The following is a 143,403-nucleotide window of genomic DNA, read 5'->3' as shown; positions in this document are numbered from 1 at the left end:
TAAATAAGCTGCAGCTGCATCCAGAGCAATAATCAAGTGAAGCCAATGTGTAAAATGTCTATGCAGCACTTCTTTTAAGGGTTTCTTTTATATCGGCTGTATGCATCATTTACTGTTTTGTGGGAAATGTTGCAGTTTTTTTATATATATATATATATATACATTAATCACATCACAATGTACAATGCCAGGAAAAGGGTTGTGTGTGTCTGGTTGCTCTTTTTCTTGTTGAAGTTGTGTTATTTTTCTAACATATATTTTGCTTTCATGCGCTGAAGAATTGATGTAAAATGTTATGTAAGAGGGAGTGGTTTTAAAATGTCAATAAAAGTTATTAAAATGTCAACATTGTCTGCATTACTTCAAAAGAAGCATTGATTTAAAAAGGGGGGAAAAACCACTAAAATCCACTTTCTGAGATTCTGTTTTTTGTTTTTTTATTATCCTGTAATTTGAAGTGGGCTCTTTTCTCAAGGCTAATAAAGAGCATAACAGCATTTCCTGTTAATATGATCACTGACAGGTCACACACGTCCGTCTGTTGATACTGACAACTGTTGGTCGCCCTGATTCCACATGATCATTTATTTCCACTCAGCACTGTGGCTGAGTTAATTTCTTCTTCTTTCAGCTTGTCCCGTGAGGGGTCGCCACAGCAAACCAACCTTCTCCACTTCACCCTGTCCTTTGCATCGTCCTCCCCAACACCAGCCACTCTCATGTCCTCCCTCACTGCGTCCATGTATCTTCTCCTGGGTCGACCTCTAGCCCTGTTCCCTAGCAGTTCCATCCTCAGTATCCTTCTACCGGTATAGTCCCCGTCTCTCCTCTGGACATGTCCAAACCATCGAAGTATGGTCTCTCTGACCTTGTCTCCAAAACGTCTAACCGTCACTGTCCCTCTTATTGTCACATTTCTAATCCTATCCAACCTGGTCACTCCCAAGGAGAACCTCAGCATTTTCATCTATGCCACTTCTAGCTCCGCCTCCTGTCTTTTCCTCAGAGACACTGTCTCTAAGCCGCACATCATGGCTGGCCTCACCACTGTCTTGTACATCTTTCCCTTCATCCTCGTTGACACTCTATCACAGAACACACCTGATACTTTCCTCCACCCGTTCCAGCCTGTCTGCACAAGATTCTTCACTTCCTTTACAAATTCTCCATCTGTAATTTTAACGTCCATCCATCTTCCACCACTTATCTGTGGCTGCGGGGACGGGGGGAGTAATGTTTACTGATGTTCATGTAATTTTTCCTTTTTGTCATATTTAGTTGACTTTCTCTCCTAATCTGCATTGGCTCATACTGCTCCTTCCTGTATTCAGTCATTCACAGCCGCTCCTGATTCAGTATTTAGTTTTATTTTAATGCTTAAATAAAGATATTTGCAAAGAAGTAATGCAACTGATCCCCCATGCTGCGAAGCTCAAGTTAATATCCCTTAAAGGCAGAAGAGTTGCGAGATTAGCTTTTGTTTGTACTATCTACAAAGGTGTCATATGTCTCTGTGCTCCTCAGGCGAACAAGAGGTAGAAACTGAACAGCATAACATTTGAGACGGGCTTGTATGTGTTCTGGGGGGTGGATATCCAGATTTACCAACTGGTTTTCAACTGGTTATTATATCAAATAGCTGTTTTTTTGTTCCTCTGTGAAAAGCTATGTGTGCTACTACACTACTCAATGATGGGGGATGTATTGTGAAGCCTCGCGCAACAACAGTTCCCCATTGATTCATTTTTTGGCTTTATTAGAATCAAAAGTCACAACCCTGTTTGTCCTGTGTGAAAAGAAATGCCCCCCCTTTGGATAAACCTGACAGTCTGGATTCCTCACTTGATGGGAATATAAGATTGTTTAGGTTTATTGTCCTCAGTGTAATCCCACACGGCAGGAAAGGCACAGAGCGCCGATTGGTCAGATCTTTGATTGACAAGCTGGAGGGTGAACTGCAGCGGAGAGGGGCGGGACTCACACGAGGCTGCTGAGAGAAGGTTGTAAAACTCCCTGCAGCTTTTACACCTTTGCTCGGTCAGAAGCAGCTCTCTGGTCCAGGTAGGGAAAATGTGCATTCTTTAAAGATATTTAGATTAACTTCTACATTTTATCCTGAGCTTAAGAAACAGTCTTCCCAAATCTGTTTTAGTAAGATTTAGATTCTCTTTTCTAGTGTTCACAAACCCAAATTGGATGTAATTGTATTGTGTTTCTGTATGTGTTAGATAAAAGGAAGCCATGGATCATCAATACTTTAAATCTTATGTAAGTACTTTTTTCCCCCCACGCTGTCTTCTCTGTTCGTCGAGAGGTCACAGTTGCAGACGCTGGTTTCTCCTGATCATCTGCGTACTATAGCTGATATCTGAAAACGTCACTGCGATGTTATCCCTCCAGGCAATGTCTGCAAAGTCGGTGCATATTTCAGGTTCAACATGTAACGTCAACAATTCCTTCAAAGCCTGATGTGTTTGAAAACTATTTGGCCAGTAAAATTTTCAGGCTCACTCGCCTCCCACCTAAGAGGAGTAAGGACGATTGGGCATTCTTTACATTTAATCATCAAACCTGGCCTGCATCTTTGTGCCAATAACGCCTTTGCAATATGTTTTAACCAAATGTCTCATCAGCTGTAATCGTGTTACAGTGCGAGTTACACATTCCAACAGTTCTCTGCTACACCATTCAATCTTTTTAAAGGGATTTAGTCGTGCGTTTAATAACTCCTCATGTCTGTTCGGCTCTCTGTGTCTAAATGTTTGGGTCCTATCAGGAGATGTGTTGGGGCACCCTCGGAACCGTGCGTCCCTTCTCCAATTTCCACCCAGACCGGGATGTCTTGGAGCTCCAGACAGCACTGGAGAAGAAAGGTATTTATGCGCAGAGACAGAAATTGTTTTTTTCAAGAGAGGTATGCTGACCTGTGATACTTGACTCGAGTTGCACTCGAGCATTCCTCGCCCGGCATAGTTCAGTGCAAAGTATTGCACCATATTTGAAAGCCAAGCATCTTGTACCTTGTCCAGATTCGATGACTCTTGTGAGGATCCTAGCCAACCGCAACAACGCTCAAAGACAAGTGATTGCCAAGACTTTTGAAGAGATAACGCAAAAGGTAAGGAAGCAGATACCTCGATGTGAAGGAATAAATGTCAAGTTCTGCTGCCATTCTATTGTTAACTCTTTTATAGTTGGCCCCAAAGTACTATATATATATGTTGAAGTTTCTTACCTAAAACTCCAATCAGAATAATTTATTATTGGATGCGCCCCTTTCCATACATGGGTGTGTGGCATTGGCTTGCCAGTGCTTTGCTCCAGTGGGAATATGGGCAGCATAAATTCTGGGTACCTGCAGTGTCTCCATCCTGGAGGAGGTGCAAAGTCTATTATGATTTTATTTTTATTTTTTAGTTGGAGGATGTCCTTTTAGGGAGTCTGTAAACACACCAGTGTTTATGTTGGACACACACACACACACCCGTCCCATCCCGTCCCTGACATGAAAAAGTGCATTTTGCTATGCATAATGTTTAACATTTTATCACTTTACTAAGAGGAAAGTGGCATCAAATAAAGTTTGAAAACTGAGAGCTGCACCACTGTGAAATATTCCCTATAATAATAGAATGGAATGAAGTAGTTACTAATAGAGAGATTACCACTGCTTGTGTGTTTGCCCTTCTCTGGATTCCGGATATTTGCTCATCAAACAGTTAATCAGTTGGACTGGTCTTTAAGAGTTTGGACACACCTTTGTTTATAGAAGGTGTTAACGGTGCAACTTCAAGTGAGATCAGGGTTGGACAGAAACGAATGTGATTATGTACACAATGTTGACAGGAATATTAAAACGTTTCCTGGTATTGGATCATTTTTATATTTTCAAATTGAAGAGAAAAAAAACATGGTACCATCTTTTAGACAAAGAGGTCATGACATCTGACTCATACGCTTACAATTTCCCTCTGTTACAGTTACAGATATGAATCTATTTTCATGTTAGTTATTTTATTTAGTCAGAGTATCTTAAACTAATGGAGTACGAGGTTCTCTTTATCTCTGAGAGTCAGCAGAGACATTCAGAGGACTGTTATGTGACAGAATGAATGTGTTGACTCTCTACCAGAACCTAGTAGCAGGTCTGAAGAAAGCTCTGTCTGGAGACCTGGAGTCTCTAATGTTGGGTCTGATGATGCCTCCTGTACAGTATGAAGTTCACCGCCTGCAGCAGGCCATGGCGGTGAGTTGGTGTGTGTGAGTGAAATATTTGTAGGGTTTAGTTTTGGGGTTAAACTGAGAGTGTGTGTGTTGTGTGTGTGTGTACGTGTACAGGGTATAGGCACAGATGAGGAAATACTCCTGGAGATCTTGTGTACACGATCTGCGACGCAACTTCAAGAAATCCGTGATACGTACAGCAACTGTAAGTCCTATAACTTTTCCAGTACTTCCAGGAGCAAGCCTCTGTTCCCGCGTTGTGTACAGTGGGACTCAAACAGTGTCCTAATGCTTGAAATGATTCTCTCTCTCTCTCTCTCTCTCCTCAGTGTACAGGAAGGAGCTGGTGAAGGAACTAAGAGCAGAAACCAGCGGAGAATTCCTGAATCTCGTGGTGGCTTTGCTAAACGTAACTTGAGCTCATTTCCTTTAACGGCACCTCGATTATCCATAATGCTTTTGCAGTGAGGAGTTTTTCAGAACAGAATAGATTATTTTTCATACCTTGAAGTTCTAACAAAGTTTTTCTCATTTCATTTTTGAACAGAAGGAAGATGTTACTGGTTCTGTTCAACGAGACGTTGAGGTATTGTTGCCATGACACATTAACACACAAATATGGGAGTAAGGAGCAAATGTTCATACAATAGATCAATTTACAAATGCATTGATGAGCTTCACTGTTGTTTATTTCCGAGGAATGCTATTTACCAATGCCTTGATGATGATGATGAATATATTTATTAGATAGAATGTTAGAGCAGTACAAGTACAGTCAAACAGTAGTATGTATTACAGTACAAGTACAGTCAAACATCCTGTCTAAGAGGAGCATTTCAAAAAAGCCCTTGCGGTCTTGTTTCCGTTGAAAGTTCTTCGTACATGAATCATCAACATGTAACAATACCAATAAAATCAATCAAAATAAATTACTCCATTGATGCAAAATAACAATAAATTAAAAAGACACATAATATGTACAACGTAGGTGGACAAAAAAAAAAAGGGGGGGGGGGGGGGGTCGGGGTTGATCCGGAGAGAGTCGTGATGACTATCTCCGTTTCTGCCCCCCCTGAAAGGTGTATTTTTAGGGCTATTTTGAAGGAGGCCAAAGAGGTGCATGTTTTGAGGGCAGGAGTCAAACAGTTCCACCCTTGGGTGGCCGTATTGTAAAAAGATGATTTACCCATGTTGGTCCTATAGAAGGGTGTAATCAGGTTGTTGTTTTAGCTCCCTCTAGTGTTGTAGCTGTGGGTGTCACTAAATCTTTGGAGATATTTAGTCAGGTATGCAGGGATTGAGGGGACTGAGGGCAGAGCTGCATTGACTATTTTAAATGCCAATCCCATTTTGAGTTGTTTAACCCTGTCTTCTACCCTGAGCCATTTTAGGCTAGCAAAATGTCTAGGAAGAAGGTGGATTATGGGCTGACATCATCATTTTTTAATGATTGCCATGCATCTACCATGAATTCGGAACAACGTGATGCATTTAAGCTTCGAAACTCTTCTTTGGATGCTTTACTATATTTTTATTACTTCTCACTTGCAGTAAATATTTATTATGAGCTCAGGAATAAGGGAAATTATTGCAAAGGGAAATCGGTCAGGCGGTCGCATCTGAGAATTTGCAATGTTTATGGCTTCTTATTTATTTTTTTGTTCTCATGCTTCCAGTCTCTCTCTGCATCTCTTAATGTTAAAAGAGTCAACACAAGGCCGTGGATCGATATACTGACCTCTCGAGACTCAAGGCATCTTAGGAAAGGTGACTTCAGTACACTGTACACGAGCAATATATTGAACTAACAAGCCCTCCTAACTTACTTCTTATTATTGGCAGTGCTGATGGGACTGGAGCTGGAGCACGGACGGAGGATGGATCAGATTTTGGAGAAAAAAATGACAGGAGACATTCAGATTGGTTTGAAAGCTTTAGGTAAATATTATTTGGGGTTGTCTTTGAGAGATCAATACATGTTGCACTCATCTTTACTAATTAAGGATATGTGTGTTATGGCAGTTCAGTGCATTCAGAATCCTTATGCCTACCTTGCCCAAAGACTTGCAACCACCAAGGTAAGATGCTGACATCATCTTTTTTTTTCATATTTCATTATTAAGCTTTTCCTATGAACACATTTTTGTTTTGTACTTGTTCATGCTATATGTTATCTTGTCTAAATCCCAGACAAAATTATTATATAAGTTGGTATAAGAAATATGTACTGTAATAATGACTATAAAGTTTACTTCTAATCACATTGTAGTATGGAATGAATGAATAATGAGAGCGCTTTGAGTTTCTGTAAAAAAAAAAAAGAAAGTATTATATACAGTAAATCATAGATTATTATTATTACACTGTAAAAAATTGTGTATTGTGCGGATTAATTTGCCTTTTGCCTCTGCATAAACCAGAGAAGTACATTTCTAGATGAGCAACCAGTCCCGCTGAAGACAAATGGGTGTTGGGTGCAGGAAACAATCTCGAGACTGAAATTGTTAAATACATAAAAGTTTGCCCAAACAACTCATTGTTTCAGACGGCAGTGCTGCAGGGGATTATGGTGTCTCGCTGCGAGGAGGATCTGCTGTGTATCCGAGCTGCGTATTTGAAATTAACAGGCACTTCTCTCTACACTGCTCTACAGGTGGGTTTATATACTGTATGTAACACCCTGCACGTACAACAGCTCGGGTTTGCTTTTCTTTTTCTTTTAGTCAGAATCTGAAGTCACTTGATCATTGCAAATTGTTTGATTTGTCACAATCTTTATGTGAATTTGGTCCTTTTCAAACAGAAGCAATTCAAAGGAGTTCATCTACAGGCTCTGTTGACCATCTGTCGATCGGAAGATTAAAGAAAAGCTGGAAATTCTTCATAAGTTTTTGTCATTTACATTCCTCTTTTTTTACTTTTGAAAAAATACATAATCATGCAAGAATAAACTCTTTGGTTTTTGTTTTCATACTTTATGGAACCTCATGGAAGCCATATTTTCCTTTACATCTTCTTTGAATATCTGCAACTATTAGTTATTGTGACTCACATGCTCCAGTGAGTGCAGTGTAGTCATTTGTTTTTAAGTGTGATCAATTTATGCAGCATTACTTCCTCTTCATTCTGTACTATTTTTTTCTCTCCAAACATTGTTTTGCAGCAGGGAACATTGTAATTCTTTATTTTTTTCAGAATAAACATAATTCAAATTACAGTAGTTGTCTTTTGTTAATGCTACAATGTTACAATCTTTTAATTTGTATTAATTTCCTAGTAGATGGCACGTAAATACATGGTGAGCAATCATGCTGAGAAATGCTAATTTCAGTAATAACTAACAGCTTTTAGCTCTGGATCAGCTCTGACACACGTACATAAGTAGCCTCGTCTGTTTCTTGATAAGTTATTTCCATTGCAATACGTCCTTTTCAGTATGTCACTCGTTCATTAATATGCATAATTAAACAAATAGTAGTATAAATGTTACATCCATTGTGTTTAAAAAGGCTTTAGCCTGCATTTTACTCAATCCATCTTTATGCATCTGCATTCAGCTCAGTTCAAGCTTCATGACACAATGACCAACAGCTCTTCTGTCAGCCGCTGCTCAGACCCAGTGCAGGTAGAGGAACAACTGCACAACAGACAACAGCAGGGAAGCTTTGACTTCTGGGCTTCCATTGTGAGGAGTGGCTGCAGTCATTGGTGTCGAGGTGGAGGTGAAACCAGTTGAGGCTGTATCTGTGGAGTTGGTTGGTGTCGAGGTGGAGGTGAAACCAGTTGGGGTGGCAGCTGTGGAGTTGGTTGGTGTCGAGGTGGAGGTGAAACCAGTTGAGGCTGTATCTGTGGAGTTGGTTGGTGTCGAGGTGGAGGTGAAACCAGTTGGGGTGGCAGCTGTGGAGTTGGTTGGTGTCGAGGTGGAGGTGAAACCAGTTGAGGCTGCAGCTGTGGAGTTGGTTGGTGTCGAGGTGGAGGTGAAACCAGTTGGGGTGGCAGCTGTGGAGTTGGTTGGTGTCGAGGTGGAGGTGAAACCAGTTGAGGCTGCAGCTGTGGAGTTGGTTGGTGTCGAGGTGGAGGTGAAACCAGTTGGGGTGGCAGCTGTGGAGTTGGTTGGTGTCGAGGTGGAGGTGAAACCAGTTGAGGCTGCATCTGTGGAGTTGGTTGGTGTCGAGGTGGAGGTGAAACCAGTTGAAGCTGCAGCTGTGGAGTTGGTTGGTGTCGAGGTGGAGGTGAAACCAGTTGAGGCTGCATCTGTGGAGTTGGTTGGTGTCGAGGTGGAGGTGAACCCAGTTGAAGCTGCAGCTGTGGAGTTGGTTGGTGTCGAGGTGGAGGTGAAACCAGTTGAGGCTGCAGCTGTGGAGTTGGTTGGTGTCGAGGTGGAGGTGAAACCAGTTGAGGCTGCATCTGTGGAGTTGGTTGGTGTCGAGGTGGAGGTGAAACCAGTTGAGGCTGCAGCTGTGGAGTTGGTTGGTGTCGAGGTGGAGGTGAAACCAGTTGAGGCTGCAGCTGTGGAGTTGGTTGGTGTCGAGGTGGAGGTGAAACCAGTTGAGGCTGCAGCTGTGGAGTTGGTTGGTGTCGAGGTGGAGGTGAAACCAGTTGAGGCTGCACTCTTGTAGGTGGCTGACTCGCCAATTGCGTTTCCTATAGTCTGATTTGAATGAATCATTGTTTGAATCAATATTAGAAACAGAAATGGTTTGTTACCTGGCAACAATTCACTTCTGATAATACTCATCATCCATCATCAGGACCTATGTTACTGCAACAGGGACTACTCAGTCCAACCTCTTATATTGTCCTGTCATTGCAGTCAAATTGTTATTCATTATGTCCAATGAATTAATGTTTTAAAAATGTACAGTTTGTTTCACAAAAGCAGTAAGTGTGACTACGACAGCTTCATAACAAATAATGTTATAAAGAAAATATATATTTGATGGCTATATAAAAAAGAGAAAAACAATTTAAAAAGTTGAATGTTACCTGTCCTGAAACCAGCAGAGCGAGCATGTAACATCCCGGAGCCAATGCCTTCATGATGAAGAGTGAAGAGGAGGTGTGCTTATAGTCACCTGAAAGCTGGCTGATCTATACTTTCTGCAGTTGTGACCGTTGCCTTCATCTAACCTGGTCGACATCCACCTTCGGTTTTCTGCTTTTATACAAAAATGAATAAATAATCACAAATTGGGAGGGACTAATGTAAATTTAAGACACCACAGTAAAACCTGGCCCCTAATCCAGGAAGTTGGTTCAGCTATTCATGCAGTGCATTTAGTCCTGCATAGTCAAATATTTACGATTGAAAAAAATATTACGCTGGTCAGTTAAGTGAATGTTAAGCCTTTGAATTTTAGCGATGCCCTTTTGCCAAACTGCTGTGGGACTACTCAACTTCCTGGATGGATTACAAATTAAGTTAAATGTCTGACAAGACATCGTGCTTATTCTATCTAACTTTTATTTAAATTGAAATATTTTACTTCCTGAGGATGTTATCGTGGCTTGAAGCAGTGTTTCGCTTCATTGTTATATGTTGTCATTGTTGGGTACAATGCTGTTCAGTAGTTTGCAGGTTTATCAGTTCATAATCGAAAAGGGGAATTATGCAACCTACTTTGTTCCTTGTTAAATGATTAACAAGACGATCACGTATGTTGCAATATTATGTCCTTCTGTGAAAGACCTTGAGTCATGGGGTAAAGGTTGTACTCAAGGGTTCACTCTCAGAGAGGTATGAGACAATCTTTGAACTGTGCTACTGTATGAATTCAAAAAGGAGTTGTGTGTTTTTTTGTTTTGTTTTTTTTGGGGGGGGGGGGGGGGGCATGCACATGCTATGATAGATGTGGAATAATAATAACAAGAAAAAAAGAAGAAAACATGTATTTTCACATGGTGGAATAGAGACAGACAGAGGTAGGGTCTGGCCCTAGAAAAATCCTACATTTTAGAGGAGAGCCAAATCATCAGTTTATTTGTTTTCTTTTTTGTTTGTTCATGCATCTTAGGTGAGTTGGTCACACCAAATTGTTCCTAGGTATGAGAGGGTGTGTGTGTTTGTTCTTCTTTCTTGAGGCGCCATGGGCTGGCGTCTTTTTGTTGGTTGTACCCCACTTCTTATGGGATAGGCTCCAGCACGACCCACGACAATGTAACGGACAAGCAGGTTTAGAAGATGAATTAATTCATATATTGTATATATTGTAAATGCAATACTTATTTTGGTAATGAGTATATATGTGTGTGTGTGTGTGTGTGTGTGTGTATATATATATATATATATATCCAGAGACCCAGCCCGCTGACATGCATCCTCAGTAATGGACAAATGTCCACTACAGAGGACATGCTAACGGGCTGGGTCTCAGGAGGATATATATATATATTCAAAGGCCATTTCAGCTCCTTGATTGAGGCATGTCCACACAAGAGAATTCCAATGTATTGGTGAGTTTATATATTTTATAAATGTGCATTGCATTTAATTAGATTACACATTCACACAGTGGGAAATAAGAAGGCCTATGGTGTGTACAGTAGATGAGATTTTGAATTTTCCACACTAAAATTCAAAATCCAAACAAACATTCAAGAAGTCACCACCGTTCACAGGGTTTTCCTTTTTCCTTTACACATCAAAGCAGGATTTACATCTGTCACAGTAAAATAAAAAGCTGGTTTTGCCACCGTATCTCATGCTAGTCATTTCACTGTCATAAACACAAGTGTATATAAATATATAAATAATCTCAGATGAAAGATGTGACCGATAGCGTAGGAGATTAAAACTCTTCCAGGTCTGAGTGCTCTCATTGCCAAAGTGCATGCAGAATAAATGATGTGAGCAGCATCCTCACGGAGGGCAGGAAGTGGCTCTGACTGTTCTTCATGGTAGTCATTCTGCTCCTTTCGCCTGTCGTCCCTGTGGTCGCCATCATTGTGGTGGTGGTGGAGGTGGTGGAGGTGGTGGGAGTGGTCCGGCCAGTGACTCCCATGGGGCTGCCATCGTTGGATGTGGCCTTGTTGGATGTCCAGGTTGTAGTGGAGGTATTATTGTATGCCATCAATTTCGGATTTATTGTGGTCTGAAGAACACATGAACAGAGTTTTGATGATATGCGATGGATGTAATAGTTGCAATTATTACTAGTTATGATGTGAAGGAGACAAATGAATGCGCACATTGTGACACAGACTTAATTGTTAAAAGGTTTTAACAGAGGCTGTTACATTGTAGTGGGCTGTAGGTCCGGTTTTACCGCCTGTAGCACTGTGACTGCTGGTAGTTTGTGCTTGCGCCTGTAAAACAGAATAACAGTTTGCATTGTCCAGGAGTTATAACAAGTCCTGACTCACTTTTTGTTTTACGCTAAGAATCTAATGTAACATTTGTACAGGAAGGCGTCTGTATTTGAAGCTCAGTTCACTGCAATAAAACCATATACAGACTCATTTTCTCACTTCCTTCTTGCCCCGTCATGTAGTTTTATGTTTTATTTGTTACAATTTTTTAGAAATTGAAGTTGACCTTCTCCACCCTCCTACAGAAATTGATTTTGTGTCCGTGGGCTCAAACAGCAGAACAACATGTCCTAGTTACTCCGCGTGACCGACAAGGGACAAGATTTTCAAACCTTCCACCGGCAGCGAAGTGGCTCAACTGTCAATTTATTCCATGGAGCTTTTAATACTAGAAATTACAAACACTTATTGCGGTAATCTAGATCCAGATGTCTCTCTCTCTCTCTCTCCACCTATTTACAACCAGTAAGTACAATTTCATTTTTACCTGTGCAAAGGAGAATCCCAGCAGATACAGTGAAAACAGACCCAGGATAATATATTTCATGCTGACAGAGGAAGACAAACTGCCAGCTGGAAAGCTTTTTCCTTTTAAAATCTGGTGTGGATATATGCCTGTGTATCCTCATCAGGTTTCTCTTTGGGAGCTGCTTTCAGGAGCTGCGCTTTTATAAGGCATTCAGATTATTTCACCCGATACCTTTTTCCATTCGGGAAGTCTGGCCTCAGTCTCCAGAGATAGAACTCAAATGCAAAACTTCACGCAAGGCATAATGAAATGAGCCAGAGATGGACGGGCGCCACCGTGTATTTTATGCCTTTGTTCAGCAATCCTTTACCTGCAGCTGTTTGTTTCCCCTCGTGGCTGCGATTGTCTAAATTTAGCGAGAAACTCACAGCTAAAGAAATAGTTGTTGTTACACGAAGCACTATTTGTTTATAAAAAGGAAATTAACAGAAGTATAACAGAAAGAGCCAAACCAATGGTAGTTTTAAAAGAAATTGATTACGCCTGTTTTTCATTAAATCAGCCTAACAATAAAACGAAAGAAAGCACCAACCAACAAATAGACAAAGTTATTGTCCTAAGCTCCTTGATGGAGAAACATTAATACATACATCATATATAGGAATTAGATGCATCCAGTGGCATCTGAGTAACCATTTCATTACCCAATCACATACAGAGAAACAGCATATCCTGTGTTTACATCGGTTTTTATTGATTAAAATGCAATTTAATACATGGAGCTGTGGATCATGCATCATTTATTTAAGAATGTGGGGAATAGTTTTAAGCGCTTAGAGCAAGCAATGCATTTCATGATATTAATAAGAAATGTGCAAGGAGATTGAACAAGAACAATTTCAAACAGAGTCATTACAATTGTGAATATCTGATTTAAAACACATTATTACTGTTTTACACTTTCAGCCCTACGCACTGTAGATCAGAGCCGCAACTACAGGCAGGAGCAGCTGAATGCAGGAGCAGAACAAAGGGGCAGACCCAGATCCTTGTGTTGTAGCAGAGGCTGGGGAATGTCCAGTGGTGTTTGTCAGTCCAGCTGTGCCAGCTGTTGAATTGTGGTGGGTCGTAGGTCTGGCTGTTGCATTGTGGTGGGTCGTAGGTCCGGCTGTGCCAGCTGTTACAGTGCTGTGAGCCGTAGATCTGGTTGAACCAACTGTAGCATTGTGGTGGGTTGTAGATCCGGCTGTTGCATTGTGGTGGGTCGTAGGTCCGGCTGTGCCGGCTGTTACATTGTAGTGGGTCGTAGGTCCGGCTGTTGCATTGTGGTGGGTCGTAGGTCCGGCTGTTGCATTGTGGTGGGTCGTAGGTCCGGCTGTTGCATTGTGGTGGGTCGTAGGTCCGGCTGTTGCATTGTGGTGGGTCGTAGGTCCGGCTGTTGCATTGTGGTGGGTCGTAGGTCCGGCTGTTGCATTGTGGTGGGTCGTAGGTCCGGCTGTTACATTGTGGTGGGTCGTAGGTCCAGCTGTTGCATTGTGGTGGGTCGTAGGTCCGGCTGTTACATTGTGGTGGGTCGTAGGTCCGGCTGTTACATTGTGGTGGGTCGTAGGTCCGGCTGTTGCATTGTGGTGGGTCGTAGGTCCGGCTGTTACATTGTGGTGGGTCGTAGGTCCGGCTGTTGCATTGTGGTGGGTCGTAAGTCCGGCTGTGCGAGCTGTTGCAGTGCTGTGAGCCGTAGATCTGGTTAACCAACTGTAGCATTGTGGCTGCTGGTAGTTTGTGCTTGCGCCTGTAAAACAGAATAACAGTTTGCATTGTCCAGGAGTTATCACAGGCCCTGACTCACTTTTTATTTTTTACGCTAAGAAGCTAATGCAATATTTGTACAGGAAGGCGTCTGTATTTGAAGCTCAGTTCACTGTGATAAAACCATGTACAGACTCATTTTCTCACTTCCTTCTTGCCCCGTCATGTAGTTTTATGTTTTATTTTTTTCATTCTTTTAGAAATTGAAGTTAACCTTCTCCTACAGAAATAAATGTTGTGGCCGTGAGCTCAAACAACAAACTAAAATGTCCTAGTTACTTGGCGTTACCCATACCCCTCACAGAGAACAGTTATGATGCCACACAGGAACAAGTACTGCACCTGGGATTATAGCGTTCTCCATAGTTGTTTGTTTGTTTGTTTGTTTGTTTGTCTGTCCGCGCATAACTCAAAAACTAGTAACCCAATCGACTTGAAATGTTTACACAAGCAAGGTTCTGTCCGTGGCTCGGTCCTCCCCGAGAATGGCATTGATCCGGATCTGGATCCAGATTCTAGAATTATTTTTACATCTGGAATTGTGCCTGTGCTGTAAACTGTCACTTTAAGAGGGAGGGACACGAATGGCATGATGGGAAAAAGAGTCCAGAAAATGTCTTGTAGTACGTTCCGGAGCAGCAAGCTAGAGCAGGTTTGGCCCCTCTGATCCGGAAGCCCCGTTTACTGTCTCACAAGATCCAATAGTCTTTTGGAGGCGAGGGTCTGCAATCTCTGATTGTCTTTCTAGTTATTAATATTGATGATGATGATGTTTGTATTAATTCTGATTACAATACAGATGTCGGCAAATTAAACCAGAACTACTTCTCTTGGCACCAGAAAACAAAAACATAATTCAAGTTTGCAAATCTTTAACAAACACTAATATAGCAACATAGATTATATAAATATCTTTATTCCCAGAAAATGTGTCTTTAATGTCTTTCTCTGGATTAAATTGCCTTTCCACTCCATGTTCTGTAACTCAACAACAATTTGGAGCTTCGTGTGATTAGTTCCTGCCTGTCGCTGCTGGTGGACGCCACTGATGCTGTCTTTCTCTTTGTCACAGACAAATCATTCATAGCCAAATCATGCAAAGGTCAAACACCTGCTGCTCCAACTCGGTACACGAGGAATGAACACTAATCATACTTTGCATATTGCTGTGGTTGGTTGAAACCCACAGTACACGTCTGTACTCACAGTGAGTGCACGACAGAACGCTTGTACATACAAGCGTTCTTTTCTTGCTCTTCTTGATTTAACTCAAACTGGATGATTGAGAACCTACACGGGCATGTCGGAACATAAATTCATTATTTAGAGTTTTACTGAACACCATTTTGAAGGAAAATACAATAATAATAATAACAATGAGCTATCTTTTCAAAATCTATTTTTACTTTCTACTCAACATCTGAAGGTGCTTAGAAAAACACAATTGTTTTTAAGGTTAAATATACATGATTTTTTTCCCCCCATAAATTACCAGAAATCTATTCAGATTTGCAAGAAAGATTGTTCGGATCTTGTTAGACATTAAAAACATGTGTAGCCTTCCTGTACATATTAAAGAGTTTCACCTCTATTTGCACAGACTTGGACATGGATTTAGAAGTTTCGTTTAACTCAGACTAATTCGACCGCATCCATAGTTAATACAGAGGCTGCTGCTTCGTGTTCAAACTCGATTCACATCTTTGATCGCTCGTTCTTCACTGCCCTCATAAAAGTTCCGCATCTTGTTATGCAGTAAGAATTCAAACTGTCCCTTACCTCAGTGCCACCCAGTGTCATGAAAGTCAAAAAGATCCAGAGAAGAAGCATGTGTTATGGACTGGTGCGAGAGGACCCCAAGAAACAGAGGACGGAGACAGTACAAACGTGACTATAAGCTTTACTGGAATGTTCATCAGCCGAGTCACTATCCCGGAGCTGCGCACGGGTTACGGGGTGGCTGGAGCCCAACGAAAATATCTTGTTAAACAAAAAGACACAGCCAAAAGAACAAACCAAATAAGCAAGCTCAAAATACAAAACTCTAACAAAGGCAGATCCCAGGGATGAGGAGCGGCAGAAAGACGTTCTGTAAGCAGGGACACGATCCATGAAAAATAGTCCGACTGGGAACAGCGGGTGGAGCAGGGCTTATGAAGGCCGGTCGTAATCAGCCTCAGGTGCGTCTGGGATGAGAGGCAGAAAACAGGTGTGGGTCGTAGGCCAATCAGCCAGTGCAGCCACATGACCCTCACAGTACCCCCCCCCTCAACGGACGCCACCCGGCGGCCGACCAGGCTTGTCCGGGAAGTCCCGATAAAAGTCAACCAACAGGTCGGGGTCAAGAATCAAGGACGGGGCAACCCACGAACGCTCCTCAGGACCATACCCCTCCCAGTCCACGAGGTACTGGAAACCCCGACCCCGCCGGCGAACGTCCAGCAACCGCCGGACAGTATAAGCCGGATGGCCGTCGACAAGACGCGGGAGCGGAGGGGGGTCGGCCGAAGGGCACAGATCGCTGGAGGCAACCGGCTTCAGCAAGGAGACGTGGAAGACAGGATGCACATTCAGCGCGGGCGGCAGCTTGAGGCGGACGGCGCTGGGGTTGATGATGCGCTCCACCTCGTAGGGGCCGATGTAGCGCGGGGCCAGCTTCCTGCTGACCGCCTGCAGCGGGAGATCCTTGGAGGAGAGCCAGACCTTCTGGCCCGGTTGGTACTGGGGAGCTGGAGCACGACGGCGGTCCGCCAACTGCCGATTCCGGGCCGCGGTGCGGGGCCTCCCTGGTGTCCCGCCAGGCCTGGCGGGCCCGCTGCAGGTGGTCCTGGACAGAAGGAACTGCCACCTCACCCTCCTGGGCCGGGAACAGGGGTGGTTGGAACCCCAACGACGCCTCAAACGGCGACACCCCCGTAGCAGAGCTCACCAGCGAAGTGTGAGCGTACTCCACCCAGGGCAGCCGGGCGGCCCAGGACGAAGGTCGTTGGTAACAGACGCAACGGAGAGCCGCCTCAAGGTCCTGGTTCGCCCTCTCCGTCTGGCCATTGGACTGGGGATGGTACCCTGACGTCAGGCTGACCGCAGCACCCAGCTCACGGCAGAACGCCTTCCAGACCTGGGAGATGAACTGGGGGCCCCGGTCCGACACAATGTCCAGGGGGATACCGTGGAGCCGGAAGACGTGCTGTGTGATGAGTTGTGCGGTTTCCAAGGCAGACGGGAGCTTGGGCAAAGGAACGAAGTGGACTGCCTTGGAGAACCGGTCCACAACAGTCAACACGACAGTGTTACCACCGGAGGGGGGAAGGCCGGTGACGAAATCCATGGCTATGTGGGACCAGGGGCGTCCGGGTATGGGCAGCGGTCGGAGAAGTCCAGACGGCAACCGATGAGACGCCTTGCTGCGGGCACAAACCGTGCATGCGGAGACGAAGGCCCGGGTGTCGGCGGCGATGGATGGCCACCAACTGTTATGGACTGGTGCGAGAGGACCCCAAGAAACAGAGGACGGAGACAGCACAAACGTGACTATAAGCTTTACTGGAATGTTCATCAGCCGAGTCACTATCCCGGAGCTGCGCACGGGTCACGGGGTGGCTGGAGCCCAACGAAAATATCTCGTTAAACAAAAAGACACAGCCAAAAGAACAAACCAAATAAGCAAGCTCAAAATACAAAACTCTAACAAAGGCAGATCCCAGGGACGAGGAGCGGCAGAAAGACGTTCTGTAAGCAGGGACACGATCCATGAAAAATAGTCCGACTGGGAACAGCGGGCGGAGCAGGGCTTATGAAGGCCGGTCGTAATCAGCCTCAGGTGTGTCTGGGATGAGAGGCAGAAAACAGGTGTGGGTCGTAGGCCAATCAGCCAGTGCAGCCACATGACCCTCACAGCATGACTGTTTTCACCATTTTGATCTGAAGCAGTCTCCGTATGGCTGTCCACACCTTTCTGTTTGCCCTTTTATATCAGCCAACACCAATGCTGATAACAGGTTTTCAGAAGGCTGAGCAGAAAGGAAAAAAAAGGCTCCATCCTTGGCCCATTGCTGTTTAGCACATACACTGTGACACATGGTAAACAGAATCTCCAATAACACTGTTGTGAAAATGCTACTCAAATATACTGTATATTTAAATTTGACAAACATCCTGCAGCTCAATGATAGTGAATCAGACATCATCCTATTACCACTCTCACTCTTCATAAACTAATTTGATCACGGTCTTCAAATATCAAACCTGCAGCTAATACTCAGGGTCTGGCATTTGTCATCAACCTTTTTCTTTGGAACACAGAAACAATATTGCACACTCATGTTTGTTTGCTTTTTAAATAGCTGAGATATATCTTAAGGTATGATCTGTTCTCTCTCACTCTGATCTTAAATTGGTCATCGTTGGTTATTTGTTATATAAGTTATATTGCAGACTTGCTGCACACAGGGGACTATGCTTTTGCAATTAAGGCCTCCCAGCTCTGGATTGCACTGCCTGATAATCAGTGAATCAGTGGTATCTTTTAAATCACTTCTTAAAATGTGTCCGTTTAAATATCATTTTAGTCATTTTATAAAATTTGTTTGACTTGCTTATCTATTTTTTTTTGTGTATTTATTTTTTATTGAGTAAGTTTCTTACTAACTTACCCATTATATCTTTTTTTCTCTTATTTATTTACTTACAGGAAATGCAATTTTGCATGCCACTTGGGTAATTCTGTAACTTACAGATGAAATACCTCTTGCGTAAGGCTTTACTTTTAATCGAAACAGAAACTCTCCATTGCCTTTAACGTTTCTCCTTCAACCAAAACCAGATGCACGAGGTAATAAATGGAAATGTACAAATGGAATGTAGCGGCAGAAACTGATCACCAAAGAGTTTAAGGGTTGACCCAGATGACATCTTTTTTATTTTATTTTTCAACATCGATGAATATTGTTGCGATGGAAGTCCTACATATTATTTCATCTTTCTGTTGGCAGGAAGCCGACGGATCTGGTGGTGGGTGGAAAGGAAACAATGAGAAAGGAATGTGCTCATGTGATATTTAGTTTTCGACATAGAGCTTGTGCAAATACTTAGACCTGCACCTTATCAAGGATCATGTGACAGCCCTATTGTTTCATTCCATTTTCCAACCGCTTATTCCGCTATCGGGTCGCGGGCCAAGCTGGAGCCAATCCCAGCAGTCAATGGGCGAGAGGCAGGGGACACCCTGGACAAGCCGCCAGTTCATCGCAGGGCAACACGGAGACAGACAACCAGCCACACACACACACTCACACCTACGGGCAATTTAGTGTCACCAATCAGCCTAGGCTGCATGTCTTTGGAGGTGGGAGGGAGCCGGAGAACCCGGAGAGAATCCACGCAGACACGGGGAGAACATGCAAACTCCTCACAGAATGGCCACAAGCCGGAGACGAACCTGCGACCATCTTGCTGTGAGGCAACAGTGCTTACCACTGCGCCACCGAGCCACCCTTCCCAGCCCTATTGTACTGCGTGAAATAATAACATATGTAGGCAGGTTTATTTCAAGTACCACTCACTATTGAAAATCAAAATGAACACATTTTACATTATAAAGATGTTTCCAAATTCTTCCTTGCCTTTTATAATGATAATGTGAATGGGTGGTTAAAGGAAAAGTGGTTGCAATTACACACAAAGAACAATTATAGCAATTTCATCTGCAGTGAATTGTGAATGTTACACGAGTCAATGCCAGTAAAACTAAAGAAATGCTCACACACTTTCCTGTGAATTATCACCGCACACCTTCAAGGACATGGAGGGTAAACAATCTCTTGCAGGCGTTGCTCTGTTCATGGTTGTGAGCGCATAGGAAAGCTTTTGTTGGGCTTTATCAGTTCTGTTATCTGTATGCGTCTTATTTCCTGGCATCGGCCATTTTCCACATTTCAGAAAAGGACAGAAAAGGCACTGGACACTAGTGGCAACGACTACATTTTCAGGTTGTAAAATGTAACCCATGCCCGATTGATCCCTAAGGATGAATCCTGAAACGATCCCTAACACGGTCCCTTTCCTTGTTCTGATCCACTTAAAGCCTTTTCTGTGTGACACATTTTATCAGCTGAGTTACTAATTCCATCGGCCTGCGTTTTATTGCTTTGCCATTTAAGATAAGAAACCACAGGGAAGAAGGGACGTTTATGTTCCAGATGAACTCAAAATTGCAAAACCTCTAAGAACATTTTGTGATCGATGAATGTGCTGCTTCCAGTGATGAAACCTTGGTGCACAGATTGTGGTACTCATTTCGGTTCTGAAGTGTAAAATACAAAGATGCTGCACAAGCCACCCTGCCAGCTCTGTGCTTAGGCCCTTTGAGTAAGATGCTGTTGTGTGCTGTTGAGCAGTTTAGTTCTGCATGTTAGCGCGTTAATATTTACTCATAATTATCATGGCGGTATTAGAGTTAAAGCGTGGTGATCAAAAAAGGTGATCAAAAAAGTCAATCAGAGAACAAGATTTTTGGGCAGAATGTCTGCTTTTGTCAACAAAAGTGCTCTCCGGACGCTTGCTGCAGCCCTCGTTCAGCCCCTCTTTGACTATGCTAGCACCTCCTGGTATTCAAACATCAAAATGTCCCTGAAAACCAGGCTCCAAACCTCCCAAAACAAACTGATTCGGCTACTCCTCAATCTGGGGCCCATGACCCACCTTCTTCCTGGACATTTTGCTAGCCTAAAATGGCTCAGGGTAGAAGACAGGGTTAAACAACTCAAAATGGGATTGGCATTTAAAATAGTCAATGCAGCTCTGCCCTCAGTCCCCTCAATCCCTGCATACCTGACGGAACACCTCCACAGATTTAGTGACACCCACAGCCACAACACTAGAGGGAGCTCAAACAACAACCTGATTACCCCCTCCTATAGGACTAACATGGGTAAATCATCTTTCTACAATACGGCCACCCAAGGGTGGAACGGATTGACTCCCGCCCTCAAAACATGCACCTCTTTGGCCTCCTTCAAAAAGGCCCTAAAAATACACCTTTTAGGGGGACAGAAACGGAGATAGTCATCACGACTCTCTCCGGGTCAAACCCCCCCTCCTTTTTTTTTTTTCCACCTATGTTGCACGTATTAATTGCTTTAGTAATTTATTGTAATTCATGTAAGTTATTTATTGTCATCTCGCATCAGTGGTGTAATTTATTTTAGATTAATTGTTAGTTTGCACTGGCGGTGTAATAACATTTTATTTTTGTCTTTCTAATGTTACGTTGCATCAATTGCGTAATTTAATATTGGATTTATTTTTATTTGTATTGTTATTTGTATTGTTTTTTGTGGATGATTTATGTACGAAGGACTTTCAACGGAAACAAGCCCGCAAGGGCTTTTTTGAAATGCTCCTCTTAGACAGGATGTTTGACGTTATTTGTACTGTAATACATGCTACTGTGTGACTGTACTTGTACTCTAACATTCTATCTAATAAATATATTCATCATCATCATCAGAGTTAAAGCCAGATCGCAAAGTAAACACTGTAGGACACGTCATTCAGAAGCAGGTGTTTAGCTATTCCAGTTTAGTACTTACCGGATTAGTGCTACAGTCATTGTGTACTGCCAAAGACACATCCTTTATGTGACGTAACGTTAGTCAAGTAAACATATTAAATATATTTAAGACTTTAGTACAGTTTTCCTTGTTTCAAAATATCCAGAGTTGACTACTACTAAAGGCAACAAAGGCAATCTGGGTCGCAACAGCCTTTGGTTGCTTTTTTTTTCTTCCACATTTGTAATATAAAGCTGTATTTGCACAATCACAATGGGGTAAATTGAGCGAACGATTCGTCTTACCTCACCATGGGGCACCGGAGTGAGTTAAGCCTCTGAAGTATAAATCGTATTTCAGTTGTCAACCATTGTAGGAAAGGTATAGTGATAAGAGTCTTCTTTAGGAACACCAAGTGGGGACAAACACCCCTTTAGGAGAAGAGAGAACAAAAGTAATATACAGTAAAAGTGTATTTCACACATTAGGATATACAAAATAGCTAAACATCTAATTTACCACAGAGCAACTTCAGGGTTTTCCATCTATCAAACTATTTTCAAACTAGAAAAGCACTTGGCAAGCACCGACCTCCGCCAAGCAGCTCATCCCCCTCGTAATTGACTGTACACCATCCACATGGTGATCTGGATCATCACCAAAAGGTTCTAAGTTGTTCTTGGTATCTTTATATATCAACCATGAAAAGTAAAAGAGGAATCGAAGTTGATGTGTATTTTTTAATGATTTTTGAATTTGTAAATGGAGTTTTCAGTGTTACAATTTAATATTTTTTCCTGACCTCATTCTGGATCAGATTTTGTATGATAGCTCGTATTGGACCCCTTTATGACTGTGATTTGTTGGTATTGAATGTATATTTTACAAGATATAATTGTTTGAAAAAATTGTTTCAAAGTGATCCAGAATCTAGCATCTTCACCAAAATGTTATCATCTGTACCTGGTAACATTCCCAACATTTTCTGAAAATTTCATCAAGAGCTGTCTGTAACTTTTTGAGTTATCTTGCTAACACACAGACAGACAGACAGACAGACAGACAACAGACAAATGCCAGCAAAAACATTGTAAAAATGAGCTTTCACAGATTTGACCTTCTGATTTCCTGAAAAGGGAACAAAATGAAAGGCTAATGTTGAAACAGAGGAACAACAGTCGAGCAGTGGCGCAGCAAGCGCACAATCAACAATGACTATAAACACATCGACCATGCAAGAGGCCATTCACTTCATCTGAATTTGTTGTATGCTGACTTTTGGTTTTGGTAGGAGTTCCCCCACACTGGTGTTTTGTGCTGCTGTTCAAAGTGATCTTTTAATTAATTAGAAGAAGGAGGAGAGAGAAAGAAAGAAAGAAAGATTACTGGTGAGGAGAAGAGGAGAGAGGGCCAGAGATGAAGATAGGACAAGCAGAGCTGCCCTCATACTGTAGGCAAATAAAAACCAACAATTTGCTAAACCATGGGACACACAGAATCCAATTTGTCTGTATCTGTCAGACACAGAAATTATATATTTTTATGAAATTAGCCATTGGCTACAATCTTACATATTTACGTGTAAACGTTCGTGAATATGTATTGTCCCTGTTTAAATAAACTCAAACTCAAACTCAAATGCTAAAATTGCAAGATAAGAACTTGCAAAGGAACATGTCCTTCATTGACTATCCCTGCTGTGTGTTTTCATCAGTGTGCTCCTGTGACCGCTGATGTCCTTTAATGCTTGCCTGCAAACCAAATCTCCTTAGGATACAAATTCAGCTCAAGGAACTACAACAAGCAAACAATTATGAAAATAGAGGCAAATCATTTAAATACTGCAATGATACAGAGCAGGGGAAAGCAAATCAAGTTGGATTCACTAATAATGCATTTAAAACAACATTGTATTCAGTTTTATTGAACATTGTTGTCTTTTTGTTTTAAATATTTGCCAAGGACATCAAAGGACATTTTCATTTAGGCTTTTTTGCGATGTTCTCAAAGTTTGATTGTAACAAAGTAAACAAGGGCACTGATCCAACTAATATTGAAGAAAGCAGCTTGAATATAAATGAGTTGGTGATACTGGTTGTCACTGGGCTGGCTGGGCATCAAGGAAAACAATTCCAATTCATATGATGAAATCAAATACTTTTTTTTTTTTTTATGATCTTCATTTCACTGCCAGCAACTTATTTCTGTACTTTTGTCATCATACTTGCAGGTGTCAGGACTCTTGAATAATAACAATAAATAATAAATATGTTATAAGCAGTGATAAATAAATTACTGCATACTCTTACGTATACAAAATACAGATAAAACTTGAATTGGGAGTTAGAATGCCATTGATAACAAGGACATAAAAACCTGTGAATAGACTTTACATTCGTAATGCAATACAAATATAAAGGATGCTTCCATCGTTTTACTTTAGAAGTGTGGAAATAGAACGAATAGTGTTATTTTTCCTCTTTGTGTTCCATTTAGTTTCGTTTGCGATACAATCAGGCCGACTCAAGGACCGCTGACTCCCTCTAGTGGTGGAAGAGCTGTCCTCCTACCAGGAAGTGACGCATTGAATATAATATTACGCGCAGTCTTGTCCGAAAGGGATCTTTTGAACGAGCACATTATGTCTATTCTTTAACTTATTCCACAGCTACTTCTGCAAGCCGGGGATATTTGGGCAGCACTGATCTGAAGTAAGTCATTTTAACGAGCTGCTTTTCTGTCGTCGCCGTCACCAGGAAAACAAGCTAGTGGCTAACTATCTTGCTTCTCAATGAACCTTAGTGGATTTCATTAGCTAGCTTGTTTAGCCACAAAGGTTAGCTTTGGCCATTCATTAAACGCTGTGTTTATTTACTGTTTAGAGTGCATACACGAACAGAGGTTTTGACATTACGAGTTTTTCTAACACTAATAATTGATGTTAACGTGAGCGTTTAACCCCCCCCCCCCCCCCCCCATTCCCTTTCTATAGTTTTATGTAGTGATGGCTGCCTCGTTACCTCAGAAACCAGGGATGGCAGGGATGCCCCAGCAGCAGCAGCAGCAGCAGCAGCCTCACCTTCCCCCTAATGTCGCCTCAGCCCCCGGTCAGCAGCCCATTCCTCCTCAGGGAGCCCTGATGGAGATTTCTCCCGTGTTCCTCTGTCGGATTGGACAGGAGACTGTTCAGGACATTGTGACCTGCACCATGGAGATCTTCCAGATCACACGAGCAACGCAGGTACTGGACAAAACACAGCTGGAGACTGGGAACGACCCGCGATGGGAGAGTCCATTGTTTTGAAGGATACACAGTTTGAATTAGGCCCCAACACACCGCTGGAGACTGGGAACGACCCGCGATGGGAGAGTCCATTATTTTGAAGGATACACAGTTTGAATTAGGCCCCAACACACCGCTTTCAGATGGCTGCGCATTTTCGTTCTCATAGAACAGTAAAAACTCGAGCAGGAGGAATCGGAGGTGTACGTGTATTTACCGTAACTCATGGAATTACACACGATTGCATAATATTAAATGGGTTTGTACTACAAATAGCCATTATTCTCATTATTGTTATTCATACATTCCTCCGACAGATTGAGTTGGCACAATTTCAAAGACTTTCTGGAATGTCTCATTCTTAAAGTTCCCTTTACAGCTTAAACATATTACTTCTTTATTTTATTATTTTAAAATATGAAGGCAGTAGTAGCAAGTAAAAAAAAAAAAAACTCTGAAGCTTGTTGTTGTTATGCAGGTGCTTATTTTGTCTGTGTAAAAGCAAACTGAACCTACATATGTTTGGCAAGAAGATTGTGAATAGTCTCACGATAATTCAGAATTTAGATAGAGGACAACTTTTAGATGATCCTGTTTTCTGAGGGATGCTGAAGGCAGCTTTTAGCCCCCCCCCCCTCTCACCTGCCAGCCTGGATTTGTCCCATCCTCCTTAGTCGCATGTCTGCTTGCTGCGCTTGTCAGCATTTGTAACGCTCATTCTTCCATCTCCACTTGACGTATGTCTCTAATTGTCTTTCTGTGTCTCTCAGTGTTTAACTCGCCTCTTCCAGCTTGTCTCTGTCATTTCAGTTTCGTACTGAGAACGCTCAGAGCAAATCGGCGACGTCACCATCCTCAATATGATGAGCTATAATAATTCAAGAGACGCATAACGGGTAGTTTCTTACACTATCAGCCTTTAGGTTAACAGGATATTTTACAGCTGGTGTTGACGTCTGCAATTCAGTTACACTGATGAGAAAACGCTTTGTGTATTTGATTTAGCTTCCAAATGGCGTGACCCAGAGCCAGGCGATGTACCAGGACCGCTTTGGGAAGCTCCAGGAACACCTGCGGCAACTCGCCATGCTGTTCAGAAAGCTCAGACTCCTGTATGAACGCTGTGTGGCGATGACCTCTGACCTGCAGGAGGGTCCAGCAGAGGTCAGAAGGCGAACAAAATAATAAAGCTGCTTGAAAGTTGCATGTTATAGAGCAGCAGACCTTTAGTCTTTCTGTCCTTCCATTCCTGCTGGAGAGCATGCATTTGCAGAATTATCAGTGCATCCTTTGAATTGTGAAACACTAGTCTTCATCTTCTTCTGGCGACACCAAACCCACGAAGCCACTGTCAGGACGGCGGGGAACTCCTTTGTGTTCATTTTGTGTCCTTCAGCTTCTGCCATATGTTGGGGAGGAGCTGGTTTCTGTCAAAGTGGACCCCTGCAGTCCAGCTGTCAACCAGGAGAGAAAAGAGGTTCTGGAGGTTTGTTCCTTTTTCTTTTTATTGTCACTTTTAATAATTATCACTTGCTTCTGATTTCATGTCGCGAGTGAAGTAGTAACAGTTACTCCCCCGTCTCATGGTCAGGTCGCACTACGGCAGGTAGTAGGACGCCTGCAGGGATTCATCCATGTAGTAAGAATACATGCTGTAAAGTAAAGTACATCTAACTGGGTTGAATATGTCTGCCATTGTCAGATGTCAACATCATACATGGGCTTGCAAAACACGAAGAACATTTAAAGTCCCAAACTGCTGCAGCTTCTTAAATAACATCTGCAAAATTGTGAAATTGTTGTCACGGTATTTCTACCTGATTGCCATTCTTTCCATTCATCTGTTAAATCTAAAGCATGCGCTCGATTTGAACGATTTTCCTTCGAAAGATCTCATAGAAAAAAAAACGATGGTTCTTGTTAAGCAGTGCCCGTGCAGTCGCCTCTAGATGGCAGTGCTGACACAGACCGGGCTGGACAGGCACACACCGTGTGGGTTGCCGAACATAATTTGTTCCGTAATACTGTTTGAGAACTGAAACTATATTTCCCATAATAAATAATGGAAACTAGATTAATCCGTTCCTACGCAACAGGTGCACATTTACATGCCTACAGTTATATTAATATGTAACTACGTGTATCTAAACAACATATAACACATAAAAGAGTAAAAAATAAATAATATAGTATAACAAAAGTTAATTTAGCCTCCTGCTTCCTTTTCCAGGCGTCTTTCTGCGGCCTTTCCTTGGATCCATGGCTAAAGAGCTCAAAATAATAAATGTGAAAAAACACGCACACGAAGCGAAGCATTTGCACACAGTCTTTCTCCCACGGCAGGTTGAATCAAACTGAAGGCAGACTCCGCCTTTGTTCGCTTGTCTTCGGATCGCCTCGGCTCCACTCGTGTGTTCGAACTCCAAAAATCTTTCAATTTCAGAGGCATTTTAAGCTCGATTTTTTTAGGCCAGACACCGAGTTCGAGGGCTGAGATTCCGCTGTATCAGTAGCAGTAGGTTGATTCCTAAATCATGTTTTTATTGTGTGGAGTTCTGCTAATTGGTGCAATGCGTCTTTCTTTGTGATTCACCTGCAGAAGTTGCGTCAGAAGAACCATGAGATGAAGGTCCTGATGGATCAGATGAGGAACTTGCTGTGGGATGTCAATGCCATGCTGACACTCAGGAAATGATCTGCTCTATTTCTAAGAGGCACTCCTGCGCATCAGACGGGGCTGCACAGCGGAAAAGATGTGAATGAGGAAATTGTCGGATGTTGAATTCCAGACTGTTCCCTTTAGTTCTGCTGGCACATCATTACTGAAGCAGCTCGCGCTCGGCTCACCTAAGAACTCTGCTGTTTGTTGTGTGTTATACTAAGGTTGGTTTAGGAAACTCATTTATCGCAGTGGGGTAATTTACGAAGAACCTGATTCAGTCCCTCGTCAACGATCAATATCTTTTTTGTACAAGGCAGCTGATAACCCAGTTTGTTTTTGTCCAAATGCTCCACAAGTGTTATTTAGTCGCTGTATTTCTGAAATATGGACTGTTTTAATACCGTGTTGAAACCTGAATGGCCTCATGTGAAGACATAGTCGACTTTATTAAAGCACTATATTCATGCCCCCCCCCCCCCCCCAAAAGTGCTAACTCAACACCAGCTAGGCCTGAGTTAATAGCAGGGAATTGCTCTAGAAAGTGAACTTAATGTCTGTTTACATTGGGAACAATTACCCTTATTACACTCAGTCAGTTGTAATGAAGTAAAAAAAAAAAAACCCACCATGTTCAGAATTCAAATGAGGCCCTTGGCAGCTATGTATCTCAGGTGCTTTGTACATATTTGTGTGTGTGTGTGCACGTGCATGTGCTTAATGAGATTAGCTAGACGGCACACCTGCTTGTCCTGAGGGTGCTGAGACGTCCTTGCCTTGTAAAATTATTTTTCTTAACTGTGAGACAAAAGGTAGGCCCACTGGGTCTTTTCCAGGTTTGTACAAAATAAAATTTTTTCTTTTTACAAAATTTCTGAATGTAAATGTTCAAGTCCTTCTTTTAAATGCAGGAATGACCAGCTCAGGCTCAGTCTGCCCCCCCCCCCCCCGAGGGCCGACACGGGGATTCATGGTATCCCTCTCCACAGAGACGATGTATAAGTACATGAAAGTGTATTAGCCGACACACAACCGCTGCGCAATCTGACCCCAGCCCTCGTATTTGTCTTCCTTTACACTCCAACTGTGTTCCACTAAGCATCCCAGAGTGACAAAAACGCAGTGTGTGTGTGTGTGTAACAGTGCTTTTGATTTCTTTAATGTGGAATAATTTCAGAGCTGGCTCAACGTACGCCGGAGGGTTTTCCACATTAAATATATCGGTAGGAAAAAAAGCATTGCAGGATTTCACCCGTGTAAGCCTGTGTGCTCGGCTGGGTTTATGGGAGAAGCATTTCCACAATGGGTCGTAAAAGGGTTCCTGGTAATGTTCTAGATAAATCATTCAGTAGCAGTCGAGAATAAAATTGAGATGAGTCAGCTGCAAATGACATTTGTGAACCATTTGATAAAGAATGTCAAAGCTTAAGTGTTTAATCTTTTGTTTCCTGTGAAGAAAATGTTGGTGTCAAAAGATGTTCAGACTACTTGAGATGGACATTTTTCAATAGTTTACAGGAGTATGAAGTCTCGTCTCAAGTTTCCTGTTTGTTGCCGAAGCTACTTCTCAACGCCTCAATCTCATTCTGGTCAGTACACCCAGATTGGTCCCTGACGTCTTCGGTGCAAAATAGAATTATGGGATTTTGTTACTTCATAATCTTAAACTTGACTCATGAGATGTCCAGGTCTCATCATCTTAGCTAAAAGTGTCTTCTTTAAATTAAGGGTGTGTCAGACAAAATTCTTCAACGCCACGAGGTTACATTTAGAAATATTTTTTATTGGATTTACAGGTAGAATTTCAAAGTGAAATAGCGCTCCGTTCTCATTGTCCCAGCGACAGAGCTGGCGTGAAATGTTCACACACGGGCTGTCGTCCAATAGAAACTGTCCTTTCCTGGAGACGGGCACCGGTCATTGAGACCACTTCAAAGGCCCTTTGATGTCCTCTGTGCTTTGGACAGACCAGAGGAGGCAAGGAGAATCATTTGAAGCTCCTTTCAAACCTTCGTAGCCCGTTTTGATGTCTCGGTAGTCCAGAACAGTCCACCAGGGTCTGTCTGTGGATTGTACTTTGTCCCCATCACAAATAGACCAAACTGCTATTTTAGCCACACATCCTTGAGTGCCACATTTTGATAGTTCACCACTGATTGGTCGATTAGGCTGTCTAAACTGCCAACAGACCAGGCCCTGATGGCGCTCCCTGGAACCTTTGTTCTGTCAGTTTTCACGCTCGCTCCAGGTCTTTGTACTTCTTGCGCAGGACAGACACTTGATCCTTGAAGAGCACGGGGTCCAGACGAAACTGAGAGTGGACCAGAGGCATGTAGCCAAACCAGTTGGCAAATGTGTTGATGCACTCCTGCCGCTGGTTGAAGTGCTCCGGGTTTACCCAAGGGACGCTCTTTGCACCCTGGGAGATAGAATGAGACGCCATTATTCACACACGGCACTGATCTGACAGATTGCTAGACGCTCAAATTAGTACTGGCCACTTGCCTGCAGACTGGGCGACTCCTTGTACTGCTTCCTCTGAGCTACTTTGATTGGTGGCAGGTGTGTCACAGCAGAGACCAGGAAGTTCATCAGGATGTCTTCACAGTTGCAGGTGTGATCCACCAGAGTCCGCAAGGACTGGGGCAAGTAGTGGGAGAACAGGTAGTGGTAGTACCTGTGCAGTGGAATGCCAGAATTAAATGGTTAAAATTATTTCAAAATTACATTATGTGTTTTAACTTGAGTGGGGTTTTTTTTGGGGGGGGGGGGGGGGCAGTCATTTGAGAAAAAGGCGAGTCTGAAAACTGGAGAGAGCAGAACATTAGAAGACATGGTAAGTAATAATTTTACCAGACATCAAAAATGTGTCCACATAGAACAGGGGATTTATGTATGTATGTATGTATGTATACGCGTATTGTGTAAAAATCTATACCGCAGAGAAACTTCAGGGTTTTCACATCTATCAAACTATCTTTATACACAAACCGTGAAAAGTAAAAGTGGATCCGACTTGATGTGTTTTTTTAGCAGAATTTTGAATCCGTGAAAATTAAATATATTTTTACTGACTCCATTCTGGATCTGATCCAGATGAAATTCGGTGGTGAGACAGAGACTCCTACATGATTGTGTCAAATTGCACAGGTAATTATTGCACATTAAGATCCAGGATTATGTTGGATTTCAGCCACATGCTTTGAAAATATATTTTTGTTGCAACCTGATGTCTGGGATTGTCTGCACGGTTTTATCCCCTGGTGCTTGAACTCTAACAGAAACACAGCTGAACTCTCAAAATCAAAATGAATCAGGCTATCCCGGGTGGAGGCCAGGTAACCAGTCAGGTCGCTGATGTGTAACATTTCAAGGAAAGAGCAGATGGTGTGATGTACAGTATGTTGATGACATGTATCTGGGACAAATGAACCATCCCACTGCCAGTGGGATTTGATATTTATAGTGTGCAGCAAACCAAAGCCCTGAGGTGCAATACAAACGATCATTCCTGCACTGTTAGACTGGCGACGTGAGAAGAGATGCTACTTTTGCATTACATTTTATAGACTTTATATATTTGTTAGAAATGATTCGGCGATTTTGTCTGTGTGCTTTTTTTATTTTTTTGCAATATTGACTGTATTATTGAGATATTTTGTGTAAATTATTACATTTAGGGCTCATGCATGTTTCAAATGACTACTCTGTATTTGCGCTTATGCAGATCTACATTATGCATATTAATGGGGGCCTAACTGATGTAAAAGGCTGGCCTGTAAAGCTTCAAATTACAATGACAAAAAGGGTTTTTTTCATAGAGGCTGCTAAAATTTTTTACATTTTGTCTGAAAAATACGATAAGTTTTTCCAAAACTTTTTAAAGTACCCAGGCTGTGGAATAATACATGGAACGCACGTCTTGCTGCCACTGCATATATAAAATTCAGGCCTATTCAAATTAATCAAACTGCTTGAAGTAATCCTTTTCATGGTGAGATCCTTGTCATTACGCTGCTGCTGCAATTCATTAAGTTGTCTTGTTTTTAGCTGTTCATCTCAGAGAGGCAATCTGTTTTCATCTCCAGCAGCATAATCATAATCGTGACTGTAGGTGTGGGACTATATTTAGCAATGTGCAGTATATGCATGCTTTGTTATGAGTTAATGATAAACTGATTTTGATGGAACCTAACTGTGCCAATAGGAATAGCAGCCCTGATTGAAAACAACCAAAATTGCTTCCTAAGTAATATCCCCCCAGACATTGATGGTTTCTAGTTTTCCAGCTGAAGGAGGGGAAACTCGATGCGGATCAGAAACAGTCGTTTAAGTTTCCTTTCAGCAGGCAGGGCAATAAAACCCGGTCGGTCTGCAGTGAACAGATCGGATGTGACAGAGACGCGTCTAATGGTGCTACCTTTGTTCACTCTCACAGAGATACCCTCTCTTGTTTTTTAGACTTGCAAATCTTCATTTTGCCTTGGTGTCATCATATTTTCATCAGCACAAAACAACCAGCATATTTTATCTAACAAATTGTTTTTTTTTTAATAAGAAGCATTCAATGCTGTCAAAAGACAATTGTTTGCTAAATTAATTCTTTATCCCTTGACTAAATTAAATAAGTTCCTTTAAAAATATTAGACTCATGCTAAACAAGGATAGTGAAAACGGCCAACATTATACCTGCTATTCGGCATGCTAGCTTGGCTATTTTGAATATGAGTGTTCTGACCTGAGTAATTAGTCTGCACAACGAGAAGCAGGCTCGTCTATCGGTATTTATTCTCAATTAAGAGATGATCCATATTACGATGCAAAATCTAAAACCATATTGTATTGAGTTTAAAGCAGCATTTCCTTTCGAGTCTCTCTTTCGGTGTACCTGTGGTAGAAGGCAGCTCCAGTTAGCACGATGGAGTAGTCGTTGGTCCATTTGGAGGTGTAGCCCCAGGCATGCTTCAGGGGATCCCAGAAGTGGCTCCTGGGAGGATAGCCCACAATCCGCTCTGGAAAGCTCCGCCAGACCAAGAAGGCAAAGTTCACCTACGGGTGCACACACACAAAACACACAGAGACTGAAGCACCTTCTTCAGGATGTACCGGCATATGTCCATGAATAACACACACACACACACACACACCTCACTGGTCAGCAGGACTGTGTCCTCATCCAGACTCAGCACTGCTTCTGTCTCTATGGCAACGTGAGGTAGGAACCGACTGGTGGTCTGGAAGAGAAATACACACGTCAGTCTTGTTCTTGTTCCACTAAGCTGTCAGTTGTCTGGTCTGTGCTTCGAGTAATTACGCTGCAAACTAAAATAAGAGAAGAAGAATGGCTCAATAGGAGTGAAACGATGTGTCCATGCAGCACGGAGCACATAAATCCCAATAGGAACATCTTATTCAAGAGATGACTAGGATAAGCAGGGGGTAGCGCTGTTGCCCTTTAGCAAAGTCACAGGTTCAGATCCAGCTTGGGGCCTTTCTGTGAGGAGTTTGCATGTTCTCCCCGTGTCTGTGTGGGTTCTCTCCTCGTTCTCCCGTTTCCTCCCACCACTAAAAACATGACAATGTAGGTGAATTGCTTACTCTAAATTGTCCACAGGTGTGAGTGTGTGCATGTGTGTGAATGATTTTCTATCTGCGCGGCCCTGCGGTGAACTGGCGGCTTGTCCAGGGTCTTCCCCGCCTCTCGCCCGTAGACTGGATAGGCTCCAGTAGATCCCGTGACCCAGATTTCAGATTAAGTGTTTAGGAAACAAGGATGAATGAATGAACAAGCATTTCATTTCCAGATAAGAGATTTTAAATTTTGAGTCATTTGCAGTCGGAGATGATCACGTTTCAGTGAACCAATTTTGAGTGACTGAGATGAGAGAGTCCCGGCATTTTCCCTCTGGAGTTATAAAAATACGAGATGGTAAAAAGGGGAGGCTGCGAGGGACAGTTGGGTGAGAGTGACATTTAGGAAAGCAAATGCCACGCAGATCGGTGGACACATTGGATGCGCAGGGGAGGGGAAACGTACCGGGGAGAAGGACCGGGGTTGGTAAAGCAGCAGAGACGCATGAACAAACTGAGAACCTGACAGTCTGCCATGCTGTCACAGCAGGCTGAGAGTGGCATCGGTCCTCACCTTCCTCCTGCCATCTGTCACAGTGAGGGGGACGGGCATGGGGGGCCATTTGCTCCGACTGGGTGCCGGCTTCTCGCTGTTCCAAAGAATGATGATCTGGAGCCGCAGAAACAATCACAGATAGACGCGTTAGATCGATCCAGGCCAGAAGCTGGCGTCACTCAACCGGCAGTAACAATGGAAGGACTCGCTCTTATTAAAACACGACGGCAGGGTTTAAGCGTTAAAACGAATATGCGCTCCTTTCAGAGATCTCCTGACGTTTGCGCTATTTACCTGTGAACAGTATTTTGATTTAGAGACCACCTGAAGTAGCTTCATGATTGGCTGAGACTGGGAGACCAATGGGGAAACGGCGTGGATGACGGCAGTGAACTCCTGACCTGGACTGACTCCTGGGCAACAAAAACAATACGAGAGTGAGAAAGAATGTAAAACAAGTCTGAATTATTTATTTGGCTGCTCTTCGATATGCAAGGAGGAGCAGTACATTAGACAAAGGATTTAAAGTCACTGCATTTAGATTTAAATGGATTTTTATAAAGGCATGTCTAGCAGCTCCCAGCGTGGAGCAATACATGTCGCTGAGGCAACATATGGACGCCACCAAATGTCACCAGGACTGCGCCAGTAACAACAAATTCAATGTCATAAAAAAAATAAACAGAGAAATGCAAAAATTTATTGAAATAATAGAACAACTCGTGTGTCATATGATTAGATTATTTCAAATGACTTGGGACTAATTTCTGTGATATTTCTGTGTATTTATTTATTTTTTTACCTAAACCCAGGTAGTAGAAAGGGAAGTGTGCGAGGTGAGTGGAGTACTCTGGCAGGACCAGAAGACCTCCTGGCAGGGAATTCCACATGTACTTGTTCCTCGATATGTGAGAAAACACGCGATCCTTAATGATCTGGGGAAAGAGAGAAGCAGGATTTTTGGATAAGGTTTGCAGTTGTCCTTAAGTATGATCACGTGAAGCGGCTGTTGTGCTCATCTTGAATACGCCTGTGCCACATTCAGTTTCCCCTTCAGCCTGTGGATGACGGTCTTGGAGCTTAACGTAAATTCTACGGCAACTTGAGACGTGACACACTTGTGTATTCTAGGGGCGGCCCTCGATGATAAAAGGCTGTGCACTTCTCATTTTGCACCAACAGGAGGTGTCCATGCAGCAGCTACAGCACCTTCCTCTCTGTAGCCCTCTGACCTCAGGCTGAATGCACGGCTGTCTCCCACGGGGAGAGGTTCCCCTCTGCACGCCGTATATATATATATATATATATATATATATATAAAAGCAGCTTATCAGCAACCTCCACAACCCCTCCTTTATTATCTCTGGTATTAATCCTCAACAGTAAATACACTATGTACTGCCAGATTTGCCCTTTATAAACATGAGAGTCCAAAGCTGACTACTCAGTGTGTGTGACTTCAAAGGGTTAATTTTTTTATTTTGTTAAAATTGACGCCAGCAGTATGTGCAAAAACAGCTTATATAAAGAGCTCCTTATTTCTTTTCACGCATCATCCCAACTCTTGGGATAACCTTCAAATGACATTGTCTTGGCTGGAGCAACTACCTTTTGAAGTGCATTCCTTCTTGTGCTGCTTGTTCAAAGGCAGAACGGTAACATAAAAGACTGATGAGTGCATGAGTCAAGCTGGACCCAAGAATGCGCTGGTGAATTCCAGTGAAGAAAAAAAGAAAAATCCGAACAGCTTTTGGAATCTGACATGCAGAATCTGGATCAGTAGGGCGGCTTGAGATGGATGCTTGCTATGTAAAGATATATCACATCCATATATGGAGGGATTTCCCTGAGACTTCAGGCGGATTAGGTGCAGATGAGTTTGAAATATTTCCTAGACCTGCAGATCATGAAAGAGCTGGTGAGAGCCAAGAATTAAATCTGTGTGATTTCCGTAGGAGATATGAAATGCTAATATATATAATTTCCAGTTATTCCCTTATTCCCAGTTAAGTAGCATTCCAGTTTGACTCTTGTGCTATCTTACGCGCTAGTCGTAAACTTGCCACATAATTCACACGCGGAGATCGGCTTCATCATGCCACTAAAACGCAGAGTGTTTTAGGGCTGAGGCTGACCTCCAGTGTGGTCAGGACTATCTTGTCCACAGAGGAGAAGTAGGCTTCCCACAACATCTGGGTCCTCTGTCTGAGGGCCAGGACTCGCTCGTTTCCCACTGCTCTCACTGTGGATGGCACCTACGGACACAAGACAAGAAGAGTAATAGCCCCAGACAGTGAAATTAAGAAGAAACAAAGCACAGAAAAAAAAAAACCACAACAAAATCTGAATATAAACTGGAAGAGCAAAAAAGAAGGATGTGGCATTGAAGTGATTAAAACTGTGTAACTGAATGAAACGGTTGCTTAATCTGGCTCCCCAAAGAAGTGACAAAGCTGATTTGAGGTCTGTTGTTCAGATAATTAAAAGGGAATTAAGTAAGAACTGCATTTGGGGTTTTGAGTAAATCAAGATTTATTTAATCACTTTGAGAGTTTAAGCTCAGTCGGTGTGTGTGTGTGTGTGTGTGGGGGGGGGGGGGGGGGGGGGGGGGAATCCATGTGGCCCTGAGGGAAGTGTGAGCAGTCCCTCAAACCATTTCATGTTTACATGGCATGGGGCATTTCAGAAGAAGCATGGCCACCAAAACTATTCCACTGCCCCCCTTGTTTCTCTTTATCCCTTCACTAAGTGGCGTACCAGTTTACCTGATGGGTTTCAAAATGAGGGGTTTGCGGGTGTGTAGGAAAAAAATCACAGATGAGGTCAGGTCAATCAATCCAATTGGATTAATTAAGTTGAGCTCAATTATAAAAAGTCTCCACTCTGAGACCACCCCACCCCGGATCCGGGGGCTTGTTCCTATTCATTAGCTGAATGACAGTTAGGGTGCTCTATTGGCCAAGATCAAAGCCGATCAATGCTGCGGAGACGTGATGTAATTATTGTGATGGAGAGAGATACATGTCAGAGTGCTGCTGAACTCAAGGACCCCTATCATGTAATCACACACTAAAATATTCAACTTCCAAGTTGTAAGCTCTATCTTAAAAGCCTTAGTGCTTAAATGAACAAATGCTCCCGAACGCCTCGTTGTGATACCTGTAGCAGTAATCTCTCGTCTCCCTCGATGACCGCCTGGTTCCACTGTATGACATCAGAGAACGGCAGCTCCCAGCCGTTACTCAGCAGCACCGGGATGCACGCCGCCTGTTTGCGCACACACACATACACATACAGGGATACTGGCGTGCACAAAAACAAATCCTTAAATGTCACTTTAACTGTGATCAGCTGCAGCTCGACTAGGCTCTTCCTTCCTGCTGAGTTCTCTCTGGCAGTAAACAACATAGCGTGACACAGTGCAGCTGCAATGCATACAATGCAATCTGTTCAAATCCCAGCTGCTTGGCACTGTGGTATCCCAGGCTGAGCAGATAACATGATCACTGCTCTTGTGTGTTCAATGTATGTGCTGCCGAGAGTGTGAACGGACCCCTCTATAGGGTAGCTGGGATTAGCAGCAACTCGTATCTCCTTTCCCAGGAATCCCTGGAGGTTTGTTAAAGGCTGTCACTCACAGGGATACGGCACACAGGGCCGGCTGTTTGTCTGCTAATTAGCTACAACCACTAAGGGGACGTATGCAGAGGAGGTGGCAAACGGAGGAAAAAAAGAACGGGATGAGAGGGGAATAAGAAGGGAACGCGTGAAGCATCACACCTTATTGAGCTGGATTTTTGATGCTGCCTCATCCGCTCATTTACTGACAGTTTTTGATGTTCCACTTTTTCGCCTCTCCTCCCATCCACCCTTGCCATGCACACACACACACACCCACACAGATGATCTCTCTTTGGATATGTTTTCCACTTCTCTCATCCCATCCTCCTCCCTTCTTCCTTCGGCTGGCTATGGTCTGGAGAGTTGGTGGTTTTAGGTTTTCTTTTTTGCCACTTTTTTTTTTCTTTCTAATTAAACCACAGAACAGCAGCAACAGCCCTCAAAATTGGGGGGGGGGGGGGGGGAGATGAAACGCTCTCTTAGGCCCGGCGGGGCTTTCAACACCATTGCATTTTGTCTGAGAATAGACCTGCTGAAGGACACTCCAGCAAATAGGACGACTGGTATGTGTGTGTATGTGTCAGAATCCACCAGAGTTTACAACAAGGTCACACAAAAAAAGGAAAAAGAAAAACCTCCCAGAGCAATAATCCAAGGCCTCTACATTTGAAATGCAGTGCCCAAGGGATGGAGCCCATTCTGCCTGGAGGTTGGGGTGATAGGAAAGCCGACATGTGCTGTGTTTTTGCCTTTTGGTGTGTTTGCATTGGGAAATAAAAACAGGGACCCTTTGTGTAAATGTGCATGAGTGTAAGTGTACAAATATCTATGAGTGTCTTGGAAGGCTGGCAGTACGTTTCACACCAAGCAGGTAATTGCCAGTTCTTTGTGGACTCGGCTGGCACCAAAATAATAAAAAGAAAACTACACAACCAAAATAAAATCCGTAAAAGTGCCTCGAAGGGAAAAGGCGGGCGACAGCAAGACTGGAGAGGACACAGGAAGTAGAGACGAGGGGAAGGGGACTGTGACTTCTGCCAAACCAAGTGGGTTGAATGTGGATTTGCCCATTTAGCAGACATCAGCAGCGGGGCGTGCTGCCACTCCTGTGGGTGCTTCCGGACCATTCATGCAAACACAACACACACACACAGCCCCAGAGAACAGTGCAGCCAGGGAACAGTGTAGCAGCCAGAGAGTTCAGCATTGAGCAAATCTAAAAACAGCCTCTCCAGCTTCCTGCACCTTCCTGTATGAGACCCATCGACTTGGGTGGCAGAGAGAGAACTGCAGCAGAGCGGCTGGACTAAACTGTTCCCTGCATACACTGCATGTGGTTTCTTCATTGTTTGCATACTTGCACATTTCACTGACGGACTTGAATGGATGATAGGGGTGTTTGTATAAGTGTGTGCATCTGCAAGTTAATGGACCCATTTTAGTTTAAAGGGCCTTGCAAATAGCAAACAAAGCTTATGTGGCTAGATCCGCACTCAGCAAAGCACATGCAGATGTGACCATTAAGGTGTCGATAACAAAAGGCTACATAAACCATCGCTGGAACGTAAACACACCCGTATCCTGTTCACTTCCTCGCTTTCTTCTTGCTTCCTTCACTTTCATTGAGTTAGAGCTGCCTGCAAACGTGTCATTTGGTCATTTATGCTATGCAGAGAGAAAATCTGCAGCTAATGTTTTGATGACTTCTGTGCTGGCACGTTTGAGATGTTAGTGGTTGCTTATGTGAGTGGCTGAGTAGCCAGAGAGCCCAGAAGTACTCAGGCAGGATGGACACAAAAAACAAAACACACATTTTAACGCAGCTGACAGCAGATTTTTCAGGTCTTGACATTATCACTGCATTTAATAGGCACATATCTGACAGTTGGATTATTCGTTCTGTGTTTTCACTGACAGCGGAGTCAGAGATAGTGACTGTTGGAGTCGAGTCAAGTCCACATATTCCAAGATTCCTGGCGCTGTAATAAGAAAAGTATACTTACTTCAATAAAAACTGTAAACCTAAAAGTGGAATTGGAACTTACTAAGCCGACAAGCAGGGTGGCATCACGTAAATCACGAAATATTTTGTTGTCAGCAAGTATTATAAAAACATGATACGTTCACATGGAAGTCTGACACAAATACACTTTTTTAATCAAGGCTTGAGGCTTTTATTTTTCCAACTTTAAAAAAGTTGAAGAACACACAGCCGTAAAGGAGAAAAAAAACTCTTACTACAGTTCAGTCAGGAAGGCTAAAGCTGTGCACATGCAATATCGTTTTATTGTCCTGCCACTGTGTCCTTCTCGCCTGTCACATACAGACGGTCTTCTTGTCCTGCTGTCATGGTTTGAGGCCAACAAGTGAATTATCAGCGTTTCTCATCGGCCTGTCATTTAAGTACGTTCAATAGCACGGCGACACACCTTCAAAGACAGCCAATCATCTTGCTGCTATGTTTTCAAATATTCATTCATCTTCCAAACCGCTTTTACCGGGTCGCGGGTCGTGTTGGAGCCTATCCCAGCAGTCAACGGCCAAGAGGTGGGGTACACAGATCATTCATTCACACGCACACACACTCACACTCACACCTATGGGACATTTAGTATGACCAATTCACCTAATTTGCATGTTTTTGGTGGTGGGTGGAAGCCACGCAGACACGGAGAGAATATGCAAACTCCTCGCAGAAAGGCCCTCAAAGTCAGATTCAAACCTGTGACGGTAACGCTGGCAGCGGGCCTCTCGCCATTCCACTAGTTCTTTCATGCTGTCCAGTCTAACCCAGTCTTCACAGATTCACCAGTTCCATTACTAATTAGCTTCAGCAGGGTCATCAGCCACCACCACCAGTGTCCGGACTCTACTGGGGAGTATTATTCTTAGTGCTGCTCCGGAGAGACACCCTTTGATCGCCCTGAAGAGTCTAAGCTCCAAAGACCTTCTGGAACTCTTTCCATCATTTATCATTTGATGTTGTAAACCATCTTAACTACTTGGACTGTTAATCTCTCCTGATTTAAATGACAGACATGCAGCGGTTTGCAAGAGAGCTGCAACAACATTCATCATCCAAACGATTAACACATTTTCAATTTCATCTTGGTGCTTGCTTAACTACATCTCATGGCCAGTGATGCTTTAAAAGTTATATTGAGGATAAAAAAATGTACATATTTACCTGTAGCGACTCCAGGAAGCGAAAAGAGCCCAGGCGTCGACCTCGAGGCACCAAACAAAAGGTGGAGTTGTGGAGGAGCTCCTGGTAATCAAACCTAACAAAGAAAAGGGAGATCATGCCATTTTAATTTCAGTTGAAAGTGAAAGCCCAATACAAAAACTCAGATGCATCACACACGGATAACTCCAAAATTATGCATATAGAGATAAATAATTCCAGTGTGTACGATTTATATATGCAGGATATTGTAAGTGTTTATTTATTAATTTAGAAAAAACAAAACGGGTATGGGGTTAAATTCTTGTGTGGTCCTATGGGCTTTTGAAAGGCTGTGTAGCAAGTGAAGGACACATATGAGGGCTTTTATAGTGTCAAAGATTGTTAAAGTATGACACGACAATGTTACCCAGGGGCAAATATAAGACGGATCCTTTAAGCGCGACTGGACAGTGCAAAATTTGTGTCATAATTTCTGCAGGAAAAAATAGGAAATTGGAGACATTTTATGTGCAACTGCGTAAAAGTATGTAATAAAACAGGATGGAAGACCTAACCCGTGCTGCCTGCAAGCAAGTCTTTTCCAATTCACCTCTTTTATGGCACTGAAATATATCAACATCTATCCTCTAGTTGGCTAAATCTATGGATTAAAATGGAGAAAAATCACTTCTGGGAGAATTGAAATGCATAAATTCATTTTCTTCCTTTTTTATAATGATATTGCGTCTGTGACCCAAGTTAGAAAAGCGATTCAAGTCAGGCGATATTTCACTGTTAATGTGAAGAGAAATAAAGCAAAAGCTGTTAAACTTACAGATCTGATCCTCTATGCATCAAAAATCAATATATTTGTCTGTAGAAGACGCCGTGAGTAAAGCACCACAGCTCTGAAATAGCTCTCAGATCGAAAACAAATCTGACAAATTGTGTTGAATTACACAATTCTCTTGATATACGATACGCAACATCTGTCCCGCGTAAAATGAACCCGCATTTTTTGTGGCTTTTCGTTTCATTTGAAGTTTAGTCATAACGGCTCAGATTTTGTGCGGTAATAAGTCGTCAGAGGCCTTTTCCTCCTCCTCCAGCGTTGGCACCACTACAGACGCAAACAGCTACTGTATGCTGGGAAGTCTATCCATCACTGAGCTCATAAGTAAATATGCTCTAATCTCTGCTCTCTATTGATTCGTGCCGTAGACGAGAGGAGCTGAACTTGTGCCAAAGTAAGAATTCTAATTGCATAAGTCCCGCTGGCGGCTGCCGTGCACCACCCCTCTGTGCTGGTATTTCACTTTCCAGGTATGAAAAAGACGCCCTGTGTGAAAAGAAAAAATCGGCGTCAATGCTCCCCTTTATCTAAAATGGAACACCAACGGACTGGTGGTGTAACGGTCTCTCTCTGCACGGAGGCGTAAACAGATGAGAAGATAAACATGGACTCTCATCACGTCGTCACACCTCCTACCTTTTCATATCCTGCTCTCCACTCTTCTTTCCTCCTCCCATCATTTCTGCATCCAACTCTCTGCTTGTTTGTTCGGAGGAGGAATGTCAGCGTAAAATATGCCTGCTATCAATCTTGTCGCCCACTGAGTCGTTTACTTTGCCCTTCTTGAGCGACAGGATGCAGGCCTTTTTTTTCTTCCTCGGAGTAAATTGGGATTTCATTGCTGATACTAGCATCATATACCGCTGCTACACTCTGGCCTGGACAACAAGATCAGACCTGATGTCACTGCCGGAGCTCGTGTTCAGTATGAATGTGTCGGAGCATGCAGGCCTTTATGAAACACTCGCATCGGTTGGCTGAAAGGCAGCCTTGTCTGGCGTTGGCTACGCTTCTCTCCACCTGTTGATAGAGCTTTGCCATCACCTCCGTTGTGCTTACACACGTGTGTGTGTGTGGGTGTGTGATGGATGTGTATGCATCTGCAGTAACATAAATCTTCAGTGTGAAATCAATCTCTGCACGAAAATATCCATCACAACAGTTAAACAGATTTATGCATCTTGCCACAAAGTCTTCTTCTGAGTTTGGGAATTGAAGAGGACCATTTCTGTGTTTGGGTAAAGGTGGTAAATAAATGTACTTCCTGCTTGAGTAAACTGATACCCATTAATATGCAAATGAGTATGTTCAGGTTAATCTGACCAACTTCTCTCTCTCTCTTTCTGTGTGTGTGTGTGTGTTTAGGATAAACTAGCATGTTGGACTGATGTCGTGTGTACATGTGCACCAGTTGATCTCTTTGTGGTCCAGGAGTCTGGCCGGCCAGTCTGCCGGCTGCCGCTCTTTAATGACGACTGTACTTAAAAGCAGGGAACGAGTAAATAATTTAAGGCATGTTGTTTCCAACAAACAAATGACCAGGCCTGCTGGACTTCTCCTTCAAAATAACACACATTTTCTCATATCATATCCAGCTACGTGGTTTATTTATACGGGCCTTGACATATCCATTAAAAACACATTGCTCGCTTTCTACTGGGTACAGACCTGTCTTTAAACAGTTTTCTCCCATTTCCTCAATGGAGAGGAATATTTGTAACTTCACTTTCATGCCATCATATTTTAGTTCATTTATGTTACTCACTCGCAATGCAAAATGTGCAATCCTAGATGCGATTGTAAAAGGAGAGGGCGAGTTAGAAAATGCATCACAAGGTTGCATTAAGTGATCGATGTACAGTTTCGGGATAATAGATAGAGAGCTCGTTCATGGGTACAAAAACCACGCAGGAATGACTGAATGATTAGAGAATGTTTCGGGCTTCTTCTGTTGTAGAAAATACCAGGTAAGCATTCAAAACCTAAAACGGATGAATTCTGCCATGGATTCGGATCCTTCCCAACGTCGTCCTCATGCTTTGACACGTATGTAAGATGCATCTACAAAAGAGTAATCTGTAACTCTGATAATGTCTGCTTAAAATGATCCTCGGTTTACCACACTGACATTAAAAACTGCATCTGCATGAGCGACCGACTGAGTCCGCATGTCTGTGACTCAGGGGCTGGTAGGTAACCCCGCCTAACACAATGACTCATTGTGCATTCATGTGCATGTAATATTGTGCGTGGCAAGGAATGTACCACGCCACGACTCACCGCATGCAAATAAAGTGGTAAAGAGTGCATACAGCATGTAATGTAGCGTGTGGGTTCACCATATAATAAATGCATGCTGTGTGCACTGGATGGCAGCTCGCATGATTCTGATTTGAAAGCTCTCATTGTGAATATACTCTGATCAGCTGCATTTATGGGTTACATTTGAAAGCATGTCACATCTATTGCTAAAATATGGTGTCAAAGTGCACATTTCAGTTAATATGGTGGATTAATTGTGGAACAATAAGGCCAAGAATCCCTTATAAACTGGATACCAAATGAGGGAAGGTTATTTTCACAATTCATGAATTGCATTGATTAATTATTTAATCAACAGAAGACAAATGTTCTTCACTTAACTTTTCCTACAAACAATTAAACTAGAAAAGCCCAGACCTCCCCCAAACAGCTCATGCCCCTCGTAATTGGATTTACACCGTCCACATGGTGATCTGAATCATCATCAAAAGGTTCTAAATTGTTCCTGGTGTCGTTATACACCAACCATGGAAAGTAGAAGTGAATCAGAGTTGATGTCTGTTTTAAAAAAAGAAAAAATGTAATCCGTTAATGGATCAATTTTTAAATAGTTTTTTTCTGACCTCATTCTCGATGAAATTCGATAGCAAGACTGAGCCCCCCCCACACACACACACATACACACACACACACACACATGCCTGTGTTAAATTTAAACCGAGATATTGAGGAACTGCAACGTTAACGACAATGACTCAGGGATCCCTCATCCAGGATCTCTCCTGGATCATTACCAAAATGTAATAATCTGTTCCCGGTAAAAAAAACATCTCAGAAATGTTTGTTCTAGTGATGTAGTTGTAGTTTCCTGCATGTCTTACCCTGATACATCTGTAAAGTGCCTTGAGACAACTTTCTATTATGATCTGGCGCTTTAGAAATAAAAATGTAGTGAATTGAATTATCTTGCTAATAAAGAAACAAACAAACGGCGGCAAAAAACATAACTACCCGCCTCGAGGGAGGCAATGATGAAATGAGTTCTGCATTTCCCCTCAGATTCAATGAACATTTTATTCTCATCTTTATTTCGGCTAATTGTTTTGGTTTTACAGATCACAATATTACTGTATTGGCTCACTCTCGTTGGCATTTTCTGCAGCTGTTTTCAGTGGAAAAACACAACATGCTATTGTACAAACAGCTGTCAAAAAAAAAGTTGGTAACAAGCTGTCAGGCAGAGTCGATCGAGATAGTTCCAGCGGGGATCGGATGTGACTAAGACTGAGAAAATAAATTGTGACTATATTAGAAACACCGCTGCAAATGACGATGGTACAATGGTTGCTCTCGGCCTCCTAGATCTAACGATAACTATGATCACATTATCAAATTAAGCCACAGTTGTGTTTACATCTTGCGGCTGCTGCTTCAAAAATCAGTTGCAGCTTTAAGAATATTTGTTGTCCTTTCTGCCTAATAAGAGAGTGAAATAATGCCGACAATTGCCTAATTGTTTCAGCACAAACGTGGATCATATTGGGCTTGTGTACAATCTGCAGCGATGCGGTGCAGTCAACACTGGCACTGGGATGCCTGAACGCTTATTTGTCTCATTTGTGTGCCCTTGATTGCACACTCTCTGTCAGTGTGCTTTCTAATGAAAGATTGTGACTGTGTATACACTGATCAGAAGTAAGAAGTAAGCATTTCTCTGTGTGTGTTTGTGTCTATATGCACACTCTGCACCCGGTTCCCACATCTGTAGCCTCCCGAGGAGACAGATGGGTAAATATTAAAGCTCCAATATGGAGTCAGTCTATGGAGAAGGATAAGACACGTTGATTTTGTAGTCTGGACACACATGTGGCCTGATATATATTGCTTTTGTTTTCCATATCTCTGATAGACACAATTTCATAGGGAGGCTTAAAAAGAGACACAGACCACATAGTGTTTCACACACACACACACACACCAGCAGGCTCTCTGTCTTTATGTCAGGGCTCAGCTTGACGCCACTATCATCAAAGCCGTATTTACTGCAACGGCAGCTGGAGTTCCGAACTCCACATGTGTTTTGTGCAGTCTGATAAGAATTCTGCTTCTCCACATCCTTGTCATCTCCTGATTCTTTTCCCTCACTCACTTTGTCCGTGCTTTGCATCACCTCCACCAAGGTAGATGTGGGGTTTTTTTTTTGCAGCCGTTGGCTCGTCTGTTTAACAGGATTACTCAAACATTTACGGATCTCGACAATCAACAAAGCCGCTCTTTGCTCAGCCGTTCCCTTCCCTCGTCATGTCTCACCTTTCATGTACACTCACGGCAACTAAACCCTGTTTAATGACTATTGACCGGGTGAAAGCAGAGTCGAGGGATGGGGGGGGGCGGATGCTCCTTGATTGACAGCAGCTTCTGGTCAGTTGATCTCCACTCTGCTTCCTGTAAAGGTCAGGTGTCAGTGGAGCATGTGCGCCCCCAGTATATATGTGTGTGTGTGTGTGTGTGTGTGCTTGTCCACGCACACGGACACAAGTGCAAGGAAGACCAGGGTTATGGATTAGCCGCCACAGTGCTAACAGACCCTGTCAATAGTTTTCATTCTTGCGTGCACCTCATGGAACACAGTAAGCGCTGAGTGACGGAAGTGCGCCGATCAAGCAACATCTGTGTCATGCAGTAAAATAAATCTGTGCTGTGCATCACGTCCTTTACATAATCCTTTTCAGATTTGTAATGAAATCCAGACATATAAGAAGCAGGCTCCGCTCCTCCGTGTCTGTGTCCTATACAGCCTCAGCAAACTGTACAGTCATCAGTTCTAAACAGAGACTTTGTTTCATTTCATATGTCAGGAAGGACACACCAAAATTCATTGTAAAAGAGACCCTTTTATGGATTAACTATATCAACTATTTGTTTCCATTTTCTTTCATCATTTTTACTTCACTGATATTTGGCTGCTAACACTAATTAGTTCGCGGTGGCCCTGTCTTACAAAATAAAATACCTGTGCCGAATCTGAACGACAGCAAATGACTCCTGCTGTCCACACTTTACTGGACAGACGGCGAGAGGCTATCAGGAAATGTGAGCGAGACTGAGGGACAAAGATGATTTGAGCCGAGAAGAAGATCGGAGGGTGGAAGATGGAGGGAGGAAAGAGACATAGAAGGGATGATAGAAAATAGATGTAAAGGGACAAAAATGTGTGCAGCTGCCACGGCTTCGGGAACTTGGGTGGAGGAAAGAGTCACAAAATGACGGCTCTGTCTACAAGGAAGCGCGTCCAGCACTGGGCTACAAACCACATTAAACATACAGTCAGACGGCAGCAGAAGCAGTGGCCTGAGGAGAAACACATTATTGCTGTGTTATGTTGAAAGAATAGCACAAGTGAAAAATATGACGGATTAGAGGTAATTAAAGGGGCAAAAGATGGATGGAAAGAATAAAAGTGGCTAAAAAGGGCTCAGCAGGAGGTGTGCTCCTTGTAGCCATTTACATTAAATATAAGGAAATGAATGAATGAGGGAAGAATAGGTGAGTGTTCGTACACATTGTTCTGTCTGTGATATTTCTGTGATGCCTCACAGATGCAACAGTTCCTATAATCCTTGTCCTCCTCCTTCATCCCTCACATCTTTCCTCTCATTTCAGTAATCTCTGTGTCAAGAAAAAAGAAGTGATGTTTGCAAGTGTGCACGTGCATGTGTGTGCGTGCATACATGCATGCGTGTGTGTGTGGGTGCAATGTCAGCAAGAGAAAGAGAATGTGTAGCCAGATGTTAAATCCTTTCCTGCAGCTGCTGCATGCTTGCGTCTCACATGCTGCTACCTCCCAGGCCTCATTCACTGTCTTCATGGCAGATGGACAGATAAGCTTCTCCTTCCTTCACTTCCTCCTCTCTCTCTCCCACTCTCTCTCTGGCTCTGTCTATCTCTAAATCGTTATCTTTCAGCACCTTGGTGATCCAGTTAAACAAAACAGTCCTTCACAAAGCTGAGCTGAGTGTCGGTGCTCCCTCTGCAGAAGAACAAGTTTTGCACTTTGAACTGTGTCACCTCCTAAAGTGAATGAACGAATCAGGAGTCAGAAGGAGAAAACAACAGCAACCCACAGCAAGACATCGAGTTCGTGCAAAAGTGCTTTGATTTCTGTCTCTCTACAACGTTTGGCTCTGTAATGCGCTTTTAATCCTAAATGCTACACATTGAGAAAGACATGGCAGAAAGGGCTTTAATTTGCATGACTACTTCTATTTTCATTCAGTTCTTCTTCCACATCTTATGGAGCTGCTCTAACGTTCAAATCGATGACCAATGAACCCTTCAAAGACTGAACGGTTGTTAAGATCGATTGGAGCTTTGCAAATCAAATCATCACCTGCTCTTATTAGTTACGATGCTGTTGCACGACTGTAGCTGCTGTCCTACAAGCCTCCCAGATGTTATCAATGTGTTGAATTACTAAGGAATTATTGAATTTCCTCTCGACATTCTGAAGTCTAATAAATGTGCTTTGTAGGAGAATTTTAGGAGAGAATGCCCACACAATCCTTGATCGGCGGTTGTTGTTTCTTGCAGCTAATGCTCTTTACTCTCATCAACTCGATCGGTCTCTTGCTTTGAGGGATGGAATTCTTCTTCAGCAGACGTTCACGTCTGACTTATCTGAAGGTCAAGTTATTTTGCATGTCAAACACACCGTAAATCCTCCTGCAGCTGCTTTCATAGCTTTCATCACTGCCGATTCAGACATGAATAATCAAACCGGCAAATAGCTTTGCTTTTCACACACTTTGAAATGCTGATGATGGAATACAATTGCCAAATCCATGCTTGAACTTTACTTTGTACTTTCCACTCTCTTTCATGTAATTTCCTGTCAACTCACACCTGCCTAACCCCCCCCCCCCCCCCCCCCCCACACACACACACACACACGCGCACACACACACTCATCTACGTGTCCCAACCCTTCGGGCAGGCCAGTCTCTTCTGTTGCCTCCAGAGCGGTCGGCTTCTCGGGCACCAAAGCCCACCATTCCTCCGTGTCCCTCTGCTTTCCAGCGGCAGAATCACTAATGGAATTTATGCCACACAGCTTTGTCCTCCTCACTGAGCATCAGTCTTTCCTGCTGTGGCTTCAGTGCCTTTGCATTTGTGAGAGCAAATTGATTCCTCAGTGACAATTAAACCCCCGATTAAAGAGATGAATAATGCAATGAATCTCCATTTGTGACTTGACCGGTGTCATTTAGTAAAATAACACTGCTTACAATGCTACAGTAATGCTAATTTGTGAGCTAGTTCAAACATACAAATCAAATATACACAAATATAAATACACACAACGTGCCTCTTTCAGTGTAACCACCATGAAGAACACCCTGAAGATTTTGGCATTCATTTCAGCTGGAACAAATTCCCATCTCTCCATTTGCTGGGGTTGGGGTTTGCCCGCCGCTCTCTGATGTCCGCACGTAAATAATATCTGAGGGAGTGATGAGGTTGGAGCCCAGACAGCAAACCCAAACTGTGCTCTGCTGCAGTCATCAGTTGTCTGACTAAACCACAGATGAGGTTCACTTATTGTCACACCCAGGGGTGTTTCTACAAAAAAATAAAAAGAATAATGTGTCTGTGGCGTGGAGCTCTTGGAAATCTGAGGCGAAAATGGAGTCTCTCTGAAGCTGCCTGGGGGGGAAAATATATCCTCGGAGGTCCTGATCTTACTTTAAGTACCGCCTTTATCAGCTTTGTGACAGCGCGGACAGTCCTCGGCTTTTTCCCCCAACTTTGTGCAGTCCTAGTTTTGACATCCACGGTCCTTGTTGCTGGGAGACATTGCTTTATTTTACAGGATCAAAAAGTCTGGAGACCAAATATAGACTTGTGTGGAAGGAAATGTTGGTGCGCGCTGCATTCCTGCCATCCCACACGCACTAAACCTGTTCACATTTTGGATGCTGTGAACTCCGCTAGACAAAACCGCACATCCACAGCCCAACTGTTTTGTTTCATACGTGTTGCAGATGCAGTGCTCTCCTGCATACACGATCATCAAGTACACAAATACACTGACCACCAGGCACCCTGTCATTACACACAATCCCTGCTCTGCTGAGTGTGTTCCTGTGTATACACCGGCTTCTTTTAATACCACTATCCATGCATGCCTCCTGATCTTTATCTGTTGTGTGGCCTCTGGTTCTCGTTAATTACACAGACGGGATAACTAAACTCTCTAATCCGAAAGAATACGACCCCACCACTATCTGACCCTTTAAAACTGTTACTTATACCTGAGTCGAACAAGCTTATTTATACGCATGCAAGGCATGTAAATGTAAAAAAAAAAAAAAAAAGGAATATGTGGTTCAATCGTGTTTGTTTCATTGCACAAAATTAGCCACACAGAGTGAGAGTGTCATAACAACATTCTTTCTCCACGCCTGCAAATGTGCCTGAATTCAAGGATGCTATAAATGTCTCGGAGAAGAGACGGCTATTTCTGCTCTTTTTCCTTTAGAGAGGACAATCTACAAAGATGTGAGAGGACTGAGAAGGTTTTTTTTTTTTGTTTCCTGCATCCATTTAATAACAAAATCATAGGTTTTAAGCAGATAAAAGCTACATTAAATACCACACTGTAAGTAGTTCCAGCTTATCAAAGTGCTTTTCACTAAATCTGCTTAAAGTAGCTTTACATGTAAACCACATTTATTTTTTATTTTTTCATATTAGGCTGAAAACGATTACATAAAACACAGCAATCAAAAAATATATATATTCTGGGAAAATCAAAAGCTTGCAGATTAAATTTGAGGGATTAAAAGGAGGAATGACGACGAACCCTTGCAGCTCTCTGTTGGCATTAGCAGTGTGGTCAGCTCCATGTAGTGGCAGAGAGGAGGGTGCGACAGACTTCATCATGAGGGGTTGCTAGTTAAATATAGAAATGGGAGCGCAGCTGTCTGTGCATTAGGTTAAAAGCACAGCAGCACAGGAGCGCAACCGTGAAGTCAGTGGCCCGTTTTACGGCGAGGCGAGCACGGGCAGAAAGACGAGAGTTGAAAGATCTCAATAACGCTGCAGAGAGCTGAGGAGGGAGAGAAGGGAGGATGCAAGCTGAGGATGACTCACGGAGCTCGGCTGAATTTGAAGTATTGGAGACATCTTTTTATCAAAAGATTAAAGATCAAATAAGAAGAGAAGGAAATACAACTTGGCATGTGGGCAAATTATGTTGTGATGGCTGCCAAGATATTAGCCTGATCTGACTCAACATGACGGCAAAAAAAAAAAGAAGAAAAAGTCTGGATTAGCATTCGGGAAAATCTGGCATCTTCAATTACAGATCAATAGCGTCATTACATGTCAATTCATCATCATTATTTAATTAATTGAAGTTTATTAAAATAAGAGTATATTCCTGCACCTCTAGTTCATCAGGAATTCCTGTTTTCTGGAAGGACCCCCCCCCCCACACACACATACACATGTGTAAAGAGAGTACGTCAAAGGAAGAGTTTGAAATACTCACTATTTTAAGAACTGGATGAGAAAGTGAATAGAGAAAAAATATATAAATATGACATTCAGCCAGTAACTATTTCACAAAATAAAGACAGTCGAGTTGTCACTCACATATTTTTACACACCTCTGCTGTAAGATTCATGACTAAATAACGCTGCTCACAGGTGACAGTCAGCCAATGTGACTCAACCAGAAGACGTCTCATTTCCATGCAATGATTCACAAACAGCCGTTTATTTGCAGTTGGGTATAATCTGCAGCACGTTAAATACCTATGAGCAGCATGATGGTGTGCCACTTTGCTACAGTTTCCAGTAACAACTAACTAAGTGAATCCATAAATCTCCACGCGAGTCTTGGTTAATGTGAGTTCAGCAGTAAATTTAAATTCCAAGATGTCAAGCAGACATGGCTGTTCATCAGCGTGATGGGAAGAAATGCCGCGTTCGCACTCATCACAGCCGTATCTGATGATAAACTGGAGGAGACTTGACCAGCTGACTTTGAGCTACGAGCTGAAAAACGGATGAAGTTCTTTGAATTTTAAAAACTAAACACTGATGACTCGGAATTCTAAAATTGTTTTCAATACAAGATTCAAAGACAATTTAAGAGTTCTTATTTCACAGATCTGAGAATGTTTGTGTGCCATAGCTCACTGTAATAATTAAAAATAAATCATTTCCAATAATCTCTTCAATAAAACATGTTCAGGCTAAAGGAACTAAATGGGCAAGTACTTGATGTGTCCCTGATTTTTGTATTTTATTTATGATTTCTGTTTCTGTGCAATTTCAGAGAACAAGTTCCCTCCTGAAACGCATGAAGGGAATTTCACTGGTCAGAAGTCAAACCTCATAAAACACATTTTAGTAACTACGGTATTCGGGCATTTTTATGGAAATTGATTTGGATTTCAAAATTTTATGAAAATGATTAAGAATAAAAGGATGAAGTGATGACATTTTACAACCAAAAATTCAACAATCGACCTGTGATGTCGCAACGTTATCCAAAAACACTTTTCTCTTCTACAACACTGTCCCTCAGCAACAGAAGGGGAGACTGTCATCACATTTGGTAGTATACTAAACTATTGAATTGATGACACTAATCTGGAGTCATGTGGTGATTATGGATGAAATGGAAATAAGATGAGGAAATTAGGGTAAAACCAAAATAAGAGCTTTTTACAGTGCAAAGAATGTTCAGCCTCCTCATGTGTTGATATCAATAAGGAAGAGGTAAATAAGGACAGAAACCGTAAAAGCAAACGTATACAGAGATGGAAAATCAAACACAGCATGCTTCTCGGCCTATACCTCCCCCGGTGTGCAGTAGGTGTCTGCTGCGAGTGTAGCGTGACTGATCTGAAATCAGCTTTTCTGCATATAAATATAGAGCCCGGCAAAGCAGGACTCTTCAATTCCTCCTGTTTTTTTTTTTTTTCACACCATGCTGGCATATAAGGCTGTAACTCTGCTTACCTTTTCCATCACTACTGATGCTTCATCCCAAATGAATAATAATAATGAGTGGATGTCAGAAGGTCTTGGAAACGGAGAGCCCGTCAGCGTTGTGCTGCTCAGTAAGGCAGATGTCTTGATCGGGTTTTGGGTAGGACAGGAGAGAGGATTGAAGATGTACGCTTTACTCCGCAGTATTCTGCAGACATGGCGCTTTGGGAACTCACACGGATGATTGGAAATTCTGCATTTGTGAGTCTGCTTGTGTGTACATCTGCCAGAGAGAGAGAGGATTTGTGTTCATGTATCATTGCTGAGGCCATGTACGCAAGGTTTTTTTTTTTTTTTACTGAATATCCTTACCCCCTCCGCTTCGAAAGAAATGTCATCCACACGACCTCGTAAAAAAAAACAAAAAAACGCCATCTACATTTAACCGCATAAATGCGTTGTTAAACACATTCATCAGCATGCCAAACCAATCACCGGCGTAGTTCCCCAAATCCTATCCAATCAGAAGGCTTCGTCTCTCGTCGTCACTTTCACCAACCGTGAATGCTGCCAGTCTCGTTCATGTGGGCCGACAAGGAGGCAGAATTGCTACTAATCGTAGTTTTGTGATCAGACGAGCCAACTGGTAGCTCACTGGGTCGTCAAACAATGATGAGACACACACATTCAAACACACACACACACACACACGGACAGAAAAATCCCATCAGCCTGCACCGCTGCCATCACCGGACCACCTACAGGGTCTGTAAGTGCAACAGCCAATGACAAGACATTACATCAGGGACGATAGCGCTGCTTTAGAGAACACGGTGCCAAACGGATCATTAAGCCTATTTTAGATCTGAACAAATAGCGCCGCATTTAGACAAGCAGCTGTACCATCTGGAACGCCCTAACACAGGTGGGGCTACCATAGAACATGGCTGACATGTGGCGTCTCCCTTTGAAGTCAGAAGAGAGAAACAGTGAGGGAGAAAGTTTGCAGAGCCTAAAGGATCATTAGCGTGTGCGCGCCCATCAGTCAGAGATATAAAAGCCTTCTTTCAAGTCCTTGCAAAGTTAACGACTCCTCTCTCAACATAAAGGCTGTGACACTCCGCCCGGAGGAACATCCACAAAAGCGTCCGGACTCAGATTAAACAGTCGTCTGCCTTATTTTCCACCTTGATGAGAATTATGTCACAAAATATTACCTGCCATGCCTGCAGGCCTCCGGAATGATTCTCGCTTTGCGACCTCGGACGGCATTGACCTTCTTTTTTTTACGATGAAACATAAACAGTGGACGGCGGCTTGTTTAATGGAGTCCTCTCCGAACAAAGTCACCATTCATCACGTCTACCCATTTATCAAGTATCTTGGACTCACTCCTCCAAGAGGGTTGACTAAATTTAGGATTTAATGTTTATCGGCGTGTCAAAGGAGTTCCGCAGGAGGCTGCCTGTTTAGTTTGGGAACCATCGTAGTTGGTACTGTAAAAAATAATTTGGTGGCGCAGTGGTAAGCGCTGTTGCCTCACAGCAAGGAGGTCGCGGGTTCGACTCCGACTTGTGGCCTTTCTCCCCGTGTCTGCGTGGGGTCTCTCCGGGTTCCTCCCACCACTAAAAACATGCAGCCTAGGCTGATTGGTGACACTAAATTGCCCGTAGGTGTGAGTGTGTGTGTGGCTGGTTGTCTGTCTCTGTGTTGCCCTGCGATGAACTGGCGGCTTGTCCAGGGTGTACCCCGAATCTCGCCCATTGACGGCTGAAACAGGCTCCGGCTTGGCCCGCGACCCGATAACGGACAAAGTGGTTGTCATTCAATGAATGAATGAATTTGGAAATGTAATCTATTACAGCTTTAATAAGATTTACGGAGCTGCTTTAATGGCTCTCACGTCTGTAACCTCGCTACACGTCTCCTGTCTCTGATGTTCTGCACGAGGAAGGCCAAACTGCAACAAACGCACCACATCTGCGTGGCATTAACTCGAGTTGTTGTCGTGCTGACGGCTGTGGTTGTTATAAATTGTTGAGAGGGATGACAAAAGACTGTTGAGGACATTTCTCTTCTGGGAGTCCCTGCTGTAAACATAATCTGTCTTTGTGGTGCTTCATCTTCTATTAGCAGTCCTACGGTTGAGACGGCTTTGCATATTTCAAAGAGATGTGCTGAGAATCATTAGAAAAAAAACAATGTCAAGATGGAGCCTGGGTTTAACACCAATCTGTCACTGTGGACTGTTATTGTTGATCGTTCCGTCTAACTAACGCATGAGTAAGAAGTTTGTTTTTGGCTATAAAAACGGAAAAGAACAAGCTGGTGAAAACTTGAATTAGCCCCCCCCCCAGCTAAATAAGACATTACATCCACACGAGAAGAAACATTTCTGCTGAAATAAACCACAAATCTGGCAATTTTCTGCCTGACAGTTTCCATCTGTGGAAGATGTATGTTAGATATTTAGAGCCCCTATTTTAGAAAGGGTTTAAAGGATATTGAAGCTTTGGGTGACCCTTTCACCGCGGAGGATATTGAATGGACAAACGACAGTCGGAGGCAGGTTCTCGTCCGACGTGTGCAGACAAGCGGAGCAGAGAGGAGCGAAGGACCCACGACAAGGAAGCAGACGGCATGGGACGGGCAGAGAACAGATGCGTTCCTCCGTATGAGTCGTAAACATGCGTCATTCAACTTTGAAGATGCCTGAAGGGCTCCGAGAATACTAAAGAAAAGAGGTATGGGGAAAAGGAGGGCCGGAAATGCAGAAGACAAATAAAGCACTCCGTTGTCGAGGAAGAGGGAAAAACAGGCAACAGAAATGGGGGAATCAAGAGAGCAGAGCGGGATGAAGAAAGAGCAAGTCGGGAGACTAAATGGTCTCTTTGCAGGAGCAAATGTGCTCGTGGTGAAATCCATCACGGGGGGGGGGCTGGCAGCTCATCTACACTGCAGCCTTTGTTTTATGCCATTGACACTGCCACCGCCGTTCTGTTGTCATCAGTCAGGGCCTTGACACCACCCTGGGGAGTCACATGAGAAGAGATCTGCATATCCGCGCACTTGCGAGTGCACAAGCTCCACGCAGGTTTCTGCCTGTATGTCTCAGTTTACGGGCTGATTTCACCGATTAGTCAGCCAGACGTTGGCAGGGAGGGGGACAAAAAAACGAGACACTGCAGCGTCATCGGCCCTGATTACATCTCTAAAATACTAAAGTGCTCTATGGAAGGATCTCTGCGTGAGGCAAGCAAGGGATTTGTCTTTTTCTTCTTCTGTCGTAGCTGATTACATTTCTCTTTGTGGCACAGACCTCGCAGCAACTAGCAGTTTGGATTCCACGCACTAATTCTTCATGCTATAAGGACAGCAGCACGATTTCCCAAAGAAAGTCCAATGGGGATTTATTTAGTCTACAAATACAAGTGCTGGTTCGGCAGGAAGGAGACAGCAGAGTGTGTGTGTGTGTGTGTGTGTGTTAAGACTATAATGGCCACTTTAATTTCTCTGTGTGACCTTAACTGCCCTCGCCAGAAAACGACCGCTTCTCTATTTTCTTGTACCTGCTTGTTTGCCTTCATTTTGGAACTTCACACAATCGCTCCACTCTCTTTTACTGGTCTGGGTTTTTCTTCAACAACAAAAAAAATATATAGATCCAACACCCATAATCTGCTGCATGTGCTCTAAATCTATACAAAAGGACCACAACAAATTAATACGACGGCCCTCTATCAAGGATGATGACACTCATTTTTTTGGCCCGAGACTCTCTCTCCCCCCGACCTCGGTGTATATATAGGTGAAACGCTCAGGATTATGTCGGTTGTGTTTTCACTGGTGTCGGTTTGTTTGTCAGCCTTTTAGCAGGCTTAATCAAGAATCTCAGTTTGGAGAGGCGGGTTTGGGTCAAAAGAAGAATCCACTAGATTGTGAGGGCAAATTCTCTGGTACGTTTCCTTAGTCTAGGAGTCATGAGGGTTATCCTATTATTGTGAGGCTACTGCTTCTAGATGCTATGATGCAATGAAACCTGGAAATTCTTGTTTCTTGACACCAGAGGTGGTGTGTGTGTGTGTGTGTGTGTGCGTGTGTGTGTAGGTGTGTGTGTGTGGTGAGGGCACCAGTGATAGGTATGTCCATGTGTCTAATGGCAGTCATCCTGAATCAGACAGTTCTACTGCCACAAACGCCATTGACTACTGACTACAGCAGAGTCTCAAGCTGATCCGGATCACAGCAAAACACACAAACGTACACACACACATTATGAAGCTAACTCTGAAGCATCTGACCTCAATTAAGCTGGACACAGAGTCCAGCTTCATGACCTCGCTTGTTTTGTAAGGACACACACACGGTTCTATGTGAGGTATTTATGGTATGTCGACCACTTGCCTGTGGGATTCCTGAAAAACCTCCGTGAACTCATATGTGTGTCGAGTGTATTGTCTTCCCTCTGCACAGTATTGTGTAATTCACACATGATGATAAACGTTGTACGGGACGCGGCGTCATTGGAGAGCTTATTATAGGACACTCAAAGGCATGAAGTGTTTCTTTCTTTGAGCAGGATTCTACCGATAACTGAAGAGAAAAAGAAATGCTTATTGCTTTCTGACAGTCAGGCGAGAAGGTCGATGCCACTCTCAGCAGAGCCGGGAGGGATAATTTATCTTAGCTTAGCATGAGAGTGGAAGTAGAGAAAGTCAGCTTTTACAGTGGTTAAAAGATATTAAGAAAAAACAGTCCTGCACGTAACGGGAATTGCAAGCTAACGCAGCCATGTGCGCCCAGTTCCTCTCTGAGAATAGCAGCAATACAAGCTCCACTTGTTGTTATACCTTCAAAAAGTGTGATTAGTTTATGTTTATGAAGAATTATGAGATTGAACCATCTCTAAACTGGAGAACAGCTGTAAAAATGAATGGTCGTTTTCATGCACGGTCATGCATCCACCGAGAGGTGGCTTTGAGGGGGAAAGCAAATTACGTTACATTTGCTGTTTTTGACTGCACTGAAAGACTCTGTTCATGCACAACATCAACAATCGCCGCTCTGGGACTGGACTGAGTCGGTTGGTCCTCAATAAATAGGCAGGGATTCACATTTTGCCAAAAACAACTCAAACTCTACGCCAACCTGGCTACACAAACTATTTCTCGTCTGTGAATTCAAATGTGTTTTAAGAGTGCAGGAATCCAAAGCAGCACGTATACTATTTCAGAATGATAAATGTCATTGAATGCGTTGCCTTAATGTTTCAGGTGCTGATGATTAATCGCATCATCAGAGGTCCTTTCGTTGTATATCATTAGTTATTACTTATCTCTTCATTATAAATCCATGTAATATATGCAACACAATTAATAGCAATTTAGAGAAAAATGCACATGATGAAAAATATTATTTCTTCATCCTTTTAAACATCTCATCTCAGACTGTCTTGAAATCAAAGTTGGGAAACGTCTTTTATTCTGACAATATGACCTTTTTTTTATTGACTATGCTAAGTGATAAAAGGTATTACAATTTCAAATTTGAATATTGAGTTTTCTGAGTACTTTTATTTTTGATACAGATCTAAAATAATGTTGTTCTTGTTGTTCTTGGCCACTTGGTTGCAGAGAAATTGTACCGTACCAGTGATGCATCGTGCATGTTTAAGTCAATAGGATCATGCTGACTTTCCCAGTATTCATGAAGCAACACTGGAATCATGTTCCTGGCCGCCTTGCAAAAGCAAGTCAAGTATTCACTTTATTTCTCGCTCTCCTCAAGGTGTCTTACTGGGGCGATGGTAGCGCAGTGGTTGAGAGGACGTCTTGTGATTGAGAGGTTGGCGGTTCGATTCCAGGATCAGGCGCATGTGTACACTGTTGTTGTGCGCATGGGCGCATGCGCACACGGCGACCAGCAGCGGACTACAATTAGATTGCCCTCCGGGGGACAAATCAATGAAGGGTATTTCGTATTACTTGGTTAATTCTCTGCAGGAACATATGCTTCATTCTTCCTCCTCCAGACATGCTGCTGATTCTAAGGCCCAAAAGGTTACAGCGTTATTTCATCACTGCGGAGAGTGACATCCCAAAAGCACCTGTGTCCACCCGGCTTTGAGTTTCTGCAGCTTTTTGGTTGCAGCAGTCAGCGAACAAACAGTATATTTTTCTACTAAATGTAGTCGGAACGATTTTAGCGCATGACTTTTAATGTTGTACAATATTTTCAACCTGTCACTAATGTTTCCTGAACTAAACTTGAATCTGAAAAATCTCCTCACCAGTAAAAAAAAAACATGCTCACAGCGAGCCCAGTCTCTCGACCAGTACGTCGCAGACGTGTGGACTCTTCAGAGACTCCTTCAAAACACACATTCAGGCACACACTCCAGGGCTTCCCTACGGGCCGTGCCATCTTTATACTTGTGCTGCTCTCAGAGCAGCGAGATGAGGAGACAGTGGGTGCCGTGTTGAGCTACTGGCCTCGCTCCAGAGACTCTCCAGAACATTCCAACGAGAGGCCGCTGGCTGGCAGGCTGGATGGTTGCTGGTAACCAAGTCAAATAGCAAACAACACCAGCTCTACATAAATCCTCGAGAGAGAAAACCAGTCATTGTGAAATGGGATTAACCCCCGTCATATTATTTCCATGATGTCAGAAAAAAAAAAGCTTGATTAGGCTGTCAGCGGAGAGCTGCTCTGCTGATTCCATTACAGGGTTTATTATAGCATTACTTGGTAAGTGCTCATTTTACAATCCATCGGTAGTGTAATGAAGGGCAAGTTCAGTTGATAGGACGTTCCCTTCGCACACTGAGGCCTGGCCAGAGGCTTATTTGTCATTCACCGCTCAATCATGGCTCCTCTTAATGCCTTCCTGACATAAATTAGATATCAGTTGTACCCATCAGATAATCCTTCAGCGTTAGCCTCGCCTATAATATCCATCTTTTTGCATCGTTGTGCAGGTGTTGCATGCGACCAGGTCTTCGTCAGGTTAGCTGTGATCCCCTGCATCGGTCTGTTACACCTCTGTCCAGGGATGTGTGTGTGCTCCTTATCAGGAGCTGTGATGGTTTGTTCCAAACTCTGGGTTCGTGCCACGCTTGTGAATTCAAAAACGAGCATGCGATTAATGGGAAAACACACCAGCGACAATAGGAGGCCCTGCAGAATGATTGACCCCCACTGCGTTTGCTGCTGCTAATATAAAGCCAGCCTCATTAATGCTGACAATTTAATTCCACTCAACATGAACCCATTGTTGACAGACCTCCCACTTGCACTACCACAAACACACACCGGTTGCAATTAGGGCATCTTTCTCCATTTGGCTGATACTGCTTATGTTCTGTCCTGTGCATGATAGTTAAAGGTATTCTATACAGGATTATGCTTAAAAAAACTACAAGACTATTACAAATAATCCCCTGCAATCATTATTAGGTCACAGCATCATCGGATCGCGACCTGGAGCTTTTCTAGGATCGCATGTTCTTCTCGTGGCCGAAGGGAATATCAACGAGCCTGAGAGTCTGAAGTTTGATCTGTGATGCCTCAGGATGATCCGCGGGGGAAACGGCCGCGGCTCCATTGGTGCTTTAGCCAATTGCAGTAAAATAGTCGGACCTTTCAAACAACATCAGCAAGCCTCAAATGGTCAAGGACAGGGAACGCTAAACTGGGATTGATCTCAAGCTATGAATCTCTATCAAACTGAGAAAAATAAAAAATAATGAGATATTATTAAGTACATTTTACTTTGAAGCAATTTGCCATGCATTACGTTAACAAAAAGGCCTCACAAGCATTTTTTTTAATAATCGCCCCCAAAATTAAAGAATAGTACAGTATTTTACACTTGAGATTAATGGTGATTAATCACTGCCGATTAACTCCATTACATTTTTCCATCAACTGATTACTACCCAGAGGATTTTGCTCCTGAGCAGCATTTCTAGTTTTACTGAAATAAAAGATATGAGTACTTCCACCAGACGGTTTTTTTTTAACCCCGAGTTGCCCTTTAAAAGCAATGAACCCGCATCTGGCATCCCCATGAAAAAAGCAGTGCACACAGACACACACATACACTCACACTGATAACAGCTTTCATCAGTGCATCTTCACTTTGAGAGTCACATCAACATCCCACAGAAATACCAAAACCCTCAGTTCTCTCTCTGCCTCGCTCTGAACCCAGACGATCACACACTCGTCACAGCTTCCTCACTCCTTTCCTGCAGAATCCTCCTCCCACCTTCACTCTCATTGCTAGAACCAGCAAAAGCCACAATATGCAGCCGGGATCACGCATGCACGGTACACAAACACACACACATACACACACAAGATGAGACGTAGAATTAATTGGACATGGAGCTGATATAAATTCTCTTCCTGCTGTGACACAATCATCTACAAACCACCTCCAGGGGAAGAAGTGTGTGTGTTTGTGCTTTAATATACACAGATACACCCACGTACAAGATTATATACACCCAGACCCCCATATCAACGGATACAGAAACAGCAAATATAAGTCAGTGTACACACACAGACACACACAGCAAAAAGAAAAGGTTTGAGTCTCAGTTCGCTGCTGAGAAACTGCATAAATGACATCAGAGAGTTGCATCATTAACAGACTTCATAAATGTCTCTCAGATGATTCATAAACACTGCATAGCATATATTCCTCTGACTGCTCTCTCGGCCTCCGTCTCCAACCTGTTACAACTGTGTTAGGATGATGGGAAGAGACCACAGCAGGACGCTCGGATAGCTTCCCGGTTTAAGGCCTCACCTCACACCCCATGACACACACACACACACACACACACACACACACACTTCTTTTCATCCACACACACGGTGAATGAGTGCACGTGTGCCAAACATACCATAGTTTCGTATAGTTCAAGATTTGAGTCCAGACCAAACGGTGGATGTGAAAGGATTCATATGTGTGCTTTGCAAACATTTGGAAAAATGAAATGAAAATGAAAATTGAAAACGTCTTTCAGCTTCATCTTTCATTATATGTCAAGATGAGTCACACTCCTTCCTGTAATCTCTATCAGCAGCTTGAGTCGCTTTCCAAAATACTTTAAACAGGGAAACAGTCACAAATGTAATTAAAAGGGATTCCCCTCTGTGATCTAATGAGCGTAAACATACCAGACAGAGGAAAATTATGAGCGTATTTTGCATTTTTTTTTAATTGAGCAAAAAAAAATCTCTTCTTTACAGAAGATAAAAATAAGAGGTTAAGAAAAGAAATACCACTTGGGACGAAAATATTGAATAAGACTAATAAAGACAGAATGCAAATTTAACCCAATGGGTAAGTTGAACGGTGAAGGTTCAGTCTCACAACTAGAGGGCGGATTTCTGCTCAGCGAGGACGGCGGTGTTGAGCAGGAGCTCAGGTCTCTCAACTTTCTGTTTGATTGCCAAGTCTGACATGCTGTCACATGCACAACATTTACTCAAAACATCCTCCTGTTGTACTTATTGGAGATGATTGCCCTAAGAATAGTAGAAAAATTGGAGGTGATAAGCTTACCGGTACACGTTATTTTTTCACTGGCTCATGCTGACGATAGAATAAATTTGCCTTATTTACAAAATTTACAAATCTACAACAAAACAGCGTTAAAAATCTGAATGGTGTGTACCAGGCAAAGCACAGAGGCACACACAGAACTTGCACAGCTACATTTGTGGAGACAAAAGAAGCGTGACATGTGATATGTGATGAAAAAAAAGCTTCTGTTGTCCTTGTGTGGGAACAGAGAAGAAAGCAGCATTGGAAAGGGCTAAGGCGGGAGATGACTAAATGTTTGTGTGTGCCTAATTGGGCCACAGATGAGCCAGCAGCTGCAACAGATAACAATTCATCGGAGGAAAAGGAGGAGAGCATGAAGAGGATAGGGAGTTGAGGTACTGCAGAGGACAACAAGGAGTAGCAGTGAGGTTGAAAGAATCAACAGAGAAAATAAAGAAAAATGAGGGCGGGAATATCAAGGACGGGGGGCAACAAGGAGTGGTAGTGTGACCTCAGGGAAAGTGATATCCAGTAATTAAACAACAGGACTTGTGAAGAATGTGTGGTTGCACTCCCCCCCCCCCCCCCCAAAAAAAAAGACATTACTGCTCCATTCAATAGGACACACGGCCTCTAATTAGAGCAACGTGGTGCTCACTGAACGTAACCCGTGGGCTCATTGAGGTGCAGAACTACAAGCACACATAAAAGGGCTTATCCTACAAAATATGCAAACATGTTTCTTTACTTTGCTGGAGAACTTTGTACCAGTCGGTGGAGAAATGGACAAGAAAAGAAGTATAAATGTGTGTGAAATGAAATCTTGTCGGTGTTTGTACTGGACACAAAGCCAAGGCTGCACGTCTGGCTGTGTAAATAAGGGTTGTGGGAATGTTTTAGACTCTGCGTAACCTCAATTCTGTGCAATGTACTGATGACCGTCAGTCTGCGTGAGATCTGAGAGGCGCCTTCTTGTCCCGGTGCCGTCAACGGTAAGATGATTATGTGAGTGAATAATTCGTTTACATGCGGCAGTAAGTGAAATGGGAGAAGCAGCTCATGTACCTTATTTTTTGATTCAATCTGAAATTGTGACAGCAGGTGAAACTGGACATTCTGAACTGAAGAGTGCACTCATCAGCATTAATAGCAAGAATGGATTCAATATCTATTTGTAAAGACACCAGTATTATTGTCTGTAGAATTATCATTCAACCACAGTTTCACTCTCTGCAGAGGGTTTAGATGAATATCATGTAATAATAATAAGCTTTATTTATGTTGCAATTAATGCAAAACAATTACAAAGTGCTAGGCGTCAAATTAAGAAATGCATAATTAAGACTAGAACAGCACTCTGAGCGCGCAGACCTCCACCGAGCAGCTGATTCCCCTCCTAATTGGATTTACACCGTCCACATTGTGATCTGGATCATCACCAAAAGGTTATAAATTGTTTTTGGTATCTTTATACACCAACCATGAAAAATAAAAGTGAATCGGAGTTAATGTGTATTTTTAACTGACTTGTTAAAATTAAATATTTTTCTCCTGACCTCATTTTGGATCAGATCTAGAAGACATTTTGTATGATAGTTCATATTGGACCCCTTTATGACTGTGATTCTTGGTTGAGTGAATTGAATGCATATTTTACAAGTAAATGGGAGAATTCCGAATTTTGTGTGTCCAGACCGGTATCCGGATCGCTCTCAAAATTTGATGGGATGTAAGTTAGACCAAGACCCATCTTCGTATCTGTAACATTTGGAGTTATGTTGCTAACGGACAGGCAAACAACATCCGCCTTGGCGGAGGTAATAATTCACAATTGAAATCGCGCAAGTAAAATAAAGGAATTAAGGGGAAAATACAAATAGAAAGATAATGGGAGAATAAAAAAGCTACATTAATATTATGTAAATAAGTGAGTAAATAAAAACAATTAATAATAACAATGATAATTAATATTTCAGATACTTTTTTGGAAGCACTTTAAACGATGTCGCTGATTCTGCTGGCCTCAGGCAGTGAGATCCAGAGCTGCGAGCGCTGATGGCAAAAGTTCTGTCTTGTGAAGTCGAGACTCAGGAACAGCAAGCAGAGCCTTGCCTGAGGATCTGAGGCTGAGCCTTGGCTCATATGGGAGCAGCGAGCCTGCAATATGACTGGGGGGGCTGAGCCGTGAAGTTCTCAATCAGTAAAGTCTTAAAAATCTAATCTAAAAGCGACTTATAACCAGTGAACTGATATGTTTACTACTTTTTGTCTGTGTCCTGCAGGCCATTAAATTAATGTCTATGTATACTAACATTGAATGAATTACTCATCAAGCTGCAACAAGGAACTAAAAATACTCTGATAAACCCACTAACTGCTGTCAGGCCATGTTTACAACTACCTGGTAAAGAACCAAGCAGGCACGATTCCCTCAGGAGATGGTACAGTCGGAAAACCGAGCTAAAAATAAATAAGTAATGCACCATGTGTGCTGCTTTTGCAAACAGAAACAGGAAACCATTTGCTGACACATCACCCGTAACAACATGATAAAAAAAAGTGGTAAGGCTGCTGCACCAAAGTAAAGTTTAGCAAAGTGATGCATTGTGTTGACATTAGGGGCTTCCTTTAGTGCAGTGGTTCCCCAAGTAGTGTGCCATAGCGCACTGGTTTGAGGTGGGGTTTTGTGATAATCATGCATTATTGATGCAACATACGATATGTGATAAAACATGAGTCTCTCTGGAGTTTGTGTCAGGAGGACAATCAATCCGCTTCCTCTGAGCGGTTTTGTGTGTCGTTGAGAAGCTTCGTGGGGATCAGCGGGGGGGAAAGGGTGGAGATGAGTACTTGTGTTGCTTTAAACTGCAAAGCAATTGGACAGTTTGAGAATCTGCGGGGAAAAAAACACAGATAATAAAACTAATTTAAATGGCTGCATATGTGAAATTATTATTTGGTTTTCAAAATGAATGGGATGCCAGCCAGGGATTTGGTCACACCCGGTTTTACCAAGCCTGACTGATTATCTATATGATTTAAAGTATTTGAAAAACAACAGTGTCCCATCCACCGTCTCAAATAACAGCTTCAGATCATCCCCTAAGGACAGACATGGTGAGTAACAAATGTCCAATCTGTCACTGTGAGAAATTATTTCCTCTCTCACATCAGAAACTTGTTAAATGATTCGTATTTCATGCAAAAACCAGTTGGCTGTGATGGCGCAAACCATCTTCACAACTAATGAAGGAGTTGGGTGATGTTTGAATGTACTGTATGTTAGTTCTACGTTCATCTGGTTGAAAGAGTCCCACCCCCCAGAAACAAAGTTTCTGGGTGCTGAAAGTTGAGACCAATGGATGTAAATGCATCCGTTATGGTGTCACATTGAAGGACAATATAGGAGAACAACTGAACAGAATTTATGTCGCCAGCAAAACACCATCCATCATCTATTTAGTGGAAAAGCGGAGAGGAGCTGAAAAAAATATCAATTACACTTATTTTGTGCAAAACAGGAAAGTGAAGGATATAGACCGCAAGCGATGAATGTCCAGCCTCTATAATAACGGTGGATATCAATACGCCCCCCCCCCCCCCCCACCTCCATCATATGAGAACAATTCATTACATTCCTTGCCAGACGTCAATCAACCATTCCCTCCTGGCAGGAATGACTTCATTTCTCCTGCATCTTTTTTTTTTTTCTTTTTTCACTTCAGTGAAAAATTACAGTTCCTTTTCACTCTCTCCACAGCAGATTTCAATTTCCTGGCTGTCGAAGCGGGATGACAAGTATTTGATGTCGGCTGGTTTGAGCAGGTTCTGCTGGTTTAGGCTGCGCTCTACTGGGACACTGAAGCTCTCGGCGGGGGAGGGGGCAGAGATTGAAGTCACTGCAGCTCCTACCTCAGAAGCTGACAGTTGAGAGATTAGTGGTTAATTAAGTCAGGCGAGTTGACTGGCATTTGGAGAACCCCCCCCGAGCCAATCAGAATTTTCGTTTGTTCAGAAACTAACAAAAAAAAAAGTCAGTGGAAGACGGTAAATTGTCGCCAAAAGCACAAACATTTCCTCACTCCTTCCCTTTTCATCCCTCTCACATCTGGAGAGGCTAGATAAGGAACATGTAATGCAAATAAAATATTGATTGGGACAAAGTTTCACCTTGTGCATTTTTTAAAAGTCATGTAAGATTTGATGTTGAGATGCAAAAGGATGCGTAAGAAAGAGAACAGAAGGAGAGGGGAGGAAAGGAAGAGGCAGCATGTGGCACTGGAGAATGTTGGATGAAAAAGGGAAAGACGGGCAGAGAGGAAAAGAGATTTGCATGGAGCATTTTTTAAATGTCATGCCTCAGTAGGACCATAAACACCATTCTTCAATTTCACCACCTCACCCAGCCACACACACCTCCATTTTTCTCTAGCGGAGGACAAGAAAAAAGGCGACTTGACAAGTCAGCTTTTCCTTTTGATAGCGCCATCAGAGAGCATTTTGTGCTTTAAAAAACCACCTTACTGGTCATTGAACAACATCAAGAAGGTCGTGGAAATCAGATCAGAAGCACCTGTGAGATGAAGCTTTATTCCAAGCAGCTTAGATGAAACCGTTTTATTTGGTCTAATTATGTAACATTCCAAAAGATCAGATCGGAAGTTTGGATAGATTTGAATTCTAGATTCATCCACCACCACCACCACCTTTTTATAAAACAGCTGTTTAGTTTGATAGATGGCTGAAAACCAGCAGCCAAAGTGAAGCTCCTTTTAAGTACTTCCCTTTGGCTAAGGTACCACAAGCCCATATTCTAATGTGTTTAGTGTAATTGTAGCCACTGCGCTTCGGAGGTTGCCCCACTCTCATTCATATGATGAATGAGAGTAGGAATAAGCAGCCTTATGTGGCAGCTAAGATCTGAGCGAGTGAGGGAGGATTGAAGCCCAGGGCCAGACAGAGATAAAGACAAGTCAATGCAGAAGAAACATAAATAAGAAATACCAACCAGAAAACTAATATTTGATTTTTTTTCCCCCCCAGGACTCGCATACTTTCTTTTATCTGTGCAATACATTATTTTTTTGTCATTGCTGTTCCTTCTCACATCTACGTCTCATTGTCACTATTTTAATTTCCCCGAGTTGCTGGCGTCTATTTGAGTTGACCTCCATTGTCTATTTGTATCCAATGTTGTTATTCACAGCATCAATCACTGCTTTGTTGCAGCATGACTGATTCTAATCAAGAGCTACCTGTGACTTAATGAGCAACCCAAACCTCATTTGAGATTGCTATTTTTTTTCATTATGCTCTGGATGAAAGCGCAAAAGGATGAGGAATTAAATTAAATATTTAATTGAATTCATCATTTCTAAAAGTTAAAATGCTGCAGAAGTTTCCTCTGCAACTTTCATACTGCTGAAAGCGCTGCTCATCAAATCATCACTGCTACCAACTCAGTTCACTTCACACTTGTTCTCCGGCGCTGTCATCATTAGTGTCACTTGCTGGAGAGGAGTCTGCCTCGGCACTAGCCGGCAGCCATCATGCTGTGCTGGAAAGCTGAAGGGTTAAACGTGTTTGGTTGGGATACCAGCTAAAGCTGGGGGAAGCAGAGAGAGAGAGCGCTAAGAGAGAAAGAGAACATTAGGGTTGAACGAGTGCCCATCAGCCCACGGCAGAGCAGAGGCAGAGCACAGTTCAACGAATTAGTGATATCCTTTCCCAGCATAGATCAATGGAGCATTACCGTACGAATAAAAGAGAGATGGAAAGAGAAAGGCATGGCAGAACAGGAGGAGCAATAAAAGCAAAAACAGAGTGAGAGTAACAGACTGATAATTTTGTTTCTGCCTTAAGCATGCTGTCTCAGATTCTTTCACAATCCGAGACTGAGAACAGACTTTTCTTTTTTTTTACTTCACATTTTTAAAAACTTGTAAAAACTATCACACCATCGAAGGTCATGTGAAAATGTTTCGGTGTGCATTCCAGGCCGGCAGTTGGTGGTAGTTTTTGTTTTCTGTCCTTATGTGGGTATTAGGCTGGAAATGTAAAACAAAACACCGAGCCAGATTACATGGTCATTGCAACAAAGGCACTTGTAATAGGTTTACATTCTGGACATTCTGGTATTGAACATGTTACAAAAAGGTTTGCTTTTTAAGGGTTTCAAAATACTACCGTGTGAAAGAAATTCAAATCTTTCACATGTTTCCAGATTCCATTTAATGCAAGAAAAGAATCGTGTAACAAAATAAACTGAACCAAAACATGGTAGCTTTCCAGCCAAACAGTCACAACCAGACAAAAAAAAACAATCACAAGTGAAGGACTGATTATAGGCTGAATGAATTAAGAGGCTACTCATTCTTAATAGTGTTATTATACGTCCTTGGCGAAGTGTCCCGCGTGCATACACAATCAGATGTGAATTTCCACAATCTATCCGCTCTACTCAAAACCATTTGTGTGCCGTAACAGTGGCAAAAACCTTTCAGGATGATATTGCTGTTTTTTTTCCAGAGCTGCCCACAGCCAGCAGTTTAATGGAGGGCTGTTGTATAATTTTTAACTGCTCGAGATTGTGGCCAGAGCGGTCTGGGCATCACAAGAAGCTGCATCACTTTTCCATTTCCAGCTTCTTTTCACATTTTTCTTCTCATTATATCAGAATAAACAGCATTCACTTCCACAAACACTAAGATGGCCCTCGCCAGTTCACCCAGGACTCGGGCTTGATAGTTTCCGTTTTAAATATTTTCTTCAAAGTTTGAGGCTGCCGTGTGGTTCATGAAACGATGCTTATAGGATTCAATTGATTGTGATCAATGTGTTGAATGAAAGGTTGGTGGTTGTTAGTCTGATCGCAATCATATTCCATTCCAATCCAATCCAATCTATGCAATGTGATAAATTCCAAGCTCCATCATATGTAGGAAATTAAAAGATAAAATACGCAGCATTTAAAATACATAAGCGACAAATAAATTGTATTTGAAATGTTTATTCATGAACCAAAGTGAAAACATCCTGCAGCTCCACCTGTCCTTTCAGTGAAGATCATTTTTCTACCGGGATCAATAAAGACCCCCCCACGGTTAATATGTACTGCATTAACTGCACAGGCAGTGAGGGCACAAGTATGAGAAATTACTTTTTTTAGGATACTCTCCCTCTCCCTCATCTGCTGCAGTCAGTCTGATGTAACCAGATAGCCAAAACCCTGAGAAAAGAGAAACTCATTACTTAATCTATTCTCCCTTTTTTCTTCTCCAACTCTGTCGCTTTCACTTAGTGGCTCTCTGTTAATGCTAATGCATGTGCACATGCATGCAGTAAAACCTCCACTAAACCACTGGCCTTCAGTCACCACACACACACACACACGTCACATAAATGAAAGGCCACATACAGACGCATCTGCAGTCCGTGCCCTGTGGAGAAAGGTCTGTATAGTCAAGGGAGGCTGTCTCAAAAGATCACGTGCACGTTTATTGGCTTCATAGATTCTCTTGAGTTCATCAGGCTCCCGAGGAAGAGTGGGAGGAGGAGAAGGTGCAGGAGGAGGAAGTGCAGGGAGTGACTGTAGATTTACTCTACCCTGTCTGCTGAGCAGGCCCATCTGCTCCACCAGCCTATACCCGATTAGAGGCCATGATGGAGTGTGAGACAGTGTGTAAGCTTTTGCATGTGCATAGCGAGTGAGCAGAGGCTGGCTGGTTGCATGTAAACAGACCACAATGTGTCAGACATACACAATATTACAACTGATGCACCTGCTTGTGTTTAAGTGTATAAAATGTTTTTTTTTTGTTCTAATACTTTTATGGTTGCTTGGTAAGGTGAACGTAGTCTGTATTATTACCTACACATAAGTGATATATTCACTTATATGTACTGAAATATAAGCTCGACTCATTTATTTACATTGTGTGCAACACTTTACCAACCTTCTTAAAAGTCAGGTTAATGTTGTGCATTCTTTAATTTTTTTTAATATAAATGCAAAGTGCATTTTGCAGACTTTGTTTTCACAAGGTAGGATTTTTGAACGCATAGCTTTTACATACAACGCTGCTATTTATTGATACTTGTACTGGAGCAAAGAATCTAAACACTGCTTTCACTCGTCAAGTCTGCTTTTGTTTTCAGCAAAGAGAGAAATGGACAAAAGAGCAGAGATTAGGAAAAAATAGGAAAAATTTAATGTAACAGAGATGATTCAGTTGCACTTCACTTGATTGCATTACATCCTTATGGGCAGAAAGGCAAGCGAGGATTCGGGAGCTGCAGCATGAGAAAAACAGTGGTGGGATGAATGCATTTTGGGAATGAGATGCAGAAATGCCTTACTGTCAAAGATATAAAACAAAAAGCTGAAGGTGTAGACAAGATGAAAGAAGACAGCGTGTAAAAGCTTTGGTAAAAAAAAAAAAAAAAGGGAAGGTCACTATATGAAGGAAGAGATGGAGCGCTCCAGCCAGTGGACAGAGAAAACAAGATACCGATAACCAGGAGAGGGGAAGCCGGAAACAGAAACACTGACCGACTGCCAGCTGGGCACGCAGTGAGAAACATGAACAGGGGCAAGTGTTGCCTCTAAGCATCTTGTGCTGAGAGGGGGATCAAGCAAAAGAAAGGGCCTCCGCTGAGAGAGGAAGAAGAAAAAGAGTGCGTGTCTGTTATCTGGTGCTTGGCATTGGGTGAAAGGTGGGGAGTGACACCGAATGCCATTGCAGTACCGTTGGATGTCACTGTAGTAAATGCCAGCAGCAAGCTAATGGCAGTGTTGGTATAATAATAGCAAGGCAGGGGACAGCGAGGCCGAGATGACGGGCCTGAAATGTGAGTGTAGGGTCGTGTAAACCGGCCTGTTGGAGGGTTAGTGAACCACTTCAGTCAAAATATGACATTCTTGGCCAACAGAGGTGGAAAAATGATTACTTTATTGTGGTTCTTTAGAGATTCATGGTTCCCACAGGGTGTATCTATAGAGCTAGAGGTTGTTTTTGGTACTTTTACCGAATGGAAAACCAAAAGAGATGAATTGAGTAGAGGCAGGACGACGTAGTGGGGACATGGCTCGAAGGACTCTTTCTCTAGCACCACGGGCAAATTGACCTGAAGTCAAGAAGACCATTAAACACGTGGGCTGACGCACCTCCTTCCTGATGGATGGAGATGCACACAAGATGGCTATATCAGCAAAAAAAAAAGAAAACATGGGGCAGTGCAATGGCATGCATTGATCTTAATACGCTTAATGGTCTGCACATAATGGAAAAGGAAATGAGGACTGAATGCGTCAGGGCCTGCCGTTGCGTGAAAGAGCTGAGTGTGCCGATCTAGAGAGGAGAATTTTTGGGTTGAGCAGGGCGAAGGAAATACAAAGCTCATTTTTCACACGACAAGCCGACCTGACAAAGTGCTTGTATATTCAGCGCGGCACCGTTTGGAGGGAGGCTGTTTTGTTAGTGTGCTGTAGGTGAGTGTTTCGGCGTAGTAGGCCAACAGACAGGGGGGTGCAACAGATTACGCATCACGCACTGTGAAGCTGGGCTGTGCTCCTCAGGTTTGAGTCTATGGTGCAGTTTATGAGACAACAGTGCAAAAGACATTTGGAGACCGGCTACGGGAAGCTGTGACTCTCTCTCTCTCTCTCTCTCTCCACTTGCTCCTCATTCATCAAAAGTGATGAGGGGGGAAGACACTCGAGCAGTGATGTCCCATTGCAGCTCTCATTAAATAAGAGTCCAACAGCCGAACTCATGAGTAATTCATGATCTTCTGCACGTGCATTCTTCTCTAGGTAGCACAACCCTTATCTGGGACACTCGTACTGCATTGTCCCAACTCTTGATGACGGTACAGTTTGAAAACACGCAAAAAAAAATATGATGATCGCAAGAAATTATATTTGTACTGCACTGTAGAAACAAAAAAGTTCAAAAAATGACATTTAAATAAGATTTTATCATTCCCACTTGGCACAGTTAAGACAGGCAGTTTCCACCCTTGACAAAGAGGAGTTGCCTAAAAGGTCTGTGCAGGAGATCTGATTTCAGAACCTCTCAGCACAACACTGCACAAGTGAAGAACTTAAGAGACACTGTCTTCTATACTTGCTGGCCTTTGAAATGGGTGCCGTAATCCAAGATATCAAATTTAAAAAGTGCCGAATGTGCCCCTTTAATACAAGCTTGAGACATGTGTTTGATACTTCTCTAAAAAAAACGTATATAAAACAAGTTTCACTGAAGTCTGTGTTCCACTGGTAATGTATACATTACCAGTTAAGTGGAACCAATTTGCCCAAATGTGAGTGCGAACGGAGGCAGCTATGAGATAAAGTTGCATCAATGGCACTGAAATGTCCACATCTGAGAAAACGCATTTATTGAAGCAGATATATGAGTCCCATAATTAAACAGTAATAGGGAGGGTTGTGAAATACTTTGCATTAACACACTAGAGGTTGCTCAGACATGCTCTCGTTCAGATCCCAGTATAACCCCAATACGCCTGCATTAATAAAAAAAAAAATAAAACAGGCTACATAGATTATTTGAATGCTGACAGTTCAACATACATTAGTGAGCCCTTTGAACCCTCCAGTGGCTGGGATTATCAATCAGTCATTCATCTCAAGCCCGGCCAATCATAGCGCTACATGCTACATCAAAGAGAGGAAAAATGGAGCTTCCATTAAAATTCTGTTTCATCTTACTTACACTACATAGTATTTTCTGGCCTAAATTTCTGGCATATATCTCCGGCATCTTAGAGGTCCTATGAGGAAGGGCGTGAAAAATTATTTTGTGCGTGTTTGGACCAGTCTAATTGAAGCAAAACCAAGTCTGATTGTTGCGTGTCTGTGATTTGGAAGCTGGCCTCTTCTCAGCATTAGCAATTACGTTTGCTTCCTCCCCGCTTTATCTTTGTCCATTAAAGTTGAGTTTTCATTAACTCTTGACATTTTATAATTTTTCTCTCTGTCTTGAAATTAAAAAGCTCCTCAAACACACGAGACAAACAGAGATGCAACTCCATCATCACTGATGAGCGGACTCTCACTGATTGTGGTGCTGAGGGCAAAGGTCTAATAGATGTTTTTAGAGACGAGTGAAATCCAGGTCATTCAGCGGAGGTTCAGCTCCTTCACTGCATAAGGAATGAGAAATGTCTCCCTTCCAGCTCTCTGTCTCCATCCGTCTCCCAGCTGCATTGTCATTGTCAAAGCTTCTGCGCTCCAGTTGGCCTGGACAAAGGCAAGCAAAGTTGCTGGAGGCTTTTCCTGCTATGATCGCTGTAGTGTTAGTCGGGGTTGATAGAGGGCCCATTAGGCCACTGAATGGGCAACCATTAAGAAAGACACCCACACTAGCAAGGGAGCCACAGGGCAAAACGGTCTTCCTGAAGAAACCTGATTAGACACCTCGCAGACTGGAGCCGCCCATTTGATAAATGGACAAAAAAACAACAAAAAATGAATTAAAAAAATGAGAATCAGTGTGAGACAGGTCCTCACTGGGTTCCAAACCGAATGGACGGAGTCCTGATCTGAGGATCGAACGCATATTTTTTTTCTTTTTTTTTTACAAGACTACATGAGAGTGCTACCCGCTGCACCTATCAATTTAGAGTTTGCATCTTTGTAACCTACAAAAACAGATTTGAACTGTTGCCACTCAAACCACTGCAGGAATCAATGCCTTGTTGTGCATGTTAATACATTTGGCCATGGTTAGCTCTCCACTCTGCACTATTTCTGATAAAGAATGCAAAACTCACATCTGCACTGCCCTAACTACTGTCGTATCATGTATGAGTATCATCTCCCGCAGTATCAGTGAGACGTGGAACGGCGACTATCTGCACGGCACAATTCATAGAATCAACCTGGGTTAACTGTGAATAAATTGAAGTCACAGCTGCAGGGATATTTCTCTCGTCATTCTTCATTTGCTTCAGTAGGAATTTAATTTTTTTTAATTAATATGTACAGGTGAATACAGTAAGGTCAACCATTGATGCTAGAGGTGACGTGATATCCTTCAGAAGCAGCTGGACTGTATTATTGGCACATCGTGACTGGACTTACTGACTGGTAAGATAGAAAGTAATATGAAACCATTAAGCCAGGTCTTTCCTCTACTGGTCAATCGAATGTCATAATGTATCGTTACGCCACAACTGTAATCCATGTTTAAAAAAAAATAAGAGCATATAACATTTAGTTTGAGAAATGTGTGGTTCTAGTTTTAGCACTATTCAAATTATGCCATTATGAGCTTTGATTTATTTAATACAATTGAAGAAACATTATTGAAGGTTGCATAAGGCAAAGCAGCTGAAACCTCAATTGCTGTGGTTCCAGCACTACCAGTTTACCAATTTACCCATTTTAGCTACTAAACAACAAGCTTGTGTCACCTTAAATGCCCTCAAACTGCATAGTAATTTAAAAAATGGAAAAGTGAGACTGGTGATAATCTCCAACAAAAGTCTGTGGGAGTGAGAGAACAATGAGGGGATGCAGATCTGACCTCAAGTTTTATGAGAGATTGTAAATAGGTTGTGAATTGGCTTGCATTTGACAAAGAATATAATATTTCACCTCCCAGCTCTAGGCTATGAATGCTGTGGTTTCCTAGTGGACGATTCCCAGACATTACAGACCAGCACAAACACTGGGGAAACGTCCAAGTCAATGGAAGAGCTAAAGGCGTCATTCCTATCCATTTAATTGAGGTTAATTTGATTTTGTGACCTTGCAAACATGCCTTTTGGATTAGAGAGCCTCAGTTTAGTTCTGACTATAAACACAACATCTATTTTAACACTGACATTTGTTAAGAGACTTGAAGAATGGAAGTAAGAAGTTATGTAAGAAGTTACATTGGAAGTATGAGAGTTGAATATTATTTTACACGTTTTAAAGCGTTTGGTGTCCACCGACTCTGCTCAACTACAAACTGATAACTGAGCCTTTTGGTTCATGAGAGATTGCAAAATGTGGTTTCAAAGTTTTTGTTGAGAAGAGCTTCCTATTCAGCTGAAAGCGACTCCGATGAGTCAACCACAGCTTCAAATCTGTGGGCCGTAACAACCGAAACAATAAGCTGAAAGATACTGAAATACTGCATCCAATTGAACGGCTGGTGACGATTCTCTGTGGGTTGATCACTATGAGCATCTTTTCATATATTACCGTACTAGGAAAGCACTCAGAGAGCGCAGACCTCCGCCGAGCAGCTCATTCCCCTCCTAATTAGATTTACACCATCCACATGTTGATCTGGATCATCACCAAAAGGTTATAAATTGTTCTTGGTATCTTTATACACCAACCAAGAAAAGTAAAAATAAATTGGAGTCGATGTGTATTTTTAACTGATTTTTGAATCTGAATAATTTGTCACAACGTCATTCTGAATCCGATCCAGATGAAATTCGGTGGTGAGGTAGAGGTACCCACCCTACATGACTGTTAAATTCCATAAACATCGGTCAATAATCAACCGAGATATTGAGAAACACGTTTTGAAGCTCCATTAACTGCAATGTTACTAAAATTTCAAACAGAGCCCTAATCCAGGATCCCTTCTGGATCATCACCAAACTTTACTTATCTATTCCTGGTAACATTCCAAACATTTCCTGAAAATTTCATCAAGATCCGCCCAGAACCTTTTGGGTTATCTTGCTAACGGGCGGACAGACGGACAAGCGCCGGCCATCCCATGACCTCGGCAGAGGAAAATATAAACTCTCATGGGCCTATTGTCATGGTCTGTTGTTTTGGTCCTGTGTTTCGTGTTTTTGACTTGGTTTCCTGTTTATTTCTCCGCCTGGGCGCGGCTGTGAGGAAGCCGGCTGAACACGAGACACACCTGATCCGCATCCATCAATCACCCCACACCCTTCATATGCTCTGCTCCAATGGTCCCTCCAATTTTTCATGTGTCTGAGCAAACACACAAACTCCCAGCGCAGACATCATAATAATCATACATTTGATTTGAAACGCACTTTACATTATTCGAAAGCAAATCTCAAATTGCACACCAGTATAAAAAAAATAACAGAAAAACAAGCGATAAAATCAACAGATAAAACGGATAACATTAACAAGGACGGGTTTTTGCCGGCTCCTTCATGGTTGCGTGAAAGTATGGAATTCTGATTCTTAGTTTTTTTTTTCTCTGCCGCCTGCCTGCATTCATAGTTTTTTTCTTGGCTGTGTACTTATGTTCCCTTAATTCTGGACTCCAGCCAGTCCGTTGTTTGTACTATAGATATTGTTTTATTTGGGCAGAGTATTTTTGTTGGACGCCTGCTCGTTGCAGTCCTTAGTTGGAGTATTTTTCCATATTTTAAAAAAATGCTTGAACTTCTCTCTGAGCCTCCGTCTCTGCATTATGAAGTCCACGTTTCAGCCTCTAGCCTTAACACATATGCTATTATATATTTTTTTATTATCACTTCAGTTAAAAGCGCTTACAAACTCCATGAATGTATTTGACCAAACTTCACAAAAGCACAGTGACTCAGGGCAACTGATGTGTGCGATTAGAAAGTGCCAGAAAATTGCAAGGCTGCCTCTCTCAAAGTATTCCAAACAGAGACGGCATAGAAAGATCACACCAACCACACACACACACACACACAGTGAGACCACAACGTCGTCGAGAGGTTCGATTTCACAGGCCATAATTACAGTGGGCTGCCGTGTCTCCTATTTAGTTTACCAAAATCTCAAATTGCATAAACTGTCCTATAGTCTTTACCGATCAGGACACAGAACGGTGCATGTGCACAGCCACGCTTTCATGTAAATCGTGGATGGATGGATAGATGGAAAAAGTAACTGCAGAAAAATGAGAAGCTTTACATTTCCAAACAGTTAACAAAGAAGCCGTTTCCTTCCGGACCCCGATTCGGTTTGCACGCGCCCGCACTGAAATCCGAACGTAGAAGCAGCTTTTACCAGAGGAAAGTCTGAAAGTTCCTGTCCAAATTACATATGCATGAGAGCGTTTTAAAAGCATCTCCTTCCAACTTTAACCACAGCCGATATTAAATCATCCTCTCTTGCGGCCCCTCAGATGTGTTTTGTCTGATTAGTATTCTGCATTCATGTAGAACTGCTACCCAAGTCCTAAAGCGTGATTGCTCACTCTTTCTGTTTCAACCTTGAGCTCCCAAGGAGGAGGGTCATGAATAATGACCCATCGGTGCGCTGAGGCTGAGGACATTTACAACAGAGCGGTACAGCGTTTTGCCATTACGCATCCTCCCTTGTCACTTGAATCTCTCCCTCTCGTCCTCTCGGTCTCTGCTTCACCCCTGCTTTACTCGTCACAAATCCTTCTTCGCTGGCTCAAAAGGAACCTGGGGAAGTTGGGAACTTGGTGCTTTTTGGCCTATCTTTTGAAACTCCTAAATATCGCTCCCTTTCTTTCTCTTCTCTCTGTTTTTCACACCCTTGCTCATTTACATTCACTGTACAATGCGCGTTTCTCTTCCCTTTCTAAGAGAATTCGCCAGCGCAAGGGAAACTAGGCCATTAAGCTGCAGCACAGCTTCTCCTTTGCTTCAAATATCCAACCCCTTCCCTCATTCTCTGCTGTCTATTTACTCTGCTTTGTCATCCGACCTCCTGTCCCGTCTCCTTCTCACTGTTTTCCTTAAGTTGCCTGTGGTGTCCCTCTGTCTTTTCTTCTCTTTTGTTTTGTAATATTTATCACATGACATTTCCTTTCATTCTGTCTTGCTGCTCTCGTTGCCGTGGGTACCACTGTGTCCGACCACCATCTCCTTGCTTTGCTCCTCCCTTATGTTTTGTGACTTGTTAACCACAATCCATCCATGCGCCCACACCGGCATTAATACTCACACTCAAACATATACATACCAATTCAATAGAACAGAGATGTATTTCTAGGCACGTTATATCTTTATTCACTTCCCCCCCCCCCTTGTGCCAGATTTTAATTACCGTAGATTCTTTTTGGGAACATTTTAAATTATTCTGTACCGGTACTTTAAAAGGGCAAAATTGCATTAATAGATATAATGGGGACAAATGAATTTGAACTTAATCTGTTTTTAAAACCATTCTCTTAAAAACCATGAACATATTATCAAAAAATATAAAAGAGTCCATCCACTTATTCAGCACTTCTGTAAAAAAAAACAAAATAAACATGCAAAATAAATGTTTTATTCAGCAGGGCAGCTTTACACAACTACCTTTAGCACTATGTGGCACATTGTTGTAGTTAATCTACATTTGGAGTAAGTCTAAATGGACACATGTGTGTCCTCCTGGACAAACAAATGCTTCCTGTGAGGATATTTCCCCATTATATTGGAATAGAGGCTGGTGTAAGATGCCTCAAACCCTGTATGAATAAAAACCAAAAGTATCTCTTTGGTACTGCAGGGGTCCATTGCATGAAATGTAAGAATAAAAAAAAACATAATTATTAAGTATTACTAGGAATTTGAAAAAAAAAAAATAATAATTATTATTATAGTACCAGCTTCTATTCATCTTAGTCATGTTGGATGGGAGGGAAAAACATTATGTCACGAGTCCTACCCCTCCCCCTCTCCTCCATCTTGCGCCCTTTGTCCATTGGTTGCGATCTTGTCCAGGTCCCTCAGGGCTAATCTGCCGGTACACCAGACGCACATGCTCATTAACCTGGTGCCACCTCGTAAGAGCCTCATTGACTCTGACAGACACACAAAACGCACACGCAATCTCATGCTTTAACGCAATTGCGGCATGGGTCATTATTTTTGGGACACAGTTTTTTCCAGGTGCAGAAACAAAAGAGAGAGGCGTCAAATAAATGGTTAGAGACTGAAGGTGAGAGGCATGGGGAGAAAGAGAACGTCTCGGAGGAGTAGACGGAGATGAGGGTTTTTCTCAACCTGACCAAAACTTGGTTTTCTTACAGAAGTCTTCTTCATTCAGTCTTCCTCTTCTTTCTTTTGCCTAACTGAATTCCACGCACAATAGTTATTATGCCCTCCCACCTGAAATCCTTTTTTTTCTTATAACCAAAGGTAATTTAAAGGGATGCAAAAACAGAGATTACACCTCACCTTTTTTTTTCTCCTTTGGAGAGAAAGGTGTGCGTGAAGAATAAAAGAAAAGACATTTCCAGAGAAAGATAATTTAAACAAAAAGGGAGCAATAGGCCGTTTTTTGTCAGTTTTTCTTGCAAATGCTACTTGTCTCTCACATCGCATCTCCCATTCACACATGAATACACTCACAGTCCTTGCTGTATCCAAAATCTACAGCAAAGTACCACATGGGACCACCCCTACTATCCTCCTCCACACACCCCCTGGCCACCCTGGTGTCTGAGAGTAGCGGGCTGTGTGGAATAAATGAGTTCATTCATACAGTGCTGAGCAGCTCCATGCCTTTGGTGCCCGGCCCAATGTAAATAAGCCTAAGGTAGCTCGTTTTATACCACAGCAGCGAGGGGTGCGCTTGGATCGGAGCCACCTACGAACTGCTGATCCCTGTGTTCGCAATGAAAAGACATATTGTCCAGTTTAAAATTATTTGCTCTGCACATTCACTCCCAAGCACCTAAAGATCCCCACCTCCCATCGGCTTAGATTTAAACTGCGGGGTGCTGAACGGTTGGATTTTCTTACTACAGAAATGTTCAGTAATGCAGCAGCTAAAAAAAAATTGTACGCTCAAAATTGATAAAATTAATAAAAATAATGTTTTACTTTTTTATTAAATCAAAATTACATTTAACTTTAGTTATAAACAAGTTATTTTAGACAAATGTGGCATTTTTGACTCATCTTTGGCACTGGTGGACTGATTTTAAAATCGGTCTGATTTTCAGCTTTCGAGGGAGGTGTTTGTCATGGAGGAAAGCAAGGCGGAAGAAATCATTGTTTTATCAACTGCCTGGTTACTTTATGAATTTCTGGTTATGAATTTTGCTTTGGCCATTGGATAGTTGAAGCAGAGCCACAAACTGACTCCGCAAACTTTGTAACTTTTCATTATAATTGACGGCGCAAGGTACCAAAGATTTGAAAAATACTTTACAAAATAGCCACTATAAATCAAATTATTGACAACTGTCAACATCCAGGATGCCCCAGGGGGGCAAACAGTCATGTTGTGCAAAGTGAGAGCACATAGTGTAAATTTAGCCTCCACATGACAGATGATTTATATTTACAGTGTGATTGAATAAACAGGGGGCCTTTTTTTATAATTCTCAAAGCATATGAATGACCATTTTTACCCCCCAAAAAACTACAGTCAATCCTATTTCTTTACCTGTTACCTGGGTCACTGTCTGAGCTCCAATGAGCAAGAGAGAGAGAAAAGTACCTGGAGGAGGAGACAAACTGTTGCTGTGTTATCTACTGATGACAGATGGCTGTTTCCTTAAGCTGTTATTAACGAAACAAAGGTACTCACATATTTTAGAGTCAATGTAAAATAACCTGCACTGGATACAGGGCCGAGTTAAAAAGATGTATTATATATTATAATAGACAATATTATCTACCTTTGCTCAAACTCTTTTCAACCCACGCAAAGGTCATGTGCCTGAAATTAATTGCTTTTACAAAGAAACCCTTGCAAATGTTGCTGGAATTCAATCCTCCACGGTTATATATCCACCCCAGCCATGATCTAATCAGCAAACTCCAGCTGGCTCAGTTAATTTATCATTTAAAGGGGAAAAGGCAGTTATCTCCAATGCAATAACAGCAAGAAACCCTTAATGAAAATGGAAAGACTGATTAAATATAATAATCTTTAACACCTTGCACCCAGCGGAGAGAGAAAGAAGATATTTAACATCCTTTGCTTTGGCTCATTATACAGCATAGTTTCACTTGTAATTAATTAGCTGCAGCTATGTTTATTTCTTAAACACAAAAAATAACAGTATGTCCATCCATCAAATCCAGAGCTTTCTTGCAATGAGTCATCACCATGCCAACCTACAACATCCTTTCATCCTCCGTAACATTTCAGCCGCGGATTTCATTAAGATTCTTGCACCCAAGGGAGAAGCTGAACAGCCGCCTCACGTGATCCCTGGAGAAGCAGCTGTGTTGTGTGAACAAAATGACTGATGACATAGTGTCGTGATTCGCCTACTTTGCTGTGAGAATACAAGAAAACAGAAGAAGCAATTGTGGATGAGGAAATCTTTGTGAAGACAACACGGGCTGAATATCCTTCAGTGGAAACTAGGGGGTCGATATCTGTCGACGGATATTGACTGCTTGTAGAAAATCGGTGGCATCTAAAAGATTAATGGATCAGCAAGTTGCATTCATATAAACAGAACAGTGCCACTGTGCATTTCTAACAAACACATCCAACTTGGCAAAGTGTTTCCTATAAAGCCATGTTTTGTCATTGCACTGGCTCCTATCTCCTTTCCCGCCCTCCCACCAGCCAACGTGGCCCCGTGTCTTACCGCTCATATTCCAGGTTGTCATGGTCACAGCGGGCGTCCTTGTGCTTCTCCCAGTCCTTGCCGTGGCGGCAAGTTGTCAGCGAAACAATGTCCTTTCCATTGTGGATGTGATGAAGTGCATTTCTGGTATCGGAGCCGATGCCCGTCAGGTAGCGTTTCCCTTTGAACATCAGCAGGTACTTTCTCCTTGGCGGGGTGGTGTTCCTTACGAGCCAGCCCCGCTCTCCGCCCTTTTGCGGGTGATCCTTTGAGAAAAGTGGGATGGAGACGTCGAAGCCGGGCCTGAAATGTTCCGTGTTGAGGCTGGCTTTTGCTAAGATGGCCTGTCCAATGTTGAAGCCCAGGTCCTCTGTGTAGTTGGGCCAGGTGCCCGAGTACAAGTTGAAGATTAGATGGTTTCGTCCGTCATTCCACAGCGGGTAACCATGGATACGTTCATCCACATTTGGCATGAACTGTCCTGATAGCTGGTCCCGATCTAACGTGTCTATTCCAAGCACAAACAGACACGCTTCTCGGGGGTCTGATGTGTAGTATTGTGACTCGCCGATAGATGCCAGGATCTTCCTATAGCTTTCGGACACATGGTCATTTTTCTCTGATGGATATATGTACACCCTGAACCCTTCCCTCCCCCTACGCTGGCAGCGCGAGAAGTCAAAACAAGTCTCCATTCGGCAGCGACTGTGCTTATAAACGGTGGACCACGTCTGGCGCCGCTGGCGTGGTGACTCAGCCATCCCTGGGTCCGTCTGGAGCTCATCGAGGTGGGCAAAACGGGGCAGAAAGGCCTTGTCGGTCCAATTGGGCCAGAGGCGCACCACTTCGCCCCGCTGCCTCGTCAGCAGCCGGAGGAGACGTAGCTGGACTCCCCCGCCGCAGTAAAAGAGGACCAGCCAGCAGCACGCACACAAGCCCAGCAGGACATATTTCTTACGTGCCTGCATGGGGGCCTGTCGCAGTCTGCTTTTTTTTTTTTTTTTTTTGCTCAGTCTCTCTCGGTTTTCCTTCTCCTCTGTCGCTCAGCTCTGTAGCCTCAGAGAGGCAGGAGACTGATGTGTGACTTCTAACAAGGAGCTTCTAACGGAGGACAATGGCTTACCAAGACCATTGCTGCCTGTTGGTGGCGCAGTCCACTTTGCCACTTAGGATGATGCAATGTGAGTTACTGGACTCCCCTCTTTCAGTCTCCATCTGCTCTCTGCTGCACTCAGATGTGTGTGTTCTCCTCTCTCTGCTGCTTCTGTCTGCATTTCTTCTGCTGCCCGGTCCAGTTGAGTGTGATGAAGGGTGACTTCTCCACGTTCACAGGCCAAGCTTGCTGCCTCATGTTGACTCCTGTCTGCAGGGCTCCTCCTGGGGACAGGTAAACAAAAATACGAATACAGATCAGTGCACAGCTGGAGTTGCCATTCTGGCAGCCAATACAGGGACACTGAGAGACGTCATTAAACCGTTGATAATCACTGCCGGTCAGGATTTCATTTGATTTACAGCTCGGACAGACATGTGATCTGCAACCCCAACCCCATTTAATGCACACAAACGGCAATGAAGAAGCACGGTAGAGTTTCACAAGCAGCCGAGGCTTGTAAACGATCAAATCAGAGGAAAGAACAACTTGGCGTACTCTGAAAAAGACATCCAGTCTTGTTGAGCCATACAACAAAACCATATTTTAGCAATACACTTCTTTTCTCGATCTCTGTTCTTCCCAGGGTTCCACATTCCTGTGACAAAAATGTTTACAGGCATACTTGTGGAGTGACGGGTTCTCGCTTCAGGTACAGTCTTTTGTCCATAGTATGTTGAACCTTGAGCAGCCGGCGGGACTAGAACACAATGCTCTTCAGGCCCCCCGTTGAACCCAGCAGAATAACTTTAGGTGAAGTAGAGGAGAAAATAGTGGCGAGTTTGGAAACGCAGAAGGAATAGAATAGAAAGCCACTTTATGCCTCCGCAATGTCCGTTAATCTCAGAGTGAAGGGGGGGTTTTTTTGCTACATTTTCAAACTTGCAACGGTTTTCGCAACGTTTTTTCAGATTCGTGTTTTTGCCCAAAAAACTCCCCGGCATGTACCGTAGACTTGGGTGCATGTGCGTGTGTGTGTGTGTGTGTGTGCGAAGGACACTTCACAGTGAAGGCCAGTGTCCGGACCGCCAGCTGCCACACAAAAGCAGCTTTCAGGTCTCACCTGGCTGCTCTCACCTTGCCTCTCATTTACATTCCCCATTTCCTCCTCCGCTCCAGTCAAGCAGAAGTGATGTCTGCCTTCTCCGCTTGCAATTACGCAAACGCCAAACTGGTGATGTGTGTAAACAAATGCCTCACTTGAGTCCTCCGCCTCAAAAAGACAGAGGAAATAAGGGTGTGGGGGTATGAGTTGAGCAGTTTACTCATGCCTGCAGTGTTTATACAGGACGTTTTGGGGCTTTGAGGAATTTGGAAAACTCCTGTCATTAGCTTGACCGCTGTTGCAGTTCCACATTATTTACTACAACTTGAATTTTCCTAGAACTTAAAAACTGCCCTGTGAATGTTTTCAGAGGCGCAAATGGAGCTGAAACTGTGCGAATTGACACACAATGAAGAAACAAGGCTTTCATGCAGCCAGAACTGCGGCTGCACTGGTTGGAATTGAATATTTTTCTTTATTTATCTTTTAAGTGTGAAAGTACTGAAAATACGGCAGCCCTAATATTTGTCCGTGTGCCTTGATCAGCAGCAGCAGCATGAGCCTTTCTGGAAATGCGTTTCAACTGTAGCTCTAATGTTAGCCAAGCTGCACCCGACAATTAAGGTTGGCTGATCTGTCTGGATTTTTGTGGACGGTTTTTGCCACCGTGCTCATTTTTACCAGAGCGGTGAGGCGTCCGAGTCGGGCATAAATAGACGCTTGGGATCCCATTACATATCTTCATCAATAATTCACCTACTTCTTTACTGTGGCATTGATTTTCCCTTCTTTCTTTCTTTGGTACTTTATACCCCCATGGCCACCGTCGCACGTAATTACACTTCAAGCTTGTGTCGGAACTCCAGTGAGAGATCTGTGCGAGCGTTGTCCCGGTGATTTGTGGTCACGGGGATAATGGATAGCGATGGCAAGACGGCGTAATAGAAGAGCGACTGAGGGTATCATTATGATGATGGGCGTGATGAATATATTCCATTGCCTCGTTGTAATCCAATGCTATTGGACGACACGGCTCTGTGAAAATTACAGTCTACCGATAACTTTGGCCTGACGGGAGCTCAAAACTCAAAGGTTTTAACTGAAAGCAAAATTACAATGAGGAGACATGTCTGAATCCGTGTGGCGTCAGGAGTAGGATAGAGGATAACGTGAGAACTAATGAATATTGTATGAAAGGATGTTACGGCGTTAAAACCCCATTATGATAAGAATAAACACACCCCCCCCAAAAAACTGTATTCTTTCATTTTACATACGGACAGCTCCAGATGCACGAAAGCTTCCATTGCAAAGTGTTAATCTGATCTCTACTGAGCTGCTTTTGTGTGCAAGGACAAACTGTACAGGAGCTTCGTGGGGGCCATTAACGAGAAGCAATAGTGATGAATGCAAGCCAGAGAAACTCAGGGACATGCCCAGACCTGGCAACCTCCTTGGAGCTGCAAATCAGCAGGCACACACACACACACAAGTATGGATGCACAAATGGACACACACACACGTTAAGTGGCTTTAAGTGGTGAGAGAAGTCCCTCAGTCTTGGATCAATGATGGATCATTATGGCTGGACAGGAAAAAGCCAAGAGGTGCATTGAATCGAAGGGCCTGAAGGTGGAAAGACGAGGTTCAAGGAGAGGTGAGGGGAAGATTCAGAGCCCTACATGAACTTCCCCATCTACAACTTCCCTTCCGCTCCCCCCCTTTACCTTCCATTATACTTCCTCCTATTTTTCCTTGTTTACTTTTACTTCCCATACCTTGACTCCTTTTTTAATTTAGCTAATTATTCTTGCTTTCTCCTCAAAAAAGGCGGCTCCGGGGGAGGTGGGTTGACGCACACGGCACAAAACACTTAATCTGAGACGAGAGGAATTCCATCTGCAAGGCCAACGGTTCTTTAATCGGCTACTCGCCTTGAGTGCGTAGAAAAGTTCACTCAGAGTGTGCCAGGCTGGCGGTGAGATTGTGACGACACTGCCAGGAGAACAACATGTGATAACACGCACTAGTGCTGACTGCATTGAAATCAGATGTCCTGCGTCATGTCCCTCCGAAGCGGGACAAACCAGCTTTGCTGTCCAATGTCTCATATTAAAGATCATGCAAGCAATATTCAAGGAATATACAAGGTGAGTATGAAGGATGACAGGATGACAAAGGAGAGAGGGATGATTTAATGATTAATGGGTGACCTTGGACCCTCCCTCTTCTTCCTGCTTTCAGCCACATCCTCTCCGTAGACACCAAAGGGTGACATCAGCTGCTTCTCTCTGCACATAAACTACACTATTTAAGTCATTCAGGGACATTTGTACTCCAATCTATTTCTCTTGAATTGTGCAGCAAGTTGTTCAACCCCAGGAGCTTCAATTGGAGAAATGGAAATGGGCATCAGCATTGATGGCCGCCTTGCAAAGAAATCAACATTTGCCAGTATCTGCTTTTCTTCGTGCAAACTGAAGATTTCGGACATCCGCGGGAAGATTTGTTTTCCACTTGCTGGTTCCTTTTGCTGCTGAGCCATCCACAGCACCAATGCTAAGCATAGTCCACATGGTAAATGCTCAAACTGACATCCACCTCCATTACAGCCTGTCCTCCAGGTATAGTGGAGTGTAAGTGAAGCTGGTGTAACAGGAGCAGCAGCATTAGTGTGTCAGAAGTAATGTGGCTGGGGGCAGAGAGCAGGGTGGAAATTGACACTGCTTTGGGCTGGTTGCCTGGTAAAATGATATTTCTATTGCTTCCCAAAAACGATCTGGTAAGCTTGTTAAGAGACTCCAGCTTAAAGGGCGGAAGGCTGATCCCTGTCTGATTGCATGGTGTAAAGTAAACGCCAGAGATCAGTGGCAGCAGGACTTCCAGCCATCACTTTTGGTGGTTGTGTAAATGTGTGTCTAAACAGTAATATACATCTGGCAAGTGTTTTTTTTTCTGGTGACTTTTAGAATTTGGTCAAGATGAAAAATAAATGTTGTGCGTAAACCTTGTGGTGAGGTGAAAAGCTCAGACGGGCTAAAATTAAACCCCAGACTCTGTCATTATGACCAAACGAGATGGCCATGCTGTTTTCTTAGTCTTACAGCTTCAAATCTCGTTTTGCTTCTGACCTTTAAAAATGACCGGTTAGACACAAGATGTCCCCCCCCCCCCCCCCCTTCTTCTGATAGTTTTCTGTAGCTCTGTAGCGGCTGGCCTAGCAGGAAATCTGTGCGGCCATTCGTGTTTTCGCTGGTGTGAATACGATCCATGCGTGACGGAATAGTTTTATTTTTTTTGTATACAACGCGAGTCCCAAATGTGCGTGGCTGTCTATAATCATATCAGTTGGTCTGTGGGGGGATCCAAAGGAGAAAAATAGGGGCCTGCCTCCCCTGAAGAGCCTGCATTTGTCCCATCTATTCTTTGAAATCGCTTGTGCTTGTTTTACTCCTGCACACCTTGTGTATATATTTGGGTGTTGCATATAAACACAGGTATTTATGTATTTTTTGTCCGTACTTAATAAACTGCAACTTTAAAAACAAAAAGGATCTTTCTATGTCGTCATGCAGCTACAGGAGTATTTTCCATTGGCTCCGCCGCCTCTAAAACATAATGAGCATCAACTTAATCAAAGTCTGCTCCTTTTACGAGGCCATTTTCAGAAATGGAATAACGACACATTCTTTTTGCAGCCACGTACTCTGAGATGGTTGAAAATATTTACCACGAGCTGAATGCCTGGCAACTCCTGACAGGCCCTCCCAAACCGTGCACATTCCAAAACCCAACCTAATTACAAGCCGTGTTGATTAATTATGTCTCGACAATATGCTGCACTCAAACACTACATGGGTTACTTAATAGAAAGAGGGGTATAGGATCGGTTAGTCGGACCACTCTGTTTGTCCAGGGAACTTGGCAAAGCAGTAAAAGCAAACACACCGGAAAAAAAATTACTCTGACCGAGTGTTATAAAATGTATGATTAAATTAAAACAAATTTAATTGGAAGGTATTTTTTTGTAATTACCGTGGCTGAATCAGTTCTGAAACTTATTCCATCGGAATCCTTGAGAAAATTAGATTTGAGTCCTGAACAAGAGTGAACAGTTGTCACGGCCAGCTGTGCACCTTCACTGGCACGGTGCACGGGTGTAATATTAATGAGTGCACCACCATGTCAAAGGCTCTGCAGACTGCTAACACATGTAGCCCATTCACTGCCTGTTAAGCCCGTCACAGTGGTTTTGACATGACTTTATTAGACATTCATAATTAATGATATATTATTATTAGTCTTGTCTAACGTTCTTTTTTTAGGTACATTTTTTCCTTCTGTAGAAAGCATGCAGCTTGTTTGTCCCCACCCCTGAAAGAGCCACAATGGAGAACCGTCAGGGACTAGAACCAAAACGCACAGGAATCTGAAACGGTGAAACCCAAACGATGCCCGATCTAATTTAACGCCGTCACTTTACAGCCAGAAGGTTCTGCGTTGGAACCCTGACCTCTTGGCATAATCTCACGAATACTGAATATTGTTGGCTTTAAATTGAACGAATGTTGCAAAAATCGCATAGATTTGTATGACATAATAAAACAATCGGCACTAGAAGTCAACTCAACTTATGAAATGCACCTGCAACTAGATCCAAATACTTTTTTTTTTTCTTGCCACCATGTCACATAACACAGTTAAGTAAATTCAACCAATAATTTCCTTTGAGAGTAGTCTGCACACAGCTCAGGCATATGAAGGAGAAAAGCCTGAGGACACTTCCAGCGACCACACAGTCCTGCGTTTAGGGCACCTGGCTGTGCAGCTGACAACACGCACACACACACACAGCAGAAACGGCATGTCGTGTGATCCGTCTGTCTGACTAACTGGTCCTGCTCACGGTGCAGCCTCCTGCTTGCAACTCACCTTATCTGTGCAGCTCCAACCTGGAGGCATTCCTATCGCAGATCTCGGATCAGATATAAACCATGTGACCTTGACGATGAGCGGATGATATACGATCTGACCCTGGGATGAGGAAGACGGGGTCACCTTCCAGGCGAGGTTCAACGTGGAATGTCCCTGACATCTGAGCATTAGATGTGAGACTAATTGCATGTATATTATACCTTAACTTGATTTGCCTGATTATTATTACATATTTTTACCACAAGTCCAATCAAAAATGCACGAGAAAACACAGTCAGGGTTCACAATGACCCATCAGGGTTAATGGCTTTTACGGTTTACACACGGATGCTTTCAGCGCTCATGAAAACCTTGAATGGGGAAAATACTCCCAACCTCTGGAACATGAACGCTGCCCCCCCCCCCACTGGTGAATGTTTCTGTTATAGCTTTGAGCTTCTCTTAATCACCAGGGAGGGTATTACAGAACCATCATGAAAACAAAATCCCATTAAGAGGAGTGGAGTCCCCATTGCGATAAAATCATTTCATATAGACCAAATGAAATCCACGCACAGCTTCCCGTCAGGACCCGCCCTCCCCAGAGGAGCCTTCCAAGTGCGTCCATGATAATGACGAGCAGAAGTCACCCATTTTTTTTGTTTTCATCCAAAAATAACAAGATAATTGTATTTCATTTCTGCGATGAACTCAGACAACCTTGTTTGTTCATAATTCATTATTAAATGGAACACTTGGGATTTCGGCTTGGCTATTACTACATCTTGAATGAGAGCATCAATCAGCCACAATCCTGTGGTGCATTTCTATTTGAAACTATGGATACATAGGAGCTTTCTGTATAAATGTACCCCCCCCCCCTATAAATTACTTTATATTTTGAGAAATGAGTCTAATGTTATTAATCCGCCCAAGATGAGTCTAGTGTTCCAAAGGTCCAAAGGTGCATTGTGTGTGTCTCTGTCTGACATGCACTTTCCTGCATTGGTGAATATGTCGGCAACACACAGTCTTCAGATTCAAAGTAGAAATCTGATTCTGATGCAAGTTGCACTGAGAAACGGGAACCGAACTGAGCTGGTGAAATCACTATTTAATATTCTTGGTTGGTGCATGGCAGAGAAATGAACAAGCCCACAGCCCATCTGTCCAAGCAGGAGAGAGAGAAAAAGAGCATCAGCCAAAAAGATGTCCGTGTACAGAATAGTTTGTGCAAAAACCAACACAAATTCCATGTAGAATATCAACCAGAACAAAAAACCTCTTCAGGGACAAAGGACTGGAGTTACGAGCACTTTGGCTTTGAATGCATCACGCGCACAACGCGCACATCTCAACCAGATATCGGACCTATTCAAGCCTACCTGTCACAGAAGGGAGAGTGAGATCCCGTGCAGGAGGTGGGAGCAGCTTCAGTTCTGGACTCTCCAGTCTCCCTGAAGCGGCGTCGGTGTCGTTGCGCACGAAACGATGGTGCGCCCTGGCCGAACGGCGCTGCCGCAGCTCAACCCGCCGGAGATCTTCAGCCGCCGTGGCTCGAGAACACCAACTTCTCCGGTTCACCCTGCGATGTGATTAAGTTACCGGTACAAGGCTTTCACGGAGCGAACGCGCGCCATCCAGGCGAGGGGAGGAGGAGTGTCCCCTGGCTGTCCCCCTCTGTGTCTGTCTGCTTCCCAGACCTGTCTCACCGGTTGTTCCTTTCTTATCCAAGCTTGTTTGTCTCTCATTCAGCGCGCAGCGCGCCGTCACTCCAGCAGCCTCAAACAGGCGGGGGTGGAATGTGCCTCAGACGCGTATTACGCTTGAGACTTCATCCAGCGGCCTTCTGGCGTTATTTATCTCCAAATAATTAATCAGTGCTGCTTTAACCTATTTAAATAGTAGGCGCTCCCCCCCCCCCTCGTCATTTGTGAATCCAAGATGAGCAACGTGACAAAGGTGTGCGCTCCTGAGCGTCATGCAAACCGATACGCCGGGAACTGGGAGCCGGTGATGCTGCCTCAACGTGGGGGGGGGGGGGGGGGGGGCACTTCCGAGCTTTGCAATCATCACCCGCGCCGTTCCCACATGGAATCAGGCAGGTAGAACATAAATCTGAATACAGGAGACGAGCGTCGACAATGAACACGGACGGGAAAGATCACCTCTCCGATCCGATCCGATCCGATCCGATCCGATCACCGGGTGTCGGTGCGACTCTCTCTTCCCTCGTTTGCTAATTTTCCGTTTCACACCAAAGCCGAGCATTTGCGAATAAGTTCAGGGTGCGTAGACGCACAATCCGTAACAACCCACGGCACACGGACCCGCCCCCCCGAGCGGTAGTGATTGGTTCGGAGACCCCACGACGTGTGCCTCGTTTCGTAAAGAACAACACACACATCTGGACGCGACCACCAAAACAACTGGGCGCTGTGGAATCACCGAATTACGCACGAAACCGAACGGCCATGAAGGGAAACGGGCGCATTTTCCCGTGTATTATGACTGCACATAATAACCACACGGAGAAATACGATTCCCTCCATCAACCCAAACAATCGGCATTGTTTTTCTTTATTTTTTACGAGGGATGTTGTACTTTATGCAGCTTAGCTTTAATGCAAAACTTTATTGAATGTATTAGACCACGAAGAACTGCATTTTACTGACAATGAAATTACATTAACAGCTTTTTTATTTTGATCATAAACACAAGCGCATTGTCCTCAAAAATTAATCCAAGCTCCAACAACCTAGAATATAAGACTCTAGCGCCGCCCGGCGTGCGGATTGGGTCATCATCCTTTCCTCACAGGTTCTGTCCCCCAGAAGGCGAGACGAATCGCTGAACAACGGCGAAGAGGCGCGCCCGGGATTTGCGCCCGCTGTCACGGTCTGAATGGGGGTTTGACGTTTCGTGGTGCGGTTAAAGTAAAAGCATGCAAAAGCAATAGCTTCAGCATTTAACTGCGTGGAAATAAATATGATTGATTGAATAGGATAAGTTGATAAATAAAGCGCATTAAACTATGACAATAATAATGAACGTTTAGCACATTATCTTGAAATATACGCTTTAATTTTTGATTATTAAAATGCGATAAATTTGAAGCCACACGTAGACACACACATACATTAAGGGAATATGAATTGAATCTACTTTACATACGGGCATTACTTGTATATGTCGTTTAGGACGGGGTAATCACGCATGGCCCTTGTACCTTTTTTTTAATATAACTTTTATTTCAAAACGAATAAGTATACAGAGAGTGAGTCCATCATGATTACATAACAATTGCCAGGGGGGAATATGCAAAAAACATTACATACATTCAAATAATTTGTAGGTGATACAGATATTTAAAGTTTTTGTTCAATGAACCACTAATTAACTTCATATAGGTCAAACTATCATTATAAAAAAATCTTGAATGCCGGTATTTGCTTATTACATTTACATTTGTGGCTATAGAACTTTAATCATGAAATTGTCATGAACTTTGGACCTTTGGGTGAGTGGAGGTAACGCTGTGACGTACGTTAGTAGGCTCTCCCGCACTTTAGATGTCTGTGAACGCACCATCTGGCTCCTCCCATACAGGAAGTTCCAAATGGCTCGACCTCTCAACCGAACCAGACTTGTGGCTGTGGTTGTCGCTGCAGAGAAAAGCATTTGGCTCGCCTGTGAGGCTGGGCTGCGTGCTGTAGAACCCGTTTGCGCTTCCGGTGTTTACCGACAAGGTTGCGTCACTTCGCTGCTTGAGTTTGCTGAATAAATATAAGGTCACTTTGAAAAGGTGCGACTTGGTGACGGTCATGCGTGCTGCGGGTTTTACATTCGGAGCGCTGTGGTTGGTTTCCTGTCTGGCTGCTGCTAAGTAAATGTGTTATCCTCATAATCTGGTTCATTCTATCTGTTTTACATGATGGATTTTGTTCTGTCATCGAATCTAATTTACAAATATTATAAAATGTCATGACGTCATGCAATATTTCTGATGATTTACCATTGAAGTCAGTTTGGTCTGCCATGGAATAATGACCGTAGACATGTTTGATTTTTATTTTTCCTGTAACTGGAAACAATTCCGTTTTCTAACACTGCAGTATTGCTGAGTAACATGTTCTTTTGTCTCGATCTGCCAGAAGAAGCTTGTTCTAAAATGTGTGAAGTCCCTCTGTGTACATATTCTGTCTGTTCTTGTGCCAGATTATCACTCAGATTTATTGATGATGTTATCTTTATGAATGCTTTCTCTTCTCTGCTCCTTATCTTGCAGCATTCGGGCAAACATGACCGACGTGCCGGCGGCGCAGGCAAACAGGACCGTTTCGCTCGCAGAGTGGGAGCAGAGGTGGCACGACAATAGGACCACCTTCCATCTGCCTGAAGTTCACTGGCAAGGGCGTCATGTCTGCATATTTATTAACTGTGTCAAATGTGCGATTCGACAAACTCAAAATAATTTCTTTAAAAGACGAGGCCAATGTATTCAAATATTTCCATCTCATTCAGAGCAAGTTTATTTAATATGTTATCATAAAAAGAATATACAGAATATACTGGAATGGCTTGTGTTTTCTGCTAAACATGTTTCCCCCCCCCCCCTTTTTGTTTTACAGGTTGCTGAAGGCAAATATTGATAAAGTTATCAATGGAAGGACTGGCATTCGCTTCTTCTTCCCTCTCTGTGGGAAAGCTGTTGATATGAAATGGTATGAAAAGGCTACTAAGAAGGTCGTCCGTTGGGGCCTCCACCGACAATTCAACAACAATTCTTGTTTGTTGTACCTTAACCCCAATACAAAGTTTAGCTGCTTCTTTTAGCGGAGCCTCTGCAGAATTACCCCCTCCCCCCCCCAAAGAAAAAAAATAAAATTCTACCAGCCGAATCCATCAAGTTCTGTGAAATACACAAAGAAAAACTGAAGAAATCTTAAATGTTCTATTTATCCGGATCCTTTCCGAAGCTTAATTGGTTCTTTGTTGTCACATTCCCAATCCTTCCTCAACGTGTCACGAAATCCTGCAAACAATCAGACAAACAGCACAATAAATGGACATCCTTCTGGATGCCCTATAATTAAAAACAATTCCCATTGATGAGCGTATCTCCTGTGTGAATGAATTCCAGGCTGGCAGACATGGGCCATTCGGTGGTGGGGGTGGAGATATCCGAAAAGGCTATAAGACAGTTCTTTGAGGAAAACAACATGACGTACAGCGAGGAGCCGGTCCCCGCCATACCTGGAGCAATGGTTTACAAGGCAGGTGGTAGTACTTGTAATCCAGACTGTCTCGCCCAGACCTCCCATTAATCACAAAATAACTCAAATTATGCATCTTAGACTCTTTTAAATGTAGCGAACGTACTTGAAGCGCTCATTAAGTATTAAAGTTATGCGTCTGAGGGCTTCCCTGTTTAAAGCCGGGTTTTTAATGATGGGAAAGGTGGAGTGTTTTTAACAATAGTTGATAAGTGCCTCTGCATATTAATTTTCCTTGTTGTGGGTAGAACCCACCACATGTGAGATTTATTATCCCCACCGGGGATGGAGTTGATTTGTACGGTGGATCGCCAACATGCAGCCACCAAATTGTAGCTTGCTTAGAAAGATTTGGACAATTTGATTTTCAGTTGCGTGTTTTTCTACAGAACTCTGAGAAGAATATCTCCATCTATCAGTGTGACATATACAGTTTCTCCAGGTATGTGGGTGGTTTTTTTAGCCCTTTATCAAAGATGTTATAAATTACTTGCATGGTTACACATTTCACCAAAACCCCGTTCTTCCTTGTCACAGTTCCATTGATGGTCAGTTCCAGGGCATGTGGGACCGAGGCGGCCTCGTGGCCATCAACCCAAAAGACAGAGAAAAGTAGGTGGAGATCTTGATTTTAATTTTAATACACAAAGCCCACCATTTGAAAAAAATGCCAGATGTTCTTGAAGTGAAATTTTAACCCCCTTGGAAAATGGATTATCATTGTTGCATGTTGTTTCAGGTACGCCGCTCTTCTCACCTCTCTCATGGCTAAAGGCTGCAGATACCTCCTGTTGACACTTTCGTACAATGCCGAGTTATACGCAGGTAAACGGAAGCTCTGGTCTTACATCAAAGGAAACCGGTTCTCCCTCTTGTAAATGAGTTATCGATGGACGTTACGATGCTTGCAGGGTGTTTACAGATAGTTAAAGAATGTTGGGACTGTGTTTGTCTTTCAGGTCCTCCCTTTTCTGTGCAGCACGAACAAGTACAAAGTCTGTTTGGTGAGTTTGTTGTATGAGTGTGTGTGAGTGTGTGTGTGTGTCGAAACGCGAGCATCCCTTTTAATTGTGCCCTTTTTTGTTTTGCTCAGGGACCAGCTGTGATCTCGAGCTGCTATATTCAGAGGAAGGAATGCCAGACAGACGTCAAAAGTGGGGCCTGGACCACCTGAGCGAAGATATGTACCTCATTGCTGTAAGGAACACTGGAAACTGATTTCAGGTTTCTTAGAATTGCAAAAACAAGATTTTTTTTTATGAATTTTGATAGGACATTAACGGACATGGAAATAATAAGTCAAGAGACTTTCTGTAAACTGTCAAAGTCAGAAGTTTCATCTGAAAGCCTCAAGGAACTGTTGAAAGTTTAGATTGCCTGATGAAATAAAACGCTGTCTGTGCATTACGTGTGGCTTTAAATTTTATCATTCGGCATCACCAGGTCTGGAGTGCATGGTTCTGGTGTACTTTGTGTAAAGGGAGGTTATTGCAGAAGAAATCACTCTTTGAAAGCAACAGTGAAAGTTTCAGAAGAAAAGTAGGGATCCAAGTTCAGGTCCAAAGCAAAGGTTTGTTAATTATTTATAAAAGACAAACAAAGTATCTTAATCCAAAACATTACTAGCCCTTTATGAAGACACTGCTATAAAATGGCACCAGATTGTAATAGGTTTATGTCGTAATTTTAACCCAGTTAACTTTTGTGTGTTTGTGTGTGTAAAGGTAATACACTTTGGCGCTTAAGAATTTTATTTTTCATATAACTACATGCAATTCGACGACTGGAGCGGTACCCTTTTATAAGTTTCTAAAGCAGTGTATCTTTTTTGAAGATTATATTTTTGATTTCATATTGATCGAACCAGAAAAAAAAAAAAACTAGGGTGAGGCTCAGCTGACCCTATTAAAAGTAAAAAATATGGTGTATTAAAAGGAATATATACATACATATACTATTCATTCCTGTCTGCCAAAAGCCCAACTAGACCTTTGCCATTAAGACGTTTTTGTAATCTAATTATACATTCCTGGTGTTCGACTGTGTTTGTGACTATTAAGAGTCAGAGGACTGTATAATATAATCACTCCATTTATATTCAAGACAAGGACAAGTTTATCATTGCTGCTTCTTGAGGTAGCTGAGGTCTGCAAATTGAAACACAGAGGGCGCCAAAACATTAGAAAGAGCCCGAGTCCTCCTCATCTGAATTCGGTCTTCAATGATGGAAGAGGCAAGGTGAGCGCATCACCACTGACAATGCCTGTGCGTTGTTGAGCCCATAAGAAGAATATAGTATGACTGTCTTTGTTGATCCATGATCCATGATCGGTATCATGTATCGCCCAGTTATTACCTTGATTGGAATGAGCATTTTTTTTCCCCCATCAGTTTCTGACACATTGTTTATCCATGAGTGTAATGTCAGATATTTATTCGCATTTTTCATCTACCAAAGCCTAAACGTGACTAATATTTGATCAGACTTGGGTCATATTTCCTCGAAGTTTTATAATTTAATTGTTATAAACTGCTGCAGTTAAAATACCTTAAACTCATGAATAAATGTTGGAGAAATGTTTCGCGATCCCGTTCCATCCTGTCATTCAACAAATGTCTAGAACTTGATAAATAGGACTTGTAACTAATCTGCAGTGTGTTTCCTCGTGAAAACCTTCACGTTGAAACATTCAGAACTGCGTTGCGCCATCCCCGTAGAGCGAAAGCATCAGCCTTCAGCTGTCAGAGCGACTACAAGTTCCCCAGCTGTGAATATTAAATGAGGATGGACACACAGACACCGAGTGCTGGTTGTGCCTGGTGGCTGTAATGAATCAGTGATTGGTAGGAGATGTTGACTCAATGCCGGTGCTTTGCTTTGACAGGCTCTCTTCACTATTTAGCCAGGTGGGTGGACACGGGGGGGAAATACATCATTTGTACAGCGGCTTACGGCCTGCTCTGTGTGTGTGTGACCTTCTTTGGTCAGAAAGAAAAAGCTGTTTTGACCTTTCAAAAACACAGAGGAATTAATGCCCATCTGGGGGGGGGGGGGGGCGGTATAGTCAGAGAGGGATGTCGAATGGATCTGTGACTGAGGCAGATGGGTATCTAAATATCCAACAACTTCAGGATAGATTTAGATATAGAAATAAAAATTATGTGTTTTTGATTTAGGGCCAGATATATAATAATCATCACGATATTTCCATTTGTGTACAAAATGCGTGAAACTACAAAGAGCTTTTTCGTGAACTTGTAGTAAGCCCTATAGAACCGTAGGCCCACCCTTCTGGCTGAGTATGAATTTAGGTCTCACACCATGATAATAGAAACTGCTCTGTAATCTGGTGCTGCAGCAGCAGCAGATGCGTCTGCGCTGCCGGGGCAGAGGCAGAACAGCTGGCTAATAACTAACATTTTACGTTTGGCCTTGCTATACCGAGCGATAGCTTACTCATGGCCCATCGGCAGGAAAACATAATAAGACTAGGAAATGTTCAGAAGCGTGATCGTTATGTCAAAGTTTTTATTATGATATATAGTCACAAACGGATCGGCTGCCTCTTTGCTGTGCGTCCTGGAAACAGCTGTGCTGAACAGCAGGAGTCTCCTCATAAAAGCTGCACAACGACGATTCATAACAGACTTGGAAACATTTATTGCATTTCGATATTTTTTTGTATAACGTGAATGATGGAGCAAGTGGCAATAATTATTCGGAAGGCTTCATAATTTGACCTTGAATCACATCTTGCACTATTCTTACAAATCTTTATAGATGAATGAAGGCTTTGTTGGGATGGCACCTGCTGGCTTTGCAAGGTCTCTGTATCTGAAGAAAACATCCTTGTATCTGCAGAACTGACTTGGAGAAGACGTCAGTAAGATGGGCCTAAATTATTTGGTGTGATCAACAGTTGTGGAATTTAATTTGCACAATTGACAGTGTTCTGGGAAAAAACACTGCTTTATGTGCCTACTTTCCTGAATTAATTATTGGTATCTGGTATTTGGTATTTGCAGATTACAAACAAGCATGTTGTATCTCTATGTAGTCTTTTTTCAGAAATAAAAGGAGTCATGTGAGTGAAGGTTTGGCTTGGACAACTTGTATTTGAAGATAATGAGATTCACAAGAGGATTGTTTTAGCAGAAAAACAGATTGTGTAAGCCTTTCACAGAAAAACCTAAATTTCTAAAGTGACTATATCAAGTTAAATGTCAAAAATAAATACTAACATACCAAGATATGAAAACGCTGTAAGCAAAATTCATTAATGCAGTACAAAAACAAAATCTACATTTTCAAAATGATGACTGGGATTGGTTTTTTTGATTGTTTGTTTGCATTTAATATGCAATTAATCTGTAATTGTATATTAAATAATTGGGTGTTGAGAAACAATGACTAACATTGAATATATTTGACTATTTAATGCAGATTAGTCTTTCTTTTCTTTTCTAAATGACCGAACCTGTCAGGGATGCTCTTTTTCCTACTCTGTGATACTTTCACCTGTTAAAAAGTTGTTCAGCCCAATCATTGTTGAGTATTACACAGCTTTCCTAGTCTCAAATCACCTTTGTCCGACCGTACGTGCTAATACTGGCATAAAGGTCAGAATGAGCATTTACAGAAATAATGACATTGATGAAGCAACACTTCAGATAAATTGTCTTTATATTGTTTGCAATTGGAATAAAAGAAACAAATCAGAAATAAATACACTCTATTAAATCTGTTTTATTTATCACAATCAAAATGTATTTAATATGATTTTAGTCATTTTTTTTTATATTAGTGGAGCAGTACATGGGTAGAAAATGTATTTAAGTGAACTTTGGGGTGCTAATTCAGTGGGGGAAGGTGAAGTCGTGCATTTTACTCCACTGGGGTAAACATTTATCTTCCAACTGATCAGTTGCTTTTGAAGCTCTGGGGCGAGTTTTAATTTGAACCAGCAGGGGGAGACTTCGCCCATACATGGCTGACTTCAGTGGGGGACGGGGTCCTTACAAGTCATAAAACTCATCGTGTTTAAACCAGCCCTGCTTGCATAGGGCTGGTTTAATCTAGCGGGATTATTTTCGTTTTTCCTTTATAATGCCATATTTATTTGTTTACACGCTGCAATCAAAGACGATGAACATGTTTTAAACACCTGGTTTAATTGCAATATGGAAATCTCAGTGACTGGAATTGTTAAGGTCGTTATCGAGATTTGGAGAACAAATAAGAAACCGCGCGAGAGTTCGACCCTCGCCGCTAATCAAACCAATCACGTCGTTTAATTTGATACCTGTCTCATTATTTGCCTTGCGGACCTCGTCGCAAGTCTCGCGGTGACATAGCGCACGCGCTCAGCGGAGCGTCATCCGCGCTCGCACTTTCGTCCTCGTTTTACGCTGAAGCAGAGAGGAGCGCGTGCGAGACTTGGGAGTCTCGTGAGGGATTTCGCTGACACGAGGGCGCGCACGCGCGGAGGACTGCGTAATTAAATCGTGCGCGCTTCGTATTCTGTCAGATTTGCGCAAACAAATCGCGGAAAGAGCGCCTGGAGAGAAGCCGGGCGGGGGGGGGGGGGGGGGGAGAGAGAGGAATACCCGGAGCGCAACACGTATCCGGTGGGATCATCAGAGAGAGAGAGAGAGAGAGAGAGGGAGGGGGAGAGAGAGAGAGAGAGAGAGAGAGGGGGACAGAAGGAGTTGGAGCGAAGGAGAAGAAGAAGAAGAAGAGGGGAGAGATTTCACGTTTCCCTCGTAACAACGCGCTTTTCATTCACAAGGAGGAATAATGAGGAACGTTTGGATAATTTTGACGCTCGGACTGATCGTCTTCCTCTCCGGGGAAACGGTAAGTTTTTGGGGAAAAGGCAAACTTAGGACGGGGTGATAATCTGTGGGGGGGGGGGGGGGAGAGGGCAGAAAGGCAAAGTGTGCCCACGACCGGACCGGACGCTGCTGCCTTTCAATATATGGGAAATGGGGGAAAAAGAGTTTTGTGGTTAATTCACCAGAAGACGTCGGGAGGGTGATAATAAAATCTTGGAGTTTACTGGCGTGACAAAAGGAGCAGAGACGGTCCAATGGCTGCCGCTTTGCTCAAGAATCGATTTATAATTATAGCAATATTCTAATAACAGACATGGGTCAATATTCTTATTTGGGTGTTCAGATCCAGTTTTTATTTATTTTTTGGGGGGTCACATGGGCCCAAACTCTTAACGAAGTTATTCGCCCTCATTAAACGCCTGCTTTGAGGCGATGATTCCGTTGAGTGATGGTTTCCGGCTGACTCCTGGATGCAGACTGTCGGCAGCACCTCAGCATCTCTCTGGCAGCGTTGCAGCCGGAGTTCGGTGATTTGTTGAGTCTGTCTCTAATGGATGCGTTGTTGAGTAAACGTCGACCCCCCCAAGCCCGCTGGACGCAGACGCATCCCTGTTTCCCCTCCTGCTTTATTGCAATCACTTAATGGCCGTGACATTTAAATGATTGGCGCCGCCAGCAATATATAACTTCAATTTCCAACAGCTCTGTTTGCTAAAGAACAACCGGGCTGAGCCCCCCCCCTTGTTCTCCTGATCCAGTTTCAGGGTGCTTCCGATTGGCCTTGTTGTAGCACGCGTGACTCCCGGAGTTCCTCTGAGGGCTGTGACTTGCCACTTGGCACGGGGCCTCTTCCTCCTCCTCTTCCTCCTCCTCCGATGCCCGGTTAGCTGTTTCACACGCTGCTGCTTTGATCTCAGTGGGTTGACCGACGCAGAACACACAGGTTGATCTTTAACCTGGATAGGCATCCTCTACAATGATGTCGCATATGAAAGTTAAACACACACTTTAACCTCATCGATATCCTCCAAAGGCCTCGCTGGAATGCGACGCGTGGACTTCTGATATTGGCACCGGTTGATAATCTGCGGAAGCCACTTCTGTCGGCTGCTTTTAGTTTCCCAGTCGCATCACAGGGGCCACAGAATAACTCCCAACTCTCTCAGCGGCTTGTTGGGAAAACCTTTAGGATAAAACTCGACACTCCCAACTTTTGGGAAAACGGCAGAGAACAGAGTTTCTTCCTCACCTACTTTTCTTCACGGTCGTATGAAACGGCTTTTACGCGCTTGCTCTGGATCCAGCTTGCTGCAATTCTCTCACATCATCATGTGAGGTCTGGGCCCACATCGAAGCCTGAGAAAAAAACATTGTGTGTCTGGCAGTCTACTGGCTGTCTTTCGTAATGGTGTGCTTTTGTAACGTTTTGCACGTCTCTGCTTGCATGAACCTTTGTTAACGAGGGGGGGGGGGGGTTGCGTTCATACACTGCTCACCCGGCCTAGAGGTTTCAGTCTGTAATCTGCGTCATGGCTTGGTGGGACGCGCTGGCGTTAGTCATTCCTTTTTTACATCTGAGACTGACTCGCGGGAGGTTTTTCAGTAGTGTGTCAAACACTTTGATGCCACACTCAAAGAATCACTCGCGTGGGTGGGATGAATGCGGGATGAGCTCAGCTCCCATGGTCGGGAGGGGGGGGGGGGGCTTGATTGCAGTGCTTTAGAGAGGGAAGGGAGGATCGGACCAAAATTATATGGAATGTCTGGTCAATTTTAAGGGATTTTTCAAGTCGGCAAAAGGAAGATTACGCGAGTGTGTGCAAATCCCCAGCACCCTGAATCTGAAAGCGCTACTACGACTCTTAAAAGTATGTTACTCAGTATTTTACTTCTTCAAATCCTCTTCAAGGCTGCAAAACTGAATGATGCTTCACTCATTTAGCTGCGTCGCACCAGGATTTCTGAATGAATGGGTGCGCATGGACAGTTTCTCCTCTGTCTCGATGTTAAAAGTGCTTCTTTTTAGAGGTTGCACTCACAATGTGACAGATCAGCAGCAAATAAAGATAACAAAGAGTTTTTTCTGTTTATTGTATACATGCAAAGGCAGAAGACGAGGATGAGTATGAAATAAAAAATGCAATCAGAAGTGGCGCTCAGAGCGTAAAGATGTTGTGCCACACAAGCAGAGGCCAGATGCTGCGACTGCACCGTCTCCTCTTGTATTTTTAATGATGCTCTTTATTTTTTTTTCATCACTTTGCATTCACCTCGAATTCTCCAAAGTGAAGACACGACTAGCTTCTCTGCGTGGAACGTCTTTCATCCTGTGTGATCCCGACAGTCACTGTGCATTCACTCTGTGTACCGAGCATTACATAATCACTGATGGACGACACAGGACTGCTGGATGCATGACGCCAACCCCCTCCTTTCTGTCCTTGAATCCGTCTGTGTCCACGCACAGATTACCTTTGTCACCTTGCAGGCACAGAAGCAGATAAACACTTATTTGCACGCATGCCCTCTCGCCTCCCTTGTTGTTGTTGTTGTTTTTTTTGCCTCTCTCCTCGCCCTCTCTGGCAGCCAGCATGGTCACAGATGTCGTTAGCACAGTGTCTTGGATCAGATCAAGAGCATTTGATTTCCTCTCTCTGGCAGCTGGAAGAAGTGAAGGGAGGGAATATATTTTTCCTTTATTTCTCATAATATACACCTCCATTGTTTTTCCTTTTCCCCTCCCCTCAGATGCTGTGTACTTGACATCTGTTGCGCATACGTGTGCTTTGGAGCCGTTTCCCCTCTCGCCATCTCCTCTCCTGTCGAGGAGCTGGAACAGGCTTTTACTTTGGCGGGGACGTGCACACGCTGGTAGCGACTGACGGGCAGACGAACTGCGTTGACCGTGCGTTTGTTTTTGTGTGGGTTTGCGCCTCCATGCCTTTTTTTTTTTTTATATCACCGTGGGTGCAAGTTCATAGCGACGTTTGATGTAAGCTGTCGTCCCAACCAGCGGGGCGTAGGGGGAGCGGACGGGGGGGCGGGGGTGCAGCATAGCTGGCGACAGCAGCGGCAGTTTATGTTGGGTTGTAGCCACCTTCGCTCGCAGACAGTCAGAGGTTGCAGGGCCAAACAATAAAAGCTGCTGCATGCCCTTGTGGGAATCTGGATGAAAATATTTGGTGCTTTAGACCTGGAGCATTCTTCTTTTGTTGTTGTTGTTCACGTTCCACCTTTTTTTTTTTTCCACTTCTCCGTTTAATTAACTTGGCTAATGGAAACTTCCTTGGCAAGGATTCGCATGGAGGGCATTGTGGTGATGATAGAAAGCAAAATGGGGAAAACCCCAGTGTCAGGACGTCTGCTTTCCTCCTTTACGGCTCCTTCTATTTATTTATTTTTTTCCTTTTTAGTTGCCTGCTAACTTCTACTTTCAGCTGGCAGGAGGAAAAGAAGCTGGAGAAGGGAAAAGGTGGGGTGAGTGTGAGCCCTGCCTCCCCATTGGTGCTCAGGTTCTTCCGAGGCTGGCAGGACCTGTCTGTCGGGAGCTTCTCGAGGTTTGAAGCGTGTCTAACTTTGTAGGGAGTGAGAAGACGGAAACAAACCGCCGTGGTCAACGGGCTGGCGTTTGGGATGTGACTACCGGACCGCTCTGCTGTGATACCGGTTCCGGGAATGCACCAAATTAACAGTTCTCATTACTGTAAGAGGTACTTTGGGCCTTCACTTGTGTTTTAATACAATCACAAATGTGATTACAGAATGAGCAGTAAAGGCAGAATAGTGTTTATGCATGGACTGGAATTCCATTAGAATCTCCAGCACCTTCCTGGAACGATAAAGGTTCCGTTTGATCAGTGGTGCAAAGCAGGGTTGGAACTAATGACTGTTATTATAATCAACTAATAATTTAAATCAAATATTCAATCCATTCAATAAAAGCCAACAACCTAAAAGCAGGATGTTAACACGTCGTTAAATTTAAAGTTCCCACGGCTTGATGCCCGTTGGGACAGAAGACAAAATGAACGACTGAGAGTGACGTGAGCTCGCCTGCCATTGGTCAGTTATCCAATGACGCTTTGGCATTGGCTATGTTGAACTCCCACAGGAACACGCCCCCTCCTGCAACCTGACAAACAACAAAAGCGAGAGTAAAGCAAACGGTTACCTTGCATTAATAGTGAATTAACAGTTTAGATTTAGTCCCTCCTAACAAAATCAAGAAGTTGTTTACTTGTTCCAGGTGCAAGTTAATTTTGAGTTGGATTTACAATATGGTGTCAATTTGTGTGAAGTTGCAAGAGGCTGATTGAACTTGCACCAAGAGGGCAGTTTCCCCACTGGGGTCAGTGTTCTGTGCCCGACCATTGAGGTCACACAGCTCAGCTTGGGGTCAAAGCCCAGGAACTGTGACGAACCAGAGGCTGTTTCTGCTGACTTACGGGGTCAGATGGTTTCTACATTATTATTATTCAAGAATTGTTGTAATTTTGATCGCCTTGCCACTAGCAAATCCGTACATATTTGAGTTGCATGAAGAAATTATTAATTGTTGTTGAATTTTTTTTCCGTTCTATTTATCCTTACTAAAATATATAGCTCCAGATGTTGATAAAAAAAATGTGGCCTTGGTAACTGACTTGCAGAGAAAAACTTGTATTACTCAGTGTTTTTTTTTTCTCTGCAGTTGTTTTGTCCAATTATTGCTGTCATTTCCTCCCTGCAACTTACTGTGCCGGGTAAAAAAATACGTTTTCTGACCTTTCCTGCTGAAACTAGTGTGTCTTTGTCATGTTAATATATATTTTTCCCAATAAATAGACCCCCATTTGGTTAATTCTCATCTGATTTTTTTTTCTATTGAAGGATAAGGGAAAAAATAAGTGCTTGAGTTGTTACAGAGGAATGTTCTGTTTTGTCACATCGACTAATCATTGACTCGCCTCAGCACAAATCTGTGACCAGCAGAATTAACCCTGTCCAGAGACACCAGGTTTTGTTGGGCGACTTGTTAAAGGATGAAGTGAAATGTAACGCTGCTTGTGAAACTGTCTCGGCCGACGTTGTTCAGCTAAATAGAAAATGATCTTGTGGTAAAATACGTGTGTTCCATCTGTAAGCCATCCCCAAAAACTGGGCAGATATTTGGAGCCATGGTGTCAGCGAGGTTTTTCCATCAAACTACCAAGATGACTGGAAAACCATCACGGCACATTTCACACATCTGTGCTCCCTCTTGTTTACGAGGTCGCCCGATCGTCTCTGAAAGGCGTTCAATTGGCGTCTGAGCTGGCGCTCCCTCCGAGCAGAACGATGTGCTTCTTTAACATCTGGTGGGCCTGTTACCCCCCCCCCCCCCCAATCTAAAGTCAAGATGGCACCAAATGAGCCAAAGGGTGTAAACGAGTATCACCAATCCCAAATTCTGCTCTGTTCAGACACTTCGTTTTGGAACTGTTTTCACGAGAACCCTGAGACTCTGTGGGGAATATGAGGAAGTTGATGGGCCGGAGAGGAGGGGAATTCATCAGTGTGCATCGCTCTTCTTCAAGATGCGTGCTGGTGTGTAGACTCCTCATTTGAGCGAAAAGCGGTCTGTCTAAAAGCTCAATTTGAGCGCTCTGAATATTCATTAGTGAGGGATGTGAGAGGACAGAAACCAGGAAATAAACGTGTTTCCCTTCTTGTCTCCATTCGGGTTGTCTCCATCGACTCCTGAATACTTTCAGCATTTAATAATTTTCTTCTGAGCTCATAACCTGTAATTTAATCATAAGCCTGGTTTTTCCATTCTGAGAAAAAATGTGCCTCCGTCTTCATAGTCATGGCAAAACCAAGCACTTGAGTCTTCAGTAGTATTTTCATATCCAAGGATTTCAAAGGCAATCTAAGGGCGGATTTTTCTGAGGTTTTCCTTATGTATTTTTTTATATTTTTTATCCACTGTCCATATCCAGATGTTTCCGTGTACAGTTGTGGTAGACATCCGATGTTTGAAAGTCTAAACTGTGACCGCATCATCAAACCACTCAAGTCGATGAATCACACTGTAGGACTGACAGTAGTGAAACGGCGGGGGGGGGGGCATATGTAATGTGTAAGGAGAAACGCCATAAAAAAGAACTTAAAGTGGAGTTGCTTTTGGAGCTGAGGATGAAACTGAGGACCTTTTTCTTTGCTGTAACCTGTCTTGGAGCTATTTATCATCCAGTGTGTGATGCTTTTATTTTGTAATGTGAAGCCACTCTTTTTTTGGATTTACTGCTATCCGTCTCTCACACCGACTGTGAACGGCTGACTGTTGAAGGTATTAAACATTCCTTTGCTGTAGTCAAGGGGTCAACACTTTTAGGAACTGGTGAGCCGAACAAACAATATTAATTCTGAAAGGTTTCAGTGGGAACTGAATTCTTCTTGTCCCACAAGAGCAAGCACTTCAGCAATGGAGGAAAGGAAAAACTTCCCTTTAACAGGCAGAAACCTTGGACAGAACCTAAGGCTCATAGTGGATGGCCATCTGTCTGGACATGCTGGGTTGGGGGGGGGGGACAAAAACAAGGAAATGGATAGGGAAGTGATAGAGAAACACAATTTCCTAAAGGGGGACATTAGTGACTTTTCTATTGTGCGAGAGGAAGCCATCAATATTCTGTCATGTCAAGTCGTATTTGTCGAATGGGTGATGCGTAACGTACAATATGCATGACGTAACCAGCGGACACATGCAAATGTCAGTCCACCTGTTTAGGACGAACATTACTTCCCTGCCACTTTCATGTCAGAAATATTCTCCCCAAAAAAAGCACATTTGATGCACAAGCGCCACGAGGCGAGCGCTACCGGAGCCCACAACCGTCTCTGTGACGTGGCTTTTACAACGTGACCACGGCTTCTACCAGGCAAGTTAATCTTTACTAATGCGTTCTGTTAACGGCCATCTGTGGTCTCGGCGGCGAATGTAAGCCCCTTTTCAGCAGAACGCCACGCAGCATTCAGCGCCCCAGCAGCCACTCCTCCATTACATCCAGGGGTTGGTTTCATTATTCAGCCCGGAGAGGCTTTAGACTGGAGGGGACCGCGTCCAGAAAGAATCCATTTTTATTTTAAATGCAAATGCTACCGACACGCTCGGCGCTCACGGTCTCCTTTCAGACGCCGTAACATGGCCTGCGTGATAGGTGGAACATTTCAGGGAGAGGTTTCTAAACAAACAGGGGCTGCCGGTCAGAGTGTGTCACGTCCACAGAGACAGGTACACGTTAACCCTTGGACCCCTTTTACTGGAAATCTATTTATGTACGGGTGAATTGGACTTGACTGTGCTTACAGCTTGGACATTTGGCTGACTTTTATTTCAAACACATCATTAATGTTGAGTAAAGACATGTGGAAATTTGGCTCGATCGTTCTACCTTGGCTGGCGGTGACACCAGCCAAGGTCATGGCTTCTCCTTTAATCTGTATCATTTCCATGCCATGCTTCAAACTGTTTTTCGTGGTGTAATGGGAGCGGGCGAACAGGGCGCAAAGCTCGATTACTTTGATTATGATAATTTGCATAATTGACGGGCCGGCTGCCTTCCAGACTTGGCTGAATGTCCTTCTTTTAGTCTGGGTAAGGGGGCAGACGATGGAGCTCCTGGCTCCCAGTGTTGCCCTAGCCGCCGGTGGGTCAGATTTATCTCCCAAGAGCTGAGTGGTGGATGTAAAGAGAGAGAGAGAGAGAGGTTCTCCAGAGGTTTTAATCGGCTTTAAGGCTAAGTTAGGCCATGATGCTGCTCCATTTCACATTAACACAGGTATCAGCTAAAGGAGACACTTTCTGCTTAGCATGATGGGTTTTCTTTTAATTTAAGTTTCAGAATATTTGCTTCTGGCTTGTTCCCCTTATTTAAAGCTACATTGACAAGCTTTTTTTCTCACATTTTTTTTTTTTTTTTCTTTTTAAACATGAAGGTCGACTCTACATTTGGGTCGCTCGAGGTTCCTCGTGAGAGAGAGAGCAGTCAATAAACCAGCAGCCCTTCTGGGAACTGACAATCAATCAGAATTCCTGAGGTGCTTATACTGTCAAACGTAGAGTTCGCTCTCTCTCTCTTTCTCTCTCTAGCCCGTGGATGCGAAAGAACCCTGTGAGTCATCTCATGTTGTCTGTGGTTCTCGAGGGAACGTCTTATCTCTGGCTGAGAAGATCGGCATCACAGAAGGCGGCCACGATGAAGAGGAATGGGTGGTCGCTGAAGAAAACCAGAGCATGTTGATCTCAGATGCTGCGATTTCAGTCGTGTTTTCTCAAAAATCTTTGCCTCTCAGGAACACGAGCGTCCTAAGCGGCAGTTTTCTACATCGTTGGTAGAAATGTTTAACCAGCGATGCCAGTTTCCTTGCCAACCAAAAGTCTTACCGGCGTAAGTTTCGGACCCTGGATGCGAATGATACGTATTTAGTTGGTTTTTCCTGTGATGACAGCGGTTACCTCAGCGTTCTGCTTGCTTTTTACAGCACATGTGGCATCTAATGACACGGATAGAACCGCACATGTTCGCAGCATCGGGCACACGTCATCCTCCGCTGAAGGTGACTATCGTACAGTGCGGTTCCACTCACGGCATGAGGCTCTATGCTTTTGCCAGACCTCTGATTCAAAAGTGGCTGGAAATTGTTGCTCAATGGGTTTTTTAAGAGGCTCTCCTCCAGAGCCTGACGTACCCAACGCAACCTGTGTGTGCTTTTGTGATTTTTTTGTATTTATTTTTTGTACTGTTTCTTATTTTTCCAGTAAGAGCTGGGCAAAGGCTGGCCCTCAGCCGGCTCTGGTTTTGTCTCAACCAGTCGTGATCCCTCTCTTGAGACCATCAGCGAGAAGGTAGCGAAGTAAAACCTGGGGCTCAGGGTGGAGCCCAGTTGGCCAGCCACTTGTGTTGTTTCTGGGACTTTGTGGAAAGCCAGGGCTGCAGTCTTCAGAAACCACACATTCTTTCAGAATTACAGCACAGGGAAAGAATTGGGAAAGGCTATATAGCGAGGAAGGGAGCAGAGGTTTTGGCAGACTCATTAAACGACGCTTTTAGCTGCAGGACGTTTGTTAGTGATATCTGCCCTGCAGGCAAGCGGTTTAAAACACTGGCCTTTTACTAATTGTGTATTCTCACAGAAAGTGTGTTCATGTATTGGGAGGGGGGGGGGGGGGGGGGGGACTGGCTCTCTTTCAAAGTCTCAGCTTATTCTTCAACAAAGTCATTAAAAATGTAAAATGCAGCCTCGCTGTGCTTCCACGGCCCGAGCCTATTTCGGTTGCCAGAAGTCAATTATTTACAAAGAAAGGAACATGAAGGAGAACCTCATTTTTCTCATTTGGAGAAGTCACGTGGAATACCCAAAGCATCCAAGACAATATGGTTGTGTTGCAGCGTTAGAGATTCAAACCTCATTCTTTAAGGTGGAGTGTTTACTTAATAGAACAACAATCAGGCATTCTTCCTGCTTTCAAGGCTAATCAGAGCTGGACTGCGTACGACGCAACCTGGAGGACGTTCTCCAGAGCTTTCGTGCTCCTTTTCTCAGCTATCTTATTTTTTTTTTGCACTATGTCTCATTTGGTTGCTAAGTGAGAAATGCATCTGGCCTGCATGTGTAAGATGTGCAGCCATTTTTTTCATTTGTTGTGCGGTGATTTGTTTCAGGACGCTGTGGCGCTTAACTGTCAAACGTTAGTCATAAACAGACTCATGGAGCTACATTACAACAACTTCCTCTTGTCGTTGAAAACCAACAACACACACACACACAATTGTTATTTCAAGCTTTGGAAATAGTGTGTTTATGAAGAAAGAAAAAGCTGCATTGTGGCCCGGATTACTTCACGAGGAAGTTCGGAGGAGAAATTTTCTCCGGGATTTTGGTCGGTTGGTTGGTTTGGACCAGATTATGAAGAAAAGCACAATAATACCAAATAAGTTTGCTCTTTACTATTTACAGTCAGAATGAATGCATCAGCCACATTCACAAATCTTTAAATGATTTACCTTCAAAATAGACCCTTTAAATCTTCTGCCCAGGGTAATGGATCAATTGCTTGCTTTCTGTCTGAGTCAGTTTATAATAAAAATTTCAGAGCACTGTATTATCAAAGATGTAACGAGTAATGTTCTTGTATTGCCACTAATTGAGGAATCATCCGATCCTTTCTGAACTTCAGGTTAAGCCGCTGGAGCTGACCTCGGTTTACCTCGAGTGCGATGGCATCTGCACGCCAGGTTAGATTTAGTTTGGGTGACCTCCTTAGGATCTCTGAAGCGGGCTAATCTCCAGCACGGAGCCAGCTGCACCTCGGGCGATCTCAGGCATGGTTAAATCCACGCAGGTGACCGTGATGAGGTGAGAGGAGCGACTTGCCCCACGCCTGGAACGTGCTTGAGATTTAAAAACCTGTGTGGCCGTGGACCCGTCATTAAGTCTGGCACGCGGTTCGGCTCCTGCACCCATAATTAGACTGTATCATTAATGTGCAATTACATGAGTCAGGCTTTGCCCACGTTGAATCCAGTCACTGTTCGCTGGAGTCCGCAGAGAGATGCCCCCCCCCGTTTCAGCTGCTGAGGAAGCAAAATGTGACTTGGATGTTTTTGGGACTGTTTTGCTCATAAGGATATTTTGTCATTGGATCGAATGAAGGGGATTGCAATGCTTCTGGACACTGACTGACCCTGATAGATTATCATGCGACACGGTTGATCAGATTGTGTTCAATCCAGAGGATAAAACCCTCCTCAAGCAGCAATCTACTGATGTCAGGAGTTAATTATTGGATTACACTGATAATACACACACATGGCTTCTAATATTGTTTTTTTTGTTGGTTAAACTTCATTGATTTGTGGTTTTATTTTTCATTTAATTAAGGTCGTAATGTTACTTCCTGCTTCATCGTCTGTTGTGTATTTGTGAATCATTAGATGCGTTTCTGGGGCTCGCTTTCCAGACGCGGGCACAGTGGTGTCCTCTATGACCCGCTCTATCAGGCAGCCAAAAGTGGCACGAATTCTGCAAAAGCTACACATCATTTATTTACAAAGAAAAGTGCAAAGTTACCCTTTCTTTAACGGTACTCACCGGCACCTTCTAATGGAACTTTTTTTTAGCTTGTCAGCTATCATCAGAATCTTTCAGAATCTAATCTGCGATAATTGTTCAGGTGTATAAAACTCTTATTTCATGTTTGTCGAGGTGATCACACGCAGCAAACAACTCTCCACCCGCTGCTTCCAAACTCTGAAAACGTTTTACGCCTGAGCTTGATTATTTTGTGGACGCGAGCTGAGACACGCACCCCTTCGCCTGGCGAGCAGAGAGCTGTCAGACGTCTGCCGCTCGGCGAGCGAGGGGGGAGACGGAGAGCAGTCGAACACGAGAAGAGAAGCAGGGTGAAATTATCTGTTAAACAGTCAAAATAAAATAAAACATATATATATATATACACTCTGCATTTATTGGACGCAATGTCTGTTATTAACCAAATACCTGGAATATTTTTGTTATTCAACCTCCAGCACGGCATTTCTGTTCAGTTTTTCATTTCATTTTGAGACATTTTATCTATAATTAGAGATCCTTCTCTTTGACATTTTGTATTATGCACCAGATTGTTTTACGGGAACATTTTAAAATATCCCAGTACTTTGAGAACATCAAACAGACGCCACCCTCATATTCCCTCAAATCTGGCAATGGGTTGACTGACAGACCTGCTGCATCACTGAGAGTCAAGCCACACACACACACACACACACTCATTCCTGGACCGGATTAGCTCTGGATCTCTCTCTCTCTGGGATCAGAGATCACCACGTGCCACTGTTGTCCCGTCGTCCTTCTGCATCATTCTTTCATTTTGTCTGTAACTCATCTTCCCTTCTCTTCTTCTTGGCTTCCTTCTGACAATCGCTCTCTGATGTTCTCCCTTCCTTCCAGTCGTGTTGTTTCTGCTTGCAGCGATGAGAGTTTGCCTGAACTGAGAACAGAAGTTATCCTTGACATTTGCTTATATATTTTTTTAACCCTAGTGTATATTAGTTATTTCATTTCCCAGTTGTTTTCATTCTGTTTCCATGTCTTCTCCATCCCCCCCCCCCCCCCCCCCCCCCCCCCCCCTCATCGTGTAGTCCTGTCTCGCTGCTTCCTTCCTTGAATCCAAATCCTCTTAAGAAAAAACCTTGGATGCGAATTCAATCGCTGCACCACAATGATTGAACTGGATCAGCTGACAAACAAGCAAACTCAGGCAAATTTGCCAGAGTTCTCAGTCTGAGATGTGTCCTGGATGGAGGAATTTTTTTTTAATGAAAATCTGTTGAATTTGATGCTGCGTTTATTCGGAGTTTCGCTCGAGTCCAGACGTGTTTATCCGACGACCTCCTCCTGTCATGTTCAGTTGAATAGATGGAAAAAGACACATGTTTGTGACTGCGGCTCGGGAGGAAGAGCAGCCATACACCCATTGGTTGGGAGATCTCAACGCCTGAAATCTAGATGTTGTCTGCAAGATGCTGTTGCTGATTTGTCCCCTAGTAACGAACGACTGACTGCCTCACATGGTCGCCTCGGCCTCCTCTGCGTGGGTGAATGCTGGCTGGTGTTGTAAAGCACGTTGAGTCGTCGGTGAGATGCGAAAGGCGCTACGCCAGTGCACTCCATTCACCATAAGACTGTAACAAGAAACGGGGTGGGTGGGGGTGGGGGGGCTTTAAAGTGATTTGATAAATGAAATGAGACAGATTCGACTGAATTCAGACAGTGTGTTACTTATGTGGGCCGTTGGAGTCCAGTTAACTGTAACACATGCAAATAGACAAAACGCACGCAAAGCATTTAGGGAAACGCAAACATTCAGCAGCTGGACAACACAAAGGAACTCAGTCACAAAACTTTAACAAAAATGTAGCTTTCAATAATGTTTTTTTACCTCCGCCAACGCGGAGGTTATGTAATCACCGGTGTTGGTTTGTTTGTTCGTCTGTTTGTTTTTGTCTTATATAAGCAAGATATAGCTTATTTGCTTGTGTTTGGTTTTCTACCTCATTGCCTTGTGGTTTAAGCCCGGCTCCTCCTCCTTTTCCAATCCATCCTTTCATCCGCCTCATTTTATGTGGTGAGGAAGGTAACCTTTGACCCCCCCCCCCACCACCACCACCACCACACTCACTGAGAGAGCTTTTATGTTGTGGTGTTAATGAGGAGCTCAGGCTGTTTCCTTTCCTTTCTTGCCAATTGATTTGCACAACAACCACATACATAGAGCGAAAAATGCTTAAAGGGGGAGAAGAAATTACCTTTTTATTAAACATGTGGTTCATCCATCAACAAACGCAGGCATGCACATTTCCCACTGCATGCACAATGCAGCATGTGAGCACACATATGCCAAACTCACACACCTTACCCCAGGGGGATTTTACAATGCCAGTGAAACACACAAGCTTTTAAAAGGCACAGTTGATGGAAAGCATGCCCTTCCATTGACAACGTGACAGGAGACGAAGCCGGCAGCAGCCACTAAACAAGAGAGACCCCAAACAGTAACCCCTCAACCCCCCCAAAGGTTATTCTGCAAGTCTTATTCAAGCAATTCGGTAATCTGCAAAGGTTTGACATTTAATGCTTTCTGGAACAGATACAGGACTGTATTTTATTTACGCTCTCATTTGTCTGTGCTACATTTAAATTGACCCTGTACCCTGATGGCTATTAGATTAATTTATTAGCTGAGTTCTTAGTCTGGAGCACATGGTCGGTCATTCATTCTAGCCCCTTTGAGCCGGAAACTATTTGCACGGCATTGCTTGAAAGATTAAAGGGCATAGAGTTGGAAACCCTTAACGGTCTCCTTTGTTACGTGCATGCTAGAGGTGGAGGAGCTCAGAGCAGAGCGGGAACGCGGCGTCAGACGAACGCCACGGTGTGGCTGATTCGACGAGGATGAAGTCGAAAGACGTCCTCTGCACGAGATCTCCAGCAGCGTGATTTACATTTGGCACCACTTGGAACAGTTGCTCATTTCAGGAACAAAGAGTGCGAGTGCAAAGCGTGCGCGAGCATCATGGAACAAATGCGCGCACATGCATACGCACAAAGCCTAATTATAGTGACAGGGTTCAAAGAAAACGCATTCCAGTTGTGCGCTTTGTTGACAAAGTGCGCTCAGTGTTTCAGGTGATATAATATATTCTGCATGTGCACACAATCCACGTGGATGGCAGCACCTGTGTTATTAGAGGAACGGCTGATATCTCAGGCCTGATAAGGCTCGACAGGCTTCATTGATCCCTTTCCAGGTCACTGACTGACACATTGACGACCCCGCCAAGGAACTGTGTGTGTGAGACACTGAGAGAGCTTTGAATTGGGCACTGCGTGATGGAAAACCGATGAACAAGTCAAAGCAATACTGTCTGTAATGTGTGTGTGTTCCTGGAAATGTGGCAGCTCGTGTGTTAACATGTTCACGTGTGGTTTGTATGTGTTTGCATAGAAACAGAAAATGTGTGTCTGCCTGTGGCGCAGGTGAAACGTATGCACAGCAGAGCTTTATTTAACAAACGGCGTGATGGATCTCGGCTGGAAGCCCGTCGAGCTTTCCAAGCTGCTGCTCTTGTGGAATGATGGTGCTTTTATTTGTTTAAGAATGTGATGTAAGAATGAATGCGGTCATCTGAGGCGCCATTACAATTACAACTGTTAACTAAGAGTTCATTTATTGAAGCCGTTTCTGTCTTTACCTTGAAAACCGGTTCTGTACAGTCTAAAAGGCCACACGTTGATTATTAGCTTCCGCAAATGCTTTTCCACCCGTCCACGGCTGTCCTCTTAGCAAAGGCACACGATAAAAAGAGAGCGGTCTTCTGTCCTGCCTCCCCTTACAGATGGCGTTGGCACCCTCTGGAAATGTCGCTGCTTCCCAGCTTTTAACTAGGGATGGCCCGTTTAGCTGTGGCTGCTGTGCTGCTGACAGCAGCGCTTCAGTTCTGAGGACACATGCTTCCCATCCACACCCTGCACTCTCGCACCGAGAGGCCCGAGACCCCTGTTGGCACAGAGCGACAGTCATAGATGCATTTTAAGCAGGGTTTGGTGTATATGTACGCATTCTGTCTCGCTGAACTGAGCAGCATGTAGCAGATCTGAAAGGTCAGGGCTTGTGCAAAGCAGTAACACAATATTCCACAGGCTCAGTCTGCAATATGTAGGGCGGCTCCTTGGAGAATAACCGCTAAGTTAGCAGCATAACTCTTAATTTCCTGCTCCTGATTCGATGAAAGGCGAGGGTGTTGCGTAATGGGCACCTGTGAGCTAAAAAGTTAAGCTAAATGATAATTAATGTGATCCAGGTGAAAGGCTCAATATGACAGAGGAACGAGATTGCTGCGCCGAAAGAGAGATTCACTCTTCATTAGTGTCGCGCTAAGTGTTTGGAGGGTCGCTGAGAGCTTTAGTCACAATGCGAATGCCCCCCCCCACCCCCCCACCCCCGGTTAAACGAGCACTGCAGGCTCAGTCGTTTACAGCCATCATTTGGAGGGATATGGAAGGGGAGGAGGCAGAGGACGCCTTAATGCCAGCTAAAGGTTGTCATGTTGAAAGGTACAAAATGGCGATGCGATAGATAGTTGTGTGTGTTGTGTGTGTGATGAGAGAGTTGTAACTCTTATTCCCTGGAGCTTTCAAATACCACGTCTTTTCTGTTCCAGTTACCTGTTGCTTTAAATAATGACAACCTTGACTAAACGAAACTAAAACCTTTGCTCAAATACTCTGTTAGCTTGTCCTATGTGAAAATAAACTCTAGAATAACTGTTGTTTTATTGATTGGATTTGTCTGCAGACAGATATGCATTTGAATAGTCCTTGATCATATCTTCACAGTACTTAAAAACATTTTTAGATGTGTTTTCTTTAAAAAAAAAAAAAAGGTATAATCTCAATGTTGATCAGGAAAAATGGAATGCAAATAGTTTTATTTTTAAGCAAATCTTTTCAATCTTCAAAACACTTTCATTCTGGAAAATTAGTGTTTTTCTTCTTTTCAAACAGAAATGCATTGAAAAACAGTTTTTAGTGGGAATCGACTTTGCAGAAATAACTTTAGCTACAAAGTTCTCCCTTGAATCTGCAGCTTGCTGTTCAGCCGTTTATGGTTCCCTCTTACAGGTCCCATTTTAAAGTTTTTCCCATCAAACACAACGATTAGGAATATTGTTCTTACATTTATCATGCAGCCACAATCATGACTCGGAATGATCATCATATCTCGGCGTTTACTCTGTTCCCATGAAACAAAACAAAAGAAGCCATTATTACAGGCTAAAGATTACTCACTGGGTAAACATCTAAGAAAAAAAGATGCTTTCCTTATAGTGGTTCAATAAAAACACGCTTTACACCTGTTTGTGATGGAGGTTAAGGATGCCTCAGACTCAACGTCTGGCTGTTCTGTTTCCACCTCAGGAGGAATCTTGCATTTCCAGCAGAAACTTGGACGGTTTGCTCACATTTATGTCTAGATGGCTTGACTCCACGTTGAGTCCGTGTGAGTGGTTTGAGTGCCTGATATGAGGTATTTGTGATTGACGCTCTGCTATCATCTCCAGCTGAATGGAGAAAATAGTTCCCGTGCTGTGCTGTAAAGCTTTCGGGTTATTTAAGTCTCTGAGATAAAGAATAGGAATCCTGCTCCATATAATGCGCTTAAATCCCTCTCTTCCTATATTGGCTCATCTCTGACACTGCTTTGCTTTTCACTTAAGCTTCATATTTCTCCTCTGCCTGGAGAAGGGGAAAATACCGCTGACCTGTTTCCCTCGCCTCAGCATGAGAGATGACTGGAAGGTGAAGTCCGTTTCCCAGTGTCTAAAGTTTCACGGCCGACAAAGAATCTCTGCTTTCCTGTGCGTATCAGAAGCCATTTAACGGTGCTGAGGAATGTCTCCAATTCCCAATCGGTGAACGGTAAAGCCGGGGGTGCAGGTGGGGGATCCTACAAAGCAGTCGGGAGCAGTAGAGCTTGCTAGCCTCGGGAATCTGCACAGCTCCTTCTTGTGCAGGAGCCAAAAAAAGAAAGCCAGTTCTGGTCCATGAGTTTGGATACCACAGCACTGAGGTGTTCCCTAAAGACGGCCATATTGAAGCCACATGAGCTCCACATTATTCCCCCCATTTACGAGTTCTGGCAGTGCTGGGGGAGACATTTCACTGTGAGAAGTTTTATGTTCAATTGGATCAGGGCCTCCAGAGAGCCACTTGACATGAACCAACACCCTCTGATTAAAGCAGTAAAATATTTAGAAGTCTGAGATGAAGTAAGTCAACAGTAATGTGCTGCAGCCTACGAGGAAATCCCCATTATCCCATAAATGTCAGACTTTATTTCATGCCGTTACTTCATTGTCGTTGCATCGATTGTACATTAGCCCCCCGTTAACACAACCGAACAGGTGGCGGGGTGAGGGTGGGATGAGCCGGTATTGTTCTCCCTTTGCCGATCAGAGATCAGAGGTCTGTCAGCAGGAGTCTGTTTTTCTTGGGAACCGCGTAATTGATTTCCTTCCTGTTGGGAAGCAATCTAGTGCAAAGGAGGAAATCGTAGCCGCCCCACGTTGTGTCTCACTGGGTTGTGGGAAGGACAAAACAGAGGCGCACGTGGCACTGGTTCAATCGCAGCAGGCCATCGTATGCCCCATTCTGTTTACGGGGGGGAGTTACATGCATGTAGGGCTAACTGAGGAAGGCGCTTTGCTTTAATTCGTGGGCTTTCGGACGGCGCTGTGACTCTAGCCTAACCAAAGGCATGTACTTCTTTGTTTCCTACCCCATCCATCAACTATAAATCTCTCACGGCTATTTTTTTTTTAGTTCTTGATGCTTTCTCTGTTGGGAGAAGCCGATTCTACAATGTTGAGGTGTGTTTCAGAAACTCATATTTGCTCAGTGTGGACGGGCCAGATCTAGTCAACACCTGAGCGTAACGCTCTGTTTGTCCTGCAGTACTATGACATGTACTCAAATCTTTTTGGAGGTGTAAACTTGAGCTAATGCACCTGTAAACAGCTGATGTTATTCCTAATGGTAGTCTGCAGGGCAGTGTCATTGGAACCTTGGATCTCCGGCCCATCGAAACATATTGTTCACCTCCTGAGTTAACAGAGATCTTGATAGTGAGACCTTAGAATTCTGAGAATGTAAATTCTGTGTCTGATGGGCATTTGTTTTGGAATAGGAGACAATGACTCTGAGCTGAATGCACCCGCATGCTCAGGTTGTTGAAGGGGCGGGGGGGAATTTACACAGCATATTATATTGTGTTATGTCTCTAAAATGAAGATAAAACCTGTGTCACAAATGAATAAAGCTGTCGGGTTGATGGGATTTTAGCTTTTGCTAACGCTTATTGGCTTGAAGTCGTACTTGAACTTAGCTCGGGAGAATAAAGGTAACAGAAGTGAGGGAACCTCAAACAGGAGGATGATAAATGTCACCTCCAGACTTATTGTCTCTTTTCTTCCTTATTTCCTCTCTTTCTTCTCAGTCTGTGTTACTCTCCCACACACACACACACACACGTTTGTGCATGAACACAGCTACTATTACCCGCCACAACTCAGCTGGCGCAGTTCCAGACCTAAAGGGCTAGGAGAGTTTGATTTGTGCTGACTTCCTGCAGGAACCCAGCCTCTCTAAAGCCGGTGGCTCAGAGACTATCAATTAGTTCCTTATTATGATCCCTGGGAGGGCAATAAAACTTAGTGTGGGTTCAAAGAGCACGCACACACACACACATACTAAACTTTTCTTGGCCTGTTTGATTTACTCTTTGGACATCCTCTGTCTCAGTCATGTAGTTGGCTGTGCTTCCACTTCTTCCTATGTGCTCTTTCCAAACAATGCTCACCGCCCACACTTCTGACTCACCAGGACATTTATTCTGTCTATCTTTGCTGCCAGTTTGTTCAGTTATCAGCAGGTGTTGCTGGGACAAATGTGGCGTTTGGGTGCCGCTAACTCCTTTCCTATTTTTCAGTCGGTCTAATAATGACGCCGTCACAAATCCAGCTCGTATTTTGTACTTCCTCCATGATGGCAGCAGCTGTCTGGGCAGTTGACGGCAGATGCTTCATGATTTCAGGAAAGCCAATTTGTCTCCCTGTATAGCCATCAAACGCCACCGCTCATCTCCCCATGTCCCCCTTCTCCCAGAATATCATCTCCTCCTCTTCCCATTAACAACAAATTAGCTGCATGGAAGGTAATTTTTTGTCTGCAGGTTAATTATTACAAACTTTGCTCCTGTCCGAATGGTTTGGTAGACATGCTACTGTGCTGTCAGAGAACAAAATGCTACCTTATCACCAAGAGAGCTAACTTGTATCCATGAAGAATCATAAATAGAATGGATTCAAATAGTTGAAGATATAATTGGGTGTCTCCAGACCGTACGTGTTTTATCTGACCAATTAGTTCATCTAGTCATTAGGATGCCCCCCCCCCCCCCCTCTGCCCTCATTATGAATGTAGGTGCACTCTGAGTCAAGAAAGCTCTTTGATGAAGTACACAAAGACTTATAATAAATAATCCTCAAAAATAGCATGTTTAATAACACAAAATGTAAATATATGAGAGAATAACTTGTAAATGATGCTTTTTATTTAGATTTCACCATGCTACTGCATATACGCACTTTGCAGGTGTGATGCTGCAGGGTGTAAACTGGGCAACTTTAACACTTGATGCATCACCACAGCACAGATTAATGAGGAGTCGAGTTGTATTAAAGTTAGTGTCACTTTTAGATTGTTTTCCACACATACTGTTGTGGTCTACTTGCTTAACTTTTTTTGCTGGAGTTAGAGCTGAGTCCTCCCCTTCACGTTACAGGTGTTGTTACAGATAATTTAACAAGTCAGGATTGTTTTGCAGGCGAAGCAATTCAGGAATCTTGCAGCACTTTCTGATTGAACTCAATTATCCTGGCACCCCATTTATGGATGTCTATGGTGTCTATGAGGCTCTGTTCGCTCAGACATGGGTGGGGAGCATGGTTTTGTGGTAGAAACTGGATAACAGATCCAGTTATGTGTCATTTTGAAGAAGTACTGCATAATTGTACAGCTGAGGTGTTTCCCCATGTCATATTTTATTTTAAAATGAAATGGCTGATTTATTTTGCATATATTCATGGATCATTGATAGATGTACCCTTGGGATTTCGTATTCCAAAGCACTATATGAACGCTATAAGGAGAAACGCCTCCTGCTGATAGAAAATGCGGTTCTTTATAGCGCTGAAACATGCGAATGGACTCGTGGGTGAATAATTGTGACAAAAGGAGAGCAGATACTGACAAATAAAACACCACCCAGTGTCCTCAGACACACACAATGGGAAGTTGTAAATCCTGAAGTGCATTTAAATGAGAACAATCAAATCCTGTTATGCGTGCTGTAAATTCTTGTGTTAAGAAAACCAATTATATAATCTGAATTGGATTTCTGATTCTGGATCGGTTTAAAGAATTTAATTCTTCTCTCTGCACCTTTCTCATCGTGGAAATGTTCAAAGTAATGAAAGTGTGTGTAAGGTGTAATGTTAGACAAAAAGTAGACAAATAGACAGAAAGAAAGTTTTGGATAAGTTCGCCAATTTCTCCATGGCAACAGTGACAAAAGCTCATGGGTATTCCAGCCATGGCAACATAACAGATGGAAAAACAGCATATCAAAACTATGTTGGAATACTGGTGGCGATATAAAACGTGTCAAATTTGTCAGAAGGTTCCATTAAGACCTTATTTTGCAAAGGAATTGAGTGTTCTGATGATTTCATCATGGTGCGGGCTTTAAAGGGTTAACCTCTGTCCCTCCAGGTGGAGTAGGAGTAGGGGGGGGGCGCTCCCGAATCCTTTCACAGCCCTTCTCTTTTCGGCTCCCTTTGAGTGTCCTGTCTGTGGAACAGCGATGAAGCTCAGGTCACAGTGGAGGCTTTGTTTGGTTTGTGGACAGCAGACTGAAGCAGGCCAGATCAAAGTTGTGCTGCTGTATTGACCTTGCATATGGATCTGTGGCAGGCCAAGTAGAACAGATAAAGAGAGAGCCAGCGGGCTAATCTGCCACCTTTATTTTGGTAATTAGGGGTTAACACGCTTCCTCTTCAGTTCTCGTTATAGAGGCTGATATTTATTTGCCTGGTGGTGATAATGGGAACTGAATTCTTTCACAGAGCAGAAGAAAGTAGAAGTAGAACAACAACAGCTGGAATATTTAGACAAAATAAACCTTAATCACACAAATGTGTATCATGTAAAATGTTCTTTTGAACCATAGATATCGCAACTATCAATAAATATTTTAAAAAGTACCATCTGCAAATAAATCGAGTACCGAACTTAAAAATATTCAACTTGCATCTTTGGAGATGGTGAGCATGAAAACTGGGATGTGTACTTTAAGTAGGAAAAATTGTGTATCAGTATTTGTTGGTATGAAACAAACCTTTTAGCATGTTACATTTCTCTGTTTAGCATGGAAGTAAAGCGCGATGTTAACATTTAACATTTTAACATTTGTTTTTGTCGTCGTCATTCATCATCAATCTTAATATCCCCCCCCCCCCCCCCCCCACACACACACACACACACACCTACCGATGCCCGCAGGAGGCGCTGTAGTTACTCAGAACACTTTATACGTCTGCTTTGGAGATACTGCGGCGTGAACTCTCATCAGCCGGCCTCTTCTTTTGTTCCCTCCCTCTGAAGTCGAGTTATGATGCCTGCCCATATTCACCTCACCTTTGTGATGTGATGGCTCGGTTCGGTGTGTGTGTGTGTGTGTGTGTGTGTGTGTGTGTGTGTATATGTGTGTGCGTGTGCATGCGTGTGCATTCCATTGGGGGACTCTCTTTCTCCTCCTCCAACTTGGAGTTGAGCTAATATTTGTGTAAGTGTGAGCGCTGTGTCAACAGTAAGGAGTCAAGATCACACACGCACACACACACACACACGCACACACATCCATCTCTCACAGAAAGGAGTGTGAGATTAAAATATTACACCACCACAAATGAAGTATGAGGATACTGTCCCAGTGCCTTGCAAGCCCAGCTTGGCCTGGTTATGGTGATCCGGATGGGCTCGTAGCAGAACATCCATCGCTCCTTGTCTCTTTTTCTGGATTACAAAAAAGATGGAGTGACAGGAGGAGAGAGGAGGAGAGCGTGGAGTCTGCCCTCCTGCTGGTATTTTAGTTCATTAGCTAGCAGAGATGGCAGCTCTTCTCTCTGCTAATGGGGACATACCATCTCTAGATATTAGCTCATTATCGCATCTTCCTCCTCTGTCTGCGTTGGTCCATCAAACACTTGTATTTTTGGTTCGACTCAGACCTGCTTGTTAACGCAGGTGAATGTCAATGTAGACTGAGTAGAGAATACAATTAGAATGAATGTGAAGGTTGGATGATATTAAATTCTAAGTGAAATCAAAACTTGAGTCAGTTGAGTGTTAGCCTTTTTAAAATCAACGTTAGGTAAGTTTTTCCGGGCAGCCATGTCTGTGGCAACAAGACTAATCGTAATAAAAATGTTATGTAACCGTAGCAACCAAAGAGAACATGTGCTAAGTGGTTTGTAACGAGGAATTGTCTGTCTCCATAAAAACAGCAATGGACGGGATTTGGTGGAAACCTGCGCATCCCTTTATTAGTTTCCACAGTTGCTATTTTATATATATATTCATAGGCTCAGAATTTTAAGACCAAGCAGAGCAAATACATCTTAATAAGGTGTGTGTGTGTGTGTGTGTGTGTGTGTGTACGTACTACAAACGGACTGTTACGTTGGAGTTGTGGCTCTCCTGCCTCGTTTATCTACTTCCTGTTCTTGGCATCTGGACTCCGCTTGAAGACTCTTGTCAAAGTACGACAAGAGCATAGTAGAGCCTGAACAGAAACGCAGTGTGCTTGTGTTTGATGCCCTTATTCCCCAGAAGGCGTTGTGCATTTTATGCAGGTTGTTCTCCCCTCTTAGTATAGAATGTAAAACTGTTAACCAATTGAGATTGAACTCTAAATTGCTGCAGACAAAAACATTTGAAGCTGTGTCATAGAGACCTTTTTTTTTTCTTGCTACAAATGAAAATAACTGGGAGAGAAGGAATAATAGAAGAAGAAAAAAACAAGTCCCAGCCTAAAAATGCTCAAAATACCCAAGAGAGATATAATTACTCTTATTCTCATCCTGATACTGTAACACCTTGACATACGAGTATAATTCTTTCCTGGACCGTGCTGGTAACTCAAATCACTCGTGTGCCAAATACAAATACTGTAAATATTGTTTTAACAGCTTTTTCACCACTATTGCCACCCTGTTGGTCAGCAAACTACCCCCGCATTCAGGTCTGTACGGTTCTGACCACATCCAAACTCACTATGAGAAGCTAGGTGCTAAAAAGGACACTTTCTCTTTCACACCTGTAAATACCGTTGATGTGCTAAAACAACTAATTGCCCTTCAACCTAACAAGGCCACAGGCCTTGACAACATACCCACCCGGTTCCTCAGAGACGCAGCTGTCTCTATCGCCCCCGTGGTAACCCATCTGATAAATTTATCCATCAATCAGTGCCACGTCCCACAGGAATTCAAGACGGCGCGGGTTATCCCTCTGTATAAAAAAGGAAACAAATTAGAACCTGGCAACTACCGCCCTGTTTCCATCCTTTGTTCCATCTCAAAGGTTATGGAGAGAATAATCCAGGAGCAAATCAACCGCTACCTCGCCGAGCATAGCCTGCTCTTTGAATTCCAATCAGGCTTCAGAACATCCCACTCCACTGACACGTGCCTCATATATCTGACCGACTACGTCAAGCGTGAAGTAGACTCGGGCAAGTATTGCGGCATGGTCATGCTGGACCTCCAGAAGGCCTTTGACACGGTCAACCATTCAATCCTATTGAATAAACTAGGGGCGATTGGTTTTGATAGCACATCAACAAACTGGATGAAATCGTACCTTGAGGGACGAGAACAAATGGTAGACATAAACGGAACCTTGTCCTCGTCCCTCCCGGTAAGCTGCGGGGTTCCTCAAGGCAGCATTCTGGGGCCGTTACTGTTCCTCCTATACATTAACGACATGAATGCTGCCTGTAACTGCAAATTGTTCCTGTTTGCTGATGACTCAGCACTCCTGATTTCGGGAGAGGACAAAGTGCAGGTTGAGGAGGCTCTCAGCTCTGAGCTCACCAGAATCCGTACTTGGCTTACCGATAACAAACTGTCACTACATCTTGGTAAAACCGAATCGATTCTTTTTGGGTCTAAACACTCTCTGCGTGAGATAAATGTTAATGATTTCAAGGTCACAGTCGATAATACAGTCATCTCCAGCAAAGAAGAGATTACCTATTTGGGCTGTGTTCTTGACAAATACCTGTCTGGCGATAGTATGGCAACTAAGGTGATCAAAAAAGTCAATCAGAGAACAAGATTTTTGGGCAGAATGTCTGCTTTTGTCAACAAAAGTGCTCTCCGGACGCTTGCTGCAGCCCTCGTTCAGCCCCTCTTTGACTATGCTAGCACCTCCTGGTATTCAAACATCAAAATGTCCCTGAAAACCAGGCTCCAAACCTCCCAAAACAAACTGATTCGGCTACTCCTCAATCTGGGGCCCATGACCCACCTTCTTCCTGGACATTTTGCTAGCCTAAAATGGCTCAGGGTAGAAGACAGGGTTAAACAACTCAAAATGGGATTGGCATTTAAAATAGTCAATGCAGCTCTGCCCTCAGTCCCCTCAATCCCTGCATACCTGACGGAACACCTCCACAGATTTAGTGACACCCACAGCCACAACACTAGAGGGAGCTCAAACAACAACCTGATTACCCCCTCCTATAGGACTAACATGGGTAAATCATCTTTCTACAATACGGCCACCCAAGGGTGGAACGGATTGACTCCCGCCCTCAAAACATGCACCTCTTTGGCCTCCTTCAAAAAGGCCCTAAAAATACACCTTTCAGGGGGACAGAAACGGAGATAGTCATCACGACTCTCTCCGGGTCAAACCCCCCCTCCTTTTTTTTTTTTTTTTTTTTTTTGTCCACCTATGTTGCACGTATTAATTGCTTTAGTAATTTATTGTAATTTATGTAAGTTATTTATTGTCATCTCGCATCAGTGGTGTAATTTATTTTAGATTAATTGTTAGTTTGCACTGGCGGTGTAATAACATTTTATTTTTGTCTTTCTAATGTTACGTTGCATCAATTGCGTAATTTAATATTGGATTTATTTTTATTTGTATTGTTATTTGCATTGTTTTTTGTGGATGATTTATGTACGAAGGACTTTCAACGGAAACAAGCCCGCAAGGGCTTTTTTGAAATGCTCCTCTTAGACAGGATGTTTGACGTTATTTGTACTGTAATACATGCTACTGTTTGACTGTACTTGTACTGTAATACATGCTACTATGTGACTGTACTTGTACTGTAAATACATGCTACTGTGTGACTGTACTTGTACTCTAACATTCTATCTAATAAATATATTCATCATCATCATCATCATCATCATACATTTTTCAAATATAAAATAATAATAATAAACAATTTAATCCGCTCCGGCTGTCTAGAAGAACAAAACAAATCAATGATAACAAGAATGGAAATGATAATAAATGATATACAGTATTATTGTAATATAAAATGTGGTTTTATGATGAGATTATCTTTGAGACAGGCGGTATAGCGCTAACATCGGTGTGCAGTGCGCTGGAGGAGTACTTTACACGTAGACTTGCAGGTACTTGGACATAATAGTTCTGCCTTTGGAAGGCTTCGTGTTCTTTGTAGCATCCTTCTGTTTGAGGATTGTTCATATCGTCGATGTGTTCCGCTCGTACGGGCGTGCCAAATCGCTTACACCGACACCACGGTCACGTTGATCGATAATTGGATGCTTCATCTCCATCGTCATCATCGTGCGTCTTTTCTTGTCACTGCCACCCTCACCACTCTCGTTCTCTTGACCCGCCGCTTGTAAGGAATACTCAGATACAGCATCGATACACGAGTACAAGTTATGAGAGAGCGTACGCAAATAACTCCCCACTGCTGTACCTCTGGTGAAACGCTATTCACACGCTCAGTCTACAAACGTGGTTGTTGTTGTTGTTTTGTTTGTTTTTGACGGGGGTTTTGAGACCACGATGGGGTATTAATTCAGTAATTGCCACAGTTGTATTCACTGATCAAGGTAATTAAAATATCAACAGTGGGTAAAAGACTCCCGTTGCTTTGAAGTGTGGAATCAGAGACCTTTGCTTTATGATGTTAGGCCATCATCGGAGGCCTAACATCCATAGTCTAATAGGAAATGAGAAGCTACTGAATGAGATATTTATATTTCCTCAGATGAAGCAATTCCACACACACTGGAGAATTCTATTTCAAAAACTGTCCACATCAAAAAACTAAATGTAATAAGATGGAACTTCTGCAAGCCTGCTTTTGTCAGCAAACTGGTTTTCAGTCTGTGATCTATGGATTCATGTCTGGGTCAGCCCAGACTGAGATAAGGGCAGGAAGATAACCTGTAAATGTCACACACACAGCAGCTGATAAATGTATGTTTGTGTGTGTGTGTGTGTGAGAGAGCTTTATTGAGTTTCTATTGTGTACACTGCCTTGCTGGTTTTTGTTCATATCTGGGAGTCAGACGGTGAATGAAATTTATCAAGGTCAAAAAGGCCTCCTGCTCAGCTCTGTGGTGATTTGGTGTTTCCACTATGTTTAGATGACAGATGACATAGGAGACACCAAACGAGTCTATTTATTCATTATTATTTCATGTTATTATTACTACATAGCTTCTCATTTTGGAGCTCCAATGCAAAAAGTTTACTTCTTTAAGACATTGAAATTGTTTCTAATTTACTTTGTATTAAAAAGAATTACTATGTTTTATCACTGAGTCATTTTCAAACTGGCAAAATGTCTCTTGGTTATAGTTTGTCACGATAGTATTTTGTTTCTCTTTAATGCGTTTTAAAGGAAACGTTTCAAACCAGAGGTTGAAAAAAACAAAAAAACTAAAAGCATTTGAATAGCTACACATGGCTTTTCAGAGCTTGAATTCCTCAGCTTCAGCTTTTCAGAGCTTGAATTACTCTCATTTACTGCATCTTAAGAGCATCTGGGTTAAAGACAGAAAAAGTAAAAGCATAATGACCTTAGCGTTTGCATCGCTGAATAGATTCATTGCACAATTACCAATTTAACAAGTCAGTGGGAGGTGTTTGTTATAACTGTAATGAAATGTGTCTTTAACAGATCCGGGTGGGGAGGGGGGGCAGCGTGGGGGGGGGGGGGGGGGGTTGTTAAAGCTTGTCAGAGCTGAAGCTCTTTATAATTCCTTTAGATGTTCCCATGCATACCTGTAGGGTGTCATGTTCTATGCTCACTTGCCCACTCTAATTTTTGCATATGTGTAATTAATGAATGCTTGCATACATTTGTGAAAGCTGTCTACTCATGCATGCATGCGTGTGTGTGTGTGTGTGTGTGTGTGTGTGTGTGTGTGTGTGTGTGGCCTCTATCTCATTAGTGGCCTTTGTCACCATTTGATGTGTGGCCTTTTCCCTTTTGGTTCATTGTGCTCATATTGCCAATGCATAAAGAGCTGCAGACCGCATGGGCAGATGAATTGGCTTCACAAGCTGTTGCGCTGGACGGGGGTCGTGTTTGGAAGGGTATGAAGCTTGCAAGAAAGGTTAAGATAAAGTTGCTTTGAACATTCCTTCTTTGATCAGGCAGCTCGGCAGTGAAAGGCCTTTTCTTCCAGGAGTCAGAAGCAGTTGAGGAGGAGGAGGAGGAGGGATGGAGATGCGTATTGTTCTGTTTCACCTCGTCTTTTTTCTTCCCCTTTCTCTCCTTCCACATTGTTGTAAGCTGTGTGCATCCTTGCCTCTTTGTCATGGATAGTACCAGGACTCTCTCTTTCACGACTCCACACAAACACACAAAATGCATATAAGGACCGAATAAGAGCACCGAACAAACTCGTGTCACATTAAGGAAGCAGGGTGCCCTTCAGACAAAACGAGCAACATGGAGGTGTTGAACTTTTGAATAACAAATACGACAGAAAACGAAATAGCTATGAGTCATATACAATGGTTGACTAATATTGACTCTTGAATGGGGGTGAAAAAAGAATCCTTGCTGCAACCCAGTGCAAACATCTAAATGAGTTTGTGACGTGCAGAGATTAAGTTTCGGCCCGCTTTCTTACAACAGCCACATTATTTGCCAGTAGCGAAAAAAAAAAAATGCTTCTTTCCTGCTAACCCAATTGATTTTCTGTGATCCAACTACATTCAGCTCCAGGCTTATCGGCACAACATCCTCGGCACAGATTGAGAACTGTAGCAACCAGCTTGATGGGTACAAAAGAGAGACCCCACAGTGATACATTGTGGGGTCTCTCTTTTGTACCCCTTTTCCTTTCTAAAACTACCAGGATAAAAGCTCTGCACAGATTGCTGAATAGGAGGTGAATGGGTGTTTTTATAGCTATTCCAGTCACACACACACACGCTCAACACAACTCAGACTCATGCACCTTGCACACGCGTGCTTGACAGCCAGGATACATAACAGTTCTACATGCGTCTGCAAGCACCTTATGAGCCAAAGAAAAGAAAATTCCTTATCTTATTTCTAATTACTTACACAGCATGTGAAGCATGATTTAAACAACCAGCCGCTGTTAAACTGGGCTCTTTCCAGCTAATCACTCCATTAAGTCAGAACACAAACATTCCCACCATTCGGGCTTGTGGTCTAGACAACGACGCCGTGGGAGGGGCCACACGTTCCAAATGAGCAGTCACCTGGTTTTCATTGAATTTGTGAAATTAGGACATGCTTTTAGCCCCTTTATGGTAGCGTTGCTGCTGGGGAGACGATGACGGACGATGCTTTCGTCCTTACTGAAACGCCTCAACAACTTTTGAATGCATTGCCTTGGAATTGAATTTTGGCGTTCACGTCCCCCGGAGGATAAATCGTGTGGACTTTTATCCTCTGGGGGCCGTGGTGTCATTTTATTGACGTATGTCAATTATCATAGGATGGATTACCATCATATTTAGTACTGTTGATCGGTATAATTGGTACCCAGAGGATGAACCCTGATGGTTATACGTGATGCTAGGCTGGACTGTTCCACCAGCAGTTCGTCCACTGAAATGATGATAAATGGACACTTTATTTTGAAAGGATATACCATATCTATCTGAATATTGTCCTTCTGGTTTCCTTTTTAAGCAGCTGCAGTTTGACATTTATAACTAAAATGTTTCGACTAGATTAGACTGGATATAAATGCATTACATTTTACAGACACATCCCCCGGGGGTGAATTATAACGGCTTTGGTCAAAGCCTTAAACTGTTGTCTCTGCAAGACATTTGTCCAACATGGGGTGCATTGTTGTATTGCTAATTATGGCGCTTCATTAGCCCGTCTTGGTTTTGTTTGACAACATGCTCTTGCAGCTTCGAATATAAATCAAAATTAGTCGCAGGGCCACACATATGCAAACAAACAATTGACCACCTACAGCCAATTTGGAGCGAGAACCCGGAGAACCCGGAGAGAACCCACGCAGACTCAGTGAGAACAAGCAACTCTGCAATGTGTAGACGTTCTGATTCCCATCTGAAGATCTCCTCTTCACTGCTGCGATGCGATGAAGAACGAGGAGTTGGACTTCTTGAAACAGAGACGTGATAAAGCCAACATTAACCCTCGACACCCTGTTATCTTGTTGTTTTGCAGATAGAAGCAGCCAAGACTTCCTCTCAGGCTGATGACTTGTACCTGGATGACGCAGGCTCAGGAGGTTATTACCCTGAAGATGATGATGACTTTAACTCCGGCTCTGGCTCAGGTAAGACACTTTTCTTCCACACATACTTACAGATTTGTGCATTATGTAGATGCCGGCATAAATTCAACCTTCAATTTTTCAATTCTCCATTTTTCCTTCGTCTGTTTCAAGTTCATTTGAAATAGCTTCGTCACACAGATTGCTTTGGGCAAATGTATGGATTTAACCTCTTTAATTTTTTTAATTGGCTCTTCTTTTCATCTTATTTTAAGCCCTTTTATGGTGCTCATTCTTTTGCCAAATTCACTTCTTCTTATTAAGAGCGTTGTATAATTGCAGTGAGAGAAGGAGCTGCTGGCCAAAAGCAGGAAGCGCTGTGATCAATAGTGCTCTGGTGTTATGCGTCCTATTGGAGATTCAAACTGAACTATACATTACAATTAAATGCAATAAAGTTAGACAACCTATCCTGTGACTGTGTGGATGAAATACTGATGATATGCATGCCAATGTTTTACATATTTGTACATATAATCCTATCATTTTATTGCATTTTTACATTCAGGAAGAGGAAAAATAAAATGTTCGCTATCCTTATAATGAACATGTCATCATTTCACCTGTCTCTCTTTCTCTCAGGTGTGGGTGAGGAAGCGATGGAGGAAACGGTGACTGTCAGCATGGTTTATATCGAGCCCAATGCAGCAGAACCCACCCAGGACTCCACCAAAGATTTCACCCCCAGGGTGGAGACGGCTACCGTCAGAGAAAATGGCCGAGACAGCGCGCCCAGGAGACCACTCAGAACAGAGGTCAGAACGATTGTGGAGGCCGAGATCAATACGGATATTTCAGCTTTATAATATGTGATGACATTGTTTCGGATGATTGTAATTTTCTTAGCACAATCCAGGACAAATACTTTTTAGATACAAGGTTCAAGCATCTTGTGTGATGGCTGGCTGACTGATGTGTGAATAGTATCAGAAATGGCAAAAGTCAAAATTTCTGACTGTTTTGGGAACATTGGGAAAACATTGACACCATTGTCGTCGGGCTTGTCTGTTAAATATGAAGCTGCATCAAATGGAGACCGTTTCAAAACCAGTGGCGTGACCCCGTCCAAAGGTAACGGCCAATCAGCAGATATCCCTGGAAGCCTCTGCGCCCTGTCATGATGTTATAAATGAAGTCATTGATCCTAATCACAGTGACTCATTTGAACTCTCTCGACCAATGAGAGGTGGACGTCTTTAGCTGGCCCAGTATACGTGTCATCAAATCCCCTTTAATACCAGGGGCCGCGATAAAGATCAAGTGCTCACGTCAAGTCTCAGTGTTTTTGCTCAGTTGCAAATTATCTGGGATTACATCTCTCTTGAACATAATCACATATTCTGGGTCCATCCTTGATCTCACTGCTGAGTTGTACTCTTACTGCACCGTCCTGGATACTACATCTGTTTGGGATTAGTCGTCAGGGTCTCAACCCCGTAAAGCCAGGCCGACCTGGCCCTGATCCATTATTTTCCCCCTCCTGCTTCTCTCACTCCTCTCTCTTCCAAAGCCTTTGGCTATGTTCCATTTCAGTCCTCTATCGTTATTGGTAAAACATGACTTGCATGGGCCCCATATCATTTTCAGATACTTTGCTTTTTTTCCTAGACTCCCAGTGAATATTTTGTCACTGTTTTTGCTTCTTTTTGTGCGTTCTGCACTAATCGTTTTGAGCACTTTGGATTTGTTCCATTTTTAAAATTCTCTGGCCTTCCTTTATATAGGATCCAGGTTCTATTTCGGTTCCCGTTCTCTTCCTATGGCGAGACCTTCTTGCTAAGTGGGTCAGTGAAATCCTCACTTTCGAGAGTTCAGCATTTATGGAAATAAAGTTCAACACACATCTGCTGTGCGGAGACGAGAATACTGACATATCTCCCTTGTCTGTAGGGCGAATGTGTGTGTGAGTGGTGCCAGCCTTAGCTTAGCATAGCATAGCATATGGAAACAGGAAGCAGCATGCCAATCTCTGCCCAAATGTAGTAATGATGTATCTACCAACCAGCAGCTCCACACCTTGCTAATTTGACACATCGGGGTTGCTTCTTCCTTTTTGACAGAGGGGTACAGTCAGTTTAGTCTCCTCTGGTTGCCTGGCAACCTCACCACGATGACAGGATTCAGGGGAGTTACTGTCTGACTAAAACGCAGATGTTTTTGTAGAGTATTTACATTTAGGCTATATTAAATTTGGACCGAGCTTTAGTCTTTATGCTAAGCTAGGCTAACTGGCTAATAGCTATACCATGTTTTGTGACAGATCGATATTCGTGTCTGTGTTTTAATCTAACAAATAATTCAGGAATTGTACCAGAACATCCACATTAAATAAAATGTCCCTTTTCTCACAGAGGAGGAGTATTTGAGAACAGAATGTGCAAAAAGCTTTAAATGAAGCGTTAATCTTTTGATAACGTCCAGATTTCTCTCCCTCTCTCGCCTCGTCTCCTCTTTGCTTCTTCCCTCTTCTGCAGGCACCCGTGCCAGTTACAGAGGACATGCAGAGGAACCAGATGACGAGCACAACTAGCGCCCCCGGCTCGCCCCAGGAGGCTGTTGAGGTCCGCACTGAAAACCTCTTCCAGAGGACAGAGGTGTTGGCAGGTACGTGATCATATCATCATAAACCCACGGACGATGCTCTAGAAGTAGCATTTGAAGGAACGGGATATTGTGGCAGGTGCGTTAGAAAGAGGAAACAGACAGACAGAGGAAGAAAGACATGGAGATTGTCTATGGTTCGTACGAATGGGGTTCTGTCATCACAAGGTCGTAAAGACCACAAGCTCAAACCTCCTCGATCAACGCTTTTGGAGGCTCATTATAGTCATTCATTATATTATTATAGTATTTAAAATTAAGTCCGATTTTAAGCTTTGGATATTTTCACGTTGTTTTCACAGAAACTTTGATGGCCCCAAAACAATCCTCTGAACAGCCTTAAAATGTCATCCATACACAAACATGATGAGCGAGCCACAACTGGTTTATTATAAAGTGGGCTAATTTGTTCATTCAGGTGCTTCGGAGGTACTGATAGGTGGATTTGACCTTTTGACCTTCGGATGCCCGGCTTTGTTTTGCATTCATGTCTTCACTTGTTTCACATTTAGAATGCAGATTCACTTTAGTCTAGCTCTCAGCAAGAGCACATATTTAATCCAAATGTTAATTTCATATTTAATTGCATCAAATTTAAGATTCAGTTTTGATGCTCTACCAAAGTAATTGTGTTTATTTATTTGCCATCTGATGTTTTTTTCCTAATTATTACCCCGAATCCCAACACGTTGTCATATTTCAGCTAAAACGGCTGCGTGCTGGAAATCGCTGAAATATTCTCCATAATGCCTCCCACCCGCTCCACTTCTCGAAGTAATTGCTTTTAATAAACTCCATCTGCCTTCCACTGTGGGACCTCGTAGAGTTCACATCATCGTAGGCGTTTGAAGTGTGATAGTTGCTCACTCTGAAAACATAAGAGAGGGTGGAAAGGAAAATATTGTACTCCAAATCGCTGCGCTTTCCTTCTCTGCATGTCTGAGAGAAGCCGAGATTGGCAGCTCGCTATTACTTTGTAGCGATATCCATCTGCTGTTGGCAAAAGGCAGGGATCGACTTCAAAGGGGCAAAATCAGGACAGCCGCTGCTAGATGACGAGTCTCATCTCTCTCTCTCAAACATAGTGTCATTTCATCTTCTCCATATTGTTCTTTGATTGTGATAGACAACAATATCGCTAGAAAAAAGTCTTTGAATAAAGCCTTAAATAATAAAATCCCGTACGTGGGTCATTTCCACACACGCTTCTGCCTTTTTCGCCCTCCTCTTCTTTACCCTTCCTCTAGATTATAACCATTACTTTTCATCTCCCATATGACTTCAATAAAAAATAATTGGCCATAATCTAATTTTCATTTATTCGCTCTCCATTGTGCCTGGGAGCTCCGCAACTGAGTGTGTGCCATGATTTTTTTATTTTATTTTATCCCATCGGGCCGTGAGGCCAGTCAACATGTGGAGGCCTAAAGTGGAGCAGAGGGGAACATTGTAGCACCGGGAGAGACCTTAAACAGATTAGGAGGCTATAAAGAACCTCATATAGGCATATTTGGAACCGAGAGTGAAATAAGCCCATGAGGTGAGTTTGCATTAGTGTGGAGAGCCGGGGTCAAAGCTGGAGTTGGGGGGGGGGGGGGGCATCTTGATACAGACGAGGCAGATTTAATTCTGAGATCCCTCGATGTTTGCCCGCAGTATACCTGTTGGAATATGATGTATCCTTTACAGTTTCATCTACTTATTTTGAGTGTTCTTATTTTAAGGAGGATTGGTGTCTGATGTTTGCGGGACAGTTCAGAAACTGGGCTTAGGGTCTCACCATTAAAGTGTCCTTTATGATGAAATGTGCAGCAATCAAAGGTAAAGAATGCGGAGGACAGATGGCACAGAATTTGACAGCAAGCCATTGCAAACTTTCTGGCCAATTAGCTTTTATTGTCTGGATAATGGAGCAGGTGACTGTTCAAAATGATTTGTGTGTGTTGCTCATGAGGAAAAAAGATTGAACTCAGGTTAGTGATGAAGTGCCCGAAGTCGCTTGAAAATGTTTCTTCCAAGCCAAAAAAGGTGCTTCGATGATTACATGTTTGAGTACGACACATCCTGCGTTTCGTCTTTAATATAACCTTTATCTATTATACTAACTTTAACAGAGACAGTTGATGAGAAATGTACTCTGCTCTGTTCCTTCCACAGCCGTCATCGCAGGGGGCGTGATCGGCTTCCTCTTCGCCATTTTCCTCATCCTCCTCCTGGTCTACCGCATGAGGAAGAAGGACGAGGGCAGCTATGACCTGGGAGAGAGGAAACCCTCCGGAGCAGCCTATCAGAAGGCCCCAACCAAGGAATTTTATGCATAGAAAGGCGACTCTCCCATCATCCGTATGACAAACCGAAAGTGACTGTCCGCAACGGTCCGTGACGGCAGCACACCTGTTCAAACACAACATGAAACAAGCTGAAGCCCATTCAGAAAAATAGCATAAAGGAAAGCTTTTGCATAGAGTATTGTAATTATTAAGACCTTTTCTTTCTTTAAAAAAAAAAAAAAAAATGACAACCATGCATTTCTCATTTCTTTGGCAAATCTCAGTGTATTTAAACATTTTGTGTATTATTTGAAAAGAAGTAAAAAAAAAAAAAAGAGGATCTGTAAAGGTGAGAAAACAAATCGTGTCGTGCTTCTGTCAAAGGAGTTTTGCTTTTAGTTGCTGACTACTCGTAACTGTAGCAGCATATGATTTGTAAAGAGAAAAAAGTAAAAGTGGAAATAATTGATTATAATTATTCTGTATCGATCCTACTTTTAATTTTTTTTTATTCATTTTGTCCTAGCATGTCTGATGTTTGATCTCTAAGGTGTATTACATTAATTTATCTTTTCACCGATGTTTAAAAAAAAAAATGCCTTTGTAGTTTTGATGAAACCCTCCGTTCTTCATTTTAACGCTGTTAACGGTCAATGTAAATGTTCTCCCTTCAGGTTACAATGTTTATCATTTGCTCTCACATCCGTTTCGTCATCAGATGTGGGCGTCTTGTTTGTTTGGTCTCTTCTAATTGTAGCCTTGTTTTTTTTTTTTTTTTTTTACTTTTCAACAGCGTTTTATTTTCATACCACGTCTTTGAAAGACAAAGTTTGTCAGGGCTTGAGAAAAAAAAAAACACAAACTTGGCTTCTGGTACGTCTTTCTGAACTTTTCTATTTAAATGCAATTTGGTTCACGTTGCGCAATCCCTGCTTTGACTTCACACTGCTGTTCTTCTGCAGCTTTGCTTGTATGTAAAATATTTTGGGGTGAAATTTCTTCTCCGTTGCTTGTGGTGATTTTGGCCCATAGCATCGCCCAAACTCTGCAAGCCTCCATTCATGCCTCCACCCCCCCCCCCCCCCACCTCTCTCATGTTTACCCTAACCTCCCTCTCTGACCCAACTTTTTAATCTTATTGGAGAACAGTCCCCAAACATGCCAGTTGCCTGGTTTCATTGTCCCCATTGCGTGTTGATGCTCAGTGAAGGCCTGGAACTGCCTGGAACCCCCCCCCCCCTGCTATATAAACCTTGTTTCTTTAAGACGGTTTCCTAACACTCAAGAGAGTATGGTCTGAATAGTCCTTTTCGAGACTGGTGTTGAGGACAGGTTTTTTTTTTGTGGTCAGTCTTACTCAGCATTTCAAAAGAGCTCCTATTAAGAGATGAGGTTGTTTACCAGGTTGAAAACCTGCAAACGGGGGAGGGGGGGGGGGGGGGCGTTTTGCATCCCTAATTGTGTTAAAACTGAATAAAGGGCCACTAAATGGCTGGAGCGATGCAGCCACTGAAAGGAAATGAAAACACAAGTTGCACGACGGCAACGGTCAAGCATACTGAGCTGCTTGTTCAGTATTACACCAACTCGCCCAAAGGAGATGTGGACGTTTTGTCCGGCAAAGGTGTGAAGTTGCCTTTTTAAGCTGTACAGTAATGTAAAGTAGATGCAGTCCAGTCACATTGTCCACCCCCATCATGAAGTCGTTCATCCCCATCATCTCCATCCCTTCTCCCTGTTGTCTGTTCTCGTCATTGGACTTAAGGGGTTTTCTGTATAGTTCAGTACCTTAAGTATTCCTTCTCCCAACACCTAGTCTAACCCCCCCCCCCCCACAAATCATGGCCACATCATGTTTCCTTACTCTCTTTTTCAGCACTCTATTTTTTCTTTCTACTAGAGACCTGACCTTTGAGTCCAATTGCTTATTAGTATATGAAAAGATATATAAATATATATAAATGTATATTCACAAATGTTTAAAACCTTCAAAGTGCCTACCATTTGGAAATGTACTTGCTCGAGGCGAGCATGTGGCAGGTGTGTAAACGACTTAACTTGCATTCTGTGAGCATGGATGACTGTAATGGTAACTTTTTTTTAGTCTTACAAAAGCTGACAGTATTGTACCTATAAGTTGAAACAACACTACTGAATAAACATTGTGGCCTAATATGCTGATCTGGTGATGGTGGTGTAATTTTTCAAAAGGAATATCTCTTTAGCAGTGGTGGGCCGTCAGGGCCAGCAAGGCCTTCTCCGCTGGCCTAACATAACCAAAATTCATGATCATATTTATGATAAAAGTTAGTCATTTATATATATATATATATATATATAATTATTGATATTCATGTCATATTATATCTTGTATGTATATAAAAATACAACACTTGTATTTTTAGGTTAGAGTTTTTATCCAATCAGAATTCAGCCAGCTTGTGTTGCCAGGTTGTATGAAATCTGTCCTTCAGAATCAACAATGCGAGCGTCTGTGCACTGCGAGTGGACGGGCACACAGAGTTGATAGATAGTTGCGATAGCCAATCAGATCAGGAGTTGGCGACAGCAAGGCCTGCTTGCTGGCTTCACGTTGAACGTGACATGTGCACGTCCTGTGATTGGATACTCACTTGTGAGAGCTGGGCAGCATTATGCAGATTGACAGTCACACCAGAGCCACACCTGGGGGTCGTTAGCAGAAAATACTTGCTTTTTTAACCCATAAAGGAGGGGGAAAACTAGATTTGGTGGCAGATATACTCGCAAGACCATTTTGAAGACGGACCTTTCAAGAGAAGCTAGCTCTCGTGAGACGAGGCCAGCCAACCCCCAAGATAGCACTTCCTGTGTCCACTGCTTCTGCTGAGCGGTCATTTTCCACCTTAAAGTGAATCAAAATGCCAGAAACATGACTGGACAGACTTTCTGCATTGGCCTCCATGTTGATAGAAAAGTATTTGTTATGGGACCTGAAACGCACAGATAAATTGTACAAGCAAGTCACTGAAGTCTTGTTGAGGAAAGAAGGGAGCATGGATTTTGTGTTGAAATAAGTGTTTCGCTGGACAGCCGTTTTGGTGAGTGCAAGCATTTTATTTATTAAATGTTTCATGTTTTTTGTAATTTTATTTCATTCACATCAAATCACTGATAATGAAATAAAATGACAAATATCGTAAAAATGTAAAATGAATTTGTCTTGATCTCCTGCAATGTGTATAAATATTGGGGCATACTGGTGCAGCTGTGTGATCGTAGTAGAAGTACACAAAGACGCTTGTTCTATTTCATCCCTCCTGACACCCAGAGGCGGCGCTGAAATCTGGGATTCATAGAACCGTAGTTGCATACGTAACTTTCATTGTCGCATATGGGCCATTTAAACTGAAATTTCTCAATTTAGTGTGCAATATTGTCATAGTTTTCCTGTTCTTGGTGGATTAATCATTTTAAATTCCCTTTTATTTGTAAGTTTGATAGTACCAGTGATAAGTGATAAGTTTTAATTGCTGATGCAGGTTCATTGATTTTTAAATGCTCCGGAAAATAGCCCGTGTTGTACACGATTGAGGTGATGCAACACCCAGTACTGCATAAGTGTGTTTCTGTATATTATTTCTCCAGCTGTGGATGGTAGTATGATGGGTATTTATTCAAGTTGGACTAAACACTAAAGGACATCACTTAAGGCCTAGGTGTGAAATGCACGGCTCTTAAGATATCTGTTTATTCCTGGCTGAAGGAAAGCTCCCGTCATAACTTCTGTAATAAAATCTGTTCTGGGGTCAAAATCCCAATAATTCATTGTTGTGGTTTCTCTGTTACATTGTGTTGCTTTTTCCATTCTTGCTTTATTGCATATTGAATATTTTGCCATTTTGAAAAGAAATTCAGAAATGACACAATTATTTAAGCAACTAAATGATTAAATATCCCGGAAGTGAAGGCAATTGGTTTTTGACCTCACAAACTGTGATACAGAATGCATTTACCTTCCAAGCAATTCTGTCATCAATCCTTCCATATTTGAAAAAGACGTGGGAAAAGGTCTCAAGCTCACGTTAGGGTCAAACATGAAGTTTGGACAACTTGAACCATTCACCAAGTTTTGCAACATAATAAAACGGTGAGCTCACCTCTGGTTAAATAAAACTGATCAACAGATGTATTTCTGCGAATCACATTTTACACTTGGGACAAGTTTCGCTGTTTCTGGTGGCTATTGCTAAACTTACCAACCAGTACTCCAGGAAGTTGTGAATGTCACTAATCATTAATCTAGTCTCAACCGATCATTCTACTTTCTGCACAAATGTTCAGTTCTCCCAAAAAGCAGTCCTCCATGATGCATTGAACTTCCCGGAGTGATCGATCAGCCCCTGCATCCAGCTATTAGAACTGATGTGAAGACACGAGGTATTAAAGGAAGGAATACCTCGTGACAAAATGTCTTGTGCGCGTCTTTCAAAGTTTGACCGAATATAAAATCTAGAAAACAATACATGCGTGTGTAATCTGAATCTCCGCAAGTGCACGAAAACGCAGTGGAACTACTCCTCTAACAGGAGAATGCATTCTCATAACTCATCACTATGAATTACAGTGCGAGTTGTGCTGTTCCACTGTAATTACAGACTTTGCAGCTTTAACTTCTTAAGCCCTTATTTCATTATAAAACATTAAAGGCAAGATTTCTCCTGGGATTTATTGCTGAATGCTTTTGTTCCAAAAGAAAGTTGAGTGCAGACGCCTTCCTTCACGGCTCATTAACTACTTTAAACAACGTCTCCGACCCGCTGCTCATTTGGTTAATTATTCAAAGGTGAGCCTGTTTTTTATTATGGTTTCCCCTTCAACCGAAAACACCCCACAGCAACCCTGGCCTCATAAACGCGGCGTCTCCGTTGCTATAACGAGAATGCATTTACAGTGGAGGACTGCCTTCACTCGCTTTCACTCTTTTGACGTGATTTAAAATCAAAGGGGATTATACATGTGCAGATGAGTAATCTCCGTGTGGTAATGTGCTCCACCGTATCATCTGAGTGCTCTAATCGTTCGCTGTTACAGAGGGAGATTAGTGTAAATGTGCGATTCATCTCCCACCGGGTTGCACAAGTAGATCCGTGTCATGAGTGGGATGAGGAACGGATGAGGCTGAGGCCAAGACTGTCTTGTTTGGGGTTATCATACAAAACACGTCGATGCAGTCTGTGTGTTAATCCCACTCATGAGTTGCTGTTGTGCTTTAAAATATATATATATATATATATAACAAGAATACATTATTGCTTTTTTTTTAAGAACATACCCATGAAAGTCATGAAAAGAAATGATGCTCTCTCTTTAAAGCTTTAAAGTTAGAGAGGAAATGAACACATGCATCAGCGGATGCTCTGAAAGTGTGTCTCTGTGTGTGTGTGTGTTTCGACGTGTCGAGCAATCTGTGTCCATGTGAATGCATCTCGTCTCTAACCCGAGGGGAGGCAGGTCATTGGGGATGGTGCAGCTACTGCGGGTCCTCGATATGTTGTTTCTAGTGAATGCTCCTCTTTCAACTCTTTTCTAAGGAACCGGGTCAGTGTGTTCTCGTATGGTATGTGATATTTGCCCAGAGGCAGTTTGCACAAGACGTCCCGCCAGGATAGGACCCGCTGAGGGGGTGGTGTAGCAGGGAACCAATAGGAAAAGGCCATTTATATTGAGGCTGATGCAGTAACTAATATTTCCCAATCTGCCGGTTCCGCTCTGTGCAGATGTTTGTCCTTTAACTCTCGGCTCTGTGTCAAAGTGCAGGAAGGATTCATGTGTTATTGTTGTAACAGTCTCTCTGTATTTATACCAGGAGACAAACCACAACGCTAAAGCCCTCATTAGTCTGAGATGAAGGTGTACGGCTTTTGTGCTACTTCATCAGAGCGTCTTCTTTCTCTGATTTTTCTATCTTTCCCTTTGTCTCTCGCTTTCTTTCTCTTCCCTGGTAGCTGCAGAGCTAATTCAATAAAGCCTCTGGCCATCGACCGGTAGTCAGCGCCAAGCCATGCAGAAATGTCAAGGAAATGGCGTCCAAGGTAAACAAGCTGTCAGACCTCATAAGAGCTCAGGGCATGGAGATTAAGCCTGGGCCCCGGCCAGGGTGGACACGTAGCACCTCGCTGACACAGACCGAGTCCAGCACCATGGCGAGCCGACAACACCGCCCTGCGTCAGGGCATGAGACCAAGGCCAGCAAAGGCAGCGGTGATGAATATAGTGTGATGAGGCTGAAGACCTGGTCAGACCTCTGTCTGGCCTGGAGTAGTTGCCACAAGCCTCAGTCTCCATTTTACTAGCATCAATCACTGACGGTGCTTTACGGCTTCAAAAAACAAAAAAAAGCAACGGACTCTGAATTCATAAAAAAACAGAGAGAAGAAAAGTAACATTAAAACTAGGTTGGGAGGAGATTAACTTCCTGTAAACTGCATGTTTGTACAGGTAAATGTATAAAAGTATAAAACCCAATAATGAAGTAAAGAAATAATGATTGAACAAAGAGCATCAAGTTATTTACTGAGTAATCAAATCGCATACTTCCCTACTTAAACTGGCCAGCTTGAGTTTATACGAAATAAATCTGTCAAAATAAACTGATTGTACTATGAGTGTACACAATGAAATTTGGGAGTCACAACCTAGACGCTCAACCTCATTGGGCGCCGTCTGGGCTACATCAATGACGGGGAGGGGCTTGATACATTTCAAATATGTGAACGTGGTGGGCGAGGAGGCGATGCTCATGGCAGCACTGCTTTAGTCTCAGCTGGGTGTAACAAGAATGTCTGCCAGTGCTTTTGCAGGGATTTAATCAAAATGATGAGCAGCCATGTAAAGGATGAATATGAATATGTTTACCAAATATAGTGACAATCAATTCAGGATTTCATTTTGAAATAGATGTGATTTAGATTTTATTTCACCAGGAAGTAGAATCTCTTTTGCGAGGGAGAACTGGAAAATAAATCTCATGTTAAGACTTTTTTTAAAAAAATAGTATGAACCAGTTAAACTATCCAGTCGTGCTGAACTAATTTCACTCTGTAGATCGACTAATATTTATAACTGATGCTAGCGTACAAAAAACAACATCTAAATAGGTTTAGCAGCAGAAATTGACATTAATGCTTGTGTATGGTCGAGATTTTTTTTTTTTTTTAAGTATTCAGAGCTTGTGCAGCACATGCTGACATCGTATAGTCACAGCAGCACAATTACTTGTGTCCCACATTCCCTTGTGTAATGTAATGGCAGCCGCAGAGAATATAATGGATCGGAACATTCATTGTAAATCAGTCTTTATCCATGAATCGCTTTTGGCACAGGTTAGAGAGGTACAATTACTGCGTTAACATTTCAAAGCTCACAGCACAATCAAAAAGAAAGAGAGCACTTTGTTTGGGTAGAATGGCTACGTGGCTTCGATAGCAGGGGAAAAGTAATTATTTAGGGTAGATCAGAAAGCAATAGAGACAAATAATCTGCATGGAATTGGAGAAAAAATGTCATAAGGATTGAAAGTAATGATCTGACAAAACAAAACAGGATATTTATTCATGTAAATATTGCTGTATTGGCTCACTGCCCTGTCTGAGTCTTGTGATACTGGATATAAGGTCTTACTGGTCAAAGGGGCCAGAGGAGATAACAGCATGACCTCAGTAGTCTCAGAGCTGGCGCATTTCACCCCTGTGAGGGAGGGGGGCTCGGCTCAATGCTTCTCAGGGTCAGAGGTTTTAGTGTTCAGACATTCTTGATGTCTAAATGTGAAGAAACTGCTATGATATGTACAAGTTCTGTGTAGCCGTAACCACCGCCTTCTTAAATGTCTTACATTTTTTAAGTCATGAGTCATTGCTACAAAAAAACCACAAATAAATTAGACATTTCTACAAGAGGCAGGGAACCATTAAGTAATAACACAGCAATTTTAGTTGGGAAAGTCCAAATGGAATTTGAACAATTTCAGTTCCTTGGTTGGATGTATAAACAAAACCGGTTCAGGTCAAGAGTGCAACGCCTGGCTGCTATTGTGCATCGGTTGTCTTTGAAAAACAATGAAGCAATAAAATCATTGCTGCATAATGAACAACATATTTTGGGATGGAAGAAAAATGTCATGGCCGACACATTCGGCTGATGGGAAGAGAGGCTTTTCAGCACTCGTACAGTAAATCAAAAAGTTAAAAGGATGAAAATAATGAAGCTCGTAAAACTACTTGAGATTCTTCCCCCTCTCCGATTCACGGGTCTTAATTTAGTTGTAAACGTGGTGATGAAGGCTACAACAGTAAAAAAGCGTCTTGTTGTTCTCGGCCTTAATTGCATAAGACAGACAATGAAAAGATAACATGGTTTATACGCAGTTGAAAGACAAAAATGCAATGCTCACAGGATTGACCCTTTTGGATAAAACAAATAAAAAGTAAAATGAAATCTGATTTCAGCCATTTGAGTCTGCTCCTGTCCTGTTGGCATAAATACCTCTTATTTAACTCTAAGAATTATTTTTAAGTACTGAAATCATTCAAATTACGGTATTATGTCAAGGTAAGCTTTATAGTTGGTAGGAAACTTGAAAGTATAATTACCGGTACACACTTAGAACACATTAGTATTTTCCATCCCATATAGGATGTCCACTCCTAAACCATAAGTTGGTTATTCAAACAAAGTTGTGGTATCATTTCACAATGTTTTCGGAACATTGGGAGCCAATAAAAGCTTTTTTTTTTCCTGAAATGTCTCAGATTTATTGGCAGGCGTCCGCGGTGGAAGTGTCCAAGATAAATTAATGAATGTGGGAGATTAGAAGAAAAAAAATAGTCTGCTCTCATGCAGTCTACCACAAGCATGCTGGGCACATGAATGAGGCTTAGTGGTTTAG

At 43.0% G+C, this 143,403-nt stretch overlaps 6 protein-coding genes and 1 long non-coding RNA gene across 8 annotated transcripts; 4 read left to right on the top strand and 3 right to left on the bottom strand.

The window, feature by feature from the left end:
* The first annotated feature begins 2,241 nt into the window (after window positions 1–2,241).
* Window positions 2,242–7,386, top strand: anxa14 (annexin A14). The gene is made up of 12 exons (XM_068747435.1): window positions 2,242–2,268; window positions 2,777–2,873; window positions 3,030–3,118; window positions 4,133–4,246; window positions 4,339–4,429; window positions 4,554–4,633; window positions 4,772–4,810; window positions 5,901–5,991; window positions 6,067–6,162; window positions 6,247–6,302; window positions 6,770–6,877; window positions 7,028–7,386. Exons 1-12 carry the CDS (start codon window positions 2,242–2,244, stop codon window positions 7,085–7,087), a joined length of 948 nt encoding a protein of 315 aa, XP_068603536.1. The 3' UTR covers window positions 7,088–7,386.
* Window positions 7,387–10,735: 3,349 nt separating this feature from the next.
* LOC137903535 (uncharacterized) lies at window positions 10,736–12,156 on the bottom strand. The gene is made up of 3 exons (XR_011105767.1): window positions 12,020–12,156; window positions 11,461–11,529; window positions 10,736–11,315 (listed from the first exon to the last, which is right to left on the bottom strand). It is a non-coding gene; the product is annotated as an uncharacterized lncRNA (long non-coding RNA).
* An 813-nt stretch (window positions 12,157–12,969) lies between these two features.
* LOC137903440 (spore coat protein SP65-like) lies at window positions 12,970–15,551 on the bottom strand. Its single transcript, XM_068747591.1, has 4 exons — window positions 15,498–15,551; window positions 13,750–13,790; window positions 13,191–13,681; window positions 12,970–13,121 (listed from the first exon to the last, which is right to left on the bottom strand). The coding sequence occupies exons 1-4, from the start codon at window positions 15,549–15,551 to the stop codon at window positions 12,970–12,972; spliced, it is 738 nt and encodes a 245-aa protein (XP_068603692.1).
* An 8,486-nt stretch (window positions 15,552–24,037) lies between these two features.
* Window positions 24,038–27,335, top strand: zgc:114119 (Mediator of RNA polymerase II transcription subunit 30-like). Its single transcript, XM_068747330.1, has 5 exons — window positions 24,038–24,068; window positions 24,350–24,598; window positions 25,646–25,804; window positions 26,037–26,126; window positions 27,240–27,335. The coding sequence occupies exons 2-5, from the start codon at window positions 24,362–24,364 to the stop codon at window positions 27,333–27,335; spliced, it is 582 nt and encodes a 193-aa protein (XP_068603431.1). The 5' UTR covers window positions 24,038–24,068; window positions 24,350–24,361.
* Window positions 27,336–29,088: 1,753 nt separating this feature from the next.
* ext1c (exostoses (multiple) 1c) lies at window positions 29,089–82,339 on the bottom strand. Its single transcript, XM_068746927.1, has 11 exons — window positions 81,393–82,339; window positions 40,235–40,328; window positions 36,586–36,693; window positions 35,562–35,681; window positions 34,229–34,361; window positions 33,721–33,839; window positions 33,445–33,540; window positions 32,447–32,533; window positions 32,188–32,348; window positions 29,805–29,976; window positions 29,089–29,718 (listed from the first exon to the last, which is right to left on the bottom strand). Exons 1-11 carry the CDS (start codon window positions 82,337–82,339, stop codon window positions 29,533–29,535), a joined length of 2,223 nt encoding a protein of 740 aa, XP_068603028.1. The 3' UTR covers window positions 29,089–29,532.
* A 9,816-nt stretch (window positions 82,340–92,155) lies between these two features.
* LOC137903140 (probable thiopurine S-methyltransferase) lies at window positions 92,156–95,157 on the top strand. Of its 2 annotated transcripts, none has more exons than XM_068747275.1 (9): window positions 92,156–92,289; window positions 92,773–92,892; window positions 93,116–93,208; window positions 93,628–93,760; window positions 94,150–94,202; window positions 94,298–94,372; window positions 94,500–94,585; window positions 94,720–94,764; window positions 94,854–95,157. In XM_068747275.1, exons 2-9 carry the CDS (start codon window positions 92,786–92,788, stop codon window positions 94,976–94,978), a joined length of 717 nt encoding a protein of 238 aa, XP_068603376.1. In that variant the 5' UTR covers window positions 92,156–92,289; window positions 92,773–92,785; the 3' UTR covers window positions 94,979–95,157. The 2 variants fall into 2 exon arrangements, with proteins under 2 accessions (XP_068603376.1, XP_068603375.1); XM_068747274.1 differs by lacking the exon at window positions 92,156–92,289 and adding an exon at window positions 92,298–92,370.
* A 4,291-nt stretch (window positions 95,158–99,448) lies between these two features.
* Window positions 99,449–136,658, top strand: sdc2 (syndecan 2). The gene is made up of 5 exons (XM_068747208.1): window positions 99,449–99,617; window positions 129,498–129,609; window positions 130,189–130,361; window positions 132,081–132,210; window positions 134,365–136,658. The coding sequence occupies exons 1-5, from the start codon at window positions 99,558–99,560 to the stop codon at window positions 134,526–134,528; spliced, it is 639 nt and encodes a 212-aa protein (XP_068603309.1). The 5' UTR covers window positions 99,449–99,557; the 3' UTR covers window positions 134,529–136,658.
* Window positions 136,659–143,403: the final 6,745 nt, after the last annotated feature.

Source organism: Brachionichthys hirsutus, chromosome 13, assembly GCF_040956055.1.
Source record: "Brachionichthys hirsutus isolate HB-005 chromosome 13, CSIRO-AGI_Bhir_v1, whole genome shotgun sequence".
NCBI classification, from domain to species: Eukaryota; Metazoa; Chordata; class Actinopteri; order Lophiiformes; family Brachionichthyidae; genus Brachionichthys; species Brachionichthys hirsutus.
Note: the sequence above shows the minus strand (reverse complement) of the source record. Positions and strands in the feature narration are given on the sequence as shown.

What these genes read in the sequence shown, in the direction of transcription:
- LOC137903140 (XM_068747274.1), top strand. Translation starts at nt 92,309, where the DNA reads ATGCGTGCTGCGGGTTTTACATTCGGAGCGCTGTGGTTGGTTTCCTGT. An exon ending in CATCTGCCTGAAGTTCACTG is followed by an intron (nt 92,893 to 93,115) that starts GCAAGGGCGTCA and finishes TTTGTTTTACAG; the next exon opens with GTTGCTGAAGGCAAATATTG. An exon ending in ACAAGTACAAAGTCTGTTTG is followed by an intron (nt 94,765 to 94,853) that starts GTGAGTTTGTTG and finishes TGTTTTGCTCAG; the next exon opens with GGACCAGCTGTGATCTCGAG.
- anxa14 (XM_068747435.1), top strand. Translation starts at nt 2,242, where the DNA reads ATGGATCATCAATACTTTAAATCTTAT. An exon ending in TTGAAGAGATAACGCAAAAG is followed by an intron (nt 3,119 to 4,132) that starts GTAAGGAAGCAG and finishes ACTCTCTACCAG; the next exon opens with AACCTAGTAGCAGGTCTGAA. An exon ending in CTCTCTACACTGCTCTACAG is followed by an intron (nt 6,878 to 7,027) that starts GTGGGTTTATAT and finishes CTTTTCAAACAG; the next exon opens with AAGCAATTCAAAGGAGTTCA.
- LOC137903440 (XM_068747591.1), bottom strand. Translation starts at nt 15,551, where the DNA reads ATGCGGAACTTTTATGAGGGCAGTGAAGAACGAGCGATCAAAGATGTG. An exon ending in AGCCACAATGCTACAGTTGG is followed by an intron (nt 13,682 to 13,749) that starts TTAACCAGATCT and finishes CCACCACAATGC; the next exon opens with AACAGCCGGACCTACGACCC. An exon ending in AACCAGATCTACGGCTCACA is followed by an intron (nt 13,122 to 13,190) that starts GCACTGTAACAG and finishes CTACGACCCACC; the next exon opens with ACAATTCAACAGCTGGCACA.
- zgc:114119 (XM_068747330.1), top strand. Translation starts at nt 24,362, where the DNA reads ATGGCTGCCTCGTTACCTCAGAAACCAGGGATGGCAGGGATGCCCCAG. An exon ending in AGATCACACGAGCAACGCAG is followed by an intron (nt 24,599 to 25,645) that starts GTACTGGACAAA and finishes TATTTGATTTAG; the next exon opens with CTTCCAAATGGCGTGACCCA. An exon ending in TGCAGGAGGGTCCAGCAGAG is followed by an intron (nt 25,805 to 26,036) that starts GTCAGAAGGCGA and finishes TGTGTCCTTCAG; the next exon opens with CTTCTGCCATATGTTGGGGA.
- ext1c (XM_068746927.1), bottom strand. Translation starts at nt 82,339, where the DNA reads ATGCAGGCACGTAAGAAATATGTCCTGCTGGGCTTGTGTGCGTGCTGC. An exon ending in GACAACCTGGAATATGAGCG is followed by an intron (nt 40,329 to 81,392) that starts GTAAGACACGGG and finishes TTTCTTTGTTAG; the next exon opens with GTTTGATTACCAGGAGCTCC. An exon ending in GGAGCTGCCTTCTACCACAG is followed by an intron (nt 29,977 to 32,187) that starts GTACACCGAAAG and finishes TCCACTGCACAG; the next exon opens with GTACTACCACTACCTGTTCT.
- sdc2 (XM_068747208.1), top strand. Translation starts at nt 99,558, where the DNA reads ATGAGGAACGTTTGGATAATTTTGACGCTCGGACTGATCGTCTTCCTC. An exon ending in TAACTCCGGCTCTGGCTCAG is followed by an intron (nt 129,610 to 130,188) that starts GTAAGACACTTT and finishes TCTTTCTCTCAG; the next exon opens with GTGTGGGTGAGGAAGCGATG. An exon ending in GGAGACCACTCAGAACAGAG is followed by an intron (nt 130,362 to 132,080) that starts GTCAGAACGATT and finishes CCTCTTCTGCAG; the next exon opens with GCACCCGTGCCAGTTACAGA.